This window comes from Eschrichtius robustus, chromosome 7 (assembly GCF_028021215.1).
Source record: "Eschrichtius robustus isolate mEscRob2 chromosome 7, mEscRob2.pri, whole genome shotgun sequence".
NCBI lineage: Eukaryota > Metazoa > Chordata > Mammalia > Artiodactyla > Eschrichtiidae > Eschrichtius > Eschrichtius robustus.
In genome coordinates, this window is record NC_090830.1 from 48,252,538 (window position 1) to 48,396,716 (window position 144,179).

Sequence of the window (144,179 nt, forward strand, 5' to 3'; positions counted from 1 at the left end):
GGATTGACCATATCTAGACCCACAGCTGATTGAGACAGAAGGGTGGACACTCTTGGGGCTGAGAGGTTTGGTGAGTTTGGGTGAGCACACGCAGACCCTTTAAAGTAATACTGCGTGGTACCCATCCCATGGGTCCCAAATCTCCAGGTTCAAGGGCATCTTCCTACATCGAAACCATGCATGAGAAACCCAGAAGAAGGTACACCATGTGAACGGGAAAGGTTTGTAAAACGCACCTCATTTCTCATCTCCTTGTGCTCGTGTTCGCCATTCCAGCCGCTTTACTAGCAATCTCCCTCCTTGGAGAATCAGCACCTTTAACCTCCTGTTCCATACAGGTTGCAATTTGTCCTGAGGATGTACGGGAAGAGTGGGAACCAATGAAAGACTAGCTCTAGGTGCTGGGACCGGCACAGGTCACTCTATTTTCCCATCAGGAAGAAGAATTAACCACAGGCTCAGTCTGCCGCCTGGAACCAGAATAGGGCCTGAAGCAATCCTGCGCTTTTGCGGCCAGCTCCCAAAAAAGCGAGTTGAAAAATGGAGCTCAGGGGCACTGCAATTCACAAACCTGCAGAGTTATAAATGTTAACTCTCGTCCACAAATAGATTGAGGGAAGGCAAAGAAGAGGATTTGAAAGCAAGGCAGAATTGCAGGAAACAGATTTCAGGAGGTAGATTCGAATCGCCTTTAAAGCACAGGAAAAGCGGCAAAACCTCGACAATGATGCCCTTGGCCAAAAAGGGCGTATGCGTTTTTTCCTGAATATATTCAGGAAAAAACGCATACGCCCTTTTTGGCCAACCAAGCAACCTGGAAAGGCAAATCAGCGCTACAAAGAAGTCTCGCTTCCCATCGGTCAAAAGGGCCATGCTGAATAAAGTGTCAAAACCAGAAATGCAGGGCAGGCCATGGAGAAACGGGAGCCTTGCTACGCTGATGGGCGGGATGTAAATTGCCAACAGCCACTCTGGAGAAGTATACGGTGTGTCCTGAAACATCTACAAAGCTCAGCTTAGAGAGCATAGGGCACTTCCACTAATGGGCGTATAAATTGGGAACACTAAAAATCAGCATGACACAGGCACCCCAAAGTTTAGGGCTGCTCTGTTGACAAGAACCTCCACTTCGTTACACCTTAAATATCCCAGGAAAGAGAAAAATGGATAAAGAGGTTGTGGTCCTTATGTACAAAGGAATATCACTCAGCCATGAAATCAACGTCATAAGGCTAGTAGCAGCATGATGAGTGGATTTAGGTACGACGATTCTAAGTGAAATAAGTCACTCAGAAAAAGACACTTATCATAAGATATCACTTATAGAGGGAATGTAAAAACCGCTACCCTTGAACTGAATTACAAAACAGAACAGAGTCACACGTTTAGAAAACACACTATGGCTGCCTAACGGGAAAGGTGAGGTGGAGTGATGCATAAAACAAGGGTTTCAAATTAGCTCAGATACCGTTCCATAAACCCAATATGTAATAGACAAGACCTACTCCTTGCTCAGTGAACTGGACTCAACACCCCCTATTCACCGCCCAACAATATATCTGACTAGCAAGAATCTTAAAACCTGTGTATTGATATCTCTCTGTAAGTCAGTCAAGTGGGTGTAAAGCGGCATAAACACAGCATTGAAAAGCAGCTAAACCCCATTATAAAAATCAATTACTTTTAAAAACCCGTGAAACAAAGACAGTGAAAGAGAGAGAAATTCTGACAAAATTCGTTCAGGGGCTGTGATGCCACCTGGATTGACCATATCTAGACCCACAGCTGATTGAGACAGAAGGGTGGACACTCTTGGGGCTGAGAGGTTGGGTGAGTTTGGGTGAGCAAACGCAGACCCTTTAAAGTAATACTGCGTGGTACCCATCCCATGGGTCCCAAATCTCCAGGTTCAAGGGCATCTTCCTACATCGAAACCATGCATGAGAAACCCAGAAGAAGGTACACCATGTGAACGGGAAAGGTTTGTAAAACTCACCTCATTTCTCATCTCCTTGTGCTCGGGTTCGCCATTCCAGCCGCTTTACTAGCAATCTCCCTCCTTGGAGAATCAGCACCTTTAACCTCCTGTTCCATACAGGTTGCAATTTGTCCTGAGGATGTACGGGAAGAGGGGGAACCAATGAGAGACTAGCTCTAGGTGCTGGGACCGGCACAGGTCACTCTATTTTCCCATCAGGAAGAAGAATTAACCACAGGCTCAGTCTGCCGCCTGGAACCAGAATAGGGCCTGAAGCAATCCTGCGCTTTTGCGGCCAGCTCCCAAAAAAGCGAGTTGAAAAATGGAGCTCAGGGGCACTGCAATTCACAAACCTGCAGAGTTATAAATGTTAACTCTCGTCCACAAATATATTGAGGGAAGGCAACGAAGAGGATTTGAAAGCAAGGCAGAATTGCAGGAAACAGATTTCAGGAGGTAGATTCGAATCGCCTTTAAAGCACAGGAAAAGCGGCAAAACCTCGACAATGATGCCCTTGGCCAAAAAGGGCGTATGCGTTTTTTCCTGAATATATTCAGGAAAAAACGCATACGCCCTTTTTGGCCAACCAAGCAACCTGGAAAGGCAAATCAGCGCTACAAAGAAGTCTCGCTTCCCATCGGTCAAAAGGGCCATGCTGAATAAAGTGTCAAAACCAGAAATGCAGGACAGGCCATGGAGAAACGGGAGCCTTGCTACGCTGATGGGCGGGATGTAAATTGGCAACAGCCACTCTGGAGAATTGTACGGTGTGTCCTGAAACATCTACAAAGCTCAGCTTAGAGAGCATAGGGCACTTCCACTCATGGGCGTATAAATTGGGAACACTAAAAATCAGCATGACACAGGCACCCCAAAGTTTAGGGCTGCTCTGTTGACAAGAACCTCCACTTCGTTACACCTTAAATATCCCAGGAAAGAGAAAAATGGATAAAGAGGTTGTGGTCCTTATGTACAATGGAATATCACTCAGCCATGAAATCAACGTCATAAGGCTAGTAGCAGCATGATGAGTGGATTTAGGTACGACGATTCTAAGTGAAATAAGTCACACAGAAAAAGACACTTATCATAAGATATCACTTATAGAGGGAATGTAAAAACCGCTACCCTTGAACTGAATTACAAAACAGAACAGAGTCACACGTTTAGAAAACACACTATGGCTGCCTAACGGGAAAGGTGAGGTGGAGTGATGCATAAAACAAGGGTTTCAAATTAGCTCAGATACCGTTCCATAAACCCAATATGTAATAGACAAGACCTACTCCTTGCTCAGTGAACTGGACTCAACACCCCCTATTCACCGCCCAAGAATATATCTGACTAGCAAGAATCTTAAAACCTGTGTATTGATATCTCTCTGTAAGTCAGTCAAGTGGGTGTAAAGCGGCATAAACACAGCAGTGAAAAGCAGCTAAACCCCATTATAAAAATCAATTACTTTTAAAAACCCGTGAAACAAAGACAGTGAAAGAGAGAGAAATTCTGACAAAATTCGTTCAGGGGCTGTGATGCCACCTGGATTGACCATATCTAGACCCACAGCTGATTGAGACAGAAGGGTGGACACTCTTGGGGCTGAGAGGTTGGGTGAGTTTGGGTGAGCAAACGCAGACCCTTTAAAGTAATACTGCGTGGTACCCATCCCATGGGTCCCAAATCTCCAGGTTCAAGGGCATCTTCCTACATCGAAACCATGCATGAGAAACCCAGAAGAAGGTACACCGTGTGAACGGGAAAGGTTTGTAAAACGCACCTCATTTCTCATCTCCTTGTGCTCGGGTTCGCCATTCCAGCCGCTTTACTAGCAATCTCCCTCCTTGGAGAATCAGCACCTTTAACCTCCTGTTCCATACAGGTTGCAATTTGTCCTGAGGATGTACGGGAAGAGGGGGAACCAATGAGAGACTAGCTCTAGGTGCTGGGACCGGCACAGGTCACTCTATTTTCCCATCAGGAAGAAGAATTAACCACAGGCTCAGTCTGCCGCCTGGAACCAGAATAGGGCCTGAAGCAATCCTGCGCTTTTGCGGCCAGCTCCCAAAAAAGCGAGTTGAAAAATGGAGCTCAGGGGCACTGCAATTCACAAACCTGCAGAGTTATAAATGTTAACTCTCGTCCACAAATAGATTGAGGGAAGGCAAAGAAGAGGACTTGAAAGCAAGGCAGAATTGCAGGAAACAGATTTCAGGAGGTAGATTCGAATCGCCTTTAAAGCACAGGAAAAGCGGCAAAACCTCGACAATGATGCCCTTGGCCAGAAAGGGCGTATGCGTTTTTTCCTGAATATATTCAGGAAAAAACGCATACGCCCTTTTTGGCCAACCAAGCAACCTGGAAAGGCAAATCAGCGCTACAAAGAAGTCTCGCTTCCCATCGGTCAAAAGGGCCATGCTGAATAAAGTGTCAAAACCAGAAATGCAGGGCAGGCCATGGAGAAACGGGAGCCTTGCCACGCTGATGGGCGGGATGTAAATTGGCAACAGCCACTCTGGAGAAGTGTACGGTGTGTCCTGAAACATCTACAAAGCTCAGCTTAGAGAGCATAGGGCACTTCCACTCATGGGCGTATAAATTGGGAACACTAAAAATCAGCAAGACACAGGCACCCCAAAGTTTAGGGCTGCTCTGTTGACAAGAACCTCCACTTCGTTACACCTTAAATATCCCAGGAAAGAGAAAAATGGATAAAGAATTTGTGGTCCTTATGTACAATGGAATATCACTCAGCCATGAAATCAACGTCATAAGGCTAGTAGCAGCATGATGAGTGGATTTAGGTACGACGATTCTAAGTGAAATAAGTCACTCAGAAAAAGACACTTATCATAAGATATCACTTATAGAGGGAATGTAAAAACCGCTGCCCTTGAACTGAATTACAAAACAGAACAGAGTCACACGTTTAGAAAACACACTATGGCTGCCTAACGGGAAAGGTGAGGTGGAGTGATGCATAAAACAAGGGTTTCAAATTAGCTCAGATACCGTTCCATAAACCCAATATGTAATAGACAAGACCTACTCCTTGCTCAGTGAACTGGACTCAACACCCCCTATTCACCGCCCAGGAATATATCTGACTAGCAAGAATCTTAAAACCTGTGTATTGATATCTCTCTGTAAGTCAGTCAAGTGGGTGTAAAGCGGCATAAACACAGCAGTGAAAAGCAGCTAAACCCCATTATAAAAATCAATTACTTTTAAAAACCCGTGAAACAAAGACAGTGAAAGAGAGAGAAATTCTGACAAAATTCGTTCAGGGGCTGTGATGCCACCTGGATTGACCATATCTAGACCCACAGCTGATTGAGACAGAAGGGTGGACACTCTTGGGGCTGAGAGGTTGGGTGAGTTTGGGTGAGCACACGCAGACCCTTTAAAGTAATACTGCGTGGTACCCATCCCATGGGTCCCAAATCTCCAGGTTCAAGGGCATCTTCCTACATCGAAACCATGCATGAGAAACCCAGAAGAAGGTACACCGTGTGAACGGGAAAGGTTTGTAAAACGCACCTCATTTCTCATCTCCTTGTGCTCGGGTTCGCCATTCCAGCCGCTTTACTAGCAATCTCCCTCCTTGGAGAATCAGCACCTTTAACCTCCTATTCCATACAGGTTGCAATTTGTCCTGAGGATGTACGGGAAGAGGGGGAACCAATGAGAGACTAGCTCTAGGTGCTGGGACCGGCACAGGTCACTCTATTTTCCCATCAGGAAGAAGAATTAACCACAGGCTCAGTCTGCCGCCTGGAACCAGAATAGGGCCTGAAGCAATCCGGCGCTTTTGCGGCCAGCTCCCAAAAAAGCGAGTTGAAAAATGGAGCTCAGGGGCACTGCAATTCACAAACCTGCAGAGTTATAAATGTTAACTCTCGTCCACAAATATATTGAGGGAAGGCAACGAAGAGGATTTGAAAGCAAGGCAGAATTGCAGGAAAGAGATTTCAGGAGGTAGATTCGAATCGCCTTTAAAGCACAGGAAAAGCGGCAAAACCTCGACAATGATGCCCTTGGCCAAAAAGGGCGTATGCGTTTTTTCCTGAATATATTCAGGACAAAACGCATACGCCCTTTTTGGCCAACCAAGCAACCTGGAAAGGCAAATCAGCGCTACAAAGAAGTCTCGCTTCCCATCGGTCAAAAGGGCCATGCTGAATAAAGTGTCAAAACCAGAAATGCAGGGCAGGCCATGGAGAAACGGGAGCCTTGCCACGCTGATGGGCGGGATGTAAATTGGCAACAGCCACTCTGGAGAAGTGTACGGTGTGTCCTGAAACATCTACAAAGCTCAGCTTAGAGAGCATAGGGCACTTCCACTCATGGGCGTATAAATTGGGAACACTAAAAATCAGCAAGACACAGGCACCCCAAAGTTTAGGGCTGCTCTGTTGACAAGAACCTCCACTTCGTTACACCTTAAATATCCCAGGAAAGAGAAAAATGGATAAAGAAGTTGTGGTCCTTATGTACAATGGAATATCACTCAGCCATGAAATCAACGTCAAAAGGCTAGTAGCAGCATGATGAGTGGATTTAGGTACGACGATTCTAAGTGAAATAAGTCACACAGAAAAAGACACTTATCATAAGATATCACTTATAGAGGGAATGTAAAAACCGCTACCCTTGAACTGAATTACAAAACAGAACAGAGTCACACGTTTAGAAAACACACTATGGCTGCCTAACGGGAAAGGTGAGGTGGAGTGATGCATAAAACAAGGGTTTCAAATTAGCTCAGATACCGTTCCATAAACCCAATATGTAATAGACAAGACCTACTCCTTGCTCAGTGAACTGGACCCAACACCCCCTATTCACCGCCCAAGAATATATCTGACTAGCAAGAATCTTAAAACCTGTGTATTGATATCTCTCTGTAAGTCAGTCAAGTGGGTGTAAAGCGGCATAAACACAGCAGTGAAAAGCAGCTAAACCCCATTATAAAAATCAATTACTTTTAAAAACCCGTGAAACAAAGACAGTGAAAGAGAGAGAAATTCTCACAAAATTCGTTCAGGGGCTGTGATGCCACCTGGATTGACCATATCTAGACCCACAGCTGATTGAGACAGAAGGGTGGACACTCTTGGGGCTGAGAGGTTGGGTGAGTTTGGGTGAGCAAACGCAGACCCTTTAAAGTAATACTGCGTGGTACCCATCCCATGGGTCCCAAATCTCCAGGTTCAAGGGCATCTTCCTACATCGAAACCATGCATGAGAAACCCAGAAGAAGGTACACCGTGTGAACGGGAAAGGTTTGTAAAACGAACCTCATTTCTCATCTCCTTGTGCTCGGGTTCGCCATTCCAGCCGCTTTACTAGCAATCTCCCTCCTTGGAGAATCAGCACCTTTAACCTCCTGTTCCATACAGGTTGCAATTTGTCCTGAGGATGTACGGGAAGAGGGGGAACCAATGAGAGACTAGCTCTAGGTGCTGGGACCGGCACAGGTCACTCTATTTTCCCATCAGGAAGAAGAATTAACCACAGGCTCAGTCTGCCGCCTGGAACCAGAATAGGGCCTGAAGCAATCCTGCGCTTTTGCGGCCAGCTCCCAAAAAAGCGAGTTGAAAAATGGAGCTCAGGGGCACTGCAATTCACAAACCTGCAGAGTTATAAATGTTAACTCTCGTCCACAAATAGATTGAGGGAAGGCAACGAAGAGGATTTGAAAGCAAGGCAGAATTGCAGGAAACAGATTTCAGGAGGTAGATTCGAATCGCCTTTAAAGCACAGGAAAAGCGGCAAAACCTCGACAATGATGCCCTTGGCCAAAAAGGGCGTATGCGTTTTTTCCTGAATATATTCAGGAAAAAACGCATACGCCCTTTTTGGCCAACCAAGCAACCTGGAAAGGCAAATCAGCGCTACAAAGAAGTCTCGCTTCCCATCGGTCAAAAGGGCCATGCTGAATAAAGTGTCAAAACCAGAAATGCAGGGCAGGCCATGGAGAAACGGGAGCCTTGCCACGCTGATGGGCGGGATGTAAATTGGCAACAGCCACTCTGGAGAAGTGTACGGTGTGTCCTGAAACATCTACAAAGCTCAGCTTAGAGAGCATAGGGCACTTCCACTCATGGGCGTATAAATTGGGAACACTAAAAATCAGCAAGACACAGGCACCCCAAAGTTTAGGGCTGCTCTGTTGACAAGAACCTCCACTTCGTTACACCTTAAATATCCCAGGAAAGAGAAAAATGGATAAAGAAGTTGTGGTCCTTATGTACAATGGAATATCACTCAGCCATGAAATCAACGTCATAAGGCTAGTAGCAGCATGATGAGTGGATTTAGGTACGACGATTCTAAGTGAAATAAGTCACTCAGAAAAAGACACTTATCATAAGATATCACTTATAGAGGGAATGTAAAAACCGCTACCCTTGAACTGAATTACAAAACAGAACAGAGTCACACGTTTAGAAAACACACTATGGCTGCCTAACGGGAAAGGTGAGGTGGAGTGATGCATAAAACAAGGGTTTCAAATTAGCTCAGATACCGTTCCATAAACCCAATATGTAATAGACAAGACCTACTCCTTGCTCAGTGAACTGGACTCAACACCCCCTATTCACCGCCCAAGAATATATCTGACTAGCAAGAATCTTAAAACCTGTGTATTGATATCTCTCTGTAAGTCAGTCAAGTGGGTGTAAAGCGGCATAAACACAGCAGTGAAAAGCAGCTAAACCCCATTATAAAAATCAATTACTTTTAAAAACCCGTGAAACAAAGACAGTGAAAGAGAGAGAAATTCTGACAAAATTCGTTCAGGGGCTGTGATGCCACCTGGATTGACCATATCTAGACGCACAGCTGATTGAGACAGAAGGGTGGACACTCTTGGGGCTGAGAGGTTGGGTGAGTTTGGGTGAGCAAACGCAGACCCTTTAAAGTAATACTGCGTGGTACCCATCCCATGGGTCCCAAATCTCCAGGTTCAAGGGCATCTTCCTACATCGAAACCATGCATGAGAAACCCAGAAGAAGGTACACCATGTGAACGGGAAAGGTTTGTAAAACGCACCTCATTTCTCATCTCCTTGTGCTCGGGTTCGCCATTCCAGCCGCTTTACTAGCAATCTCCCTCCTTGGAGAATCAGCACCTTTAACCTCCTGTTCCATACAGGTTGCAATTTGTCCTGAGGATGTACGGGAAGAGGGGGAACCAATGAGAGACTAGCTCTAGGTGCTGGGACCGGCACAGGTCACTCTATTTTCCCATCAGGAAGAAGAATTAACCACAGGCTCAGTCTGCCGCCTGGAACCAGAATAGGGCCTGAAGCAATCCTGCGCTTTTGCGGCCAGCTCCCAAAAAAGCGAGTTGAAAAATGGAGCTCAGGGGCACTGCAATTCACAAACCTGCAGAGTTATAAATGTTAACTCTCGTCCACAAATATATTGAGGGAAGGCAACGAAGAGGATTTGAAAGCAAGGCAGAATTGCAGGAAACAGATTTCAGGAGGTAGATTCGAATCGCCTTTAAAGCACAGGAAAAGCGGCAAAACCTCGACAATGATGCCCTTGGCCAAAAAGGGCGTATGCGTTTTTTCCTGAATGTGTTCAGGAAAAAACGCATACGCCCTTTTTGGCCAACCAAGCAACCTGGAAAGGCAAATCAGCGCTACAAAGAAGTCTCGCTTCCCATCGGTCAAAAGGGCCATGCTGAATAAAGTGTCAAAACCAGAAATGCAGGGCAGGCCATGGAGAAACGGGAGCCTTGCCACGCTGATGGGCGGGATGTAAATTCGCAACAGCCACTCAGGAGAAGTGTACGGTGTGTCCTGAAACATCTACAAAGCTCAGCTTAGAGAGCATAGGGCACTTCCACTCATGGGCGTATAAATTGGGAACACTAAAAATCAGCAAGACACAGGCACCCCAAAGTTTAGGGCTGCTCTGTTGACAAGAACCTCCACTTTGTTACACCTTAAATATCCCAGGAAAGAGAAAAATGGATAAAGAAGTTGTGGTCCTTATGTACAATGGAATATCACTCAGCCATGAAATCAACGTCAAAAGGCTAGTAGCAGCATGATGAGTGGATTTAGGTACGACGATTCTAAGTGAAATAAGTCACACAGAAAAAGACACTTATCATAAGATATCACTTATAGAGGGAATGTAAAAACCGCTACCCTTGAACTGAATTACAAAACAGAACAGAGTCACACGTTTAGAAAACACACTATGGCTGCCTAACGGGAAAGGTGAGGTGGAGTGATGCATAAAACAAGGGTTTCAAATTAGCTCAGATACCGTTCCATAAACCCAATATGTAATAGACAAGACCTACTCCTTGCTCAGTGAACTGGACTCAACACCCCCTATTCACCGCCCAAGAATATATCTGACTAGCAAGAATCTTAAAACCTGTGTATTGATATCTCTCTGTAAGTCAGTCAAGTGGGTGTAAAGCGGCATAAACACAGCAGTGAAAAGCAGCTAAACCCCATTATAAAAATCAATTACTTTTAAAAACCCGTGAAACAAAGACAGTGAAAGAGAGAGAAATTCTGACAAAATTCGTTCAGGGGCTGTGATGCCACCTGGATTGACCATATCTAGACGCACAGCTGATTGAGACAGAAGGGTGGACACTCTTGGGGCTGAGAGGTTGGGTGAGTTTGGGTGAGCACACGCAGACCCTTTAAAGTAATACTGCGTGGTACCCATCCCATGGGTCCCAAATCTCCAGGTTCAAGGGCATCTTCCTACATCGAAACCATGCATGAGAAACCCAGAAGAAGGTACACCGTGTGAACGGGAAAGGTTTGTAAAACGCACCTCATTTCTCATCTCCTTGTGCTCGGGTTCGCCATTCCAGACGCTTTACTAGCAATCTCCCTCCTTGGAGAATCAGCACCTTTAACCTCCTGTTCCATACAGGTTGCAATTTGTCCTGAGGATGTACGGGAAGAGGGGGAACCAATGAGAGACTAGCTCTAGGTGCTGGGACCGGCACAGGTCACTCTATTTTCCCATCAGGAAGAAGAATTAACCACAGGCTCAGTCTGCCGCCTGGAACCAGAATAGGGCCTGAAGCAATCCTGCGCTTTTGCGGCCAGCTCCCAAAAAAGCGAGTTGAAAAATGGAGCTCAGGGGCACTGCAATTCACAAACCTGCAGAGTTATAAATGTTAACTCTCGTCCACAAATAGATTGAGGGAAGGCAAAGAAGAGGACTTGAAAGCAAGGCAGAATTGCAGGAAACAGATTTCAGGAGGTAGATTCGAATCGCCTTTAAAGCACAGGAAAAGCGGCAAAACCTCGACAATGATGCCCTTGGCCAGAAAGGGCGTATGCGTTTTTTCCTGAATATATTCAGGAAAAAACGCATACGCCCTTTTTGGCCAACCAAGCAACCTGGAAAGGCAAATCAGCGCTACAAAGAAGTCTCGCTTCCCATCGGTCAAAAGGGCCATGCTGAATAAAGTGTCAAAACCAGAAATGCAGGGCAGGCCATGGAGAAACGGGAGCCTTGCCACGCTGATGGGCGGGATGTAAATTGGCAACAGCCACTCTGGAGAACTGTACGGTGTGTCCTGAAACATCTACAAAGCTCAGCTTAGAGAGCATAGGGCACTTCCACTCATGGGCGTATAAATTGGGAACACTAAAAATCAGCAAGACACAGGCACCCCAAAGTTTAGGGCTGCTCTGTTGACAAGAACCTCCACTTCGTTACACCTTAAATATCCCAGGAAAGAGAAAAATGGATAAAGAAGTTGTGGTCCTTATGTACAATGGAATATCACTCAGCCATGAAATCAACGTCAAAAGGCTAGTAGCAGCATGATGAGTGGATTTAGGTACGACCATTCTAAGTGAAATAAGTCACACAGAAAAAGACACTTATCATAAGATATCACTTATAGAGGGAATGTAAAAACCGCTACCCTTGAACTGAATTACAAAACAGAACAGAGTCACACGTTTAGAAAACACACTATGGCTGCCTAACGGGAAAGGTGAGGTGGAGTGATGCATAAAACAAGGGTTTCAAATTAGCTCAGATACCGTTCCATAAACCCAATATGTAATAGACAAGACCTACTCTTTGCTCAGTGAACTGGACTCAACACCCTCTATTCACCGCCCAAGAATATATCTGACTAGCAAGAATCTTAAAACCTGTGTATTGATATCTCTCTGTAAGTCAGTCAAGTGGGTGTAAAGCGGCATAAACACAGCAGTGAAAAGCAGCTAAACCCCATTATAAAAATCAATTACTTTTAAAAACCCGTGAAACAAAGACAGTGAAAGAGAGAGAAATTCTGACAAAATTCGTTCAGGGGCTGTGATGCCACCTGGATTGACCATATCTAGACCCACAGCTGATTGAGACAGAAGGGTGGACACTCTTGGGGCTGAGAGGTTGGGTGAGTTTGGGTGAGCACACGCAGACCCTTTAAAGTAATACTGCGTGGTACCCATCCCATGGGTCCCAAATCTCCAGGTTCAAGGGCATCTTCCTACATCGAAACCATGCATGAGAAACCCAGAAGAAGGTACACCATGTGAACGGGAAAGGTTTGTAAAACGCACCTCATTTCTCATCTCCTTGTGCTCGGGTTCGCCATTCCAGCCGCTTTACTAGCAATCTCCCTCCTTGGAGAATCAGCACCTTTAACCTCCTGTTCCATACAGGTTGCAATTTGTCCTGAGGATGTACGGGAAGAGGGGGAACCAATGAGAGACTAGCTCTAGGTGCTGGGACCGGCACAGGTCACTCTTTTTTCCCATCAGGAAGAAGAATTAACCACAGGCTCAGTCTGCCGCCTGGAACCAGAATAGGGCCTGAAGCAATCCGGCGCTTTTGCGGCCAGCTCCCAAAAAAGCGAGTTGAAAAATGGAGCTTAGGGGCACTGCAATTCACAAACCTGCAGAGTTATAAATGTTAACTCTCGTCCACAAATAGATTGAGGGAAGGCAAAGAAGAGGATTTGAAAGCAAGGCAGAATTGCAGGAAAGAGATTTCAGGAGGTAGATTCGAATCGCCTTTAAAGCACAGGAAAAGCGGCAAAACCTCGACAATGATGCCCTTGGCCAAAAAGGGCGTATGCGTTTTTTCCTGAATATATTCAGGAAAAAACGCATACGCCCTTTTTGGCCAACCAAGCAACCTGGAAAGGCAAATCAGCGCTACAAAGAAGTCTCGCTTCCCATCGGTCAAAAGGGCCATGCTGAATAAAGTGTCAAAACCAGAAATGCAGGACAGGCCATGGAGAAACGGGAGCCTTGCCACGCTGATGGGCGGGATGTAAATTGGCAACAGCCACTCTGGAGAAGTGTACGGTGTGTCCTGAAACATCTACAAAGCTCAGCTTAGAGAGCATAGGGCACTTCCACTCATGGGCGTATAAATTGGGAACACTAAAAATCAGCAAGACACAGGCACCCCAAAGTTTAGGGCTGCTCTGTTGACAAGAACCTCCACTTCGTTACACCTTAAATATCCCAGGAAAGAGAAAAATGGATAAAGAAGTTGTGGTCCTTATGTACAATGGAATATCACTCAGCCATGAAATCAACGTCAAAAGGCTAGTAGCAGCATGATGAGTGGATTTAGGTACGACGATTCTAAGTGAAATAAGTCACACAGAAAAAGACACTTATCATAAGATATCACTTATAGAGGGAATGTAAAAACCGCTACCCTTGAACTGAATTACAAAACAGAACAGAGTCACACGTTTAGAAAACACACTATGGCTGCCTAACGGGAAAGGTGAGGTGGAGTGATGCATAAAACAAGGGTTTCAAATTAGCTCAGATACCGTTCCATAAACCCAATATGTAATAGACAAGACCTACTCTTTGCTCAGTGAACTGGACTCAACACCCCCTATTCACCGCCCAAGAATATATCTGACTAGCAAGAATCTTAAAACCTGTGTAATGATATCTCTCTGTAAGTCAGTCAAGTGGGTGTAAAGCGGCATAAACACAGCAGTGAAAAGCAGCTAAACCCCATTATGAAAATCAATTGCTTTTAAAAACCCGTGAAACAAAGACAGTGAAAGAGAGAGAAATTCTGACAAAATTCGTTCAGAGGCTGTGATGCCACCTGGATTGACCATATCTAGACCCACAGCTGATTGAGACAGAAGGGTGGACACTCTTGGGGCTGAGAGTTTGGTTGAGTTTGGGTGAGCAAACGCAGACCCTTTAAAGTAATACTGCGTGGTACCCATCCCATGGGTCCCAAATCTCCAGGTTCAAGGGCATCTTCCTACATCGAAACCATGCATGAGAAACCCAGAAGAAGGTACACCGTGTGAACGGGAAAGGTTTGTAAAACGCACCTCATTTCTCATCTCCTTGTGCTCGGGTTCGCCATTCCAGCCGCTTTACTAGCAATCTCCCTCCTTGGAGAATCAGCACCTTTAACCTCCTGTTCCATACAGGTTGCAATTTGTCCTGAGGATGTACGGGAAGAGGGGGAACCAATGAGAGACTAGATCTAGGTGCTGGGACCGGCACAGGTCACTCTATTTTCCCATCAGGAAGAAGAATTAACCACAGGCTCAGTCTGCCGCCTGGAACCAGAATAGGGCCTGAAGCAATCCTGCACTTTTGCGGCCAGCTCCCAAAAAAGCGAGTTGAAAAATGGAGCTCAGGGGCACTGCAATTCACAAACCTGCAGAGTTATAAATGTTAACTCTCGTCCACAAATAGATTGAGGGAAGGCAAAGAAGAGGACTTGAAAGCAAGGCAGAATTGCAGGAAAGAGATTTCAGGAGGTAGATTCGAATCGCCTTTAAAGCACAGGAAAAGCGGCAAAACCTCGACAATGATGCCCTTGGCCAAAAAGGGCGTATGCGTTTTTTCCTGAATATATTCAGGAAAAAACGCATACGCCCTTTTTGGCCAACCAAGCAACCTGGAAAGGCAAATCAGCGCTACAAAGAAGTCTCGCTACCCATCGGTCAAAAGGGCCATGCTGAATAAAGTGTCAAAACCAGAAATGCAGGGCAGGCCATGGAGAAACGGGAGCCTTGCCACGCTGATGGGCGGGATGTAAATTGGCAACAGCCACTCTGGAGAAGTGTACGGTGTGTCCTGAAACATCTACAAAGCTCAGCTTAGAGAGCATAGGGCACTTCCACTCATGGGCGTATAAATTGGGAACACTAAAAATCAGCAAGACACAGGCACCCCAAAGTTTAGGGCTGCTCTGTTGACAAGAACCTCCACTTCGTTACACCTTAAATATCCCAGGAAAGAGAAAAATGGATAAAGAAGTTGTGGTCCTTATGTACAATGGAATATCACTCAGCCATGAAATCAACGTCAAAAGGCTAGTAGCAGCATGATGAGTGGATTTAGGTACGACCATTCTAAGTGAAATAAGTCACACAGAAAAAGACACTTATCATAAGATATCACTTATAGAGGGAATGTAAAAACCGCTACCCTTGAACTGAATTACAAAACAGAACAGAGTCACACGTTTAGAAAACACACTATGGCTGCCTAACGGGAAAGGTGAGGTGGAGTGATGCATAAAACAAGGGTTTCAAATTAGCTCAGATACCGTTCCATAAACCCAATATGTAATAGACAAGACCTACTCTTTGCTCAGTGAACTGGACTCAACACCCTCTATTCACCGCCCAAGAATATATCTGACTAGCAAGAATCTTAAAACCTGTGTATTGATATCTCTCTGTAAGTCAGTCAAGTGGGTGTAAAGCGGCATAAACACAGCAGTGAAAAGCAGCTAAACCCCATTATAAAAATCAATTACTTTTAAAAACCCGTGAAACAAAGACAGTGAAAGAGAGAGAAATTCTGACAAAATTCGTTCAGGGGCTGTGATGCCACCTGGATTGACCATATCTAGACCCACAGCTGATTGAGACAGAAGGGTGGACACTCTTGGGGCTGAGAGGTTGGGTGAGTTTGGGTGAGCACACGCAGACCCTTTAAAGTAATACTGCGTGGTACCCATCCCATGGGTCCCAAATCTCCAGGTTCAAGGGCATCTTCCTACATCGAAACCATGCATGAGAAACCCAGAAGAAGGTACACCGTGTGAACGGGAAAGGTTTGTAAAACGAACCTCATTTCTCATCTCCTTGTGCTCGGGTTCGCCATTCCAGCCGCTTTACTAGCAATCTCCCTCCTTGGAGAATCAGCACCTTTAACCTCCTGTTCCATACAGGTTGCAATTTGTCCTGAGGATGTACGGGAAGAGGGGGAACCAATGAGAGACTAGCTCTAGGTGCTGGGACCGGCACAGGTCACTCTATTTTCCCATCAGGAAGAAGAATTAACCACAGGCTCAGTCTGCCGCCTGGAACCAGAATAGGGCCTGAAGCAATCCGGCGCTTTTGCGGCCAGCTCCCAAAAAAGCGAGTTGAAAAATGGAGCTCAGGGGCACTGCAATTCACAAACCTGCAGAGTTATAAATGTTAACTCTCGTCCACAAATAGATTGAGGGAAGGCAACGAAGAGGATTTGAAAGCAAGGCAGAATTGCAGGAAAGAGATTTCAGGAGGTAGATTCGAATCGCCTTTAAAGCACAGGAAAAGCGGCAAAACCTCGACAATGATGCCCTTGGCCAAAAAGGGCGTATGCGTTTTTTCCTGAATATATTCAGGAAAAAACGCATACGCCCTTTTTGGCCAACCAAGCAACCTGGAAAGGCAAATCAGCGCTACAAAGAAGTCTCGCTTCCCATCGGTCAAAAGGGCCATGCTGAATAAAGTGTCAAAACCAGAAATGCAGGACAGGCCATGGAGAAACGGGAGCCTTGCCACGCTGATGGGCGGGATGTAAATTGGCAACAGCCACTCTGGAGAAGTGTACGGTGTGTCCTGAAACATCTACAAAGCTCAGCTTAGAGAGCATAGGGCACTTCCACTCATGGGCGTATAAATTGGGAACACTAAAAATCAGCAAGAAACAGGCACCCCAAAGTTTAGGGCTGCTCTGTTGACAAGAACCTCCACTTCGTTACACCTTAAATATCCCAGGAAAGAGAAAAATGGATAAAGAAGTTGTGGTCCTTATGTACAATGGAATATCACTCAGCCATGAAATCAACGTCAAAAGGCTAGTAGCAGCATGATGAGTGGATTTAGGTACGACGATTCTAAGTGAAATAAGTCACACAGAAAAAGACACTTATCATAAGATATCACTTATAGAGGGAATGTAAAAACCGCTACCCTTGAACTGAATTACAAAACAGAACAGAGTCACACGTTTAGAAAACACACTATGGCTGCCTAACGGGAAAGGTGAGGTGGAGTGATGCATAAAACAAGGGTTTCAAATTAGCTCAGATACCGTTCCATAAACCCAATATGTAATAGACAAGACCTACTCTTTGCTCAGTGAACTGGACTCAACACCCCCTATTCACCGCCCAAGAATATATCTGACTAGCAAGAATCTTAAAACCTGTGTAATGATATCTCTCTGTAAGTCAGTCAAGTGGGTGTAAAGCGGCATAAACACAGCAGTGAAAAGCAGCTAAACCCCATTATGAAAATCAATTGCTTTTAAAAACCCGTGAAACAAAGACAGTGAAAGAGAGAGAAATTCTGACAAAATTCGTTCAGGGGCTGTGATGCCACCTGGATTGACCATATCTAGACCCACAGCTGATTGAGACAGAAGGGTGGACACTCTTGGGGCTGAGAGGTTGGGTGAGTTTGGGTGAGCACACGCAGACCCTTTAAAGTAATACTGCGTGGTACCCATCCCATGGGTCCCAAATCTCCAGGTTCAAGGGCATCTTCCTACATCGAAACCATGCATGAGAAACCCAGAAGAAGGTACACCATGTGAACGGGAAAGGTTTGTAAAACGCACCTCATTTCTCATCTCCTTGTGCTCGGGTTCGCCATTCCAGCCGCTTTACTAGCAATCTCCCTCCTTGGAGAATCAGCACCTTTAACCTCCTGTTCCATACAGGTTGCAATTTGTCCTGAGGATGTACGGGAAGAGGGGGAACCAATGAGAGACTAGCTCTAGGTGCTGGGACCGGCACAGGTCACTCTTTTTTCCCATCAGGAAGAAGAATTAACCACAGGCTCAGTCTGCCGCCTGGAACCAGAATAGGGCCTGAAGCAATCCGGCGCTTTTGCGGCCAGCTCCCAAAAAAGCGAGTTGAAAAATGGAGCTTAGGGGCACTGCAATTCACAAACCTGCAGAGTTATAAATGTTAACTCTCGTCCACAAATAGATTGAGGGAAGGCAAAGAAGAGGATTTGAAAGCAAGGCAGAATTGCAGGAAAGAGATTTCAGGAGGTAGATTCGAATCGCCTTTAAAGCACAGGAAAAGCGGCAAAACCTCGACAATGATGCCCTTGGCCAAAAAGGGCGTATGCGTTTTTTCCTGAATATATTCAGGAAAAAACGCATACGCCCTTTTTGGCCAACCAAGCAACCTGGAAAGGCAAATCAGCGCTACAAAGAAGTCTCGCTTCCCATCGGTCAAAAGGGCCATGCTGAATAAAGTGTCAAAACCAGAAATGCAGGACAGGCCATGGAGAAACGGGAGCCTTGCCACGCTGATGGGCGGGATGTAAATTGGCAACAGCCACTCTGGAGAAGTGTACGGTGTGTCCTGAAACATCTACAAAGCTCAGCTTAGAGAGCATAGGGCACTTCCACTCATGGGCGTATAAATTGGGAACACTAAAAATCAGCAAGACACAGGCACCCCAAAGTTTAGGGCTGCTCTGTTGACAAGAACCTCCACTTCGTTACACCTTAAATATCCCAGGAAAGAGAAAAATGGATAAAGAAGTTGTGGTCCTTATGTACAATGGAATATCACTCAGCCATGAAATCAACGTCAAAAGGCTAGTAGCAGCATGATGAGTGGATTTAGGTACGACGATTCTAAGTGAAATAAGTCACACAGAAAAAGACACTTATCATAAGATATCACTTATAGAGGGAATGTAAAAACCGCTACCCTTGAACTGAATTACAAAACAGAACAGAGTCACACGTTTAGAAAACACACTATGGCTGCCTAACGGGAAAGGTGAGGTGGAGTGATGCATAAAACAAGGGTTTCAAATTAGCTCAGATACCGTTCCATAAACCCAATATGTAATAGACAAGACCTACTCTTTGCTCAGTGAACTGGACTCAACACCCCCTATTCACCGCCCAAGAATATATCTGACTAGCAAGAATCTTAAAACCTGTGTAATGATATCTCTCTGTAAGTCAGTCAAGTGGGTGTAAAGCGGCATAAACACAGCAGTGAAAAGCAGCTAAACCCCATTATGAAAATCAATTGCTTTTAAAAACCCGTGAAACAAAGACAGTGAAAGAGAGAGAAATTCTGACAAAATTCGTTCAGAGGCTGTGATGCCACCTGGATTGACCATATCTAGACCCACAGCTGATTGAGACAGAAGGGTGGACACTCTTGGGGCTGAGAGTTTGGTTGAGTTTGGGTGAGCAAACGCAGACCCTTTAAAGTAATACTGCGTGGTACCCATCCCATGGGTCCCAAATCTCCAGGTTCAAGGGCATCTTCCTACATCGAAACCATGCATGAGAAACCCAGAAGAAGGTACACCGTGTGAACGGGAAAGGTTTGTAAAACGCACCTCATTTCTCATCTCCTTGTGCTCGGGTTCGCCATTCCAGCCGCTTTACTAGCAATCTCCCTCCTTGGAGAATCAGCACCTTTAACCTCCTGTTCCATACAGGTTGCAATTTGTCCTGAGGATGTACGGGAAGAGGGGGAACCAATGAGAGACTAGATCTAGGTGCTGGGACCGGCACAGGTCACTCTATTTTCCCATCAGGAAGAAGAATTAACCACAGGCTCAGTCTGCCGCCTGGAACCAGAATAGGGCCTGAAGCAATCCTGCACTTTTGCGGCCAGCTCCCAAAAAAGCGAGTTGAAAAATGGAGCTCAGGGGCACTGCAATTCACAAACCTGCAGAGTTATAAATGTTAACTCTCGTCCACAAATAGATTGAGGGAAGGCAAAGAAGAGGACTTGAAAGCAAGGCAGAATTGCAGGAAAGAGATTTCAGGAGGTAGATTCGAATCGCCTTTAAAGCACAGGAAAAGCGGCAAAACCTCGACAATGATGCCCTTGGCCAAAAAGGGCGTATGCGTTTTTTCCTGAATATATTCAGGAAAAAACGCATACGCCCTTTTTGGCCAACCAAGCAACCTGGAAAGGCAAATCAGCGCTACAAAGAAGTCTCGCTACCCATCGGTCAAAAGGGCCATGCTGAATAAAGTGTCAAAACCAGAAATGCAGGGCAGGCCATGGAGAAACGGGAGCCTTGCCACGCTGATGGGCGGGATGTAAATTGGCAACAGCCACTCTGGAGAAGTGTACGGTGTGTCCTGAAACATCTACAAAGCTCAGCTTAGAGAGCATAGGGCACTTCCACTCATGGGCGTATAAATTGGGAACACTAAAAATCAGCAAGACACAGGCACCCCAAAGTTTAGGGCTGCTCTGTTGACAAGAACCTCCACTTCGTTACACCTTAAATATCCCAGGAAAGAGAAAAATGGATAAAGAAGTTGTGGTCCTTATGTACAATGGAATATCACTCAGCCATGAAATCAACGTCAAAAGGCTAGTAGCAGCATGATGAGTGGATTTAGGTACGACCATTCTAAGTGAAATAAGTCACACAGAAAAAGACACTTATCATAAGATATCACTTATAGAGGGAATGTAAAAACCGCTACCCTTGAACTGAATTACAAAACAGAACAGAGTCACACGTTTAGAAAACACACTATGGCTGCCTAACGGGAAAGGTGAGGTGGAGTGATGCATAAAACAAGGGTTTCAAATTAGCTCAGATACCGTTCCATAAACCCAATATGTAATAGACAAGACCTACTCTTTGCTCAGTGAACTGGACTCAACACCCTCTATTCACCGCCCAAGAATATATCTGACTAGCAAGAATCTTAAAACCTGTGTATTGATATCTCTCTGTAAGTCAGTCAAGTGGGTGTAAAGCGGCATAAACACAGCAGTGAAAAGCAGCTAAACCCCATTATAAAAATCAATTACTTTTAAAAACCCGTGAAACAAAGACAGTGAAAGAGAGAGAAATTCTGACAAAATTCGTTCAGGGGCTGTGATGCCACCTGGATTGACCATATCTAGACCCACAGCTGATTGAGACAGAAGGGTGGACACTCTTGGGGCTGAGAGGTTGGGTGAGTTTGGGTGAGCACACGCAGACCCTTTAAAGTAATACTGCGTGGTACCCATCCCATGGGTCCCAAATCTCCAGGTTCAAGGGCATCTTCCTACATCGAAACCATGCATGAGAAACCCAGAAGAAGGTACACCATGTGAACGGGAAAGGTTTGTAAAACGCACCTCATTTCTCATCTCCTTGTGCTCGGGTTCGCCATTCCAGCCGCTTTACTAGCAATCTCCCTCCTTGGAGAATCAGCACCTTTAACCTCCTGTTCCATACAGGTTGCAATTTGTCCTGAGGATGTACGGGAAGAGGGGGAACCAATGAGAGACTAGCTCTAGGTGCTGGGACCGGCACAGGTCACTCTATTTTCCCATCAGGAAGAAGAATTAACCACAGGCTCAGTCTGCCGCCTGGAACCAGAATAGGGCCTGAAGCAATCCGGCGCTTTTGCGGCCAGCTCCCAAAAAAGCGAGTTGAAAAATGGAGCTCAGGGGCACTGCAATTCACAAACCTGCAGAGTTATAAATGTTAACTCTCGTCCACAAATAGATTGAGGGAAGGCAAAGAAGAGGATTTGAAAGCAAGGCAGAATTGCAGGAAACAGATTTCAGGAGGTAGATTCGAATCGCCTTTAAAGCACAGGAAAAGCGGCAAAACCTCGACAATGATGCCCTTGGCCAAAAAGGGCGTATGCGTTTTTTCCTGAATATATTCAGGAAAAAACGCATACGCCCTTTTTGGCCAACCAAGCAACCTGGAAAGGCAAATCAGCGCTACAAAGAAGTCTCGCTTCCCATCGGTCAAAAGGGCCATGCTGAATAAAGTGTCAAAACCAGAAATGCAGGACAGGCCATGGAGAAACGGGAGCCTTGCTACGCTGATGGGCGGGATGTAAATTCGCAACAGCCACTCTGGAGAAGTGTACGGTGTGTCCTGAAATATCTACGAAGCTCAGCTTAGAGAGCATAGGGCACTTCCACTCATGGGCGTATAAATTGGGAACACTAAAAATCAGCAAGACACAGGCACCCCAAAGTTTAGGGCTGCTCTGTTGACAAGAACCTCCACTTCGTTACACCTTAAATATCCCAGGAAAGAGAAAAATGGATAAAGAAGTTGTGGTCCTTATGTACAATGGAATATCACTCAGCCATGAAATCAACGTCAAAAGGCTAGTAGCAGCATGATGAGTGGATTTAGGTACGACGATTCTAAGTGAAATAAGTCACACAGAAAAAGACACTTATCATAAGATATCACTTATAGAGGGAATGTAAAAACCGCTACCCTTGAACTGAATTACAAAACAGAACAGAGTCACACGTTTAGAAAACACACTATGGCTGCCTAACGGGAAAGGTGAGGTGGAGTGATGCATAAAACAAGGGTTTCAAATTAGCTCAGATACCGTTCCATAAACCCAATATGTAATAGACAAGACCTACTCCTTGCTCAGTGAACTGGACTCAATACCCCCTATTCACCGCCCAAGAATATATCTGACTAGCAAGAATCTTAAAACCTGTGTATTGATATCTCTCTGTAAGTCAGTCAAGTGGGTGTAAAGCGGCATAAACACAGCAGTGAAAAGCAGCTAAACCCCATTATAAAAATCAATTACTTTTAAAAACCCGTGAAACAAAGACAGTGAAAGAGAGAGAAATTCTGACAAAATTCGTTCAGGGGCTGTGATGCCACCTGGATTGACCATATCTAGACCCACAGCTGATTGAGACAGAAGGGTGGACACTCTTGGGGCTGAGAGGTTGGGTGAGTTTGGGTGAGCACACGCAGACCCTTTAAAGTAATACTGCGTGGTACCCATCCCATGGGTCCCAAATCTCCAGGTTCAAGGGCATCTTCCTACATCGAAACCATGCATGAGAAACCCAGAAGAAGGTACACCGTGTGAACGGGAAAGGTTTGTAAAACGCACCTCATTTCTCATCTCCTTGTGCTCGGGTTCGCCATTCCAGCCGCTTTACTAGCAATCTCCCTCCTTGGAGAATCAGCACCTTTAACCTCCTGTTCCATACAGGTTGCAATTTGTCCTGAGGATGTACGGGAAGAGGGGGAACCAATGAGAGACTAGCTCTAGGTGCTGGGACCGGCACAGGTCACTCTATTTTCCCATCAGGAAGAAGAATTAACCACAGGCTCAGTCTGCCGCCTGGAACCAGAATAGGGCCTGAAGCAATCCTGCGCTTTTGCGGCCAGCTCCCAAAAAAGCGAGTTGAAAAATGGAGCTCAGGGGCACTGCAATTCACAAACCTGCAGAGTTATAAATGTTAACTCTCGTCCACAAATAGATTGAGGGAAGGCAAAGAAGAGGACTTGAAAGCAAGGCAGAATTGCAGGAAACAGATTTCAGGAGGTAGATTCGAATCGCCTTTAAAGCACAGGAAAAGCGGCAAAACCTCGACAATGATGCCCTTGGCCAAAAAGGGCGTATGCGTTTTTTCCTGAATATATTCAGGAAAAAACGCATACGCCCTTTTTGGCCAACCAAGCAACCTGGAAAGGCAAATCAGCGCTACAAAGAAGTCTCGCTTCCCATCGGTCAAAAGGGCCATGCTGAATAAAGTGTCAAAACCAGAAATGCAGGGCAGGCCATGGAGAAACGGGAGCCTTGCCACGCTGATGGGCGGGATGTAAATTGGCAACAGCCACTCTGGAGAAGTGTACGGTGTGTCCTGAAACATCTACAAAGCTCAGCTTAGAGAGCATAGGGCACTTCCACTCATGGGCGTATAAATTGGGAACACTAAAAATCAGCAAGAAACAGGCACCCCAAAGTTTAGGGCTGCTCTGTTGACAAGAACCTCCACTTCGTTACACCTTAAATATCCCAGGAAAGAGAAAAATGGATAAAGAAGTTGTGGTCCTTATGTACAATGGAATATCACTCAGCCATGAAATCAACGTCATAAGGCTAGTAGCAGCATGATGAGTGGATTTAGGTACGACGATTCTAAGTGAAATAAGTCACTCAGAAAAAGACACTTATCATAAGATATCACTTATAGAGGGAATGTAAAAACCGCTGCCCTTGAACTGAATTACAAAACAGAACAGAGTCACACGTTTAGAAAACACACTATGGCTGCCTAACGGGAAAGGTGAGGTGGAGTGATGCATAAAACAAGGGTTTCAAATTAGCTCAGATACCGTTCCATAAACCCAATATGTAATAGACAAGACCTACTCCTTGCTCAGTGAACTGGACTCAACACCCCCTATTCACCGCCCAAGAATATATCTGACTAGTAAGAATCTTAAAACCTATGTATTGATATCTCTCTGTAAGTGAGTCAAGTGGGTGTAAAGCTGCATAAACACAGCAGTGAAAAGCAGAAAAAAACCCCATTATAAAACTCAATTAATTTTAAAAACCCGTGAAACAAAGACAGTGAAAGGGAGAGAAATTCTTACAAAATTAGTTCAGGCGCTGTGATGCCACCTGGATTGACCATATCTAGACCCGCAGCTGATTGAGACATAAGGGTGGACACTCTTAGGGCTGAGGGGTTTGGTGAGGTTCGGTGAGCAAACGCAGACGCTTTAAAGTAATACTGCGTGGTACCCATCCCATGGGTCCCAAATCTCCAGGTTCAAGGGCATCTTCCTACATCGAAACCATGCATGAGAAACCCAGAAGAAGGTACACCATGTGAACGGGAAAGGTTTGTAAAACGCACCTCATTTCTCATCTCCTTGTGCTCGGGTTCGCCATTCCAGCCGCTTTACTAGCAATCTCCCTCCTTGGAGAATCAGCACCTTTAACCTCCTGTTCCATACAGGTTTCAATTTGTCCTGAGGATGTACGCAAAGAGGGGGAACCAATGAGAGACTAGCTCTAGGTGCTGGGACCGGCACAGGTCACTCTATTTTCCCATCAGGAAGAAGAATTAACCACAGGCTCAGTCTGCCGCCTGGAACCAGAATAGGGCCTGAAGCAATCCGGCGCTTTTGCGGCCAGCTCCCAAAAAAGCGAGTTGAAAAATGGAGCTCAGGGGCACTGCAATTCACAAACCTGCAGAGTTATAAATGTTAACTCTCGTCCACAAATATATTGAGGGAAGGCAACGAAGAGGATTTGAAAGCAAGGCAGAATTGCAGGAAACAGATTTCAGGAGGTAGATTCGAATCGCCTTTAAAGCACAGGAAAAGCGGCAAAACCTCGACAATGATGCCCTTGGCCAAAAAGGGCGTATGCGTTTTTTCCTGAATGTGTTCAGGAAAAAACGCATACGCCCTTTTTGGCCAACCAAGCAACCTGGAAAGGCAAATCAGCGCTACAAAGAAGTCTCGCTTCCCATCGGTCAAAAGGGCCATGCTGAATAAAGTGTCAAAACCAGAAATGCAGGGCAGGCCATGGAGAAACGGGAGCCTTGCCACGCTGATGGGCGGGATGTAAATTGGCAACAGCCACTCTGGAGAAGTGTACGGTGTGTCCTGAAACATCTACAAAGCTCAGCTTAGAGAGCATAGGGCACTTCCACTCATGGGCGTATAAATTGGGAACACTAAAAATCAGCAAGACACAGGCACCCCAAAGTTTAGGGCTGCTCTGTTGACAAGAACCTCCACTTCGTTACACCTTAAATATCCCAGGAAAGAGAAAAATGGATAAAGAAGTTGTGGTCCTTATGTACAATGGAATATCACTCAGCCATGAAATCAACGTCAAAAGGCTAGTAGCAGCATGATGAGTGGATTTAGGTACGACCATTCTAAGTGAAATAAGTCACACAGAAAAAGACACTTATCATAAGATATCACTTATAGAGGGAATGTAAAAACCGCTACCCTTGAACTGAATTACAAAACAGAACAGAGTCACACGTTTAGAAAACACACTATGGCTGCCTAACGGGAAAGGTGAGGTGGAGTGATGCATAAAACAAGGGTTTCAAATTAGCTCAGATACCGTTCCATAAACCCAATATGTAATAGACAAGACCTACTCCTTGCTCAGTGAACTGGACTCAACACCCCCTATTCACCGCCCAAGAATATATCTGACTAGCAAGAATCTTAAAACCTGTGTATTGATATCTCTCTGTAAGTCAGTCAAGTGGGTGTAAAGCGGCATAAACACAGCAGTGAAAAGCAGCTAAACCCCATTATAAAAATCAATTACTTTTAAAAACCCGTGAAACAAAGACAGTGAAAGAGAGAGAAATTCTGACAAAATTCGTTCAGGGGCTGTGATGCCACCTGGATTGACCATATCTAGACCCACAGCTGATTGAGACAGAAGGGTGGACACTCTTGGGGCTGAGAGGTTGGGTGAGTTTGGGTGAGCAAACGCAGACCCTTTAAAGTAATACTGCGTGGTACCCATCCCATGGGTCCCAAATCTCCAGGTTCAAGGGCATCTTCCTACATCGAAACCATGCATGAAAAACCCAGAAGAAGGTACACCGTGTGAACGGGAAAGGTTTGTAAAACGCACCTCATTTCTCATCTCCTTGTGCTCGGGTTCGCCATTCCAGCCGCTTTACTAGCAATCTCCCTCCTTGGAGAATCAGCACCTTTAACCTCCTGTTCCATACAGGTTGCAATTTGTCCTGAGGATGTACGGGAAGAGGGGGAACCAATGAGAGACTAGCTCTAGGTGCTGGGACCGGCACAGGTCACTCTATTTTCCCATCAGGAAGAAGAATTAACGACAGGCTCAGTCTGCCGCCTGGAACCAGAATAGGGCCTGAAGCAATCCTGCGCTTTTGCGGCCAGCTCCCAAAAAAGCGAGTTGAAAAATGGAGCTCAGGGGCACTGCAATTCACAAACCTGCAGAGTTATAAATGTTAACTCTCGTCCACAAATAGATTGAGGGAAGGCAAAGAAGAGGACTTGAAAGCAAGGCAGAATTGCAGGAAACAGATTTCAGGAGGTAGATTCGAATCGCCTTTAAAGCACAGGAAAAGCGGCAAAACCTCGACAATGATGCCCTTGGCCAAAAAGGGCGTATGCGTTTTTTCCTGAATGTGTTCAGGAAAAAACGCATACGCCCTTTTTGGCCAACCAAGCAACCTGGAAAGGCAAATCAGCGCTACAAAGAAGTCTCGCTTCCCATCGGTCAAAAGGGCCATGCTGAATAAAGTGTCAAAACCAGAAATGCAGGGCAGGCCATGGAGAAACGGGAGCCTTGCCACGCTGATGGGCGGGATGTAAATTGGCAACAGCCACTCTGGAGAAGTGTACGGTGTGTCCTGAAACATCTACAAAGCTCAGCTTAGAGAGCATAGGGCACTTCCACTCATGGGCGTATAAATTGGGAACACTAAAAATCAGCAAGAAACAGGCACCCCAAAGTTTAGGGCTGCTCTGTTGACAAGAACCTCCACTTCGTTACACCTTAAATATCCCAGGAAAGAGAAAAATGGATAAAGAAGTTGTGGTCCTTATGTACAATGGAATATCACTCAGCCATGAAATCAACGTCAAAAGGCTAGTAGCAGCATGATGAGTGGATTTAGGTACGACCATTCTAAGTGAAATAAGTCACACAGAAAAAGACACTTATCATAAGATATCACTTATAGAGGGAATGTAAAAACCGCTACCCTTGAACTGAATTACAAAACAGAACAGAGTCACACGTTTAGAAAACACACTATGGCTGCCTAACGGGAAAGGTGAGGTGGAGTGATGCATAAAACAAGGGTTTCAAATTAGCTCAGATACCGTTCCATAAACCCAATATGTAATAGACAAGACCTACTCCTTGCTCAGTGAACTGGACTCAACACCCCCTATTCACCGCCCAAGAATATATCTGACTAGCAAGAATCTTAAAACCTGTGTATTGATATCTCTCTGTAAGTCAGTCAAGTGGGTGTAAAGCGGCATAAACACAGCAGTGAAAAGCAGCTAAACCCCATTACAAAAATCAATTACTTTTAAAAACCCGTGAAACAAAGACAGTGAAAGAGAGAGAAATTCTGACAAAATTCGTTCAGGGGCTGTGATGCCACCTGGATTGACCATATCTAGACCCACAGCTGATTGAGACAGAAGGGTGGACACTCTTGGGGCTGAGAGGTTGGGTGAGTTTGGGTGAGCAAACGCAGACCCTTTAAAGTAATACTGTGTGGTACCCATCCCATGGGTCCCAAATCTCCAGGTTCAAGGGCATCTTCCTACATCGAAACCATGCATGAGAAACCCAGAAGAAGGTACACCGTGTGAACGGGAAAGGTTTGTAAAACGCACCTCATTTCTCATCTCCTTGTGCTCGGGTTCGCCATTCCAGCCGCTTTACTAGCAATCTCCCTCCTTGGAGAATCAGCACCTTTAACCTCCTGTTCCATACAGGTTGCAATTTGTCCTGAGGATGTACGGGAAGAGGGGGAACCAATGAGAGACTAGCTCTAGGTGCTGGGACCGGCACAGGTCACTCTATTTTCCCATCAGGAAGAAGAATTAACCACAGGCTCAGTCTGCCGCCTGGAACCAGAATAGGGCCTGAAGCAATCCTGCGCTTTTGCGGCCAGCTCCCAAAAAAGCGAGTTGAAAAATGGAGCTCAGGGGCACTGCAATTCACAAACCTGCAGAGTTATAAATGTTAACTCTCGTCCACAAATAGATTGAGGGAAGGCAAAGAAGAGGACTTGAAAGCAAGGCAGAATTGCAGGAAACAGATTTCAGGAGGTAGATTCGAATCGCCTTTAAAGCACAGGAAAAGCGGCAAAACCTCGACAATGATGCCCTTGGCCAAAAAGGGCGTATGCGTTTTTTCCTGAATATATTCAGGAAAAAACGCATACGCCCTTTTTGGCCAACCAAGCAACCTGGAAAGGCAAATCAGCGCTACAAAGAAGTCTCGCTTCCCATCGGTCAAAAGGGCCATGCTGAATAAAGTGTCAAAACCAGAAAAGCAGGGCAGGCCATGGAGAAACGGGAGCCTTGCCACGCTGATGGGCGGGATGTAAATTGGCAACAGCCACTCTGGAGAAGTGTACGGTGTGTCCTGAAACATCTACAAAGCTCAGCTTAGAGAGCATAGGGCACTTCCACTCATGGGCGTATAAATTGGGAACACTAAAAATCAGCAAGACACAGGCACCCCAAAGTTTAGGGCTGCTCTGTTGACAAGAACCTCCACTTCGTTACACCTTAAATATCCCAGGAAAGAGAAAAATGGATAAAGAAGTTGTGGTCCTTATGTACAATGGAATATCACTCAGCCATGAAATCAACGTCAAAAGGCTAGTAGCAGCATGATGAGTGGATTTAGGTACGACCATTCTAAGTGAAATAAGTCACACAGAAAAAGACACTTATCATAAGATATCACTTATAGAGGGAATGTAAAAACCGCTACCCTTGAACTGAATTACAAAACAGAACAGAGTCACACGTTTAGAAAACACACTATGGCTGCCTAACGGGAAAGGTGAGGTGGAGTGATGCATAAAACAAGGGTTTCAAATTAGCTCAGATACCGTTCCATAAACCCAATATGTAATAGACAAGACCTACTCTTTGCTCAGTGAACTGGACTCAACACCCCCTATTCACCGCCCAAGAATATATCTGACTAGCAAGAATCTTAAAACCTGTGTAATGATATCTCTCTGTAAGTCAGTCAAGTGGGTGTAAAGCGGCATAAACACAGCAGAGAAAAGCAGCTAAACCCCATTATAAAAATCAATTGCTTTTAAAAACCCGTGAAACAAAGACAGTGAAAGAGAGAGAAATTCTGACAAAATTCGTTCAGAGGCTGTGATGCCACCTGGATTGACCATATCTAGACCCACAGCTGATTGAGACAGAAGGGTGGATACTCTTGGGGCTGAGAGGTTGGGTGAGTTTGGGTGAGCAAACGCAGACCCTTTAAAGTAATACTGCGTGGTACCCATCCCATGGGTCCCAAATCTCCAGGTTCAAGGGCATCTTCCTACATCGAAACCATGCATGAGAAACCCAGAAGAAGGTACACCATGTGAACGGGAAAGGTTTGTAAAACGCACCTCATTTCTCATCTCCTTGTGCTCGGGTTTGCCATTCCAGCCGCTTTACTAGCAATCTCCCTCCTTGGAGAATCAGCACCTTTAACCTCCTGTTCCATACAGGTTTCAATTTGTCCTGAGGATGTACGGAAAGAGGGGGAACCAATGAGAGACTAGCTCTAGGTGCTGGGACCGGCACAGGTCACTCTATTTTCCCATCAGGAAGAAGAATTAACCACAGGCTCAGTCTGCCGCCTGGAACCAGAATAGGGCCTGAAGCAATCCGGCGCTTTTGCGGCCAGCTCCCAAAAAAGCGAGTTGAAAAATGGAGCTCAGGGGCACTGCAATTCAGAAACCTGCAGAGTTATAAATGTTAACTCTCGTCCACAAATAGATTGAGGGAAGGCAACGAAGAGGATTTGAAAGCAAGGCAGAATTGCTGGAAAGAGATTTCAGGAGGTAGATTCGAATCGCCTTTAAAGCACAGGAAAAGCGGCAAAACCTCGACAATGATGCCCTTGGCCAAAAAGGGCGTATGCGTTTTTTCCTGAATATATTCAGGAAAAAACGCATACGCCCTTTTTGGCCAACCAAGCAACCTGGAAAGGCAAATCAGCGCTACAAAGAAGTCTCGCTTCCCATCGGTCAAAAGGGCCATGCTGAATAAAGTGTCAAAACCAGAAATGCAGGGCAGGCCATGGAGAAACGGGAGCCTTGCTACGCTGATGGGCGGGATGTAAATTGGCAACAGCCACTCTGGAGAAGTGTACGGTGTGTCCTGAAACATCTACAAAGCTCAGCTTAGAGAGCATAGGGCACTTCCACTCATGGGCGTATAAATTGGGAACACTAAAAATCAGCAAGACACAGGCACCCCAAAGTTTAGGGCTGCTCTGTTGACAAGAACCTCCACTTCGTTACACCTTAAATATCCCAGGAAAGAGAAAAATGGATAAAGAAGTTGTGGTCCTTATGTACAATGGAATATCACTCAGCCATGAAATCAACGTCAAAAGGCTAGTAGCAGCATGATGAGTGGATTTAGGTACGACCATTCTAAGTGAAATAAGTCACACAGAAAAAGACACTTATCATAAGATATCACTTATAGAGGGAATGTAAAAACCGCTACCCTTGAACTGAATTACAAAACAGAACAGAGTCACACGTTTAGAAAACACACTATGGCTGCCTAACGGGAAAGGTGAGGTGGAGTGATGCATAAAACAAGGGTTTCAAATTAGCTCAGATACCGTTCCATAAACCCAATATGTAATAGACAAGACCTACTCCTTGCTCAGTGAACTGGACTCAACACCCCCTATTCACCGCCCAAGAATATATCTGACTAGCAAGAATCTTAAAACCTGTGTATTGACATCTCTCTGTAAGTCAGTCAAGTGGGTGTAAAGCGGCATAAACACAGCAGTGAAAAGCAGCTAAACCCCATTATAAAAATCAATTACTTTTAAAAACCCGTGAAACAAAGACAGTGAAAGAGAGAGAAATTCTGACAAAATTCGTTCAGGGGCTGTGATGCCACCTGGATTGACCATATCTAGACCCACAGCTGATTGAGACAGAAGGGTGGACACTCTTGGGGCTGAGAGGTTGGGTGAGTTTGGGTGAGCACACGCAGACCCTTTAAAGTAATACTGCGTGGTACCCATCCCATGGGTCCCAAATCTCCAGGTTCAAGGGCATCTTCCTACATCGAAACCATGCATGAGAAACCCAGAAGAAGGTACACCATGTGAACGGGAAAGGTTTGTAAAACGCACCTCATTTCTCATCTCCTTGTGCTCGGGTTCGCCATTCCAGCCGCTTTACTAGCAATCTCCCTCCTTGGAGAATCAGCACCTTTAACCTCCTATTCCATACAGGTTGCAATTTGTCCTGAGGATGTACGGGAAGAGGGGGAACCAATGAGAGACTAGCTCTAGGTGCTGGGACCGGCACAGGTCACTCTATTTTCCCATCAGGAAGAAGAATTAACGACAGGCTCAGTCTGCCGCCTGGAACCAGAATAGGGCCTGAAGCAATCCGGCGCTTTTGCGGCCAGCTCCCAAAAAAGCGAGTTGAAAAATGGAGCTCAGGGGCACTGCAATTCACAAACCTGCAGAGTTATAAATGTTAACTCTCGTCCACAAATAGATTGAGGGAAGGCAAAGAAGAGGACTTGAAAGCAAGGCAGAATTGCAGGAAACAGATTTCAGGAGGTAGATTCGAATCGCCTTTAAAGCACAGGAAAAGCGGCAAAACCTCGACAATGATGCCCTTGGCCAAAAAGGGCGTATGCGTTTTTTCCTGAATGTGTTCAGGAAAAAACGCATACGCCCTTTTTGGCCAACCAAGCAACCTGGAAAGGCAAATCAGCGCTACAAAGAAGTCTCGCTTCCCATCGGTCAAAAGGGCCATGCTGAATAAAGTGTCAAAACCAGAAATGCAGGGCAGGCCATGGAGAAACGGGAGCCTTGCCACGCTGATGGGCGGGATGTAAATTGGCAACAGCCACTCTGGAGAAGTGTACGGTGTGTCCTGAAACATCTACAAAGCTCAGCTTAGAGAGCATAGGGCACTTCCACTCATGGGCGTATAAATTGGGAACACTAAAAATCAGCAAGAAACAGGCACCCCAAAGTTTAGGGCTGCTCTGTTGACAAGAACCTCCACTTCGTTACACCTTAAATATCCCAGGAAAGAGAAAAATGGATAAAGAAGTTGTGGTCCTTATGTACAATGGAATATCACTCAGCCATGAAATCAACGTCAAAAGGCTAGTAGCAGCATGATGAGTGGATTTAGGTACGACCATTCTAAGTGAAATAAGTCACACAGAAAAAGACACTTATCATAAGATATCACTTATAGAGGGAATGTAAAAACCGCTACCCTTGAACTGAATTACAAAACAGAACAGAGTCACACGTTTAGAAAACACACTATGGCTGCCTAACGGGAAAGGTGAGGTGGAGTGATGCATAAAACAAGGGTTTCAAATTAGCTCAGATACCGTTCCATAAACCCAATATGTAATAGACAAGACCTACTCCTTGCTCAGTGAACTGGACTCAACACCCCCTATTCACCGCCCAAGAATATATCTGACTAGCAAGAATCTTAAAACCTGTGTATTGATATCTCTCTGTAAGTCAGTCAAGTGGGTGTAAAGCGGCATAAACACAGCAGTGAAAAGCAGCTAAACCCCATTATAAAAATCAATTACTTTTAAAAACCCGTGAAACAAAGACAGTGAAAGAGAGAGAAATTCTGACAAAATTCGTTCAGGGGCTGTGATGCCACCTGGATTGACCATATCTAGACCCACAGCTGATTGAGACAGAAGGGTGGACACTCTTGGGGCTGAGAGGTTGGGTGAGTTTGGGTGAGCAAACGCAGACCCTTTAAAGTAATACTGCGTGGTACCCATCCCATGGGTCCCAAATCTCCAGGTTCAAGGGCATCTTCCTACATCGAAACCATGCATGAGAAACCCAGAAGAAGGTACACCGTGTGAACGGGAAAGGTTTGTAAAACGCACCTCATTTCTCATCTCCTTGTGCTCGGGTTCGCCATTCCAGCCGCTTTACTAGCAATCTCCCTCCTTGGAGAATCAGCACCTTTAACCTCCTGTTCCATACAGGTTGCAATTTGTCCTGAGGATGTACGGGAAGAGGGGGAACCAATGAGAGACTAGCTCTAGGTGCTGGGACCGGCACAGGTCACTCTATTTTCCCATCAGGAAGAAGAATTAACCACAGGCTCAGTCTGCCGCCTGGAACCAGAATAGGGCCTGAAGCAATCCGGCGCTTTTGCGGCCAGCTCCCAAAAAAGCGAGTTGAAAAATGGAGCTCAGGGGCACTGCAATTCACAAACCTGCAGAGTTATAAATGTTAACTCTCGTCCACAAATATATTGAGGGAAGGCAACGAAGAGGATTTGAAAGCAAGGCAGAATTGCAGGAAACAGATTTCAGGAGGTAGATTCGAATCGCCTTTAAAGCACAGGAAAAGCGGCAAAACCTCGACAATGATGCCCTTGGCCAAAAAGGGCGTATGCGTTTTTTCCTGAATGTGTTCAGGAAAAAACGCATACGCCCTTTTTGGCCAACCAAGCAACCTGGAAAGGCAAATCAGCGCTACAAAGAAGTCTCGCTTCCCATCGGTCAAAAGGGCCATGCTGAATAAAGTGTCAAAACCAGAAATGCAGGGCAGGCCATGGAGAAACGGGAGCCTTGCCACGCTGATGGGCGGGATGTAAATTGGCAACAGCCACTCTGGAGAAGTGTACGGTGTGTCCTGAAACATCTACAAAGCTCAGCTTAGAGAGCATAGGGCACTTCCACTCATGGGCGTATAAATTGGGAACACTAAAAATCAGCAAGAAACAGGCACCCCAAAGTTTAGGGCTGCTCTGTTGACAAGAACCTCCACTTCGTTACACCTTAAATATCCCAGGAAAGAGAAAAATGGATAAAGAAGTTGTGGTCCTTATGTACAATGGAATATCACTCAGCCATGAAATCAACGTCAAAAGGCTAGTAGCAGCATGATGAGTGGATTTAGGTACGACCATTCTAAGTGAAATAAGTCACACAGAAAAAGACACTTATCATAAGATATCACTTATAGAGGGAATGTAAAAACCGCTACCCTTGAACTGAATTACAAAACAGAACAGAGTCACACGTTTAGAAAACACACTATGGCTGCCTAACGGGAAAGGTGAGGTGGAGTGATGCATAAAACAAGGGTTTCAAATTAGCTCAGATACCGTTCCATAAACCCAATATGTAATAGACAAGACCTACTCTTTGCTCAGTGAACTGGACTCAACACCCCCTATTCACCGCCCAAGAATATATCTGACTAGCAAGAATCTTAAAACCTGTGTAATGATATCTCTCTGTAAGTCAGTCAAGTGGGTGTAAAGCGGCATAAACACAGCAGTGAAAAGCAGCTAAACCCCATTATAAAAATCAATTACTTTTAAAAACCCGTGAAACAAAGACAGTGAAAGAGAGAGAAATTCTGACAAAATTCGTTCAGAGGCTGTGATGCCACCTGGATTGACCATATCTAGACCCACAGCTGATTGAGACAGAAGGGTGGACACTCTTGGGGCTGAGAGGTTGGGTGAGTTTGGGTGAGCAAACGCAGACCCTTTAAAGTAATACTGCGTGGTACCCATCCCATGGGTCCCAAATCTCCAGGTTCAAGGGCATCTTCCTACATCGAAACCATGCATGAGAAACCCAGAAGAAGGTACACCATGTGAACGGGAAAGGTTTGTAAAACGCACCTCATTTCTCATCTCCTTGTGCTCGGGTTTGCCATTCCAGCCGCTTTACTAGCAATCTCCCTCCTTGGAGAATCAGCACCTTTAACCTCCTGTTCCATACAGGTTTCAATTTGTCCTGAGGATGTACGGAAAGAGGGGGAACCAATGAGAGACTAGCTCTAGGTGCTGGGACCGGCACAGGTCACTCTATTTTCCCATCAGGAAGAAGAATTAACCACAGGCTCAGTCTGCCGCCTGGAACCAGAATAGGGCCTGAAGCAATCCGGCGCTTTTGCGGCCAGCTCCCAAAAAAGCGAGTTGAAAAATGGAGCTCAGGGGCACTGCAATTCACAAACCTGCAGAGTTATAAATGTTAACTCTCGTCCACAAATAGATTGAGGGAAGGCAAAGAAGAGGATTTGAAAGCAAGGCAGAATTGCAGGAAAGAGATTTCAGGAGGTAGATTCGAATCGCCTTTAAAGCACAGGAAAAGCGGCAAAACCTCGACAATGATGCCCTTGGCCAAAAAGGGCGTATGCGTTTTTTCCTGAATATATTCAGGAAAAAACGCATACGCCCTTTTTGGCCAACCAAGCAACCTGGAAAGGCAAATCAGCGCTACAAAGAAGTCTCGCTTCCCATCGGTCAAAAGGGCCATGCTGAATAAAGTGTCAAAACCAGAAATGCAGGACAGGCCATGGAGAAACGGGAGCCTTGCTACGCTGATGGGCGGGATGTAATTTCGCAACAGCCACTCTGGAGAAGTGTACGGTGTGTCCTGAAATATCTACAAAGCTCAGCTTAGAGAGCATAGGGCACTTCCACTCATGGGCGTATAAATTGGGAACACTAAAAATCAGCAAGACACAGGCACCCCAAAGTTTAGGGCTGCTCTGTTGACAAGAACCTCCACTTCGTTACACCTTAAATATCCCAGGAAAGAGAAAAATGGATAAAGAAGTTGTGGTCCTTATGTACAATGGAATATCACTCAGCCATGAAATCAACGTCAAAAGGCTAGTAGCAGCATGATGAGTGGATTTAGGTACGACGATTCTAAGTGAAATAAGTCACACAGAAAAAGACACTTATCATAAGATATCACTTATAGAGGGAATGTAAAAACCGCTACCCTTGAACTGAATTACAAAACAGAACAGAGTCACACGTTTAGAAAACACACTATGGCTGCCTAACGGGAAAGGTGAGGTGGAGTGATGCATAAAACAAGGGTTTCAAATTAGCTCAGATACCGTTCCATAAACCCAATATGTAATAGACAAGACCTACTCCTTGCTCAGTGAACTGGACTCAATACCCCCTATTCACCGCCCAAGAATATATCTGACTAGCAAGAATCTTAAAACCTGTGTATTGATATCTCTCTGTAAGTCAGTCAAGTGGGTGTAAAGCGGCATAAACACAGCAGTGAAAAGCAGCTAAACCCCATTATAAAAATCAATTACTTTTAAAAACCCGTGAAACAAAGACAGTGAAAGAGAGAGAAATTCTGACAAAATTCGTTCAGGGGCTGTGATGCCACCTGGATTGACCATATCTAGACCCACAGCTGATTGAGACAGAAGGGTGGACACTCTTGGGGCTGAGAGGTTGGGTGAGTTTGGGTGAGCACACGCAGACCCTTTAAAGTAATACTGCGTGGTACCCATCCCATGGGTCCCAAATCTCCAGGTTCAAGGGCATCTTCCTACATCGAAACCATGCATGAGAAACCCAGAAGAAGGTACACCATGTGAACGGGAAAGGTTTGTAAAACGCACCTCATTTCTCATCTCCTTGTGCTCGGGTTCGCCATTCCAGCCGCTTTACTAGCAATCTCCCTCCTTGGAGAATCAGCACCTTTAACCTCCTGTTCCATACAGGTTTCAATTTGTCCTGAGGATGTACGCAAAGAGGGGGAACCAATGAGAGACTAGCTCTAGGTGCTGGGACCGGCACAGGTCACTCTATTTTCCCATCAGGAAGAAGAATTAACCACAGGCTCAGTCTGCCGCCTGGAACCAGAATAGGGCCTGAAGCAATCCGGCGCTTTTGCGGCCAGCTCCCAAAAAAGCGAGTTGAAAAATGGAGCTCAGGGGCACTGCAATTCACAAACCTGCAGAGTTATAAATGTTAACTCTCGTCCACAAATATATTGAGGGAAGGCAACGAAGAGGATTTGAAAGCAAGGCAGAATTGCAGGAAACAGATTTCAGGAGGTAGATTCGAATCGCCTTTAAAGCACAGGAAAAGCGGCAAAACCTCGACAATGATGCCCTTGGCCAAAAAGGGCGTATGCGTTTTTTCCTGAATGTGTTCAGGAAAAAACGCATACGCCCTTTTTGGCCAACCAAGCAACCTGGAAAGGCAAATCAGCGCTACAAAGAAGTCTCGCTTCCCATCGGTCAAAAGGGCCATGCTGAATAAAGTGTCAAAACCAGAAATGCAGGGCAGGCCATGGAGAAACGGGAGCCTTGCCACGCTGATGGGCGGGATGTAAATTGGCAACAGCCACTCTGGAGAAGTGTACGGTGTGTCCTGAAACATCTACAAAGCTCAGCTTAGAGAGCATAGGGCACTTCCACTCATGGGCGTATAAATTGGGAACACTAAAAATCAGCAAGAAACAGGCACCCCAAAGTTTAGGGCTGCTCTGTTGACAAGAACCTCCACTTCGTTACACCTTAAATATCCCAGGAAAGAGAAAAATGGATAAAGAAGTTGTGGTCCTTATGTACAATGGAATATCACTCAGCCATGAAATCAACGTCAAAAGGCTAGTAGCAGCATGATGAGTGGATTTAGGTACGACCATTCTAAGTGAAATAAGTCACACAGAAAAAGACACTTATCATAAGATATCACTTATAGAGGGAATGTAAAAACCGCTACCCTTGAACTGAATTACAAAACAGAACAGAGTCACACGTTTAGAAAACACACTATGGCTGCCTAACGGGAAAGGTGAGGTGGAGTGATGCATAAAACAAGGGTTTCAAATTAGCTCAGATACCGTTCCATAAACCCAATATGTAATAGACAAGACCTACTCCTTGCTCAGTGAACTGGACTCAACACCCCCTATTCACCGCCCAAGAATATATCTGACTAGCAAGAATCTTAAAACCTGTGTATTGATATCTCTCTGTAAGTCAGTCAAGTGGGTGTAAAGCGGCATAAACACAGCAGTGAAAAGCAGCTAAACCCCATTATAAAAATCAATTACTTTTAAAAACCCGTGAAACAAAGACAGTGAAAGAGAGAGAAATTCTGACAAAATTCGTTCAGGGGCTGTGATGCCACCTGGATTGACCATATCTAGACCCACAGCTGATTGAGACAGAAGGGTGGACACTCTTGGGGCTGAGAGGTTGGGTGAGTTTGGGTGAGCAAACGCAGACCCTTTAAAGTAATACTGCGTGGTACCCATCCCATGGGTCCCAAATCTCCAGGTTCAAGGGCATCTTCCTACATCGAAACCATGCATGAGAAACCCAGAAGAAGGTACACCGTGTGAACGGGAAAGGTTTGTAAAACGCACCTCATTTCTCATCTCCTTGTGCTCGGGTTCGCCATTCCAGCCGCTTTACTAGCAATCTCCCTCCTTGGAGAATCAGCACCTTTAACCTCCTGTTCCATACAGGTTGCAATTTGTCCTGAGGATGTACGGGAAGAGGGGGAACCAATGAGAGACTAGCTCTAGGTGCTGGGACCGGCACAGGTCACTCTATTTTCCCATCAGGAAGAAGAATTAACCACAGGCTCAGTCTGCCGCCTGGAACCAGAATAGGGCCTGAAGCAATCCGGCGCTTTTGCGGCCAGCTCCCAAAAAAGCGAGTTGAAAAATGGAGCTCAGGGGCACTGCAATTCACAAACCTGCAGAGTTATAAATGTTAACTCTCGTCCACAAATAGATTGAGGGAAGGCAAAGAAGAGGAATTGAAAGCAAGGCAGAATTGCAGGAAACAGATTTCAGGAGGTAGATTCGAATCGCCTTTAAAGCACAGGAAAAGCGGCAAAACCTCGACAATGATGCCCTTGGCCAAAAAGGGCGTATGCGTTTTTTCCTGAATATATTCAGGAAAAAACGCATACGCCCTTTTTGGCCAACCAAGCAACCTGGAAAGGCAAATCAGCGCTACAAAGAAGTCTCGCTTCCCATCGGTCAAAAGGGCCATGCTGAATAAAGTGTCAAAACCAGAAATGCAGGGCAGGCCATGGAGAAACGGGAGCCTTGCCACGCTGATGGGCGGGATGTAAATTGGCAACAGCCACTCTGGAGAAGTGTACGGTGTGTCCTGAAACATCTACAAAGCTCAGCTTAGAGAGCATAGGGCACTTCCACTCATGGGCGTATAAATTGGGAACACTAAAAATCAGCAAGACACAGGCACCCCAAAGTTTAGGGCTGCTCTGTTGACAAGAACCTCCACTTCGTTACACCTTAAATATCCCAGGAAAGAGAAAAATGGATAAAGAAGTTGTGGTCCTTATGTACAATGGAATATCACTCAGCCATGAAATCAACGTCAAAAGGCTAGTAGCAGCATGATGAGTGGATTTAGGTACGACCATTCTAAGTGAAATAAGTCACACAGAAAAAGACACTTATCATAAGATATCACTTATAGAGGGAATGTAAAAACCGCTACCCTTGAACTGAATTACAAAACAGAACAGAGTCACACGTTTAGAAAACACACTATGGCTGCCTAACGGGAAAGGTGAGGTGGAGTGATGCATAAAACAAGGGTTTCAAATTAGCTCAGATACCGTTCCATAAACCCAATATGTAATAGACAAGACCTACTCTTTGCTCAGTGAACTGGACTCAACACCCCCTATTCACCGCCCAAGAATATATCTGACTAGCAAGAATCTTAAAACCTGTGTAATGATATCTCTCTGTAAGTCAGTCAAGTGGGTGTAAAGCGGCATAAACACAGCAGTGAAAAGCAGCTAAACCCCATTATAAAAATCAATTGCTTTTAAAAACCCGTGAAACAAAGACAGTGAAAGAGAGAGAAATTCTGACAAAATTCGTTCAGAGGCTGTGATGCCACCTGGATTGACCATATCTAGACCCACAGCTGATTGAGACAGAAGGGTGGACACTCTTGGGGCTGAGAGGTTGGGTGAGTTTGGGTGAGCAAACGCAGACCCTTTAAAGTAATACTGCGTGGTACCCATCCCATGGGTCCCAAATCTCCAGGTTCAAGGGCATCTTCCTACATCGAAACCATGCATGAGAAACCCAGAAGAAGGTACACCATGTGAACGGGAAAGGTTTGTAAAACGCACCTCATTTCTCATCTCCTTGTGCTCGGGTTTGCCATTCCAGCCGCTTTACTAGCAATCTCCCTCCTTGGAGAATCAGCACCTTTAACCTCCTGTTCCATACAGGTTTCAATTTGTCCTGAGGATGTACGGAAAGAGGGGGAACCAATGAGAGACTAGCTCTAGGTGCTGGGACCGGCACAGGTCACTCTATTTTCCCATCAGGAAGAAGAATTAACCACAGGCTCAGTCTGCCGCCTGGAACCAGAATAGGGCCTGAAGCAATCCGGCGCTTTTGCGGCCAGCTCCCAAAAAAGCGAGTTGAAAAATGGAGCTCAGGGGCACTGCAATTCACAAACCTGCAGAGTTATAAATGTTAACTCTCGTCCACAAATAGATTGAGGGAAGGCAAAGAAGAGGATTTGAAAGCAAGGCAGAATTGCAGGAAAGAGATTTCAGGAGGTAGATTCGAATCGCCTTTAAAGCACAGGAAAAGCGGCAAAACCTCGACAATGATGCCCTTGGCCAAAAAGGGCGTATGCGTTTTTTCCTGAATATATTCAGGAAAAAACGCATACGCCCTTTTTGGCCAACCAAGCAACCTGGAAAGGCAAATCAGCGCTACAAAGAAGTCTCGCTTCCCATCGGTCAAAAGGGCCATGCTGAATAAAGTGTCAAAACCAGAAATGCAGGACAGGCCATGGAGAAACGGGAGCCTTGCTACGCTGATGGGCGGGATGTAATTTCGCAACAGCCACTCTGGAGAAGTGTACGGTGTGTCCTGAAATATCTACAAAGCTCAGCTTAGAGAGCATAGGGCACTTCCACTCATGGGCGTATAAATTGGGAACACTAAAAATCAGCAAGACACAGGCACCCCAAAGTTTAGGGCTGCTCTGTTGACAAGAACCTCCACTTCGTTACACCTTAAATATCCCAGGAAAGAGAAAAATGGATAAAGAAGTTGTGGTCCTTATGTACAATGGAATATCACTCAGCCATGAAATCAACGTCAAAAGGCTAGTAGCAGCATGATGAGTGGATTTAGGTACGACGATTCTAAGTGAAATAAGTCACACAGAAAAAGACACTTATCATAAGATATCACTTATAGAGGGAATGTAAAAACCGCTACCCTTGAACTGAATTACAAAACAGAACAGAGTCACACGTTTAGAAAACACACTATGGCTGCCTAACGGGAAAGGTGAGGTGGAGTGATGCATAAAACAAGGGTTTCAAATTAGCTCAGATACCGTTCCATAAACCCAATATGTAATAGAAAAGACCTACTCCTTGCTCAGTGAACTGGACTCAATACCCCCTATTCACCGCCCAAGAATATATCTGACTAGCAAGAATCTTAAAACCTGTGTATTGATATCTCTCTGTAAGTCAGTCAAGTGGGTGTAAAGCGGCATAAACACAGCAGTGAAAAGCAGCTAAACCCCATTATAAAAATCAATTACTTTTAAAAACCCGTGAAACAAAGACAGTGAAAGAGAGAGAAATTCTGACAAAATTCGTTCAGGGGCTGTGATGCCACCTGGATTGACCATATCTAGACCCACAGCTGATTGAGACAGAAGGGTGGACACTCTTGGGGCTGAGAGGTTGGGTGAGTTTGGGTGAGCACACGCAGACCCTTTAAAGTAATACTGCGTGGTACCCATCCCATGGGTCCCAAATCTCCAGGTTCAAGGGCATCTTCCTACATCGAAACCATGCATGAGAAACCCAGAAGAAGGTACACCATGTGAACGGGAAAGGTTTGTAAAACGCACCTCATTTCTCATCTCCTTGTGCTCGGGTTCGCCATTCCAGCCGCTTTACTAGCAATCTCCCTCCTTGGAGAATCAGCACCTTTAACCTCCTGTTCCATACAGGTTTCAATTTGTCCTGAGGATGTACGCAAAGAGGGGGAACCAATGAGAGACTAGCTCTAGGTGCTGGGACCGGCACAGGTCACTCTATTTTCCCATCAGGAAGAAGAATTAACCACAGGCTCAGTCTGCCGCCTGGAACCAGAATAGGGCCTGAAGCAATCCGGCGCTTTTGCGGCCAGCTCCCAAAAAAGCGAGTTGAAAAATGGAGCTCAGGGGCACTGCAATTCACAAACCTGCAGAGTTATAAATGTTAACTCTCGTCCACAAATATATTGAGGGAAGGCAACGAAGAGGATTTGAAAGCAAGGCAGAATTGCAGGAAACAGATTTCAGGAGGTAGATTCGAATCGCCTTTAAAGCACAGGAAAAGCGGCAAAACCTCGACAATGATGCCCTTGGCCAAAAAGGGCGTATGCGTTTTTTCCTGAATGTGTTCAGGAAAAAACGCATACGCCCTTTTTGGCCAACCAAGCAACCTGGAAAGGCAAATCAGCGCTACAAAGAAGTCTCGCTTCCCATCGGTCAAAAGGGCCATGCTGAATAAAGTGTCAAAACCAGAAATGCAGGGCAGGCCATGGAGAAACGGGAGCCTTGCCACGCTGATGGGCGGGATGTAAATTGGCAACAGCCACTCTGGAGAAGTGTACGGTGTGTCCTGAAACATCTACAAAGCTCAGCTTAGAGAGCATAGGGCACTTCCACTCATGGGCGTATAAATTGGGAACACTAAAAATCAGCAAGAAACAGGCACCCCAAAGTTTAGGGCTGCTCTGTTGACAAGAACCTCCACTTCGTTACACCTTAAATATCCCAGGAAAGAGAAAAATGGATAAAGAAGTTGTGGTCCTTATGTACAATGGAATATCACTCAGCCATGAAATCAACGTCAAAAGGCTAGTAGCAGCATGATGAGTGGATTTAGGTACGACCATTCTAAGTGAAATAAGTCACACAGAAAAAGACACTTATCATAAGATATCACTTATAGAGGGAATGTAAAAACCGCTACCCTTGAACTGAATTACAAAACAGAACAGAGTCACACGTTTAGAAAACACACTATGGCTGCCTAACGGGAAAGGTGAGGTGGAGTGATGCATAAAACAAGGGTTTCAAATTAGCTCAGATACCGTTCCATAAACCCAATATGTAATAGACAAGACCTACTCCTTGCTCAGTGAACTGGACTCAACACCCCCTATTCACCGCCCAAGAATATATCTGACTAGCAAGAATCTTAAAACCTGTGTATTGATATCTCTCTGTAAGTCAGTCAAGTGGGTGTAAAGCGGCATAAACACAGCAGTGAAAAGCAGCTAAACCCCATTATAAAAATCAATTACTTTTAAAAACCCGTGAAACAAAGACAGTGAAAGAGAGAGAAATTCTGACAAAATTCGTTCAGGGGCTGTGATGCCACCTGGATTGACCATATCTAGACCCACAGCTGATTGAGACAGAAGGGTGGACACTCTTGGGGCTGAGAGGTTGGGTGAGTTTGGGTGAGCAAACGCAGACCCTTTAAAGTAATACTGCGTGGTACCCATCCCATGGGTCCCAAATCTCCAGGTTCAAGGGCATCTTCCTACATCGAAACCATGCATGAGAAACCCAGAAGAAGGTACACCGTGTGAACGGGAAAGGTTTGTAAAACGCACCTCATTTCTCATCTCCTTGTGCTCGGGTTCGCCATTCCAGCCGCTTTACTAGCAATCTCCCTCCTTGGAGAATCAGCACCTTTAACCTCCTGTTCCATACAGGTTGCAATTTGTCCTGAGGATGTACGGGAAGAGGGGGAACCAATGAGAGACTAGCTCTAGGTGCTGGGACCGGCACAGGTCACTCTATTTTCCCATCAGGAAGAAGAATTAACCACAGGCTCAGTCTGCCGCCTGGAACCAGAATAGGGCCTGAAGCAATCCGGCGCTTTTGCGGCCAGCTCCCAAAAAAGCGAGTTGAAAAATGGAGCTCAGGGGCACTGCAATTCACAAACCTGCAGAGTTATAAATGTTAACTCTCGTCCACAAATAGATTGAGGGAAGGCAAAGAAGAGGAATTGAAAGCAAGGCAGAATTGCAGGAAACAGATTTCAGGAGGTAGATTCGAATCGCCTTTAAAGCACAGGAAAAGCGGCAAAACCTCGACAATGATGCCCTTGGCCAAAAAGGGCGTATGCGTTTTTTCCTGAATATATTCAGGAAAAAACGCATACGCCCTTTTTGGCCAACCAAGCAACCTGGAAAGGCAAATCAGCGCTACAAAGAAGTCTCGCTTCCCATCGGTCAAAAGGGCCATGCTGAATAAAGTGTCAAAACCAGAAATGCAGGGCAGGCCATGGAGAAACGGGAGCCTTGCCACGCTGATGGGCGGGATGTAAATTGGCAACAGCCACTCTGGAGAAGTGTACGGTGTGTCCTGAAACATCTACAAAGCTCAGCTTAGAGAGCATAGGGCACTTCCACTCATGGGCGTATAAATTGGGAACACTAAAAATCAGCAAGACACAGGCACCCCAAAGTTTAGGGCTGCTCTGTTGACAAGAACCTCCACTTCGTTACACCTTAAATATCCCAGGAAAGAGAAAAATGGATAAAGAAGTTGTGGTCCTTATGTACAATGGAATATCACTCAGCCATGAAATCAACGTCAAAAGGCTAGTAGCAGCATGATGAGTGGATTTAGGTACGACCATTCTAAGTGAAATAAGTCACACAGAAAAAGACACTTATCATAAGATATCACTTATAGAGGGAATGTAAAAACCGCTACCCTTGAACTGAATTACAAAACAGAACAGAGTCACACGTTTAGAAAACACACTATGGCTGCCTAACGGGAAAGGTGAGGTGGAGTGATGCATAAAACAAGGGTTTCAAATTAGCTCAGATACCGTTCCATAAACCCAATATGTAATAGACAAGACCTACTCTTTGCTCAGTGAACTGGACTCAACACCCCCTATTCACCGCCCAAGAATATATCTGACTAGCAAGAATCTTAAAACCTGTGTAATGATATCTCTCTGTAAGTCAGTCAAGTGGGTGTAAAGCGGCATAAACACAGCAGTGAAAAGCAGCTAAACCCCATTATAAAAATCAATTGCTTTTAAAAACCCGTGAAACAAAGACAGTGAAAGAGAGAGAAATTCTGACAAAATTCGTTCAGAGGCTGTGATGCCACCTGGATTGACCATATCTAGACCCACAGCTGATTGAGACAGAAGGGTGGACACTCTTGGGGCTGAGAGTTTGGGTGAGTTTGGGTGAGCAAACGCAGACCCTTTAAAGTAATACTGCGTGGTACCCATCCCATGGGTCCCAAATCTCCAGGTTCAAGGGCATCTTCCTACATCGAAACCATGCATGAGAAACCCAGAAGAAGGTACACCATGTGAACGGGAAAGGTTTGTAAAACGCACCTCATTTCTCATCTCCTTGTGCTCGGGTTTGCCATTCCAGCCGCTTTACTAGCAATCTCCCTCCTTGGAGAATCAGCACCTTTAACCTCCTGTTCCATACAGGTTTCAATTTGTCCTGAGGATGTACGGAAAGAGGGGGAACCAATGAGAGACTAGCTCTAGGTGCTGGGACCGGCACAGGTCACTCTATTTTCCCATCAGGAAGAAGAATTAACCACAGGCTCAGTCTGCCGCCTGGAACCAGAATAGGGCCTGAAGCAATCCGGCGCTTTTGCGGCCAGCTCCCAAAAAAGCGAGTTGAAAAATGGAGCTCAGGGGCACTGCAATTCACAAACCTGCAGAGTTATAAATGTTAACTCTCGTCCACAAATATATTGAGGGAAGGCAACGAAGAGGATTTGAAAGCAAGGCAGAATTGCAGGAAAGAGATTTCAGGAGGTAGATTCGAATCGCCTTTAAAGCACAGGAAAAGCGGCAAAACCTCGACAATGATGCCCTTGGCCAAAAAGGGCGTATGCGTTTTTTCCTGAATATATTCAGGAAAAAACGCATACGCCCTTTTTGGCCAACCAAGCAACCTGGAAAGGCAAATCAGCGCTACAAAGAAGTCTCGCTTCCCATCGGTCAAAAGGGCCATGCTGAATAAAGTGTCAAAACCAGAAATGCAGGGCAGGCCATGGAGAAACGGGAGCCTTGCTACGCTGATGGGCGGGATGTAAATTGGCAACAGCCACTCTGGAGAAGTGTACGGTGTGTCCTGAAACATCTACAAAGCTCAGCTTAGAGAGCATAGGGCACTTCCACTCATGGGCGTATAAATTGGGAACACTAAAAATCAGCAAGACACAGGCACCCCAAAGTTTAGGGCTGCTCTGTTGACAAGAACCTCCACTTCGTTACACCTTAAATATCCCAGGAAAGAGAAAAATGGATAAAGAAATTGTGGTCCTTATGTACAATGGAATATCACTCTGCCATGAAATCAACGTCAAAAGGCTAGTAGCAGCATGATGAGTGGATTTAGGTACGACCATTCTAAGTGAAATAAGTCACACAGAAAAAGACACTTATCATAAGATATCACTTATAGAGGGAATGTAAAAACCGCTACCCTTGAACTGAATTACAAAACAGAACAGAGTCACACGTTTAGAAAACACACTATGGCTGCCTAACGGGAAAGGTGAGGTGGAGTGATGCATAAAACAAGGGTTTCAAATTAGCTCAGATACCGTTCCATAAACCCAATATGTAATAGACAAGACCTACTCCTTGCTCAGTGAACTGGACTCAACACCCCCTATTCACCGCCCAAGAATATATCTGACTAGCAAGAATCTTAAAACCTGTGTATTGACATCTCTCTGTAAGTCAGTCAAGTGGGTGTAAAGCGGCATAAACACAGCAGTGAAAAGCAGCTAAACCCCATTATAAAAATCAATTACTTTTAAAAACCCGTGAAACAAAGACAGTGAAAGAGAGAGAAATTCTGACAAAATTCGTTCAGGGGCTGTGATGCCACCTGGATTGACCATATCTAGACCCACAGCTGATTGAGACAGAAGGGTGGACACTCTTGGGGCTGAGAGTTTGGTTGAGTTTGGGTGAGCAAACGCAGACCCTTTAAAGTAATACTGCGTGGTACCCATCCCATGGGTCCCAAATCTCCAGGTTCAAGGGCATCTTCCTACATCGAAACCATGCATGAGAAACCCAGAAGAAGGTACACCGTGTGAACGGGAAAGGTTTGTAAAACGCACCTCATTTCTCATCTCCTTGTGCTCGGGTTCGCCATTCCAGCCGCTTTACTAGCAATCTCCCTCCTTGGAGAATCAGCACCTTTAACCTCCTGTTCCATACAGGTTTCAATTTGTCCTGAGGATGTACGGGAAGAGGGGGAACCAATGAGAGACTAGCTCTAGGTGCTGGGACCGGCACAGGTCACTCTATTTTCCCATCAGGAAGAAGAATTAACCACAGGCTCAGTCTGCCGCCTGGAACCAGAATAGGGCCTGAAGCAATCCTGCGCTTTTGCGGCTAACTCCCAAAAAAGTGAGTTGAAAAATGGAGCTCAGGGGCACTGCAATTCACAAACCTGCAGAGTTATAAATGTTAACTCTCGTCCACAAATAGATTGAGGGAAGGCAAAGAAGAGGATTTGAAAGCAAGGCAGAATTGCAGGAAAGAGATTTCAGGAGGTAGATTCGAATCGCCTTTAAAGCACAGGAAAAGCGGCAAAACCTCGACAATGATGCCCTTGGCCAAAAAGGGCGTATGCGTTTTTTCCTGAATATATTCAGGAAAAAACGCATACGCCCTTTTTGGCCATCCAAGCAACCTGGAAAGGCAAATCAGCGCTACAAAGAAGTCTCGCTTCCCATCGGTCAAAAGGGCCATGCTGAATAAAGTGTCAAAACCAGAAATGCAGGACAGGCCATGGAGAAACGGGAGCCTTGCTACGCTGATGGGCGGGATGTAAATTGGCAACAGCCACTCTGGAGAAGTGTACGGTGTGTCCTGAAATATCTACAAAGCTCAGCTTAGAGAGCATAGGGCACTTCCACTCATGGGCGTATAAATTGGGAACACTAAAAATCAGCAAGACACAGGCACCCCAAAGTTTAGGGCTGCTCTGTTGACAAGAACCTCCACTTCGTTACACCTTAAATATCCCAGGAAAGAGAAAAATGGATAAAGAAGTTGTGGTCCTTATGTACAATGGAATATCACTCAGCCATGAAATCAACGTCAAAAGGCTAGTAGCAGCATGATGAGTGGATTTAGGTACGACCATTCTAAGTGAAATAAGTCACACAGAAAAAGACACTTATCATAAGATATCACTTATAGAGGGAATGTAAAAACCGCTACCCTTGAACTGAATTACAAAACAGAACAGAGTCACACGTTTAGAAAACACACTATGGCTGCCTAACGGGAAAGGTGAGGTGGAGTGATGCATAAAACAAGGGTTTCAAATTAGCTCAGATACCGTTCCATAAACCCAATATGTAATAGACAAGACCTACTCCTTGCTCAGTGAACTGGACTCAATACCCCCTATTCACCGCCCAAGAATATATCTGACTAGCAAGAATCTTAAAACCTGTGTATTGATATCTCTCTGTAAGTCAGTCAAGTGGGTGTAAAGCGGCATAAACACAGCAGTGAAAAGCAGCTAAACCCCATTATAAAAATCAATTACTTTTAAAAACCCGTGAAACAAAGACAGTGAAAGAGAGAGAAATTCTGACAAAATTCGTTCAGGGGCTGTGATGCCACCTGGATTGACCATATCTAGACCCACAGCTGATTGAGACAGAAGGGTGGACACTCTTGGGGCTGAGAGGTTGGGTGAGTTTGGGTGAGCAAACGCAGACCCTTTAAAGTAATACTGCGTGGTACCCATCCCATGGGTCCCAAATCTCCAGGTTCAAGGGCATCTTCCTACATCGAAACCATGCATGAGAAACCCAGAAGAAGGTACACCGTGTGAACGGGAAAGGTTTGTAAAACGCACCTCATTTCTCATCTCCTTGTGCTCGGGTTCGCCATTCCAGCCGCTTTACTAGCAATCTCCCTCCTTGGAGAATCAGCACCTTTAACCTCCTGTTCCATACAGGTTGCAATTTGTCCTGAGGATGTACGGGAAGAGGGGGAACCAATGAGAGACTAGCTCTAGGTGCTGGGACCGGCACAGGTCACTCTATTTTCCCATCAGGAAGAAGAATTAACCACAGGCTCAGTCTGCCGCCTGGAACCAGAATAGGGCCTGAAGCAATCCGGCGCTTTTGCGGCCAGCTCCCAAAAAAGCGAGTTGAAAAATGGAGCTCAGGGGCACTGCAATTCACAAACCTGCAGAGTTATAAATGTTAACTCTCGTCCACAAATAGATTGAGGGAAGGCAAAGAAGAGGAATTGAAAGCAAGGCAGAATTGCAGGAAACAGATTTCAGGAGGTAGATTCGAATCGCCTTTAAAGCACAGGAAAAGCGGCAAAACCTCGACAATGATGCCCTTGGCCAAAAAGGGCGTATGCGTTTTTTCCTGAATATATTCAGGAAAAAACGCATACGCCCTTTTTGGCCAACCAAGCAACCTGGAAAGGCAAATCAGCGCTACAAAGAAGTCTCGCTTCCCATCGGTCAAAAGGGCCATGCTGAATAAAGTGTCAAAACCAGAAATGCAGGGCAGGCCATGGAGAAACGGGAGCCTTGCCACGCTGATGGGCGGGATGTAAATTGGCAACAGCCACTCTGGAGAAGTGTACGGTGTGTCCTGAAACATCTACAAAGCTCAGCTTAGAGAGCATAGGGCACTTCCACTCATGGGCGTATAAATTGGGAACACTAAAAATCAGCAAGACACAGGCACCCCAAAGTTTAGGGCTGCTCTGTTGACAAGAACCTCCACTTCGTTACACCTTAAATATCCCAGGAAAGAGAAAAATGGATAAAGAAGTTGTGGTCCTTATGTACAATGGAATATCACTCAGCCATGAAATCAACGTCAAAAGGCTAGTAGCAGCATGATGAGTGGATTTAGGTACGACCATTCTAAGTGAAATAAGTCACACAGAAAAAGACACTTATCATAAGATATCACTTATAGAGGGAATGTAAAAACCGCTACCCTTGAACTGAATTACAAAACAGAACAGAGTCACACGTTTAGAAAACACACTATGGCTGCCTAACGGGAAAGGTGAGGTGGAGTGATGCATAAAACAAGGGTTTCAAATTAGCTCAGATACCGTTCCATAAACCCAATATGTAATAGACAAGACCTACTCTTTGCTCAGTGAACTGGACTCAACACCCCCTATTCACCGCCCAAGAATATATCTGACTAGCAAGAATCTTAAAACCTGTGTAATGATATCTCTCTGTAAGTCAGTCAAGTGGGTGTAAAGCGGCATAAACACAGCAGTGAAAAGCAGCTAAACCCCATTATAAAAATCAATTGCTTTTAAAAACCCGTGAAACAAAGACAGTGAAAGAGAGAGAAATTCTGACAAAATTCGTTCAGAGGCTGTGATGCCACCTGGATTGACCATATCTAGACCCACAGCTGATTGAGACAGAAGGGTGGACACTCTTGGGGCTGAGAGGTTGGGTGAGTTTGGGTGAGCAAACGCAGACCCTTTAAAGTAATACTGCGTGGTACCCATCCCATGGGTCCCAAATCTCCAGGTTCAAGGGCATCTTCCTACATCGAAACCATGCATGAGAAACCCAGAAGAAGGTACACCATGTGAACGGGAAAGGTTTGTAAAACGCACCTCATTTCTCATCTCCTTGTGCTCGGGTTTGCCATTCCAGCCGCTTTACTAGCAATCTCCCTCCTTGGAGAATCAGCACCTTTAACCTCCTGTTCCATACAGGTTTCAATTTGTCCTGAGGATGTACGGAAAGAGGGGGAACCAATGAGAGACTAGCTCTAGGTGCTGGGACCGGCACAGGTCACTCTATTTTCCCATCAGGAAGAAGAATTAACCACAGGCTCAGTCTGCCGCCTGGAACCAGAATAGGGCCTGAAGCAATCCGGCGCTTTTGCGGCCAGCTCCCAAAAAAGCGAGTTGAAAAATGGAGCTCAGGGGCACTGCAATTCACAAACCTGCAGAGTTATAAATGTTAACTCTCGTCCACAAATATATTGAGGGAAGGCAACGAAGAGGATTTGAAAGCAAGGCAGAATTGCAGGAAAGAGATTTCAGGAGGTAGATTCGAATCGCCTTTAAAGCACAGGAAAAGCGGCAAAACCTCGACAATGATGCCCTTGGCCAAAAAGGGCGTATGCGTTTTTTCCTGAATATATTCAGGAAAAAACGCATACGCCCTTTTTGGCCAACCAAGCAACCTGGAAAGGCAAATCAGCGCTACAAAGAAGTCTCGCTTCCCATCGGTCAAAAGGGCCATGCTGAATAAAGTGTCAAAACCAGAAATGCAGGGCAGGCCATGGAGAAACGGGAGCCTTGCTACGCTGATGGGCGGGATGTAAATTGGCAACAGCCACTCTGGAGAAGTGTACGGTGTGTCCTGAAACATCTACAAAGCTCAGCTTAGAGAGCATAGGGCACTTCCACTCATGGGCGTATAAATTGGGAACACTAAAAATCAGCAAGACACAGGCACCCCAAAGTTTAGGGCTGCTCTGTTGACAAGAACCTCCACTTCGTTACACCTTAAATATCCCAGGAAAGAGAAAAATGGATAAAGAAATTGTGGTCCTTATGTACAATGGAATATCACTCTGCCATGAAATCAACGTCAAAAGGCTAGTAGCAGCATGATGAGTGGATTTAGGTACGACCATTCTAAGTGAAATAAGTCACACAGAAAAAGACACTTATCATAAGATATCACTTATAGAGGGAATGTAAAAACCGCTACCCTTGAACTGAATTACAAAACAGAACAGAGTCACACGTTTAGAAAACACACTATGGCTGCCTAACGGGAAAGGTGAGGTGGAGTGATGCATAAAACAAGGGTTTCAAATTAGCTCAGATACCGTTCCATAAACCCAATATGTAATAGACAAGACCTACTCCTTGCTCAGTGAACTGGACTCAACACCCCCTATTCACCGCCCAAGAATATATCTGACTAGCAAGAATCTTAAAACCTGTGTATTGACATCTCTCTGTAAGTCAGTCAAGTGGGTGTAAAGCGGCATAAACACAGCAGTGAAAAGCAGCTAAACCCCATTATAAAAATCAATTACTTTTAAAAACCCGTGAAACAAAGACAGTGAAAGAGAGAGAAATTCTGACAAAATTCGTTCAGGGGCTGTGATGCCACCTGGATTGACCATATCTAGACCCACAGCTGATTGAGACAGAAGGGTGGACACTCTTGGGGCTGAGAGTTTGGTTGAGTTTGGGTGAGCAAACGCAGACCCTTTAAAGTAATACTGCGTGGTACCCATCCCATGGGTCCCAAATCTCCAGGTTCAAGGGCATCTTCCTACATCGAAACCATGCATGAGAAACCCAGAAGAAGGTACACCGTGTGAACGGGAAAGGTTTGTAAAACGCACCTCATTTCTCATCTCCTTGTGCTCGGGTTCGCCATTCCAGCCGCTTTACTAGCAATCTCCCTCCTTGGAGAATCAGCACCTTTAACCTCCTGTTCCATACAGGTTTCAATTTGTCCTGAGGATGTACGGGAAGAGGGGGAACCAATGAGAGACTAGCTCTAGGTGCTGGGACCGGCACAGGTCACTCTATTTTCCCATCAGGAAGAAGAATTAACCACAGGCTCAGTCTGCCGCCTGGAACCAGAATAGGGCCTGAAGCAATCCTGCGCTTTTGCGGCTAACTCCCAAAAAAGTGAGTTGAAAAATGGAGCTCAGGGGCACTGCAATTCACAAACCTGCAGAGTTATAAATGTTAACTCTCGTCCACAAATAGATTGAGGGAAGGCAAAGAAGAGGATTTGAAAGCAAGGCAGAATTGCAGGAAAGAGATTTCAGGAGGTAGATTCGAATCGCCTTTAAAGCACAGGAAAAGCGGCAAAACCTCGACAATGATGCCCTTGGCCAAAAAGGGCGTATGCGTTTTTTCCTGAATATATTCAGGAAAAAACGCATACGCCCTTTTTGGCCATCCAAGCAACCTGGAAAGGCAAATCAGCGCTACAAAGAAGTCTCGCTTCCCATCGGTCAAAAGGGCCATGCTGAATAAAGTGTCAAAACCAGAAATGCAGGACAGGCCATGGAGAAACGGGAGCCTTGCTACGCTGATGGGCGGGATGTAAATTGGCAACAGCCACTCTGGAGAAGTGTACGGTGTGTCCTGAAACATCTACAAAGCTCAGCTTAGAGAGCATAGGGCACTTCCACTCATGGGCGTATAAATTGGGAACACTAAAAATCAGCAAGACACAGGCACCCCAAAGTTTAGGGCTGCTCTGTTGACAAGAACCTCCACTTCGTTACACCTTAAATATCCCAGGAAAGAGAAAAATGGATAAAGAAGTTGTGGTCCTTATGTACAATGGAATATCACTCAGCCATGAAATCAACGTCAAAAGGCTAGTAGCAGCATGATGAGTGGATTTAGGTACGACCATTCTAAGTGAAATAAGTCACACAGAAAAAGACACTTATCATAAGATATCACTTATAGAGGGAATGTAAAAACCGCTACCCTTGAACTGAATTACAAAACAGAACAGAGTCACACGTTTAGAAAACACACTATGGCTGCCTAACGGGAAAGGTGAGGTGGAGTGATGCATAAAACAAGGGTTTCAAATTAGCTCAGATACCGTTCCATAAACCCAATATGTAATAGACAAGACCTACTCCTTGCTCAGTGAACTGGACTCAACACCCCCTATTCACCGCCCAAGAATATATCTGACTAGCAAGAATCTTAAAACCTGTGTATTGACATCTCTCTGTAAGTCAGTCAAGTGGGTGTAAAGCGGCATAAACACAGCAGTGAAAAGCAGCTAAACCCCATTATAAAAATCAATTACTTTTAAAAACCCGTGAAACAAAGACAGTGAAAGAGAGAGAAATTCTGACAAAATTCGTTCAGGGGCTGTGATGCCACCTGGATTGACCATATCTAGACCCACAGCTGATTGAGACAGAAGGGTGGACACTCTTGGGGCTGAGAGTTTGGTTGAGTTTGGGTGAGCAAACGCAGACCCTTTAAAGTAATACTGCGTGGTACCCATCCCATGGGTCCCAAATCTCCAGGTTCAAGGGCATCTTCCTACATCGAAACCATGCATGAGAAACCCAGAAGAAGGTACACCGTGTGAACGGGAAAGGTTTGTAAAACGCACCTCATTTCTCATCTCCTTGTGCTCGGGTTCGCCATTCCAGCCGCTTTACTAGCAATCTCCCTCCTTGGAGAATCAGCACCTTTAACCTCCTGTTCCATACAGGTTTCAATTTGTCCTGAGGATGTACGGGAAGAGGGGGAACCAATGAGAGACTAGCTCTAGGTGCTGGGACCGGCACAGGTCACTCTATTTTCCCATCAGGAAGAAGAATTAACCACAGGCTCAGTCTGCCGCCTGGAACCAGAATAGGGCCTGAAGCAATCCTGCGCTTTTGCGGCTAACTCCCAAAAAAGTGAGTTGAAAAATGGAGCTCAGGGGCACTGCAATTCACAAACCTGCAGAGTTATAAATGTTAACTCTCGTCCACAAATAGATTGAGGGAAGGCAAAGAAGAGGATTTGAAAGCAAGGCAGAATTGCAGGAAAGAGATTTCAGGAGGTAGATTCGAATCGCCTTTAAAGCACAGGAAAAGCGGCAAAACCTCGACAATGATGCCCTTGGCCAAAAAGGGCGTATGCGTTTTTTCCTGAATATATTCAGGAAAAAACGCATACGCCCTTTTTGGCCATCCAAGCAACCTGGAAAGGCAAATCAGCGCTACAAAGAAGTCTCGCTTCCCATCGGTCAAAAGGGCCATGCTGAATAAAGTGTCAAAACCAGAAATGCAGGACAGGCCATGGAGAAACGGGAGCCTTGCTACGCTGATGGGCGGGATGTAAATTGGCAACAGCCACTCTGGAGAAGTGTACGGTGTGTCCTGAAACATCTACAAAGCTCAGCTTAGAGAGCATAGGGCACTTCCACTCATGGGCGTATAAATTGGGAACACTAAAAATCAGCAAGACACAGGCACCCCAAAGTTTAGGGCTGCTCTGTTGACAAGAACCTCCACTTCGTTACACCTTAAATATCCCAGGAAAGAGAAAAATGGATAAAGAAGTTGTGGTCCTTATGTACAATGGAATATCACTCAGCCATGAAATCAACGTCAAAAGGCTAGTAGCAGCATGATGAGTGGATTTAGGTACGACCATTCTAAGTGAAATAAGTCACACAGAAAAAGACACTTATCATAAGATATCACTTATAGAGGGAATGTAAAAACCGCTACCCTTGAACTGAATTACAAAACAGAACAGAGTCACACGTTTAGAAAACACACTATGGCTGCCTAACGGGAAAGGTGAGGTGGAGTGATGCATAAAACAAGGGTTTCAAATTAGCTCAGATACCGTTCCATAAACCCAATATGTAATAGACAAGACCTACTCCTTGCTCAGTGAACTGGACTCAATACCCCCTATTCACCGCCCAAGAATATATCTGACTAGCAAGAATCTTAAAACCTGTGTATTGATATCTCTCTGTAAGTCAGTCAAGTGGGTGTAAAGCGGCATAAACACAGCAGTGAAAAGCAGCTAAACCCCATTATAAAAATCAATTACTTTTAAAAACCCGTGAAACAAAGACAGTGAAAGAGAGAGAAATTCTGACAAAATTCGTTCAGGGGCTGTGATGCCACCTGGATTGACCATATCTAGACCCACAGCTGATTGAGACAGAAGGGTGGACACTCTTGGGGCTGAGAGGTTGGGTGAGTTTGGGTGAGCACACGCAGACCCTTTAAAGTAATACTGCGTGGTACCCATCCCATGGGTCCCAAATCTCCAGGTTCAAGGGCATCTTCCTACATCGAAACCATGCATGAGAAACCCAGAAGAAGGTACACCATGTGAACGGGAAAGGTTTGTAAAACGCACCTCATTTCTCATCTCCTTGTGCTCGGGTTCGCCATTCCAGCCGCTTTACTAGCAATCTCCCTCCTTGGAGAATCAGCACCTTTAACCTCCTGTTCCATACAGGTTTCAATTTGTTCTGAGGATGTACGCAAAGAGGGGGAACCAATGAGAGACTAGCTCTAGGTGCTGGGACCGGCACAGGTCACTCTATTTTCCCATCAGGAAGAAGAATTAACCACAGGCTCAGTCTGCCGCCTGGAACCAGAATAGGGCCTGAAGCAATCCGGCGCTTTTGCGGCCAGCTCCCAAAAAAGCGAGTTGAAAAATGGAGCTCAGGGGCACTGCAATTCACAAACCTGCAGACTTATAAATGATAACTCTCGTCCACAAATAGATTGAGGGAAGGCAAAGAAGAGGAATTGAAAGCAAGGCAGAATTGCAGGAAAGAGATTTCAGGAGGTAGATTCGAATCGCCTTTAAAGCACAGGAAAAGCGGCAAAACCTCGACAATGATGCCCTTGGCCAAAAAGGGCGTATGCGTTTTTTCCTGAATATATTCAGGAAAAAACGCATACGCCCTTTTTGGCCAACCAAGCAACCTGGAAAGGCAAATCAGCGCTACAAAGAAGTCTCGCTTCCCATCGGTCAAAAGGGCCATGCTGAATAAAGTGTCAAAACCAGAAATGCAGGGCAGGCCATGGAGAAACGGGAGCCTTGCTACGCTGATGGGCGGGATGTAAATTGGCAACAGCCACTCTGGAGAAGTGTACGGTGTGTCCTGAAACATCTACAAAGCTCAGCTTAGAGAGCATAGGGCACTTCCACTCATGGGCGTATAAATTGGGAACACTAAAAATCAGCAAGACACAGGCACCCCAAAGTTTAGGGCTGCTCTGTTGACAAGAACCTCCACTTCGTTACACCTTAAATATCCCAGGAAAGAGAAAAATGGATAAAGAAATTGTGGTCCTTATGTACAATGGAATATCACTCTGCCATGAAATCAACGTCAAAAGGCTAGTAGCAGCATGATGAGTGGATTTAGGTACGACCATTCTAAGTGAAATAAGTCACACAGAAAAAGACACTTATCATAAGATATCACTTATAGAGGGAATGTAAAAACCGCTACCCTTGAACTGAATTACAAAACAGAACAGAGTCACACGTTTAGAAAACACACTATGGCTGCCTAACGGGAAAGGTGAGGTGGAGTGATGCATAAAACAAGGGTTTCAAATTAGCTCAGATACCGTTCCATAAACCCAATATGTAATAGACAAGACCTACTCCTTGCTCAGTGAACTGGACTCAACACCCCCTATTCACCGCCCAAGAATATATCTGACTAGCAAGAATCTTAAAACCTGTGTATTGACATCTCTCTGTAAGTCAGTCAAGTGGGTGTAAAGCGGCATAAACACAGCAGTGAAAAGCAGCTAAACCCCATTATAAAAATCAATTACTTTTAAAAACCCGTGAAACAAAGACAGTGAAAGAGAGAGAAATTCTGACAAAATTCGTTCAGGGGCTGTGATGCCACCTGGATTGACCATATCTAGACCCACAGCTGATTGAGACAGAAGGGTGGACACTCTTGGGGCTGAGAGTTTGGTTGAGTTTGGGTGAGCAAACGCAGACCCTTTAAAGTAATACTGCGTGGTACCCATCCCATGGGTCCCAAATCTCCAGGTTCAAGGGCATCTTCCTACATCGAAACCATGCATGAGAAACCCAGAAGAAGGTACACCGTGTGAACGGGAAAGGTTTGTAAAACGCACCTCATTTCTCATCTCCTTGTGCTCGGGTTCGCCATTCCAGCCGCTTTACTAGCAATCTCCCTCCTTGGAGAATCAGCACCTTTAACCTCCTGTTCCATACAGGTTTCAATTTGTCCTGAGGATGTACGGGAAGAGGGGGAACCAATGAGAGACTAGCTCTAGGTGCTGGGACCGGCACAGGTCACTCTATTTTCCCATCAGGAAGAAGAATTAACCACAGGCTCAGTCTGCCGCCTGGAACCAGAATAGGGCCTGAAGCAATCCTGCGCTTTTGCGGCTAACTCCCAAAAAAGTGAGTTGAAAAATGGAGCTCAGGGGCACTGCAATTCACAAACCTGCAGAGTTATAAATGTTAACTCTCGTCCACAAATAGATTGAGGGAAGGCAAAGAAGAGGATTTGAAAGCAAGGCAGAATTGCAGGAAAGAGATTTCAGGAGGTAGATTCGAATCGCCTTTAAAGCACAGGAAAAGCGGCAAAACCTCGACAATGATGCCCTTGGCCAAAAAGGGCGTATGCGTTTTTTCCTGAATATATTCAGGAAAAAACGCATACGCCCTTTTTGGCCATCCAAGCAACCTGGAAAGGCAAATCAGCGCTACAAAGAAGTCTCGCTTCCCATCGGTCAAAAGGGCCATGCTGAATAAAGTGTCAAAACCAGAAATGCAGGACAGGCCATGGAGAAACGGGAGCCTTGCTACGCTGATGGGCGGGATGTAAATTGGCAACAGCCACTCTGGAGAAGTGTACGGTGTGTCCTGAAATATCTACAAAGCTCAGCTTAGAGAGCATAGGGCACTTCCACTCATGGGCGTATAAATTGGGAACACTAAAAATCAGCAAGACAAAGGCACCCCAAAGTTTAGGGCTGCTCTGTTGACAAGAACCTCCACTTCGTTACACCTTAAATATCCCAGGAAAGAGAAAAATGGATAAAGAAGTTGTGGTCCTTATGTACAATGGAATATCACTCAGCCATGAAATCAACGTCAAAAGGCTAGTAGCAGCATGATGAGTGGATTTAGGTACGACCATTCTAAGTGAAATAAGTCACACAGAAAAAGACACTTATCATAAGATATCACTTATAGAGGGAATGTAAAAACCGCTACCCTTGAACTGAATTACAAAACAGAACAGAGTCACACGTTTAGAAAACACACTATGGCTGCCTAACGGGAAAGGTGAGGTGGAGTGATGCATAAAACAAGGGTTTCAAATTAGCTCAGATACCGTTCCATAAACCCAATATGTAATAGACAAGACCTACTCCTTGCTCAGTGAACTGGACTCAATACCCCCTATTCACCGCCCAAGAATATATCTGACTAGCAAGAATCTTAAAACCTGTGTATTGATATCTCTCTGTAAGTCAGTCAAGTGGGTGTAAAGCGGCATAAACACAGCAGTGAAAAGCAGCTAAACCCCATTATAAAAATCAATTACTTTTAAAAACCCGTGAAACAAAGACAGTGAAAGAGAGAGAAATTCTGACAAAATTCGTTCAGGGGCTGTGATGCCACCTGGATTGACCATATCTAGACCCACAGCTGATTGAGACAGAAGGGTGGACACTCTTGGGGCTGAGAGGTTGGGTGAGTTTGGGTGAGCAAACGCAGACCCTTTAAAGTAATACTGCGTGGTACCCATCCCATGGGTCCCAAATCTCCAGGTTCAAGGGCATCTTCCTACATCGAAACCATGCATGAGAAACCCAGAAGAAGGTACACCGTGTGAACGGGAAAGGTTTGTAAAACGCACCTCATTTCTCATCTCCTTGTGCTCGGGTTCGCCATTCCAGCCGCTTTACTAGCAATCTCCCTCCTTGGAGAATCAGCACCTTTAACCTCCTGTTCCATACAGGTTGCAATTTGTCCTGAGGATGTACGGGAAGAGGGGGAACCAATGAGAGACTAGCTCTAGGTGCTGGGACCGGCACAGGTCACTCTATTTTCCCATCAGGAAGAAGAATTAACCACAGGCTCAGTCTGCCGCCTGGAACCAGAATAGGGCCTGAAGCAATCCGGCGCTTTTGCGGCCAGCTCCCAAAAAAGCGAGTTGAAAAATGGAGCTCAGGGGCACTGCAATTCACAAACCTGCAGAGTTATAAATGTTAACTCTCGTCCACAAATAGATTGAGGGAAGGCAAAGAAGAGGAATTGAAAGCAAGGCAGAATTGCAGGAAAGAGATTTCAGGAGGTAGATTCGAATCGCCTTTAAAGCACAGGAAAAGCGGCAAAACCTCGACAATGATGCCCTTGGCCAAAAAGGGCGTATGCGTTTTTTCCTGAATATATTCAGGAAAAAACGCATACGCCCTTTTTGGCCAACCAAGCAACCTGGAAAGGCAAATCAGCGCTACAAAGAAGTCTCGCTTCCCATCGGTCAAAAGGGCCATGCTGAATAAAGTGTCAAAACCAGAAATGCAGGGCAGGCCATGGAGAAACGGGAGCCTTGCCACGCTGATGGGCGGGATGTAAATTGGCAACAGCCACTCTGGAGAAGTGTACGGTGTGTCCTGAAACATCTACAAAGCTCAGCTTAGAGAGCATAGGGCACTTCCACTCATGGGCGTATAAATTGGGAACACTAAAAATCAGCAAGACACAGGCACCCCAAAGTTTAGGGCTGCTCTGTTGACAAGAACCTCCACTTCGTTACACCTTAAATATCCCAGGAAAGAGAAAAATGGATAAAGAAGTTGTGGTCCTTATGTACAATGGAATATCACTCAGCCATGAAATCAACGTCAAAAGGCTAGTAGCAGCATGATGAGTGGATTTAGGTACGACCATTCTAAGTGAAATAAGTCACACAGAAAAAGACACTTATCATAAGATATCACTTATAGAGGGAATGTAAAAACCGCTACCCTTGAACTGAATTACAAAACAGAACAGAGTCACACGTTTAGAAAACACACTATGGCTGCCTAACGGGAAAGGTGAGGTGGAGTGATGCATAAAACAAGGGTTTCAAATTAGCTCAGATACCGTTCCATAAACCCAATATGTAATAGACAAGACCTACTCTTTGCTCAGTGAACTGGACTCAACACCCCCTATTCACCGCCCAAGAATATATCTGACTAGCAAGAATCTTAAAACCTGTGTAATGATATCTCTCTGTAAGTCAGTCAAGTGGGTGTAAAGCGGCATAAACACAGCAGTGAAAAGCAGCTAAACCCCATTATAAAAATCAATTGCTTTTAAAAACCCGTGAAACAAAGACAGTGAAAGAGAGAGAAATTCTGACAAAATTCGTTCAGAGGCTGTGATGCCACCTGGATTGACCATATCTAGACCCACAGCTGATTGAGACAGAAGGGTGGACACTCTTGGGGCTGAGAGGTTGGGTGAGTTTGGGTGAGCAAACGCAGACCCTTTAAAGTAATACTGCGTGGTACCCATCCCATGGGTCCCAAATCTCCAGGTTCAAGGGCATCTTCCTACATCGAAACCATGCATGAGAAACCCAGAAGAAGGTACACCATGTGAACGGGAAAGGTTTGTAAAACGCACCTCATTTCTCATCTCCTTGTGCTCGGGTTTGCCATTCCAGCCGCTTTACTAGCAATCTCCCTCCTTGGAGAATCAGCACCTTTAACCTCCTGTTCCATACAGGTTTCAATTTGTCCTGAGGATGTACGGAAAGAGGGGGAACCAATGAGAGACTAGCTCTAGGTGCTGGGACCGGCACAGGTCACTCTATTTTCCCATCAGGAAGAAGAATTAACCACAGGCTCAGTCTGCCGCCTGGAACCAGAATAGGGCCTGAAGCAATCCGGCGCTTTTGCGGCCAGCTCCCAAAAAAGCGAGTTGAAAAATGGAGCTCAGGGGCACTGCAATTCACAAACCTGCAGAGTTATAAATGTTAACTCTCGTCCACAAATATATTGAGGGAAGGCAACGAAGAGGATTTGAAAGCAAGGCAGAATTGCAGGAAAGAGATTTCAGGAGGTAGATTCGAATCGCCTTTAAAGCACAGGAAAAGCGGCAAAACCTCGACAATGATGCCCTTGGCCAAAAAGGGCGTATGCGTTTTTTCCTGAATATATTCAGGAAAAAACGCATACGCCCTTTTTGGCCAACCAAGCAACCTGGAAAGGCAAATCAGCGCTACAAAGAAGTCTCGCTTCCCATCGGTCAAAAGGGCCATGCTGAATAAAGTGTCAAAACCAGAAATGCAGGGCAGGCCATGGAGAAACGGGAGCCTTGCTACGCTGATGGGCGGGATGTAAATTGGCAACAGCCACTCTGGAGAAGTGTACGGTGTGTCCTGAAACATCTACAAAGCTCAGCTTAGAGAGCATAGGGCACTTCCACTCATGGGCGTATAAATTGGGAACACTAAAAATCAGCAAGACACAGGCACCCCAAAGTTTAGGGCTGCTCTGTTGACAAGAACCTCCACTTCGTTACACCTTAAATATCCCAGGAAAGAGAAAAATGGATAAAGAAATTGTGGTCCTTATGTACAATGGAATATCACTCTGCCATGAAATCAACGTCAAAAGGCTAGTAGCAGCATGATGAGTGGATTTAGGTACGACCATTCTAAGTGAAATAAGTCACACAGAAAAAGACACTTATCATAAGATATCACTTATAGAGGGAATGTAAAAACCGCTACCCTTGAACTGAATTACAAAACAGAACAGAGTCACACGTTTAGAAAACACACTATGGCTGCCTAACGGGAAAGGTGAGGTGGAGTGATGCATAAAACAAGGGTTTCAAATTAGCTCAGATACCGTTCCATAAACCCAATATGTAATAGACAAGACCTACTCCTTGCTCAGTGAACTGGACTCAACACCCCCTATTCACCGCCCAAGAATATATCTGACTAGAAAGAATCTTAAAACCTGTGTATTGACATCTCTCTGTAAGTCAGTCAAGTGGGTGTAAAGCGGCATAAACACAGCAGTGAAAAGCAGCTAAACCCCATTATAAAAATCAATTACTTTTAAAAACCCGTGAAACAAAGACAGTGAAAGAGAGAGAAATTCTGACAAAATTCGTTCAGGGGCTGTGATGCCACCTGGATTGACCATATCTAGACCCACAGCTGATTGAGACAGAAGGGTGGACACTCTTGGGGCTGAGAGTTTGGTTGAGTTTGGGTGAGCAAACGCAGACCCTTTAAAGTAATACTGCGTGGTACCCATCCCATGGGTCCCAAATCTCCAGGTTCAAGGGCATCTTCCTACATCGAAACCATGCATGAGAAACCCAGAAGAAGGTACACCGTGTGAACGGGAAAGGTTTGTAAAACGCACCTCATTTCTCATCTCCTTGTGCTCGGGTTCGCCATTCCAGCCGCTTTACTAGCAATCTCCCTCCTTGGAGAATCAGCACCTTTAACCTCCTGTTCCATACAGGTTTCAATTTGTCCTGAGGATGTACGGGAAGAGGGGGAACCAATGAGAGACTAGCTCTAGGTGCTGGGACCGGCACAGGTCACTCTATTTTCCCATCAGGAAGAAGAATTAACCACAGGCTCAGTCTGCCGCCTGGAACCAGAATAGGGCCTGAAGCAATCCTGCGCTTTTGCGGCTAACTCCCAAAAAAGTGAGTTGAAAAATGGAGCTCAGGGGCACTGCAATTCACAAACCTGCAGAGTTATAAATGTTAACTCTCGTCCACAAATAGATTGAGGGAAGGCAAAGAAGAGGATTTGAAAGCAAGGCAGAATTGCAGGAAAGAGATTTCAGGAGGTAGATTCGAATCGCCTTTAAAGCACAGGAAAAGCGGCAAAACCTCGACAATGATGCCCTTGGCCAAAAAGGGCGTATGCGTTTTTTCCTGAATATATTCAGGAAAAAACGCATACGCCCTTTTTGGCCATCCAAGCAACCTGGAAAGGCAAATCAGCGCTACAAAGAAGTCTCGCTTCCCATCGGTCAAAAGGGCCATGCTGAATAAAGTGTCAAAACCAGAAATGCAGGACAGGCCATGGAGAAACGGGAGCCTTGCTACGCTGATGGGCGGGATGTAAATTGGCAACAGCCACTCTGGAGAAGTGTACGGTGTGTCCTGAAATATCTACAAAGCTCAGCTTAGAGAGCATAGGGCACTTCCACTCATGGGCGTATAAATTGGGAACACTAAAAATCAGCAAGACACAGGCACCCCAAAGTTTAGGGCTGCTCTGTTGACAAGAACCTCCACTTCGTTACACCTTAAATATCCCAGGAAAGAGAAAAATGGATAAAGAAGTTGTGGTCCTTATGTACAATGGAATATCACTCAGCCATGAAATCAACGTCAAAAGGCTAGTAGCAGCATGATGAGTGGATTTAGGTACGACCATTCTAAGTGAAATAAGTCACACAGAAAAAGACACTTATCATAAGATATCACTTATAGAGGGAATGTAAAAACCGCTACCCTTGAACTGAATTACAAAACAGAACAGAGTCACACGTTTAGAAAACACACTATGGCTGCCTAACGGGAAAGGTGAGGTGGAGTGATGCATAAAACAAGGGTTTCAAATTAGCTCAGATACCGTTCCATAAACCCAATATGTAATAGACAAGACCTACTCCTTGCTCAGTGAACTGGACTCAATACCCCCTATTCACCGCCCAAGAATATATCTGACTAGCAAGAATCTTAAAACCTGTGTATTGATATCTCTCTGTAAGTCAGTCAAGTGGGTGTAAAGCGGCATAAACACAGCAGTGAAAAGCAGCTAAACCCCATTATAAAAATCAATTACTTTTAAAAACCCGTGAAACAAAGACAGTGAAAGAGAGAGAAATTCTGACAAAATTCGTTCAGGGGCTGTGATGCCACCTGGATTGACCATATCTAGACCCACAGCTGATTGAGACAGAAGGGTGGACACTCTTGGGGCTGAGAGGTTGGGTGAGTTTGGGTGAGCACACGCAGACCCTTTAAAGTAATACTGCGTGGTACCCATCCCATGGGTCCCAAATCTCCAGGTTCAAGGGCATCTTCCTACATCGAAACCATGCATGAGAAACCCAGAAGAAGGTACACCATGTGAACGGGAAAGGTTTGTAAAACGCACCTCATTTCTCATCTCCTTGTGCTCGGGTTCGCCATTCCAGCCGCTTTACTAGCAATCTCCCTCCTTGGAGAATCAGCACCTTTAACCTCCTGTTCCATACAGGTTTCAATTTGTTCTGAGGATGTACGCAAAGAGGGGGAACCAATGAGAGACTAGCTCTAGGTGCTGGGACCGGCACAGGTCACTCTATTTTCCCATCAGGAAGAAGAATTAACCACAGGCTCAGTCTGCCGCCTGGAACCAGAATAGGGCCTGAAGCAATCCGGCGCTTTTGCGGCCAGCTCCCAAAAAAGCGAGTTGAAAAATGGAGCTCAGGGGCACTGCAATTCACAAACCTGCAGAGTTATAAATGTTAACTCTCGTCCACAAATAGATTGAGGGAAGGCAAAGAAGAGGAATTGAAAGCAAGGCAGAATTGCAGGAAACAGATTTCAGGAGGTAGATTCGAATCGCCTTTAAAGCACAGGAAAAGCGGCAAAACCTCGACAATGATGCCCTTGGCCAAAAAGGGCGTATGCGTTTTTTCCTGAATATATTCAGGAAAAAACGCATACGCCCTTTTTGGCCAACCAAGCAACCTGGAAAGGCAAATCAGCGCTACAAAGAAGTCTCGCTTCCCATCGGTCAAAAGGGCCATGCTGAATAAAGTGTCAAAACCAGAAATGCAGGGCAGGCCATGGAGAAACGGGAGCCTTGCCACGCTGATGGGCGGGATGTAAATTGGCAACAGCCACTCTGGAGAAGTGTACGGTGTGTCCTGAAACATCTACAAAGCTCAGCTTAGAGAGCATAGGGCACTTCCACTCATGGGCGTATAAATTGGGAACACTAAAAATCAGCAAGACACAGGCACCCCAAAGTTTAGGGCTGCTCTGTTGACAAGAACCTCCACTTCGTTACACCTTAAATATCCCAGGAAAGAGAAAAATGGATAAAGAAGTTGTGGTCCTTATGTACAATGGAATATCACTCAGCCATGAAATCAACGTCAAAAGGCTAGTAGCAGCATGATGAGTGGATTTAGGTACGACCATTCTAAGTGAAATAAGTCACACAGAAAAAGACACTTATCATAAGATATCACTTATAGAGGGAATGTAAAAACCGCTACCCTTGAACTGAATTACAAAACAGAACAGAGTCACACGTTTAGAAAACACACTATGGCTGCCTAACGGGAAAGGTGAGGTGGAGTGATGCATAAAACAAGGGTTTCAAATTAGCTCAGATACCGTTCCATAAACCCAATATGTAATAGACAAGACCTACTCTTTGCTCAGTGAACTGGACTCAACACCCCCTATTCACCGCCCAAGAATATATCTGACTAGCAAGAATCTTAAAACCTGTGTAATGATATCTCTCTGTAAGTCAGTCAAGTGGGTGTAAAGCGGCATAAACACAGCAGTGAAAAGCAGCTAAACCCCATTATAAAAATCAATTGCTTTTAAAAACCCGTGAAACAAAGACAGTGAAAGAGAGAGAAATTCTGACAAAATTCGTTCAGAGGCTGTGATGCCACCTGGATTGACCATATCTAGACCCACAGCTGATTGAGACAGAAGGGTGGACACTCTTGGGGCTGAGAGGTTGGGTGAGTTTGGGTGAGCAAACGCAGACCCTTTAAAGTAATACTGCGTGGTACCCATCCCATGGGTCCCAAATCTCCAGGTTCAAGGGCATCTTCCTACATCGAAACCATGCATGAGAAACCCAGAAGAAGGTACACCATGTGAACGGGAAAGGTTTGTAAAACGCACCTCATTTCTCATCTCCTTGTGCTCGGGTTTGCCATTCCAGCCGCTTTACTAGCAATCTCCCTCCTTGGAGAATCAGCACCTTTAACCTCCTGTTCCATACAGGTTTCAATTTGTCCTGAGGATGTACGGAAAGAGGGGGAACCAATGAGAGACTAGCTCTAGGTGCTGGGACCGGCACAGGTCACTCTATTTTCCCATCAGGAAGAAGAATTAACCACAGGCTCAGTCTGCCGCCTGGAACCAGAATAGGGCCTGAAGCAATCCGGCGCTTTTGCGGCCAGCTCCCAAAAAAGCGAGTTGAAAAATGGAGCTCAGGGGCACTGCAATTCACAAACCTGCAGAGTTATAAATGTTAACTCTCGTCCACAAATAGATTGAGGGAAGGCAAAGAAGAGGATTTGAAAGCAAGGCAGAATTGCAGGAAAGAGATTTCAGGAGGTAGATTCGAATCGCCTTTAAAGCACAGGAAAAGCGGCAAAACCTCGACAATGATGCCCTTGGCCAAAAAGGGCGTATGCGTTTTTTCCTGAATATATTCAGGAAAAAACGCATACGCCCTTTTTGGCCAACCAAGCAACCTGGAAAGGCAAATCAGCGCTACAAAGAAGTCTCGCTTCCCATCGGTCAAAAGGGCCATGCTGAATAAAGTGTCAAAACCAGAAATGCAGGACAGGCCATGGAGAAACGGGAGCCTTGCTACGCTGATGGGCGGGATGTAATTTCGCAACAGCCACTCTGGAGAAGTGTACGGTGTGTCCTGAAATATCTACAAAGCTCAGCTTAGAGAGCATAGGGCACTTCCACTCATGGGCGTATAAATTGGGAACACTAAAAATCAGCAAGACACAGGCACCCCAAAGTTTAGGGCTGCTCTGTTGACAAGAACCTCCACTTCGTTACACCTTAAATATCCCAGGAAAGAGAAAAATGGATAAAGAAGTTGTGGTCCTTATGTACAATGGAATATCACTCAGCCATGAAATCAACGTCAAAAGGCTAGTAGCAGCATGATGAGTGGATTTAGGTACGACGATTCTAAGTGAAATAAGTCACACAGAAAAAGACACTTATCATAAGATATCACTTATAGAGGGAATGTAAAAACCGCTACCCTTGAACTGAATTACAAAACAGAACAGAGTCACACGTTTAGAAAACACACTATGGCTGCCTAACGGGAAAGGTGAGGTGGAGTGATGCATAAAACAAGGGTTTCAAATTAGCTCAGATACCGTTCCATAAACCCAATATGTAATAGACAAGACCTACTCCTTGCTCAGTGAACTGGACTCAATACCACCTATTCACCGCCCAAGAATATATCTGACTAGCAAGAATCTTAAAACCTGTGTATTGATATCTCTCTGTAAGTCAGTCAAGTGGGTGTAAAGCGGCATAAACACAGCAGTGAAAAGCAGCTAAACCCCATTATAAAAATCAATTACTTTTAAAAACCCGTGAAACAAAGACAGTGAAAGAGAGAGAAATTCTGACAAAATTCGTTCAGGGGCTGTGATGCCACCTGGATTGACCATATCTAGACCCACAGCTGATTGAGACAGAAGGGTGGACACTCTTGGGGCTGAGAGGTTGGGTGAGTTTGGGTGAGCACACGCAGACCCTTTAAAGTAATACTGCGTGGTACCCATCCCATGGGTCCCAAATCTCCAGGTTCAAGGGCATCTTCCTACATCGAAACCATGCATGAGAAACCCAGAAGAAGGTACACCATGTGAACGGGAAAGGTTTGTAAAACGCACCTCATTTCTCATCTCCTTGTGCTCGGGTTCGCCATTCCAGCCGCTTTACTAGCAATCTCCCTCCTTGGAGAATCAGCACCTTTAACCTCCTGTTCCATACAGGTTTCAATTTGTCCTGAGGATGTACGCAAAGAGGGGGAACCAATGAGAGACTAGCTCTAGGTGCTGGGACCGGCACAGGTCACTCTATTTTCCCATCAGGAAGAAGAATTAACCACAGGCTCAGTCTGCCGCCTGGAACCAGAATAGGGCCTGAAGCAATCCGGCGCTTTTGCGGCCAGCTCCCAAAAAAGCGAGTTGAAAAATGGAGCTCAGGGGCACTGCAATTCACAAACCTGCAGAGTTATAAATGTTAACTCTCGTCCACAAATATATTGAGGGAAGGCAACGAAGAGGATTTGAAAGCAAGGCAGAATTGCAGGAAACAGATTTCAGGAGGTAGATTCGAATCGCCTTTAAAGCACAGGAAAAGCGGCAAAACCTCGACAATGATGCCCTTGGCCAAAAAGGGCGTATGCGTTTTTTCCTGAATGTGTTCAGGAAAAAACGCATACGCCCTTTTTGGCCAACCAAGCAACCTGGAAAGGCAAATCAGCGCTACAAAGAAGTCTCGCTTCCCATCGGTCAAAAGGGCCATGCTGAATAAAGTGTCAAAACCAGAAATGCAGGGCAGGCCATGGAGAAACGGGAGCCTTGCCACGCTGATGGGCGGGATGTAAATTGGCAACAGCCACTCTGGAGAAGTGTACGGTGTGTCCTGAAACATCTACAAAGCTCAGCTTAGAGAGCATAGGGCACTTCCACTCATGGGCGTATAAATTGGGAACACTAAAAATCAGCAAGAAACAGGCACCCCAAAGTTTAGGGCTGCTCTGTTGACAAGAACCTCCACTTCGTTACACCTTAAATATCCCAGGAAAGAGAAAAATGGATAAAGAAGTTGTGGTCCTTATGTACAATGGAATATCACTCAGCCATGAAATCAACGTCAAAAGGCTAGTAGCAGCATGATGAGTGGATTTAGGTACGACCATTCTAAGTGAAATAAGTCACACAGAAAAAGACACTTATCATAAGATATCACTTATAGAGGGAATGTAAAAACCGCTACCCTTGAACTGAATTACAAAACAGAACAGAGTCACACGTTTAGAAAACACACTATGGCTGCCTAACGGGAAAGGTGAGGTGGAGTGATGCATAAAACAAGGGTTTCAAATTAGCTCAGATACCGTTCCATAAACCCAATATGTAATAGACAAGACCTACTCTTTGCTCAGTGAACTGGACTCAACACCCCCTATTCACCGCCCAAGAATATATCTGACTAGCAAGAATCTTAAAACCTGTGTAATGATATCTCTCTGTAAGTCAGTCAAGTGGGTGTAAAGCGGCATAAACACAGCAGTGAAAAGCAGCTAAACCCCATTATAAAAATCAATTGCTTTTAAAAACCCGTGAAACAAAGACAGTGAAAGAGAGAGAAATTCTGACAAAATTCGTTCAGAGGCTGTGATGCCACCTGGATTGACCATATCTAGACCCACAGCTGATTGAGACAGAAGGGTGGACACTCTTGGGGCTGAGAGGTTGGGTGAGTTTGGGTGAGCAAACGCAGACCCTTTAAAGTAATACTGCGTGGTACCCATCCCATGGGTCCCAAATCTCCAGGTTCAAGGGCATCTTCCTACATCGAAACCATGCAAGAGAAACCCAGAAGAAGGTACACCATGTGAACGGGAAAGGTTTGTAAAACGCACCTCATTTCTCATCTCCTTGTGCTCGGGTTCGCCATTCCAGCCGCTTTACTAGCAATCTCCCTCCTTGGAGAATCAGCACCTTTAACCTCCTGTTCCATACAGGTTTCAATTTGTCCTGAGGATGTACGGAAAGAGGGGGAACCAATGAGAGACTAGCTCTAGGTGCTGGGACCGGCACAGGTCACTCTATTTTCCCATCAGGAAGAAGAATTAACCACAGGCTCAGTCTGCCGCCTGGAACCAGAATAGGGCCTGAAGCAATCCGGCGCTTTTGCGGCCAGCTCCCAAAAAAGCGAGTTGAAAAATGGAGCTCAGGGGCACTGCAATTCACAAACCTGCAGAGTTATAAATGTTAACTCTCGTCCACAAATATATTGAGGGAAGGCAACGAAGAGGATTTGAAAGCAAGGCAGAATTGCAGGAAAGAGATTTCAGGAGGTAGATTCGAATCGCCTTTAAAGCACAGGAAAAGCGGCAAAACCTCGACAATGATGCCCTTGGCCAAAAAGGGCGTATGCGTTTTTTCCTGAATATATTCAGGAAAAAACGCATACGCCCTTTTTGGCCAACCAAGCAACCTGGAAAGGCAAATCAGCGCTACAAAGACGTCTCGCTTCCCATCGGTCAAAAGGGCCATGCTGAATAAAGTGTCAAAACCAGAAATGCAGGGCAGGCCATGGAGAAACGGGAGCCTTGCCACGCTGATGGGCGGGATGTAAATTGGCAACAGCCACTCTGGAGAAGTGTACGGTGTGTCCTGAAACATCTACAAAGCTCAGCTTAGAGAGCATAGGGCACTTCCACTCATGGGCGTATAAATTGGGAACACTAAAAATCAGCAAGAAACAGGCACCCCAAAGTTTAGGGCTGCTCTGTTGACAAGAACCTCCACTTCGTTACACCTTAAATATCCCAGGAAAGAGAAAAATGGATAAAGAAGTTGTGGTCCTTATGTACAATGGAATATCACTCAGCCATGAAATCAACGTCAAAAGGCTAGTAGCAGCATGATGAGTGGATTTAGGTACGACCATTCTAAGTGAAATAAGTCACACAGAAAAAGACACTTATCATAAGATATCACTTATAGAGGGAATGTAAAAACCGCTACCCTTGAACTGAATTACAAAACAGAACAGAGTCACACGTTTAGAAAACACACTATGGCTGCCTAACGGGAAAGGTGAGGTGGAGTGATGCATAAAACAAGGGTTTCAAATTAGCTCAGATACCGTTCCATAAACCCAATATGTAATAGACAAGACCTACTCCTTGCTCAGTGAACTGGACTCAACACCCCCTATTCACCGCCCAAGAATATATCTGACTAGCAAGAATCTTAAAACCTGTGTATTGATATCTCTCTGTAAGTCAGTCAAGTGGGTGTAAAGCGGCATAAACACAGCAGTGAAAAGCAGCTAAACCCCATTATAAAAATCAATTACTTTTAAAAACCCGTGAAACAAAGACAGTGAAAGAGAGAGAAATTCTGACAAAATTCGTTCAGGGGCTGTGATGCCACCTGGATTGACCATATCTAGACCCACAGCTGATTGAGACAGAAGGGTGGACACTCTTGGGGCTGAGAGGTTGGGTGAGTTTGGGTGAGCAAACGCAGACCCTTTAAAGTAATACTGCGTGGTACCCATCCCATGGGTCCCAAATCTCCAGGTTCAAGGGCATCTTCCTACATCGAAACCATGCATGAGAAACCCAGAAGAAGGTACACCGTGTGAACGGGAAAGGTTTGTAAAACGCACCTCATTTCTCATCTCCTTGTGCTCGGGTTCGCCATTCCAGCCGCTTTACTAGCAATCTCCCTCCTTGGAGAATCAGCACCTTTAACCTCCTGTTCCATACAGGTTTCAATTTGTCCTGAGGATGTACGGAAAGAGGGGGAACCAATGAGAGACTAGCTCTAGGTGCTGGGACCGGCACAGGTCACTCTATTTTCCCATCAGGAAGAAGAATTAACCACAGGCTCAGTCTGCCGCCTGGAACCAGAATAGGGCCTGAAGCAATCCGGCGCTTTTGCGGCCAGCTCCCAAAAAAGCGAGTTGAAAAATGGAGCTCAGGGGCACTGCAATTCACAAACCTGCAGAGTTATAAATGTTAACTCTCGTCCACAAATATATTGAGGGAAGGCAACGAAGAGGATTTGAAAGCAAGGCAGAATTGCAGGAAAGAGATTTCAGGAGGTAGATTCGAATCGCCTTTAAAGCACAGGAAAAGCGGCAAAACCTCGACAATGATGCCCTTGGCCAAAAAGGGCGTATGCGTTTTTTCCTGAATATATTCAGGAAAAAACGCATACGCCCTTTTTGGCCAACCAAGCAACCTGGAAAGGCAAATCAGCGCTACAAAGACGTCTCGCTTCCCATCGGTCAAAAGGGCCATGCTGAATAAAGTGTCAAAACCAGAAATGCAGGGCAGGCCATGGAGAAACGGGAGCCTTGCCACGCTGATGGGCGGGATGTAAATTGGCAACAGCCACTCTGGAGAAGTGTACGGTGTGTCCTGAAACATCTACAAAGCTCAGCTTAGAGAGCATAGGGCACTTCCACTCATGGGCGTATAAATTGGGAACACTAAAAATCAGCAAGAAACAGGCACCCCAAAGTTTAGGGCTGCTCTGTTGACAAGAACCTCCACTTCGTTACACCTTAAATATCCCAGGAAAGAGAAAAATGGATAAAGAAGTTGTGGTCCTTATGTACAATGGAATATCACTCAGCCATGAAATCAACGTCAAAAGGCTAGTAGCAGCATGATGAGTGGATTTAGGTACGACCATTCTAAGTGAAATAAGTCACACAGAAAAAGACACTTATCATAAGATATCACTTATAGAGGGAATGTAAAAACCGCTACCCTTGAACTGAATTACAAAACAGAACAGAGTCACACGTTTAGAAAACACACTATGGCTGCCTAACGGGAAAGGTGAGGTGGAGTGATGCATAAAACAAGGGTTTCAAATTAGCTCAGATACCGTTCCATAAACCCAATATGTAATAGACAAGACCTACTCCTTGCTCAGTGAACTGGACTCAACACCCCCTATTCACCGCCCAAGAATATATCTGACTAGCAAGAATCTTAAAACCTGTGTATTGATATCTCTCTGTAAGTCAGTCAAGTGGGTGTAAAGCGGCATAAACACAGCAGTGAAAAGCAGCTAAACCCCATTATAAAAATCAATTACTTTTAAAAACCCGTGAAACAAAGACAGTGAAAGAGAGAGAAATTCTGACAAAATTCGTTCAGGGGCTGTGATGCCACCTGGATTGACCATATCTAGACCCACAGCTGATTGAGACAGAAGGGTGGACACTCTTGGGGCTGAGAGGTTGGGTGAGTTTGGGTGAGCAAACGCAGACCCTTTAAAGTAATACTGCGTGGTACCCATCCCATGGGTCCCAAATCTCCAGGTTCAAGGGCATCTTCCTACATCGAAACCATGCATGAGAAACCCAGAAGAAGGTACACCGTGTGAACGGGAAAGGTTTGTAAAACGCACCTCATTTCTCATCTCCTTGTGCTCGGGTTCGCCATTCCAGCCGCTTTACTAGCAATCTCCCTCCTTGGAGAATCAGCACCTTTAACCTCCTGTTCCATACAGGTTGCAATTTGTCCTGAGGATGTACGGGAAGAGGGGGAACCAATGAGAGACTAGCTCTAGGTGCTGGGACCGGCACAGGTCACTCTATTTTCCCATCAGGAAGAAGAATTAACCACAGGCTCAGTCTGCCGCCTGGAACCAGAATAGGGCCTGAAGCAATCCGGCGCTTTTGCGGCCAGCTCCCAAAAAAGCGAGTTGAAAAATGGAGCTCAGGGGCACTGCAATTCACAAACCTGCAGAGTTATAAATGTTAACTCTCGTCCACAAATAGATTGAGGGAAGGCAAAGAAGAGGAATTGAAAGCAAGGCAGAATTGCAGGAAACAGATTTCAGGAGGTAGATTCGAATCGCCTTTAAAGCACAGGAAAAGCGGCAAAACCTCGACAATGATGCCCTTGGCCAAAAAGGGCGTATGCGTTTTTTCCTGAATATATTCAGGAAAAAACGCATACGCCCTTTTTGGCCAACCAAGCAACCTGGAAAGGCAAATCAGCGCTACAAAGAAGTCTCGCTTCCCATCGGTCAAAAGGGCCATGCTGAATAAAGTGTCAAAACCAGAAATGCAGGGCAGGCCATGGAGAAACGGGAGCCTTGCCACGCTGATGGGCGGGATGTAAATTGGCAACAGCCACTCTGGAGAAGTGTACGGTGTGTCCTGAAACATCTACAAAGCTCAGCTTAGAGAGCATAGGGCACTTCCACTCATGGGCGTATAAATTGGGAACACTAAAAATCAGCAAGACACAGGCACCCCAAAGTTTAGGGCTGCTCTGTTGACAAGAACCTCCACTTCGTTACACCTTAAATATCCCAGGAAAGAGAAAAATGGATAAAGAAGTTGTGGTCCTTATGTACAATGGAATATCACTCAGCCATGAAATCAACGTCAAAAGGCTAGTAGCAGCATGATGAGTGGATTTAGGTACGACCATTCTAAGTGAAATAAGTCACACAGAAAAAGACACTTATCATAAGATATCACTTATAGAGGGAATGTAAAAACCGCTACCCTTGAACTGAATTACAAAACAGAACAGAGTCACACGTTTAGAAAACACACTATGGCTGCCTAACGGGAAAGGTGAGGTGGAGTGATGCATAAAACAAGGGTTTCAAATTAGCTCAGATACCGTTCCATAAACCCAATATGTAATAGACAAGACCTACTCTTTGCTCAGTGAACTGGACTCAACACCCCCTATTCACCGCCCAAGAATATATCTGACTAGCAAGAATCTTAAAACCTGTGTAATGATATCTCTCTGTAAGTCAGTCAAGTGGGTGTAAAGCGGCATAAACACAGCAGTGAAAAGCAGCTAAACCCCATTATAAAAATCAATTGCTTTTAAAAACCCGTGAAACAAAGACAGTGAAAGAGAGAGAAATTCTGACAAAATTCGTTCAGAGGCTGTGATGCCACCTGGATTGACCATATCTAGACCCACAGCTGATTGAGACAGAAGGGTGGACACTCTTGGGGCTGAGAGGTTGGGTGAGTTTGGGTGAGCAAACGCAGACCCTTTAAAGTAATACTGCGTGGTACCCATCCCATGGGTCCCAAATCTCCAGGTTCAAGGGCATCTTCCTACATCGAAACCATGCATGAGAAACCCAGAAGAAGGTACACCATGTGAACGGGAAAGGTTTGTAAAACGCACCTCATTTCTCATCTCCTTGTGCTCGGGTTTGCCATTCCAGCCGCTTTACTAGCAATCTCCCTCCTTGGAGAATCAGCACCTTTAACCTCCTGTTCCATACAGGTTTCAATTTGTCCTGAGGATGTACGGAAAGAGGGGGAACCAATGAGAGACTAGCTCTAGGTGCTGGGACCGGCACAGGTCACTCTATTTTCCCATCAGGAAGAAGAATTAACCACAGGCTCAGTCTGCCGCCTGGAACCAGAATAGGGCCTGAAGCAATCCGGCGCTTTTGCGGCCAGCTCCCAAAAAAGCGAGTTGAAAAATGGAGCTCAGGGGCACTGCAATTCACAAACCTGCAGAGTTATAAATGTTAACTCTCGTCCACAAATAGATTGAGGGAAGGCAAAGAAGAGGATTTGAAAGCAAGGCAGAATTGCAGGAAAGAGATTTCAGGAGGTAGATTCGAATCGCCTTTAAAGCACAGGAAAAGCGGCAAAACCTCGACAATGATGCCCTTGGCCAAAAAGGGCGTATGCGTTTTTTCCTGAATATATTCAGGAAAAAACGCATACGCCCTTTTTGGCCAACCAAGCAACCTGGAAAGGCAAATCAGCGCTACAAAGAAGTCTCGCTTCCCATCGGTCAAAAGGGCCATGCTGAATAAAGTGTCAAAACCAGAAATGCAGGACAGGCCATGGAGAAACGGGAGCCTTGCTACGCTGATGGGCGGGATGTAATTTCGCAACAGCCACTCTGGAGAAGTGTACGGTGTGTCCTGAAACATCTACAAAGCTCAGCTTAGAGAGCATAGGGCACTTCCACTTATGGGCGTATAAATTGGGAACACTAAAAATCAGCAAGACACAGGCACCCCAAAGTTTAGGGCTGCTCTGTTGACAAGAACCTCCACTTCATTACACCTTAAATATCCCAGGAAAGAGAAAAATGGATAAAGAAGTTGTGGTCCTTATGTACAATGGAATATCACTCAGCCATGAAATCAACGTCAAAAGGCTAGTAGCAGCATGATGAGTGGATTTAGGTACGACCATTCTAAGTGAAATAAGTCACACAGAAAAAGACACTTATCATAAGATATCACTTATAGAGGGAATGTAAAAACCGCTACCCTTGAACTGAATTACAAAACAGAACAGAGTCACACGTTTAGAAAACACACTATGGCTGCCTAACGGGAAAGGTGAGGTGGAGTGATGCATAAAACAAGGGTTTCAAATTAGCTCAGATACCGTTCCATAAACCCAATATGTAATAGACAAGACCTACTCCTTGCTCAGTGAACTGGACTCAACACCCCCTATTCACCGCCCAAGAATATATCTGACTAGCAAGAATCTTAAAACCTGTGTATTGATATCTCTCTGTAAGTCAGTCAAGTGGGTGTAAAGCGGCATAAACACAGCAGTGAAAAGCAGCTAAACCCCATTATAAAAATCAATTACTTTTAAAAACCCGTGAAACAAAGACAGTGAAAGAGAGAGAAATTCTGACAAAATTCGTTCAGGGGCTGTGATGCCACCTGGATTGACCATATCTAGACCCACAGCTGATTGAGACAGAAGGGTGGACACTCTTGGGGCTGAGAGGTTGGGTGAGTTTGGGTGAGCACACGCAGACCCTTTAAAGTAATACTGCGTGGTACCCATCCCATGGGTCCCAAATCTCCAGGTTCAAGGGCATCTTCCTACATCGAAACCATGCATGAGAAACCCAGAAGAAGGTACACCATGTGAACGGGAAAGGTTTGTAAAACGCACCTCATTTCTCATCTCCTTGTGCTCGGGTTCGCCATTCCAGCCGCTTTACTAGCAATCTCCCTCCTTGGAGAATCAGCACCTTTAACCTCCTGTTCCATACAGGTTTCAATTTGTCCTGAGGATGTACGCAAAGAGGGGGAACCAATGAGAGACTAGCTCTAGGTGCTGGGACCGGCACAGGTCACTCTATTTTCCCATCAGGAAGAAGAATTAACCACAGGCTCAGTCTGCCGCCTGGAACCAGAATAGGGCCTGAAGCAATCCGGCGCTTTTGCGGCCAGCTCCCAAAAAAGCGAGTTGAAAAATGGAGCTCAGGGGCACTGCAATTCACAAACCTGCAGAGTTATAAATGTTAACTCTCGTCCACAAATATATTGAGGGAAGGCAACGAAGAGGATTTGAAAGCAAGGCAGAATTGCAGGAAACAGATTTCAGGAGGTAGATTCGAATCGCCTTTAAAGCACAGGAAAAGCGGCAAAACCTCGACAATGATGCCCTTGGCCAAAAAGGGCGTATGCGTTTTTTCCTGAATGTGTTCAGGAAAAAACGCATACGCCCTTTTTGGCCAACCAAGCAACCTGGAAAGGCAAATCAGCGCTACAAAGAAGTCTCGCTTCCCATCGGTCAAAAGGGCCATGCTGAATAAAGTGTCAAAACCAGAAATGCAGGGCAGGCCATGGAGAAACGGGAGCCTTGCCACGCTGATGGGCGGGATGTAAATTGGCAACAGCCACTCTGGAGAAGTGTACGGTGTGTCCTGAAACATCTACAAAGCTCAGCTTAGAGAGCATAGGGCACTTCCACTCATGGGCGTATAAATTGGGAACACTAAAAATCAGCAAGAAACAGGCACCCCAAAGTTTAGGGCTGCTCTGTTGACAAGAACCTCCACTTCGTTACACCTTAAATATCCCAGGAAAGAGAAAAATGGATAAAGAAGTTGTGGTCCTTATGTACAATGGAATATCACTCAGCCATGAAATCAACGTCAAAAGGCTAGTAGCAGCATGATGAGTGGATTTAGGTACGACCATTCTAAGTGAAATAAGTCACACAGAAAAAGACACTTATCATAAGATATCACTTATAGAGGGAATGTAAAAACCGCTACCCTTGAACTGAATTACAAAACAGAACAGAGTCACACGTTTAGAAAACACACTATGGCTGCCTAACGGGAAAGGTGAGGTGGAGTGATGCATAAAACAAGGGTTTCAAATTAGCTCAGATACCGTTCCATAAACCCAATATGTAATAGACAAGACCTACTCCTTGCTCAGTGAACTGGACTCAACACCCCCTATTCACCGCCCAAGAATATATCTGACTAGCAAGAATCTTAAAACCTGTGTATTGATATCTCTCTGTAAGTCAGTCAAGTGGGTGTAAAGCGGCATAAACACAGCAGTGAAAAGCAGCTAAACCCCATTATAAAAATCAATTACTTTTAAAAACCCGTGAAACAAAGACAGTGAAAGAGAGAGAAATTCTGACAAAATTCGTTCAGGGGCTGTGATGCCACCTGGATTGACCATATCTAGACCCACAGATGATTGAGACAGAAGGGTGGACACTCTTGGGGCTGAGAGGTTGGGTGAGTTTGGGTGAGCAAACGCAGACCCTTTAAAGTAATACTGCGTGGTACCCATCCCATGGGTCCCAAATCTCCAGGTTCAAGGGCATCTTCCTACATCGAAACCATGCATGAGAAACCCAGAAGAAGGTACACCGTGTGAACGGGAAAGGTTTGTAAAACGCACCTCATTTCTCATCTCCTTGTGCTCGGGTTCGCCATTCCAGCCGCTTTACTAGCAATCTCCCTCCTTGGAGAATCAGCACCTTTAACCTCCTGTTCCATACAGGTTGCAATTTGTCCTGAGGATGTACGGGAAGAGGGGGAACCAATGAGAGACTAGCTCTAGGTGCTGGGACCGGCACAGGTCACTCTATTTTCCCATCAGGAAGAAGAATTAACCACAGGCTCAGTCTGCCGCCTGGAACCAGAATAGGGCCTGAAGCAATCCTGCGCTTTTGCGGCCAGCTCCCAAAAAAGCGAGTTGAAAAATGGAGCTCAGGGGCACTGCAATTCACAAACCTGCAGAGTTATAAATGTTAACTCTCGTCCACAAATAGATTGAGGGAAGGCAAAGAAGAGGAATTGAAAGCAAGGCAGAATTGCAGGAAACAGATTTCAGGAGGTAGATTCGAATCGCCTTTAAAGCACAGGAAAAGCGGCAAAACCTCGACAATGATGCCCTTGGCCAAAAAGGGCGTATGCGTTTTTTCCTGAATATATTCAGGAAAAAACGCATACGCCCTTTTTGGCCAACCAAGCAACCTGGAAAGGCAAATCAGCGCTACAAAGAAGTCTCGCTTCCCATCGGTCAAAAGGGCCATGCTGAATAAAGTGTCAAAACCAGAAATGCAGGGCAGGCCATGGAGAAACGGGAGCCTTGCCACGCTGATGGGCGGGATGTAAATTGGCAACAGCCACTCTGGAGAAGTGTACGGTGTGTCCTGAAACATCTACAAAGCTCAGCTTAGAGAGCATAGGGCACTTCCACTCATGGGCGTATAAATTGGGAACACTAAAAATCAGCAAGACACAGGCACCCCAAAGTTTAGGGCTGCTCTGTTGACAAGAACCTCCACTTCGTTACACCTTAAATATCCCAGGAAAGAGAAAAATGGATAAAGAAGTTGTGGTCCTTATGTACAATGGAATATCACTCAGCCATGAAATCAACGTCAAAAGGCTAGTAGCAGCATGATGAGTGGATTTAGGTACGACGATTCTAAGTGAAATAAGTCACACAGAAAAAGACACTTATCATAAGATATCACTTATAGAGGGAATGTAAAAACCGCTACCCTTGAACTGAATTACAAAACAGAACAGAGTCACACGTTTAGAAAACACACTATGGCTGCCTAACGGGAAAGGTGAGGTGGAGTGATGCATAAAACAAGGGTTTCAAATTAGCTCAGATACCGTTCCATAAACCCAATATGTAATAGACAAGACCTACTCTTTGCTCAGTGAACTGGACTCAACACCCCCTATTCACCGCCCAAGAATATATCTGACTAGCAAGAATCTTAAAACCTGTGTAATGATATCTCTCTGTAAGTCAGTCAAGTGGGTGTAAAGCGGCATAAACACAGCAGTGAAAAGCAGCTAAACCCCATTATAAAAATCAATTGCTTTTAAAAACCCGTGAAACAAAGACAGTGAAAGAGAGAGAAATTCTGACAAAATTCGTTCAGAGGCTGTGATGCCACCTGGATTGACCATATCTAGACCCACAGCTGATTGAGACAGAAGGGTGGACACTCTTGGGGCTGAGAGTTTGGGTGAGTTTGGGTGAGCAAACGCAGACCCTTTAAAGTAATACTGCGTGGTACCCATCCCATGGGTCCCAAATCTCCAGGTTCAAGGGCATCTTCCTACATCGAAACCATGCATGAGAAACCCAGAAGAAGGTACACCATGTGAACGGGAAAGGTTTGTAAAACGCACCTCATTTCTCATCTCCTTGTGCTCGGGTTTGCCATTCCAGCCGCTTTACTAGCAATCTCCCTCCTTGGAGAATCAGCACCTTTAACCTCCTGTTCCATACAGGTTTCAATTTGTCCTGAGGATGTACGGAAAGAGGGGGAACCAATGAGAGACTAGCTCTAGGTGCTGGGACCGGCACAGGTCACTCTATTTTCCCATCAGGAAGAAGAATTAACCACAGGCTCAGTCTGCCGCCTGGAACCAGAATAGGGCCTGAAGCAATCCGGCGCTTTTGCGGCCAGCTCCCAAAAAAGCGAGTTGAAAAATGGAGCTCAGGGGCACTGCAATTCACAAACCTGCAGAGTTATAAATGTTAACTCTCGTCCACAAATATATTGAGGGAAGGCAACGAAGAGGATTTGAAAGCAAGGCAGAATTGCAGGAAAGAGATTTCAGGAGGTAGATTCGAATCGCCTTTAAAGCACAGGAAAAGCGGCAAAACCTCGACAATGATGCCCTTGGCCAAAAAGGGCGTATGCGTTTTTTCCTGAATATATTCAGGAAAAAACGCATACGCCCTTTTTGGCCAACCAAGCAACCTGGAAAGGCAAATCAGCGCTACAAAGAAGTCTCGCTTCCCATCGGTCAAAAGGGCCATGCTGAATAAAGTGTCAAAACCAGAAATGCAGGGCAGGCCATGGAGAAACGGGAGCCTTGCTACGCTGATGGGCGGGATGTAAATTGGCAACAGCCACTCTGGAGAAGTGTACGGTGTGTCCTGAAACATCTACAAAGCTCAGCTTAGAGAGCATAGGGCACTTCCACTCATGGGCGTATAAATTGGGAACACTAAAAATCAGCAAGACACAGGCACCCCAAAGTTTAGGGCTGCTCTGTTGACAAGAACCTCCACTTCGTTACACCTTAAATATCCCAGGAAAGAGAAAAATGGATAAAGAAATTGTGGTCCTTATGTACAATGGAATATCACTCTGCCATGAAATCAACGTCAAAAGGCTAGTAGCAGCATGATGAGTGGATTTAGGTACGACCATTCTAAGTGAAATAAGTCACACAGAAAAAGACACTTATCATAAGATATCACTTATAGAGGGAATGTAAAAACCGCTACCCTTGAACTGAATTACAAAACAGAACAGAGTCACACGTTTAGAAAACACACTATGGCTGCCTAACGGGAAAGGTGAGGTGGAGTGATGCATAAAACAAGGGTTTCAAATTAGCTCAGATACCGTTCCATAAACCCAATATGTAATAGACAAGACCTACTCCTTGCTCAGTGAACTGGACTCAACACCCCCTATTCACCGCCCAAGAATATATCTGACTAGCAAGAATCTTAAAACCTGTGTATTGACATCTCTCTGTAAGTCAGTCAAGTGGGTGTAAAGCGGCATAAACACAGCAGTGAAAAGCAGCTAAACCCCATTATAAAAATCAATTACTTTTAAAAACCCGTGAAACAAAGACAGTGAAAGAGAGAGAAATTCTGACAAAATTCGTTCAGGGGCTGTGATGCCACCTGGATTGACCATATCTAGACCCACAGCTGATTGAGACAGAAGGGTGGACACTCTTGGGGCTGAGAGTTTGGTTGAGTTTGGGTGAGCAAACGCAGACCCTTTAAAGTAATACTGCGTGGTACCCATCCCATGGGTCCCAAATCTCCAGGTTCAAGGGCATCTTCCTACATCGAAACCATGCATGAGAAACCCAGAAGAAGGTACACCGTGTGAACGGGAAAGGTTTGTAAAACGCACCTCATTTCTCATCTCCTTGTGCTCGGGTTCGCCATTCCAGCCGCTTTACTAGCAATCTCCCTCCTTGGAGAATCAGCACCTTTAACCTCCTGTTCCATACAGGTTTCAATTTGTCCTGAGGATGTACGGGAAGAGGGGGAACCAATGAGAGACTAGCTCTAGGTGCTGGGACCGGCACAGGTCACTCTATTTTCCCATCAGGAAGAAGAATTAACCACAGGCTCAGTCTGCCGCCTGGAACCAGAATAGGGCCTGAAGCAATCCTGCGCTTTTGCGGCTAACTCCCAAAAAAGTGAGTTGAAAAATGGAGCTCAGGGGCACTGCAATTCACAAACCTGCAGAGTTATAAATGTTAACTCTCGTCCACAAATAGATTGAGGGAAGGCAAAGAAGAGGATTTGAAAGCAAGGCAGAATTGCAGGAAAGAGATTTCAGGAGGTAGATTCGAATCGCCTTTAAAGCACAGGAAAAGCGGCAAAACCTCGACAATGATGCCCTTGGCCAAAAAGGGCGTATGCGTTTTTTCCTGAATATATTCAGGAAAAAACGCATACGCCCTTTTTGGCCATCCAAGCAACCTGGAAAGGCAAATCAGCGCTACAAAGAAGTCTCGCTTCCCATCGGTCAAAAGGGCCATGCTGAATAAAGTGTCAAAACCAGAAATGCAGGACAGGCCATGGAGAAACGGGAGCCTTGCTACGCTGATGGGCGGGATGTAAATTGGCAACAGCCACTCTGGAGAAGTGTACGGTGTGTCCTGAAATATCTACAAAGCTCAGCTTAGAGAGCATAGGGCACTTCCACTCATGGGCGTATAAATTGGGAACACTAAAAATCAGCAAGACACAGGCACCCCAAAGTTTAGGGCTGCTCTGTTGACAAGAACCTCCACTTCGTTACACCTTAAATATCCCAGGAAAGAGAAAAATGGATAAAGAAGTTGTGGTCCTTATGTACAATGGAATATCACTCAGCCATGAAATCAACGTCAAAAGGCTAGTAGCAGCATGATGAGTGGATTTAGGTACGACCATTCTAAGTGAAATAAGTCACACAGAAAAAGACACTTATCATAAGATATCACTTATAGAGGGAATGTAAAAACCGCTACCCTTGAACTGAATTACAAAACAGAACAGAGTCACACGTTTAGAAAACACACTATGGCTGCCTAACGGGAAAGGTGAGGTGGAGTGATGCATAAAACAAGGGTTTCAAATTAGCTCAGATACCGTTCCATAAACCCAATATGTAATAGACAAGACCTACTCCTTGCTCAGTGAACTGGACTCAATACCCCCTATTCACCGCCCAAGAATATATCTGACTAGCAAGAATCTTAAAACCTGTGTATTGATATCTCTCTGTAAGTCAGTCAAGTGGGTGTAAAGCGGCATAAACACAGCAGTGAAAAGCAGCTAAACCCCATTATAAAAATCAATTACTTTTAAAAACCCGTGAAACAAAGACAGTGAAAGAGAGAGAAATTCTGACAAAATTCGTTCAGGGGCTGTGATGCCACCTGGATTGACCATATCTAGACCCACAGCTGATTGAGACAGAAGGGTGGACACTCTTGGGGCTGAGAGGTTGGGTGAGTTTGGGTGAGCACACGCAGACCCTTTAAAGTAATACTGCGTGGTACCCATCCCATGGGTCCCAAATCTCCAGGTTCAAGGGCATCTTCCTACATCGAAACCATGCATGAGAAACCCAGAAGAAGGTACACCATGTGAACGGGAAAGGTTTGTAAAACGCACCTCATTTCTCATCTCCTTGTGCTCGGGTTCGCCATTCCAGCCGCTTTACTAGCAATCTCCCTCCTTGGAGAATCAGCACCTTTAACCTCCTGTTCCATACAGGTTTCAATTTGTTCTGAGGATGTACGCAAAGAGGGGGAACCAATGAGAGACTAGCTCTAGGTGCTGGGACCGGCACAGGTCACTCTATTTTCCCATCAGGAAGAAGAATTAACCACAGGCTCAGTCTGCCGCCTGGAACCAGAATAGGGCCTGAAGCAATCCGGCGCTTTTGCGGCCAGCTCCCAAAAAAGCGAGTTGAAAAATGGAGCTCAGGGGCACTGCAATTCACAAACCTGCAGAGTTATAAATGTTAACTCTCGTCCACAAATATATTGAGGGAAGGCAACGAAGAGGATTTGAAAGCAAGGCAGAATTGCAGGAAACAGATTTCAGGAGGTAGATTCGAATCGCCTTTAAAGCACAGGAAAAGCGGCAAAACCTCGACAATGATGCCCTTGGCCAAAAAGGGCGTATGCGTTTTTTCCTGAATGTGTTCAGGAAAAAACGCATACGCCCTTTTTGGCCAACCAAGCAACCTGGAAAGGCAAATCAGCGCTACAAAGAAGTCTCGCTTCCCATCGGTCAAAAGGGCCATGCTGAATAAAGTGTCAAAACCAGAAATGCAGGGCAGGCCATGGAGAAACGGGAGCCTTGCCACGCTGATGGGCGGGATGTAAATTGGCAACAGCCACTCTGGAGAAGTGTACGGTGTGTCCTGAAACATCTACAAAGCTCAGCTTAGAGAGCATAGGGCACTTCCACTCATGGGCGTATAAATTGGGAACACTAAAAATCAGCAAGAAACAGGCACCCCAAAGTTTAGGGCTGCTCTGTTGACAAGAACCTCCACTTCGTTACACCTTAAATATCCCAGGAAAGAGAAAAATGGATAAAGAAGTTGTGGTCCTTATGTACAATGGAATATCACTCAGCCATGAAATCAACGTCAAAAGGCTAGTAGCAGCATGATGAGTGGATTTAGGTACGACCATTCTAAGTGAAATAAGTCACACAGAAAAAGACACTTATCATAAGATATCACTTATAGAGGGAATGTAAAAACCGCTACCCTTGAACTGAATTACAAAACAGAACAGAGTCACACGTTTAGAAAACACACTATGGCTGCCTAACGGGAAAGGTGAGGTGGAGTGATGCATAAAACAAGGGTTTCAAATTAGCTCAGATACCGTTCCATAAACCCAATATGTAATAGACAAGACCTACTCCTTGCTCAGTGAACTGGACTCAACACCCCCTATTCACCGCCCAAGAATATATCTGACTAGCAAGAATCTTAAAACCTGTGTATTGATATCTCTCTGTAAGTCAGTCAAGTGGGTGTAAAGCGGCATAAACACAGCAGTGAAAAGCAGCTAAACCCCATTATAAAAATCAATTACTTTTAAAAACCCGTGAAACAAAGACAGTGAAAGAGAGAGAAATTCTGACAAAATTCGTTCAGGGGCTGTGATGCCACCTGGATTGACCATATCTAGACCCACAGCTGATTGAGACAGAAGGGTGGACACTCTTGGGGCTGAGAGGTTGGGTGAGTTTGGGTGAGCAAACGCAGACCCTTTAAAGTAATACTGCGTGGTACCCATCCCATGGGTCCCAAATCTCCAGGTTCAAGGGCATCTTCCTACATCGAAACCATGCATGAGAAACCCAGAAGAAGGTACACCGTGTGAACGGGAAAGGTTTGTAAAACGCACCTCATTTCTCATCTCCTTGTGCTCGGGTTCGCCATTCCAGCCGCTTTACTAGCAATCTCCCTCCTTGGAGAATCAGCACCTTTAACCTCCTGTTCCATACAGGTTGCAATTTGTCCTGAGGATGTACGGGAAGAGGGGGAACCAATGAGAGACTAGCTCTAGGTGCTGGGACCGGCACAGGTCACTCTATTTTCCCATCAGGAAGAAGAATTAACCACAGGCTCAGTCTGCCGCCTGGAACCAGAATAGGGCCTGAAGCAATCCGGCGCTTTTGCGGCCAGCTCCCAAAAAAGCGAGTTGAAAAATGGAGCTCAGGGGCACTGCAATTCACAAACCTGCAGAGTTATAAATGTTAACTCTCGTCCACAAATAGATTGAGGGAAGGCAAAGAAGAGGATTTGAAAGCAAGGCAGAATTGCAGGAAACAGATTTCAGGAGGTAGATTCGAATCGCCTTTAAAGCACAGGAAAAGCGGCAAAACCTCGACAATGATGCCCTTGGCCAAAAAGGGCGTATGCGTTTTTTCCTGAATATATTCAGGAAAAAACGCATACGCCCTTTTTGGCCAACCAAGCAACCTGGAAAGGCAAATCAGCGCTACAAAGAAGTCTCGCTTCCCATCGGTCAAAAGGGCCATGCTGAATAAAGTGTCAAAACCAGAAATGCAGGACAGGCCATGGAGAAACGGGAGCCTTGCTACGCTGATGGGCGGGATGTAAATTCGCAACAGCCACTCTGGAGAAGTGTACGGTGTGTCCTGAAATATCTACGAAGCTCAGCTTAGAGAGCATAGGGCACTTCCACTCATGGGCGTATAAATTGGGAACACTAAAAATCAGCAAGACACAGGCACCCCAAAGTTTAGGGCTGCTCTGTTGACAAGAACCTCCACTTCGTTACACCTTAAATATCCCAGGAAAGAGAAAAATGGATAAAGAAGTTGTGGTCCTTATGTACAATGGAATATCACTCAGCCATGAAATCAACGTCAAAAGGCTAGTAGCAGCATGATGAGTGGATTTAGGTACGACGATTCTAAGTGAAATAAGTCACACAGAAAAAGACACTTATCATAAGATATCACTTATAGAGGGAATGTAAAAACCGCTACCCTTGAACTGAATTACAAAACAGAACAGAGTCACACGTTTAGAAAACACACTATGGCTGCCTAACGGGAAAGGTGAGGTGGAGTGATGCATAAAACAAGGGTTTCAAATTAGCTCAGATACCGTTCCATAAACCCAATATGTAATAGACAAGACCTACTCCTTGCTCAGTGAACTGGACTCAATACCCCCTATTCACCGCCCAAGAATATATCTGACTAGCAAGAATCTTAAAACCTGTGTATTGATATCTCTCTGTAAGTCAGTCAAGTGGGTGTAAAGCGGCATAAACACAGCAGTGAAAAGCAGCTAAACCCCATTATAAAAATCAATTACTTTTAAAAACCCGTGAAACAAAGACAGTGAAAGAGAGAGAAATTCTGACAAAATTCGTTCAGGGGCTGTGATGCCACCTGGATTGACCATATCTAGACCCACAGCTGATTGAGACAGAAGGGTGGACACTCTTGGGGCTGAGAGGTTGGGTGAGTTTGGGTGAGCACACGCAGACCCTTTAAAGTAATACTGCGTGGTACCCATCCCATGGGTCCCAAATCTCCAGGTTCAAGGGCATCTTCCTACATCGAAACCATGCATGAGAAACCCAGAAGAAGGTACACCGTGTGAACGGGAAAGGTTTGTAAAACGCACCTCATTTCTCATCTCCTTGTGCTCGGGTTCGCCATTCCAGCCGCTTTACTAGCAATCTCCCTCCTTGGAGAATCAGCACCTTTAACCTCCTGTTCCATACAGGTTGCAATTTGTCCTGAGGATGTACGGGAAGAGGGGGAACCAATGAGAGACTAGCTCTAGGTGCTGGGACCGGCACAGGTCACTCTATTTTCCCATCAGGAAGAAGAATTAACCACAGGCTCAGTCTGCCGCCTGGAACCAGAATAGGGCCTGAAGCAATCCTGCGCTTTTGCGGCCAGCTCCCAAAAAAGCGAGTTGAAAAATGGAGCTCAGGGGCACTGCAATTCACAAACCTGCAGAGTTATAAATGTTAACTCTCGTCCACAAATAGATTGAGGGAAGGCAAAGAAGAGGACTTGAAAGCAAGGCAGAATTGCAGGAAACAGATTTCAGGAGGTAGATTCGAATCGCCTTTAAAGCACAGGAAAAGCGGCAAAACCTCGACAATGATGCCCTTGGCCAAAAAGGGCGTATGCGTTTTTTCCTGAATATATTCAGGAAAAAACGCATACGCCCTTTTTGGCCAACCAAGCAACCTGGAAAGGCAAATCAGCGCTACAAAGAAGTCTCGCTTCCCATCGGTCAAAAGGGCCATGCTGAATAAAGTGTCAAAACCAGAAATGCAGGGCAGGCCATGGAGAAACGGGAGCCTTGCCACGCTGATGGGCGGGATGTAAATTGGCAACAGCCACTCTGGAGAAGTGTACGGTGTGTCCTGAAACATCTACAAAGCTCAGCTTAGAGAGCATAGGGCACTTCCACTCATGGGCGTATAAATTGGGAACACTAAAAATCAGCAAGAAACAGGCACCCCAAAGTTTAGGGCTGCTCTGTTGACAAGAACCTCCACTTCGTTACACCTTAAATATCCCAGGAAAGAGAAAAATGGATAAAGAAGTTGTGGTCCTTATGTACAATGGAATATCACTCAGCCATGAAATCAACGTCATAAGGCTAGTAGCAGCATGATGAGTGGATTTAGGTACGACGATTCTAAGTGAAATAAGTCACTCAGAAAAAGACACTTATCATAAGATATCACTTATAGAGGGAATGTAAAAACCGCTGCCCTTGAACTGAATTACAAAACAGAACAGAGTCACACGTTTAGAAAACACACTATGGCTGCCTAACGGGAAAGGTGAGGTGGAGTGATGCATAAAACAAGGGTTTCAAATTAGCTCAGATACCGTTCCATAAACCCAATATGTAATAGACAAGACCTACTCCTTGCTCAGTGAACTGGACTCAACACCCCCTATTCACCGCCCAAGAATATATCTGACTAGTAAGAATCTTAAAACCTATGTATTGATATCTCTCTGTAAGTGAGTCAAGTGGGTGTAAAGCTGCATAAACACAGCAGTGAAAAGCAGAAAAAAACCCCATTATAAAACTCAATTAATTTTAAAAACCCGTGAAACAAAGACAGTGAAAGGGAGAGAAATTCTTACAAAATTAGTTCAGGCGCTGTGATGCCACCTGGATTGACCATATCTAGACCCGCAGCTGATTGAGACATAAGGGTGGACACTCTTAGGGCTGAGGGGTTTGGTGAGGTTCGGTGAGCAAACGCAGACGCTTTAAAGTAATACTGCGTGGTACCCATCCCATGGGTCCCAAATCTCCAGGTTCAAGGGCATCTTCCTACATCGAAACCATGCATGAGAAACCCAGAAGAAGGTACACCATGTGAACGGGAAAGGTTTGTAAAACGCACCTCATTTCTCATCTCCTTGTGCTCGGGTTCGCCATTCCAGCCGCTTTACTAGCAATCTCCCTCCTTGGAGAATCAGCACCTTTAACCTCCTGTTCCATACAGGTTTCAATTTGTCCTGAGGATGTACGCAAAGAGGGGGAACCAATGAGAGACTAGCTCTAGGTGCTGGGACCGGCACAGGTCACTCTATTTTCCCATCAGGAAGAAGAATTAACCACAGGCTCAGTCTGCCGCCTGGAACCAGAATAGGGCCTGAAGCAATCCGGCGCTTTTGCGGCCAGCTCCCAAAAAAGCGAGTTGAAAAATGGAGCTCAGGGGCACTGCAATTCACAAACCTGCAGAGTTATAAATGTTAACTCTCGTCCACAAATATATTGAGGGAAGGCAACGAAGAGGATTTGAAAGCAAGGCAGAATTGCAGGAAACAGATTTCAGGAGGTAGATTCGAATCGCCTTTAAAGCACAGGAAAAGCGGCAAAACCTCGACAATGATGCCCTTGGCCAAAAAGGGCGTATGCGTTTTTTCCTGAATGTGTTCAGGAAAAAACGCATACGCCCTTTTTGGCCAACCAAGCAACCTGGAAAGGCAAATCAGCGCTACAAAGAAGTCTCGCTTCCCATCGGTCAAAAGGGCCATGCTGAATAAAGTGTCAAAACCAGAAATGCAGGGCAGGCCATGGAGAAACGGGAGCCTTGCCACGCTGATGGGCGGGATGTAAATTGGCAACAGCCACTCTGGAGAAGTGTACGGTGTGTCCTGAAACATCTACAAAGCTCAGCTTAGAGAGCATAGGGCACTTCCACTCATGGGCGTATAAATTGGGAACACTAAAAATCAGCAAGACACAGGCACCCCAAAGTTTAGGGCTGCTCTGTTGACAAGAACCTCCACTTCGTTACACCTTAAATATCCCAGGAAAGAGAAAAATGGATAAAGAAGTTGTGGTCCTTATGTACAATGGAATATCACTCAGCCATGAAATCAACGTCAAAAGGCTAGTAGCAGCATGATGAGTGGATTTAGGTACGACCATTCTAAGTGAAATAAGTCACACAGAAAAAGACACTTATCATAAGATATCACTTATAGAGGGAATGTAAAAACCGCTACCCTTGAACTGAATTACAAAACAGAACAGAGTCACACGTTTAGAAAACACACTATGGCTGCCTAACGGGAAAGGTGAGGTGGAGTGATGCATAAAACAAGGGTTTCAAATTAGCTCAGATACCGTTCCATAAACCCAATATGTAATAGACAAGACCTACTCCTTGCTCAGTGAACTGGACTCAACACCCCCTATTCACCGCCCAAGAATATATCTGACTAGCAAGAATCTTAAAACCTGTGTATTGATATCTCTCTGTAAGTCAGTCAAGTGGGTGTAAAGCGGCATAAACACAGCAGTGAAAAGCAGCTAAACCCCATTATAAAAATCAATTACTTTTAAAAACCCGTGAAACAAAGACAGTGAAAGAGAGAGAAATTCTGACAAAATTCGTTCAGGGGCTGTGATGCCACCTGGATTGACCATATCTAGACCCACAGCTGATTGAGACAGAAGGGTGGACACTCTTGGGGCTGAGAGGTTGGGTGAGTTTGGGTGAGCAAACGCAGACCCTTTAAAGTAATACTGCGTGGTACCCATCCCATGGGTCCCAAATCTCCAGGTTCAAGGGCATCTTCCTACATCGAAACCATGCATGAAAAACCCAGAAGAAGGTACACCGTGTGAACGGGAAAGGTTTGTAAAACGCACCTCATTTCTCATCTCCTTGTGCTCGGGTTCGCCATTCCAGCCGCTTTACTAGCAATCTCCCTCCTTGGAGAATCAGCACCTTTAACCTCCTGTTCCATACAGGTTGCAATTTGTCCTGAGGATGTACGGGAAGAGGGGGAACCAATGAGAGACTAGCTCTAGGTGCTGGGACCGGCACAGGTCACTCTATTTTCCCATCAGGAAGAAGAATTAACGACAGGCTCAGTCTGCCGCCTGGAACCAGAATAGGGCCTGAAGCAATCCTGCGCTTTTGCGGCCAGCTCCCAAAAAAGCGAGTTGAAAAATGGAGCTCAGGGGCACTGCAATTCACAAACCTGCAGAGTTATAAATGTTAACTCTCGTCCACAAATAGATTGAGGGAAGGCAAAGAAGAGGACTTGAAAGCAAGGCAGAATTGCAGGAAACAGATTTCAGGAGGTAGATTCGAATCGCCTTTAAAGCACAGGAAAAGCGGCAAAACCTCGACAATGATGCCCTTGGCCAAAAAGGGCGTATGCGTTTTTTCCTGAATGTGTTCAGGAAAAAACGCATACGCCCTTTTTGGCCAACCAAGCAACCTGGAAAGGCAAATCAGCGCTACAAAGAAGTCTCGCTTCCCATCGGTCAAAAGGGCCATGCTGAATAAAGTGTCAAAACCAGAAATGCAGGGCAGGCCATGGAGAAACGGGAGCCTTGCCACGCTGATGGGCGGGATGTAAATTGGCAACAGCCACTCTGGAGAAGTGTACGGTGTGTCCTGAAACATCTACAAAGCTCAGCTTAGAGAGCATAGGGCACTTCCACTCATGGGCGTATAAATTGGGAACACTAAAAATCAGCAAGAAACAGGCACCCCAAAGTTTAGGGCTGCTCTGTTGACAAGAACCTCCACTTCGTTACACCTTAAATATCCCAGGAAAGAGAAAAATGGATAAAGAAGTTGTGGTCCTTATGTACAATGGAATATCACTCAGCCATGAAATCAACGTCAAAAGGCTAGTAGCAGCATGATGAGTGGATTTAGGTACGACCATTCTAAGTGAAATAAGTCACACAGAAAAAGACACTTATCATAAGATATCACTTATAGAGGGAATGTAAAAACCGCTACCCTTGAACTGAATTACAAAACAGAACAGAGTCACACGTTTAGAAAACACACTATGGCTGCCTAACGGGAAAGGTGAGGTGGAGTGATGCATAAAACAAGGGTTTCAAATTAGCTCAGATACCGTTCCATAAACCCAATATGTAATAGACAAGACCTACTCCTTGCTCAGTGAACTGGACTCAACACCCCCTATTCACCGCCCAAGAATATATCTGACTAGCAAGAATCTTAAAACCTGTGTATTGATATCTCTCTGTAAGTCAGTCAAGTGGGTGTAAAGCGGCATAAACACAGCAGTGAAAAGCAGCTAAACCCCATTACAAAAATCAATTACTTTTAAAAACCCGTGAAACAAAGACAGTGAAAGAGAGAGAAATTCTGACAAAATTCGTTCAGGGGCTGTGATGCCACCTGGATTGACCATATCTAGACCCACAGCTGATTGAGACAGAAGGGTGGACACTCTTGGGGCTGAGAGGTTGGGTGAGTTTGGGTGAGCAAACGCAGACCCTTTAAAGTAATACTGTGTGGTACCCATCCCATGGGTCCCAAATCTCCAGGTTCAAGGGCATCTTCCTACATCGAAACCATGCATGAGAAACCCAGAAGAAGGTACACCGTGTGAACGGGAAAGGTTTGTAAAACGCACCTCATTTCTCATCTCCTTGTGCTCGGGTTCGCCATTCCAGCCGCTTTACTAGCAATCTCCCTCCTTGGAGAATCAGCACCTTTAACCTCCTGTTCCATACAGGTTGCAATTTGTCCTGAGGATGTACGGGAAGAGGGGGAACCAATGAGAGACTAGCTCTAGGTGCTGGGACCGGCACAGGTCACTCTATTTTCCCATCAGGAAGAAGAATTAACCACAGGCTCAGTCTGCCGCCTGGAACCAGAATAGGGCCTGAAGCAATCCTGCGCTTTTGCGGCCAGCTCCCAAAAAAGCGAGTTGAAAAATGGAGCTCAGGGGCACTGCAATTCACAAACCTGCAGAGTTATAAATGTTAACTCTCGTCCACAAATAGATTGAGGGAAGGCAAAGAAGAGGACTTGAAAGCAAGGCAGAATTGCAGGAAACAGATTTCAGGAGGTAGATTCGAATCGCCTTTAAAGCACAGGAAAAGCGGCAAAACCTCGACAATGATGCCCTTGGCCAAAAAGGGCGTATGCGTTTTTTCCTGAATATATTCAGGAAAAAACGCATACGCCCTTTTTGGCCAACCAAGCAACCTGGAAAGGCAAATCAGCGCTACAAAGAAGTCTCGCTTCCCATCGGTCAAAAGGGCCATGCTGAATAAAGTGTCAAAACCAGAAAAGCAGGGCAGGCCATGGAGAAACGGGAGCCTTGCCACGCTGATGGGCGGGATGTAAATTGGCAACAGCCACTCTGGAGAAGTGTACGGTGTGTCCTGAAACATCTACAAAGCTCAGCTTAGAGAGCATAGGGCACTTCCACTCATGGGCGTATAAATTGGGAACACTAAAAATCAGCAAGACACAGGCACCCCAAAGTTTAGGGCTGCTCTGTTGACAAGAACCTCCACTTCGTTACACCTTAAATATCCCAGGAAAGAGAAAAATGGATAAAGAAGTTGTGGTCCTTATGTACAATGGAATATCACTCAGCCATGAAATCAACGTCAAAAGGCTAGTAGCAGCATGATGAGTGGATTTAGGTACGACCATTCTAAGTGAAATAAGTCACACAGAAAAAGACACTTATCATAAGATATCACTTATAGAGGGAATGTAAAAACCGCTACCCTTGAACTGAATTACAAAACAGAACAGAGTCACACGTTTAGAAAACACACTATGGCTGCCTAACGGGAAAGGTGAGGTGGAGTGATGCATAAAACAAGGGTTTCAAATTAGCTCAGATACCGTTCCATAAACCCAATATGTAATAGACAAGACCTACTCTTTGCTCAGTGAACTGGACTCAACACCCCCTATTCACCGCCCAAGAATATATCTGACTAGCAAGAATCTTAAAACCTGTGTAATGATATCTCTCTGTAAGTCAGTCAAGTGGGTGTAAAGCGGCATAAACACAGCAGAGAAAAGCAGCTAAACCCCATTATAAAAATCAATTGCTTTTAAAAACCCGTGAAACAAAGACAGTGAAAGAGAGAGAAATTCTGACAAAATTCGTTCAGAGGCTGTGATGCCACCTGGATTGACCATATCTAGACCCACAGCTGATTGAGACAGAAGGGTGGATACTCTTGGGGCTGAGAGGTTGGGTGAGTTTGGGTGAGCAAACGCAGACCCTTTAAAGTAATACTGCGTGGTACCCATCCCATGGGTCCCAAATCTCCAGGTTCAAGGGCATCTTCCTACATCGAAACCATGCATGAGAAACCCAGAAGAAGGTACACCATGTGAACGGGAAAGGTTTGTAAAACGCACCTCATTTCTCATCTCCTTGTGCTCGGGTTTGCCATTCCAGCCGCTTTACTAGCAATCTCCCTCCTTGGAGAATCAGCACCTTTAACCTCCTGTTCCATACAGGTTTCAATTTGTCCTGAGGATGTACGGAAAGAGGGGGAACCAATGAGAGACTAGCTCTAGGTGCTGGGACCGGCACAGGTCACTCTATTTTCCCATCAGGAAGAAGAATTAACCACAGGCTCAGTCTGCCGCCTGGAACCAGAATAGGGCCTGAAGCAATCCGGCGCTTTTGCGGCCAGCTCCCAAAAAAGCGAGTTGAAAAATGGAGCTCAGGGGCACTGCAATTCAGAAACCTGCAGAGTTATAAATGTTAACTCTCGTCCACAAATAGATTGAGGGAAGGCAACGAAGAGGATTTGAAAGCAAGGCAGAATTGCTGGAAAGAGATTTCAGGAGGTAGATTCGAATCGCCTTTAAAGCACAGGAAAAGCGGCAAAACCTCGACAATGATGCCCTTGGCCAAAAAGGGCGTATGCGTTTTTTCCTGAATATATTCAGGAAAAAACGCATACGCCCTTTTTGGCCAACCAAGCAACCTGGAAAGGCAAATCAGCGCTACAAAGAAGTCTCGCTTCCCATCGGTCAAAAGGGCCATGCTGAATAAAGTGTCAAAACCAGAAATGCAGGGCAGGCCATGGAGAAACGGGAGCCTTGCTACGCTGATGGGCGGGATGTAAATTGGCAACAGCCACTCTGGAGAAGTGTACGGTGTGTCCTGAAACATCTACAAAGCTCAGCTTAGAGAGCATAGGGCACTTCCACTCATGGGCGTATAAATTGGGAACACTAAAAATCAGCAAGACACAGGCACCCCAAAGTTTAGGGCTGCTCTGTTGACAAGAACCTCCACTTCGTTACACCTTAAATATCCCAGGAAAGAGAAAAATGGATAAAGAAGTTGTGGTCCTTATGTACAATGGAATATCACTCAGCCATGAAATCAACGTCAAAAGGCTAGTAGCAGCATGATGAGTGGATTTAGGTACGACCATTCTAAGTGAAATAAGTCACACAGAAAAAGACACTTATCATAAGATATCACTTATAGAGGGAATGTAAAAACCGCTACCCTTGAACTGAATTACAAAACAGAACAGAGTCACACGTTTAGAAAACACACTATGGCTGCCTAACGGGAAAGGTGAGGTGGAGTGATGCATAAAACAAGGGTTTCAAATTAGCTCAGATACCGTTCCATAAACCCAATATGTAATAGACAAGACCTACTCCTTGCTCAGTGAACTGGACTCAACACCCCCTATTCACCGCCCAAGAATATATCTGACTAGCAAGAATCTTAAAACCTGTGTATTGACATCTCTCTGTAAGTCAGTCAAGTGGGTGTAAAGCGGCATAAACACAGCAGTGAAAAGCAGCTAAACCCCATTATAAAAATCAATTACTTTTAAAAACCCGTGAAACAAAGACAGTGAAAGAGAGAGAAATTCTGACAAAATTCGTTCAGGGGCTGTGATGCCACCTGGATTGACCATATCTAGACCCACAGCTGATTGAGACAGAAGGGTGGACACTCTTGGGGCTGAGAGGTTGGGTGAGTTTGGGTGAGCACACGCAGACCCTTTAAAGTAATACTGCGTGGTACCCATCCCATGGGTCCCAAATCTCCAGGTTCAAGGGCATCTTCCTACATCGAAACCATGCATGAGAAACCCAGAAGAAGGTACACCATGTGAACGGGAAAGGTTTGTAAAACGCACCTCATTTCTCATCTCCTTGTGCTCGGGTTCGCCATTCCAGCCGCTTTACTAGCAATCTCCCTCCTTGGAGAATCAGCACCTTTAACCTCCTATTCCATACAGGTTGCAATTTGTCCTGAGGATGTACGGGAAGAGGGGGAACCAATGAGAGACTAGCTCTAGGTGCTGGGACCGGCACAGGTCACTCTATTTTCCCATCAGGAAGAAGAATTAACGACAGGCTCAGTCTGCCGCCTGGAACCAGAATAGGGCCTGAAGCAATCCGGCGCTTTTGCGGCCAGCTCCCAAAAAAGCGAGTTGAAAAATGGAGCTCAGGGGCACTGCAATTCACAAACCTGCAGAGTTATAAATGTTAACTCTCGTCCACAAATAGATTGAGGGAAGGCAAAGAAGAGGACTTGAAAGCAAGGCAGAATTGCAGGAAACAGATTTCAGGAGGTAGATTCGAATCGCCTTTAAAGCACAGGAAAAGCGGCAAAACCTCGACAATGATGCCCTTGGCCAAAAAGGGCGTATGCGTTTTTTCCTGAATGTGTTCAGGAAAAAACGCATACGCCCTTTTTGGCCAACCAAGCAACCTGGAAAGGCAAATCAGCGCTACAAAGAAGTCTCGCTTCCCATCGGTCAAAAGGGCCATGCTGAATAAAGTGTCAAAACCAGAAATGCAGGGCAGGCCATGGAGAAACGGGAGCCTTGCCACGCTGATGGGCGGGATGTAAATTGGCAACAGCCACTCTGGAGAAGTGTACGGTGTGTCCTGAAACATCTACAAAGCTCAGCTTAGAGAGCATAGGGCACTTCCACTCATGGGCGTATAAATTGGGAACACTAAAAATCAGCAAGAAACAGGCACCCCAAAGTTTAGGGCTGCTCTGTTGACAAGAACCTCCACTTCGTTACACCTTAAATATCCCAGGAAAGAGAAAAATGGATAAAGAAGTTGTGGTCCTTATGTACAATGGAATATCACTCAGCCATGAAATCAACGTCAAAAGGCTAGTAGCAGCATGATGAGTGGATTTAGGTACGACCATTCTAAGTGAAATAAGTCACACAGAAAAAGACACTTATCATAAGATATCACTTATAGAGGGAATGTAAAAACCGCTACCCTTGAACTGAATTACAAAACAGAACAGAGTCACACGTTTAGAAAACACACTATGGCTGCCTAACGGGAAAGGTGAGGTGGAGTGATGCATAAAACAAGGGTTTCAAATTAGCTCAGATACCGTTCCATAAACCCAATATGTAATAGACAAGACCTACTCCTTGCTCAGTGAACTGGACTCAACACCCCCTATTCACCGCCCAAGAATATATCTGACTAGCAAGAATCTTAAAACCTGTGTATTGATATCTCTCTGTAAGTCAGTCAAGTGGGTGTAAAGCGGCATAAACACAGCAGTGAAAAGCAGCTAAACCCCATTATAAAAATCAATTACTTTTAAAAACCCGTGAAACAAAGACAGTGAAAGAGAGAGAAATTCTGACAAAATTCGTTCAGGGGCTGTGATGCCACCTGGATTGACCATATCTAGACCCACAGCTGATTGAGACAGAAGGGTGGACACTCTTGGGGCTGAGAGGTTGGGTGAGTTTGGGTGAGCAAACGCAGACCCTTTAAAGTAATACTGCGTGGTACCCATCCCATGGGTCCCAAATCTCCAGGTTCAAGGGCATCTTCCTACATCGAAACCATGCATGAGAAACCCAGAAGAAGGTACACCGTGTGAACGGGAAAGGTTTGTAAAACGCACCTCATTTCTCATCTCCTTGTGCTCGGGTTCGCCATTCCAGCCGCTTTACTAGCAATCTCCCTCCTTGGAGAATCAGCACCTTTAACCTCCTGTTCCATACAGGTTGCAATTTGTCCTGAGGATGTACGGGAAGAGGGGGAACCAATGAGAGACTAGCTCTAGGTGCTGGGACCGGCACAGGTCACTCTATTTTCCCATCAGGAAGAAGAATTAACCACAGGCTCAGTCTGCCGCCTGGAACCAGAATAGGGCCTGAAGCAATCCGGCGCTTTTGCGGCCAGCTCCCAAAAAAGCGAGTTGAAAAATGGAGCTCAGGGGCACTGCAATTCACAAACCTGCAGAGTTATAAATGTTAACTCTCGTCCACAAATATATTGAGGGAAGGCAACGAAGAGGATTTGAAAGCAAGGCAGAATTGCAGGAAACAGATTTCAGGAGGTAGATTCGAATCGCCTTTAAAGCACAGGAAAAGCGGCAAAACCTCGACAATGATGCCCTTGGCCAAAAAGGGCGTATGCGTTTTTTCCTGAATGTGTTCAGGAAAAAACGCATACGCCCTTTTTGGCCAACCAAGCAACCTGGAAAGGCAAATCAGCGCTACAAAGAAGTCTCGCTTCCCATCGGTCAAAAGGGCCATGCTGAATAAAGTGTCAAAACCAGAAATGCAGGGCAGGCCATGGAGAAACGGGAGCCTTGCCACGCTGATGGGCGGGATGTAAATTGGCAACAGCCACTCTGGAGAAGTGTACGGTGTGTCCTGAAACATCTACAAAGCTCAGCTTAGAGAGCATAGGGCACTTCCACTCATGGGCGTATAAATTGGGAACACTAAAAATCAGCAAGAAACAGGCACCCCAAAGTTTAGGGCTGCTCTGTTGACAAGAACCTCCACTTCGTTACACCTTAAATATCCCAGGAAAGAGAAAAATGGATAAAGAAGTTGTGGTCCTTATGTACAATGGAATATCACTCAGCCATGAAATCAACGTCAAAAGGCTAGTAGCAGCATGATGAGTGGATTTAGGTACGACCATTCTAAGTGAAATAAGTCACACAGAAAAAGACACTTATCATAAGATATCACTTATAGAGGGAATGTAAAAACCGCTACCCTTGAACTGAATTACAAAACAGAACAGAGTCACACGTTTAGAAAACACACTATGGCTGCCTAACGGGAAAGGTGAGGTGGAGTGATGCATAAAACAAGGGTTTCAAATTAGCTCAGATACCGTTCCATAAACCCAATATGTAATAGACAAGACCTACTCTTTGCTCAGTGAACTGGACTCAACACCCCCTATTCACCGCCCAAGAATATATCTGACTAGCAAGAATCTTAAAACCTGTGTAATGATATCTCTCTGTAAGTCAGTCAAGTGGGTGTAAAGCGGCATAAACACAGCAGTGAAAAGCAGCTAAACCCCATTATAAAAATCAATTACTTTTAAAAACCCGTGAAACAAAGACAGTGAAAGAGAGAGAAATTCTGACAAAATTCGTTCAGAGGCTGTGATGCCACCTGGATTGACCATATCTAGACCCACAGCTGATTGAGACAGAAGGGTGGACACTCTTGGGGCTGAGAGGTTGGGTGAGTTTGGGTGAGCAAACGCAGACCCTTTAAAGTAATACTGCGTGGTACCCATCCCATGGGTCCCAAATCTCCAGGTTCAAGGGCATCTTCCTACATCGAAACCATGCATGAGAAACCCAGAAGAAGGTACACCATGTGAACGGGAAAGGTTTGTAAAACGCACCTCATTTCTCATCTCCTTGTGCTCGGGTTTGCCATTCCAGCCGCTTTACTAGCAATCTCCCTCCTTGGAGAATCAGCACCTTTAACCTCCTGTTCCATACAGGTTTCAATTTGTCCTGAGGATGTACGGAAAGAGGGGGAACCAATGAGAGACTAGCTCTAGGTGCTGGGACCGGCACAGGTCACTCTATTTTCCCATCAGGAAGAAGAATTAACCACAGGCTCAGTCTGCCGCCTGGAACCAGAATAGGGCCTGAAGCAATCCGGCGCTTTTGCGGCCAGCTCCCAAAAAAGCGAGTTGAAAAATGGAGCTCAGGGGCACTGCAATTCACAAACCTGCAGAGTTATAAATGTTAACTCTCGTCCACAAATAGATTGAGGGAAGGCAAAGAAGAGGATTTGAAAGCAAGGCAGAATTGCAGGAAAGAGATTTCAGGAGGTAGATTCGAATCGCCTTTAAAGCACAGGAAAAGCGGCAAAACCTCGACAATGATGCCCTTGGCCAAAAAGGGCGTATGCGTTTTTTCCTGAATATATTCAGGAAAAAACGCATACGCCCTTTTTGGCCAACCAAGCAACCTGGAAAGGCAAATCAGCGCTACAAAGAAGTCTCGCTTCCCATCGGTCAAAAGGGCCATGCTGAATAAAGTGTCAAAACCAGAAATGCAGGACAGGCCATGGAGAAACGGGAGCCTTGCTACGCTGATGGGCGGGATGTAATTTCGCAACAGCCACTCTGGAGAAGTGTACGGTGTGTCCTGAAATATCTACAAAGCTCAGCTTAGAGAGCATAGGGCACTTCCACTCATGGGCGTATAAATTGGGAACACTAAAAATCAGCAAGACACAGGCACCCCAAAGTTTAGGGCTGCTCTGTTGACAAGAACCTCCACTTCGTTACACCTTAAATATCCCAGGAAAGAGAAAAATGGATAAAGAAGTTGTGGTCCTTATGTACAATGGAATATCACTCAGCCATGAAATCAACGTCAAAAGGCTAGTAGCAGCATGATGAGTGGATTTAGGTACGACGATTCTAAGTGAAATAAGTCACACAGAAAAAGACACTTATCATAAGATATCACTTATAGAGGGAATGTAAAAACCGCTACCCTTGAACTGAATTACAAAACAGAACAGAGTCACACGTTTAGAAAACACACTATGGCTGCCTAACGGGAAAGGTGAGGTGGAGTGATGCATAAAACAAGGGTTTCAAATTAGCTCAGATACCGTTCCATAAACCCAATATGTAATAGACAAGACCTACTCCTTGCTCAGTGAACTGGACTCAATACCCCCTATTCACCGCCCAAGAATATATCTGACTAGCAAGAATCTTAAAACCTGTGTATTGATATCTCTCTGTAAGTCAGTCAAGTGGGTGTAAAGCGGCATAAACACAGCAGTGAAAAGCAGCTAAACCCCATTATAAAAATCAATTACTTTTAAAAACCCGTGAAACAAAGACAGTGAAAGAGAGAGAAATTCTGACAAAATTCGTTCAGGGGCTGTGATGCCACCTGGATTGACCATATCTAGACCCACAGCTGATTGAGACAGAAGGGTGGACACTCTTGGGGCTGAGAGGTTGGGTGAGTTTGGGTGAGCACACGCAGACCCTTTAAAGTAATACTGCGTGGTACCCATCCCATGGGTCCCAAATCTCCAGGTTCAAGGGCATCTTCCTACATCGAAACCATGCATGAGAAACCCAGAAGAAGGTACACCATGTGAACGGGAAAGGTTTGTAAAACGCACCTCATTTCTCATCTCCTTGTGCTCGGGTTCGCCATTCCAGCCGCTTTACTAGCAATCTCCCTCCTTGGAGAATCAGCACCTTTAACCTCCTGTTCCATACAGGTTTCAATTTGTCCTGAGGATGTACGCAAAGAGGGGGAACCAATGAGAGACTAGCTCTAGGTGCTGGGACCGGCACAGGTCACTCTATTTTCCCATCAGGAAGAAGAATTAACCACAGGCTCAGTCTGCCGCCTGGAACCAGAATAGGGCCTGAAGCAATCCGGCGCTTTTGCGGCCAGCTCCCAAAAAAGCGAGTTGAAAAATGGAGCTCAGGGGCACTGCAATTCACAAACCTGCAGAGTTATAAATGTTAACTCTCGTCCACAAATATATTGAGGGAAGGCAACGAAGAGGATTTGAAAGCAAGGCAGAATTGCAGGAAACAGATTTCAGGAGGTAGATTCGAATCGCCTTTAAAGCACAGGAAAAGCGGCAAAACCTCGACAATGATGCCCTTGGCCAAAAAGGGCGTATGCGTTTTTTCCTGAATGTGTTCAGGAAAAAACGCATACGCCCTTTTTGGCCAACCAAGCAACCTGGAAAGGCAAATCAGCGCTACAAAGAAGTCTCGCTTCCCATCGGTCAAAAGGGCCATGCTGAATAAAGTGTCAAAACCAGAAATGCAGGGCAGGCCATGGAGAAACGGGAGCCTTGCCACGCTGATGGGCGGGATGTAAATTGGCAACAGCCACTCTGGAGAAGTGTACGGTGTGTCCTGAAACATCTACAAAGCTCAGCTTAGAGAGCATAGGGCACTTCCACTCATGGGCGTATAAATTGGGAACACTAAAAATCAGCAAGAAACAGGCACCCCAAAGTTTAGGGCTGCTCTGTTGACAAGAACCTCCACTTCGTTACACCTTAAATATCCCAGGAAAGAGAAAAATGGATAAAGAAGTTGTGGTCCTTATGTACAATGGAATATCACTCAGCCATGAAATCAACGTCAAAAGGCTAGTAGCAGCATGATGAGTGGATTTAGGTACGACCATTCTAAGTGAAATAAGTCACACAGAAAAAGACACTTATCATAAGATATCACTTATAGAGGGAATGTAAAAACCGCTACCCTTGAACTGAATTACAAAACAGAACAGAGTCACACGTTTAGAAAACACACTATGGCTGCCTAACGGGAAAGGTGAGGTGGAGTGATGCATAAAACAAGGGTTTCAAATTAGCTCAGATACCGTTCCATAAACCCAATATGTAATAGACAAGACCTACTCCTTGCTCAGTGAACTGGACTCAACACCCCCTATTCACCGCCCAAGAATATATCTGACTAGCAAGAATCTTAAAACCTGTGTATTGATATCTCTCTGTAAGTCAGTCAAGTGGGTGTAAAGCGGCATAAACACAGCAGTGAAAAGCAGCTAAACCCCATTATAAAAATCAATTACTTTTAAAAACCCGTGAAACAAAGACAGTGAAAGAGAGAGAAATTCTGACAAAATTCGTTCAGGGGCTGTGATGCCACCTGGATTGACCATATCTAGACCCACAGCTGATTGAGACAGAAGGGTGGACACTCTTGGGGCTGAGAGGTTGGGTGAGTTTGGGTGAGCAAACGCAGACCCTTTAAAGTAATACTGCGTGGTACCCATCCCATGGGTCCCAAATCTCCAGGTTCAAGGGCATCTTCCTACATCGAAACCATGCATGAGAAACCCAGAAGAAGGTACACCGTGTGAACGGGAAAGGTTTGTAAAACGCACCTCATTTCTCATCTCCTTGTGCTCGGGTTCGCCATTCCAGCCGCTTTACTAGCAATCTCCCTCCTTGGAGAATCAGCACCTTTAACCTCCTGTTCCATACAGGTTGCAATTTGTCCTGAGGATGTACGGGAAGAGGGGGAACCAATGAGAGACTAGCTCTAGGTGCTGGGACCGGCACAGGTCACTCTATTTTCCCATCAGGAAGAAGAATTAACCACAGGCTCAGTCTGCCGCCTGGAACCAGAATAGGGCCTGAAGCAATCCGGCGCTTTTGCGGCCAGCTCCCAAAAAAGCGAGTTGAAAAATGGAGCTCAGGGGCACTGCAATTCACAAACCTGCAGAGTTATAAATGTTAACTCTCGTCCACAAATAGATTGAGGGAAGGCAAAGAAGAGGAATTGAAAGCAAGGCAGAATTGCAGGAAACAGATTTCAGGAGGTAGATTCGAATCGCCTTTAAAGCACAGGAAAAGCGGCAAAACCTCGACAATGATGCCCTTGGCCAAAAAGGGCGTATGCGTTTTTTCCTGAATATATTCAGGAAAAAACGCATACGCCCTTTTTGGCCAACCAAGCAACCTGGAAAGGCAAATCAGCGCTACAAAGAAGTCTCGCTTCCCATCGGTCAAAAGGGCCATGCTGAATAAAGTGTCAAAACCAGAAATGCAGGGCAGGCCATGGAGAAACGGGAGCCTTGCCACGCTGATGGGCGGGATGTAAATTGGCAACAGCCACTCTGGAGAAGTGTACGGTGTGTCCTGAAACATCTACAAAGCTCAGCTTAGAGAGCATAGGGCACTTCCACTCATGGGCGTATAAATTGGGAACACTAAAAATCAGCAAGACACAGGCACCCCAAAGTTTAGGGCTGCTCTGTTGACAAGAACCTCCACTTCGTTACACCTTAAATATCCCAGGAAAGAGAAAAATGGATAAAGAAGTTGTGGTCCTTATGTACAATGGAATATCACTCAGCCATGAAATCAACGTCAAAAGGCTAGTAGCAGCATGATGAGTGGATTTAGGTACGACCATTCTAAGTGAAATAAGTCACACAGAAAAAGACACTTATCATAAGATATCACTTATAGAGGGAATGTAAAAACCGCTACCCTTGAACTGAATTACAAAACAGAACAGAGTCACACGTTTAGAAAACACACTATGGCTGCCTAACGGGAAAGGTGAGGTGGAGTGATGCATAAAACAAGGGTTTCAAATTAGCTCAGATACCGTTCCATAAACCCAATATGTAATAGACAAGACCTACTCTTTGCTCAGTGAACTGGACTCAACACCCCCTATTCACCGCCCAAGAATATATCTGACTAGCAAGAATCTTAAAACCTGTGTAATGATATCTCTCTGTAAGTCAGTCAAGTGGGTGTAAAGCGGCATAAACACAGCAGTGAAAAGCAGCTAAACCCCATTATAAAAATCAATTGCTTTTAAAAACCCGTGAAACAAAGACAGTGAAAGAGAGAGAAATTCTGACAAAATTCGTTCAGAGGCTGTGATGCCACCTGGATTGACCATATCTAGACCCACAGCTGATTGAGACAGAAGGGTGGACACTCTTGGGGCTGAGAGGTTGGGTGAGTTTGGGTGAGCAAACGCAGACCCTTTAAAGTAATACTGCGTGGTACCCATCCCATGGGTCCCAAATCTCCAGGTTCAAGGGCATCTTCCTACATCGAAACCATGCATGAGAAACCCAGAAGAAGGTACACCATGTGAACGGGAAAGGTTTGTAAAACGCACCTCATTTCTCATCTCCTTGTGCTCGGGTTTGCCATTCCAGCCGCTTTACTAGCAATCTCCCTCCTTGGAGAATCAGCACCTTTAACCTCCTGTTCCATACAGGTTTCAATTTGTCCTGAGGATGTACGGAAAGAGGGGGAACCAATGAGAGACTAGCTCTAGGTGCTGGGACCGGCACAGGTCACTCTATTTTCCCATCAGGAAGAAGAATTAACCACAGGCTCAGTCTGCCGCCTGGAACCAGAATAGGGCCTGAAGCAATCCGGCGCTTTTGCGGCCAGCTCCCAAAAAAGCGAGTTGAAAAATGGAGCTCAGGGGCACTGCAATTCACAAACCTGCAGAGTTATAAATGTTAACTCTCGTCCACAAATAGATTGAGGGAAGGCAAAGAAGAGGATTTGAAAGCAAGGCAGAATTGCAGGAAAGAGATTTCAGGAGGTAGATTCGAATCGCCTTTAAAGCACAGGAAAAGCGGCAAAACCTCGACAATGATGCCCTTGGCCAAAAAGGGCGTATGCGTTTTTTCCTGAATATATTCAGGAAAAAACGCATACGCCCTTTTTGGCCAACCAAGCAACCTGGAAAGGCAAATCAGCGCTACAAAGAAGTCTCGCTTCCCATCGGTCAAAAGGGCCATGCTGAATAAAGTGTCAAAACCAGAAATGCAGGACAGGCCATGGAGAAACGGGAGCCTTGCTACGCTGATGGGCGGGATGTAATTTCGCAACAGCCACTCTGGAGAAGTGTACGGTGTGTCCTGAAATATCTACAAAGCTCAGCTTAGAGAGCATAGGGCACTTCCACTCATGGGCGTATAAATTGGGAACACTAAAAATCAGCAAGACACAGGCACCCCAAAGTTTAGGGCTGCTCTGTTGACAAGAACCTCCACTTCGTTACACCTTAAATATCCCAGGAAAGAGAAAAATGGATAAAGAAGTTGTGGTCCTTATGTACAATGGAATATCACTCAGCCATGAAATCAACGTCAAAAGGCTAGTAGCAGCATGATGAGTGGATTTAGGTACGACGATTCTAAGTGAAATAAGTCACACAGAAAAAGACACTTATCATAAGATATCACTTATAGAGGGAATGTAAAAACCGCTACCCTTGAACTGAATTACAAAACAGAACAGAGTCACACGTTTAGAAAACACACTATGGCTGCCTAACGGGAAAGGTGAGGTGGAGTGATGCATAAAACAAGGGTTTCAAATTAGCTCAGATACCGTTCCATAAACCCAATATGTAATAGAAAAGACCTACTCCTTGCTCAGTGAACTGGACTCAATACCCCCTATTCACCGCCCAAGAATATATCTGACTAGCAAGAATCTTAAAACCTGTGTATTGATATCTCTCTGTAAGTCAGTCAAGTGGGTGTAAAGCGGCATAAACACAGCAGTGAAAAGCAGCTAAACCCCATTATAAAAATCAATTACTTTTAAAAACCCGTGAAACAAAGACAGTGAAAGAGAGAGAAATTCTGACAAAATTCGTTCAGGGGCTGTGATGCCACCTGGATTGACCATATCTAGACCCACAGCTGATTGAGACAGAAGGGTGGACACTCTTGGGGCTGAGAGGTTGGGTGAGTTTGGGTGAGCACACGCAGACCCTTTAAAGTAATACTGCGTGGTACCCATCCCATGGGTCCCAAATCTCCAGGTTCAAGGGCATCTTCCTACATCGAAACCATGCATGAGAAACCCAGAAGAAGGTACACCATGTGAACGGGAAAGGTTTGTAAAACGCACCTCATTTCTCATCTCCTTGTGCTCGGGTTCGCCATTCCAGCCGCTTTACTAGCAATCTCCCTCCTTGGAGAATCAGCACCTTTAACCTCCTGTTCCATACAGGTTTCAATTTGTCCTGAGGATGTACGCAAAGAGGGGGAACCAATGAGAGACTAGCTCTAGGTGCTGGGACCGGCACAGGTCACTCTATTTTCCCATCAGGAAGAAGAATTAACCACAGGCTCAGTCTGCCGCCTGGAACCAGAATAGGGCCTGAAGCAATCCGGCGCTTTTGCGGCCAGCTCCCAAAAAAGCGAGTTGAAAAATGGAGCTCAGGGGCACTGCAATTCACAAACCTGCAGAGTTATAAATGTTAACTCTCGTCCACAAATATATTGAGGGAAGGCAACGAAGAGGATTTGAAAGCAAGGCAGAATTGCAGGAAACAGATTTCAGGAGGTAGATTCGAATCGCCTTTAAAGCACAGGAAAAGCGGCAAAACCTCGACAATGATGCCCTTGGCCAAAAAGGGCGTATGCGTTTTTTCCTGAATGTGTTCAGGAAAAAACGCATACGCCCTTTTTGGCCAACCAAGCAACCTGGAAAGGCAAATCAGCGCTACAAAGAAGTCTCGCTTCCCATCGGTCAAAAGGGCCATGCTGAATAAAGTGTCAAAACCAGAAATGCAGGGCAGGCCATGGAGAAACGGGAGCCTTGCCACGCTGATGGGCGGGATGTAAATTGGCAACAGCCACTCTGGAGAAGTGTACGGTGTGTCCTGAAACATCTACAAAGCTCAGCTTAGAGAGCATAGGGCACTTCCACTCATGGGCGTATAAATTGGGAACACTAAAAATCAGCAAGAAACAGGCACCCCAAAGTTTAGGGCTGCTCTGTTGACAAGAACCTCCACTTCGTTACACCTTAAATATCCCAGGAAAGAGAAAAATGGATAAAGAAGTTGTGGTCCTTATGTACAATGGAATATCACTCAGCCATGAAATCAACGTCAAAAGGCTAGTAGCAGCATGATGAGTGGATTTAGGTACGACCATTCTAAGTGAAATAAGTCACACAGAAAAAGACACTTATCATAAGATATCACTTATAGAGGGAATGTAAAAACCGCTACCCTTGAACTGAATTACAAAACAGAACAGAGTCACACGTTTAGAAAACACACTATGGCTGCCTAACGGGAAAGGTGAGGTGGAGTGATGCATAAAACAAGGGTTTCAAATTAGCTCAGATACCGTTCCATAAACCCAATATGTAATAGACAAGACCTACTCCTTGCTCAGTGAACTGGACTCAACACCCCCTATTCACCGCCCAAGAATATATCTGACTAGCAAGAATCTTAAAACCTGTGTATTGATATCTCTCTGTAAGTCAGTCAAGTGGGTGTAAAGCGGCATAAACACAGCAGTGAAAAGCAGCTAAACCCCATTATAAAAATCAATTACTTTTAAAAACCCGTGAAACAAAGACAGTGAAAGAGAGAGAAATTCTGACAAAATTCGTTCAGGGGCTGTGATGCCACCTGGATTGACCATATCTAGACCCACAGCTGATTGAGACAGAAGGGTGGACACTCTTGGGGCTGAGAGGTTGGGTGAGTTTGGGTGAGCAAACGCAGACCCTTTAAAGTAATACTGCGTGGTACCCATCCCATGGGTCCCAAATCTCCAGGTTCAAGGGCATCTTCCTACATCGAAACCATGCATGAGAAACCCAGAAGAAGGTACACCGTGTGAACGGGAAAGGTTTGTAAAACGCACCTCATTTCTCATCTCCTTGTGCTCGGGTTCGCCATTCCAGCCGCTTTACTAGCAATCTCCCTCCTTGGAGAATCAGCACCTTTAACCTCCTGTTCCATACAGGTTGCAATTTGTCCTGAGGATGTACGGGAAGAGGGGGAACCAATGAGAGACTAGCTCTAGGTGCTGGGACCGGCACAGGTCACTCTATTTTCCCATCAGGAAGAAGAATTAACCACAGGCTCAGTCTGCCGCCTGGAACCAGAATAGGGCCTGAAGCAATCCGGCGCTTTTGCGGCCAGCTCCCAAAAAAGCGAGTTGAAAAATGGAGCTCAGGGGCACTGCAATTCACAAACCTGCAGAGTTATAAATGTTAACTCTCGTCCACAAATAGATTGAGGGAAGGCAAAGAAGAGGAATTGAAAGCAAGGCAGAATTGCAGGAAACAGATTTCAGGAGGTAGATTCGAATCGCCTTTAAAGCACAGGAAAAGCGGCAAAACCTCGACAATGATGCCCTTGGCCAAAAAGGGCGTATGCGTTTTTTCCTGAATATATTCAGGAAAAAACGCATACGCCCTTTTTGGCCAACCAAGCAACCTGGAAAGGCAAATCAGCGCTACAAAGAAGTCTCGCTTCCCATCGGTCAAAAGGGCCATGCTGAATAAAGTGTCAAAACCAGAAATGCAGGGCAGGCCATGGAGAAACGGGAGCCTTGCCACGCTGATGGGCGGGATGTAAATTGGCAACAGCCACTCTGGAGAAGTGTACGGTGTGTCCTGAAACATCTACAAAGCTCAGCTTAGAGAGCATAGGGCACTTCCACTCATGGGCGTATAAATTGGGAACACTAAAAATCAGCAAGACACAGGCACCCCAAAGTTTAGGGCTGCTCTGTTGACAAGAACCTCCACTTCGTTACACCTTAAATATCCCAGGAAAGAGAAAAATGGATAAAGAAGTTGTGGTCCTTATGTACAATGGAATATCACTCAGCCATGAAATCAACGTCAAAAGGCTAGTAGCAGCATGATGAGTGGATTTAGGTACGACCATTCTAAGTGAAATAAGTCACACAGAAAAAGACACTTATCATAAGATATCACTTATAGAGGGAATGTAAAAACCGCTACCCTTGAACTGAATTACAAAACAGAACAGAGTCACACGTTTAGAAAACACACTATGGCTGCCTAACGGGAAAGGTGAGGTGGAGTGATGCATAAAACAAGGGTTTCAAATTAGCTCAGATACCGTTCCATAAACCCAATATGTAATAGACAAGACCTACTCTTTGCTCAGTGAACTGGACTCAACACCCCCTATTCACCGCCCAAGAATATATCTGACTAGCAAGAATCTTAAAACCTGTGTAATGATATCTCTCTGTAAGTCAGTCAAGTGGGTGTAAAGCGGCATAAACACAGCAGTGAAAAGCAGCTAAACCCCATTATAAAAATCAATTGCTTTTAAAAACCCGTGAAACAAAGACAGTGAAAGAGAGAGAAATTCTGACAAAATTCGTTCAGAGGCTGTGATGCCACCTGGATTGACCATATCTAGACCCACAGCTGATTGAGACAGAAGGGTGGACACTCTTGGGGCTGAGAGTTTGGGTGAGTTTGGGTGAGCAAACGCAGACCCTTTAAAGTAATACTGCGTGGTACCCATCCCATGGGTCCCAAATCTCCAGGTTCAAGGGCATCTTCCTACATCGAAACCATGCATGAGAAACCCAGAAGAAGGTACACCATGTGAACGGGAAAGGTTTGTAAAACGCACCTCATTTCTCATCTCCTTGTGCTCGGGTTTGCCATTCCAGCCGCTTTACTAGCAATCTCCCTCCTTGGAGAATCAGCACCTTTAACCTCCTGTTCCATACAGGTTTCAATTTGTCCTGAGGATGTACGGAAAGAGGGGGAACCAATGAGAGACTAGCTCTAGGTGCTGGGACCGGCACAGGTCACTCTATTTTCCCATCAGGAAGAAGAATTAACCACAGGCTCAGTCTGCCGCCTGGAACCAGAATAGGGCCTGAAGCAATCCGGCGCTTTTGCGGCCAGCTCCCAAAAAAGCGAGTTGAAAAATGGAGCTCAGGGGCACTGCAATTCACAAACCTGCAGAGTTATAAATGTTAACTCTCGTCCACAAATATATTGAGGGAAGGCAACGAAGAGGATTTGAAAGCAAGGCAGAATTGCAGGAAAGAGATTTCAGGAGGTAGATTCGAATCGCCTTTAAAGCACAGGAAAAGCGGCAAAACCTCGACAATGATGCCCTTGGCCAAAAAGGGCGTATGCGTTTTTTCCTGAATATATTCAGGAAAAAACGCATACGCCCTTTTTGGCCAACCAAGCAACCTGGAAAGGCAAATCAGCGCTACAAAGAAGTCTCGCTTCCCATCGGTCAAAAGGGCCATGCTGAATAAAGTGTCAAAACCAGAAATGCAGGGCAGGCCATGGAGAAACGGGAGCCTTGCTACGCTGATGGGCGGGATGTAAATTGGCAACAGCCACTCTGGAGAAGTGTACGGTGTGTCCTGAAACATCTACAAAGCTCAGCTTAGAGAGCATAGGGCACTTCCACTCATGGGCGTATAAATTGGGAACACTAAAAATCAGCAAGACACAGGCACCCCAAAGTTTAGGGCTGCTCTGTTGACAAGAACCTCCACTTCGTTACACCTTAAATATCCCAGGAAAGAGAAAAATGGATAAAGAAATTGTGGTCCTTATGTACAATGGAATATCACTCTGCCATGAAATCAACGTCAAAAGGCTAGTAGCAGCATGATGAGTGGATTTAGGTACGACCATTCTAAGTGAAATAAGTCACACAGAAAAAGACACTTATCATAAGATATCACTTATAGAGGGAATGTAAAAACCGCTACCCTTGAACTGAATTACAAAACAGAACAGAGTCACACGTTTAGAAAACACACTATGGCTGCCTAACGGGAAAGGTGAGGTGGAGTGATGCATAAAACAAGGGTTTCAAATTAGCTCAGATACCGTTCCATAAACCCAATATGTAATAGACAAGACCTACTCCTTGCTCAGTGAACTGGACTCAACACCCCCTATTCACCGCCCAAGAATATATCTGACTAGCAAGAATCTTAAAACCTGTGTATTGACATCTCTCTGTAAGTCAGTCAAGTGGGTGTAAAGCGGCATAAACACAGCAGTGAAAAGCAGCTAAACCCCATTATAAAAATCAATTACTTTTAAAAACCCGTGAAACAAAGACAGTGAAAGAGAGAGAAATTCTGACAAAATTCGTTCAGGGGCTGTGATGCCACCTGGATTGACCATATCTAGACCCACAGCTGATTGAGACAGAAGGGTGGACACTCTTGGGGCTGAGAGTTTGGTTGAGTTTGGGTGAGCAAACGCAGACCCTTTAAAGTAATACTGCGTGGTACCCATCCCATGGGTCCCAAATCTCCAGGTTCAAGGGCATCTTCCTACATCGAAACCATGCATGAGAAACCCAGAAGAAGGTACACCGTGTGAACGGGAAAGGTTTGTAAAACGCACCTCATTTCTCATCTCCTTGTGCTCGGGTTCGCCATTCCAGCCGCTTTACTAGCAATCTCCCTCCTTGGAGAATCAGCACCTTTAACCTCCTGTTCCATACAGGTTTCAATTTGTCCTGAGGATGTACGGGAAGAGGGGGAACCAATGAGAGACTAGCTCTAGGTGCTGGGACCGGCACAGGTCACTCTATTTTCCCATCAGGAAGAAGAATTAACCACAGGCTCAGTCTGCCGCCTGGAACCAGAATAGGGCCTGAAGCAATCCTGCGCTTTTGCGGCTAACTCCCAAAAAAGTGAGTTGAAAAATGGAGCTCAGGGGCACTGCAATTCACAAACCTGCAGAGTTATAAATGTTAACTCTCGTCCACAAATAGATTGAGGGAAGGCAAAGAAGAGGATTTGAAAGCAAGGCAGAATTGCAGGAAAGAGATTTCAGGAGGTAGATTCGAATCGCCTTTAAAGCACAGGAAAAGCGGCAAAACCTCGACAATGATGCCCTTGGCCAAAAAGGGCGTATGCGTTTTTTCCTGAATATATTCAGGAAAAAACGCATACGCCCTTTTTGGCCATCCAAGCAACCTGGAAAGGCAAATCAGCGCTACAAAGAAGTCTCGCTTCCCATCGGTCAAAAGGGCCATGCTGAATAAAGTGTCAAAACCAGAAATGCAGGACAGGCCATGGAGAAACGGGAGCCTTGCTACGCTGATGGGCGGGATGTAAATTGGCAACAGCCACTCTGGAGAAGTGTACGGTGTGTCCTGAAATATCTACAAAGCTCAGCTTAGAGAGCATAGGGCACTTCCACTCATGGGCGTATAAATTGGGAACACTAAAAATCAGCAAGACACAGGCACCCCAAAGTTTAGGGCTGCTCTGTTGACAAGAACCTCCACTTCGTTACACCTTAAATATCCCAGGAAAGAGAAAAATGGATAAAGAAGTTGTGGTCCTTATGTACAATGGAATATCACTCAGCCATGAAATCAACGTCAAAAGGCTAGTAGCAGCATGATGAGTGGATTTAGGTACGACCATTCTAAGTGAAATAAGTCACACAGAAAAAGACACTTATCATAAGATATCACTTATAGAGGGAATGTAAAAACCGCTACCCTTGAACTGAATTACAAAACAGAACAGAGTCACACGTTTAGAAAACACACTATGGCTGCCTAACGGGAAAGGTGAGGTGGAGTGATGCATAAAACAAGGGTTTCAAATTAGCTCAGATACCGTTCCATAAACCCAATATGTAATAGACAAGACCTACTCCTTGCTCAGTGAACTGGACTCAATACCCCCTATTCACCGCCCAAGAATATATCTGACTAGCAAGAATCTTAAAACCTGTGTATTGATATCTCTCTGTAAGTCAGTCAAGTGGGTGTAAAGCGGCATAAACACAGCAGTGAAAAGCAGCTAAACCCCATTATAAAAATCAATTACTTTTAAAAACCCGTGAAACAAAGACAGTGAAAGAGAGAGAAATTCTGACAAAATTCGTTCAGGGGCTGTGATGCCACCTGGATTGACCATATCTAGACCCACAGCTGATTGAGACAGAAGGGTGGACACTCTTGGGGCTGAGAGGTTGGGTGAGTTTGGGTGAGCAAACGCAGACCCTTTAAAGTAATACTGCGTGGTACCCATCCCATGGGTCCCAAATCTCCAGGTTCAAGGGCATCTTCCTACATCGAAACCATGCATGAGAAACCCAGAAGAAGGTACACCGTGTGAACGGGAAAGGTTTGTAAAACGCACCTCATTTCTCATCTCCTTGTGCTCGGGTTCGCCATTCCAGCCGCTTTACTAGCAATCTCCCTCCTTGGAGAATCAGCACCTTTAACCTCCTGTTCCATACAGGTTGCAATTTGTCCTGAGGATGTACGGGAAGAGGGGGAACCAATGAGAGACTAGCTCTAGGTGCTGGGACCGGCACAGGTCACTCTATTTTCCCATCAGGAAGAAGAATTAACCACAGGCTCAGTCTGCCGCCTGGAACCAGAATAGGGCCTGAAGCAATCCGGCGCTTTTGCGGCCAGCTCCCAAAAAAGCGAGTTGAAAAATGGAGCTCAGGGGCACTGCAATTCACAAACCTGCAGAGTTATAAATGTTAACTCTCGTCCACAAATAGATTGAGGGAAGGCAAAGAAGAGGAATTGAAAGCAAGGCAGAATTGCAGGAAACAGATTTCAGGAGGTAGATTCGAATCGCCTTTAAAGCACAGGAAAAGCGGCAAAACCTCGACAATGATGCCCTTGGCCAAAAAGGGCGTATGCGTTTTTTCCTGAATATATTCAGGAAAAAACGCATACGCCCTTTTTGGCCAACCAAGCAACCTGGAAAGGCAAATCAGCGCTACAAAGAAGTCTCGCTTCCCATCGGTCAAAAGGGCCATGCTGAATAAAGTGTCAAAACCAGAAATGCAGGGCAGGCCATGGAGAAACGGGAGCCTTGCCACGCTGATGGGCGGGATGTAAATTGGCAACAGCCACTCTGGAGAAGTGTACGGTGTGTCCTGAAACATCTACAAAGCTCAGCTTAGAGAGCATAGGGCACTTCCACTCATGGGCGTATAAATTGGGAACACTAAAAATCAGCAAGACACAGGCACCCCAAAGTTTAGGGCTGCTCTGTTGACAAGAACCTCCACTTCGTTACACCTTAAATATCCCAGGAAAGAGAAAAATGGATAAAGAAGTTGTGGTCCTTATGTACAATGGAATATCACTCAGCCATGAAATCAACGTCAAAAGGCTAGTAGCAGCATGATGAGTGGATTTAGGTACGACCATTCTAAGTGAAATAAGTCACACAGAAAAAGACACTTATCATAAGATATCACTTATAGAGGGAATGTAAAAACCGCTACCCTTGAACTGAATTACAAAACAGAACAGAGTCACACGTTTAGAAAACACACTATGGCTGCCTAACGGGAAAGGTGAGGTGGAGTGATGCATAAAACAAGGGTTTCAAATTAGCTCAGATACCGTTCCATAAACCCAATATGTAATAGACAAGACCTACTCTTTGCTCAGTGAACTGGACTCAACACCCCCTATTCACCGCCCAAGAATATATCTGACTAGCAAGAATCTTAAAACCTGTGTAATGATATCTCTCTGTAAGTCAGTCAAGTGGGTGTAAAGCGGCATAAACACAGCAGTGAAAAGCAGCTAAACCCCATTATAAAAATCAATTGCTTTTAAAAACCCGTGAAACAAAGACAGTGAAAGAGAGAGAAATTCTGACAAAATTCGTTCAGAGGCTGTGATGCCACCTGGATTGACCATATCTAGACCCACAGCTGATTGAGACAGAAGGGTGGACACTCTTGGGGCTGAGAGGTTGGGTGAGTTTGGGTGAGCAAACGCAGACCCTTTAAAGTAATACTGCGTGGTACCCATCCCATGGGTCCCAAATCTCCAGGTTCAAGGGCATCTTCCTACATCGAAACCATGCATGAGAAACCCAGAAGAAGGTACACCATGTGAACGGGAAAGGTTTGTAAAACGCACCTCATTTCTCATCTCCTTGTGCTCGGGTTTGCCATTCCAGCCGCTTTACTAGCAATCTCCCTCCTTGGAGAATCAGCACCTTTAACCTCCTGTTCCATACAGGTTTCAATTTGTCCTGAGGATGTACGGAAAGAGGGGGAACCAATGAGAGACTAGCTCTAGGTGCTGGGACCGGCACAGGTCACTCTATTTTCCCATCAGGAAGAAGAATTAACCACAGGCTCAGTCTGCCGCCTGGAACCAGAATAGGGCCTGAAGCAATCCGGCGCTTTTGCGGCCAGCTCCCAAAAAAGCGAGTTGAAAAATGGAGCTCAGGGGCACTGCAATTCACAAACCTGCAGAGTTATAAATGTTAACTCTCGTCCACAAATATATTGAGGGAAGGCAACGAAGAGGATTTGAAAGCAAGGCAGAATTGCAGGAAAGAGATTTCAGGAGGTAGATTCGAATCGCCTTTAAAGCACAGGAAAAGCGGCAAAACCTCGACAATGATGCCCTTGGCCAAAAAGGGCGTATGCGTTTTTTCCTGAATATATTCAGGAAAAAACGCATACGCCCTTTTTGGCCAACCAAGCAACCTGGAAAGGCAAATCAGCGCTACAAAGAAGTCTCGCTTCCCATCGGTCAAAAGGGCCATGCTGAATAAAGTGTCAAAACCAGAAATGCAGGGCAGGCCATGGAGAAACGGGAGCCTTGCTACGCTGATGGGCGGGATGTAAATTGGCAACAGCCACTCTGGAGAAGTGTACGGTGTGTCCTGAAACATCTACAAAGCTCAGCTTAGAGAGCATAGGGCACTTCCACTCATGGGCGTATAAATTGGGAACACTAAAAATCAGCAAGACACAGGCACCCCAAAGTTTAGGGCTGCTCTGTTGACAAGAACCTCCACTTCGTTACACCTTAAATATCCCAGGAAAGAGAAAAATGGATAAAGAAATTGTGGTCCTTATGTACAATGGAATATCACTCTGCCATGAAATCAACGTCAAAAGGCTAGTAGCAGCATGATGAGTGGATTTAGGTACGACCATTCTAAGTGAAATAAGTCACACAGAAAAAGACACTTATCATAAGATATCACTTATAGAGGGAATGTAAAAACCGCTACCCTTGAACTGAATTACAAAACAGAACAGAGTCACACGTTTAGAAAACACACTATGGCTGCCTAACGGGAAAGGTGAGGTGGAGTGATGCATAAAACAAGGGTTTCAAATTAGCTCAGATACCGTTCCATAAACCCAATATGTAATAGACAAGACCTACTCCTTGCTCAGTGAACTGGACTCAACACCCCCTATTCACCGCCCAAGAATATATCTGACTAGCAAGAATCTTAAAACCTGTGTATTGACATCTCTCTGTAAGTCAGTCAAGTGGGTGTAAAGCGGCATAAACACAGCAGTGAAAAGCAGCTAAACCCCATTATAAAAATCAATTACTTTTAAAAACCCGTGAAACAAAGACAGTGAAAGAGAGAGAAATTCTGACAAAATTCGTTCAGGGGCTGTGATGCCACCTGGATTGACCATATCTAGACCCACAGCTGATTGAGACAGAAGGGTGGACACTCTTGGGGCTGAGAGTTTGGTTGAGTTTGGGTGAGCAAACGCAGACCCTTTAAAGTAATACTGCGTGGTACCCATCCCATGGGTCCCAAATCTCCAGGTTCAAGGGCATCTTCCTACATCGAAACCATGCATGAGAAACCCAGAAGAAGGTACACCGTGTGAACGGGAAAGGTTTGTAAAACGCACCTCATTTCTCATCTCCTTGTGCTCGGGTTCGCCATTCCAGCCGCTTTACTAGCAATCTCCCTCCTTGGAGAATCAGCACCTTTAACCTCCTGTTCCATACAGGTTTCAATTTGTCCTGAGGATGTACGGGAAGAGGGGGAACCAATGAGAGACTAGCTCTAGGTGCTGGGACCGGCACAGGTCACTCTATTTTCCCATCAGGAAGAAGAATTAACCACAGGCTCAGTCTGCCGCCTGGAACCAGAATAGGGCCTGAAGCAATCCTGCGCTTTTGCGGCTAACTCCCAAAAAAGTGAGTTGAAAAATGGAGCTCAGGGGCACTGCAATTCACAAACCTGCAGAGTTATAAATGTTAACTCTCGTCCACAAATAGATTGAGGGAAGGCAAAGAAGAGGATTTGAAAGCAAGGCAGAATTGCAGGAAAGAGATTTCAGGAGGTAGATTCGAATCGCCTTTAAAGCACAGGAAAAGCGGCAAAACCTCGACAATGATGCCCTTGGCCAAAAAGGGCGTATGCGTTTTTTCCTGAATATATTCAGGAAAAAACGCATACGCCCTTTTTGGCCATCCAAGCAACCTGGAAAGGCAAATCAGCGCTACAAAGAAGTCTCGCTTCCCATCGGTCAAAAGGGCCATGCTGAATAAAGTGTCAAAACCAGAAATGCAGGACAGGCCATGGAGAAACGGGAGCCTTGCTACGCTGATGGGCGGGATGTAAATTGGCAACAGCCACTCTGGAGAAGTGTACGGTGTGTCCTGAAACATCTACAAAGCTCAGCTTAGAGAGCATAGGGCACTTCCACTCATGGGCGTATAAATTGGGAACACTAAAAATCAGCAAGACACAGGCACCCCAAAGTTTAGGGCTGCTCTGTTGACAAGAACCTCCACTTCGTTACACCTTAAATATCCCAGGAAAGAGAAAAATGGATAAAGAAGTTGTGGTCCTTATGTACAATGGAATATCACTCAGCCATGAAATCAACGTCAAAAGGCTAGTAGCAGCATGATGAGTGGATTTAGGTACGACCATTCTAAGTGAAATAAGTCACACAGAAAAAGACACTTATCATAAGATATCACTTATAGAGGGAATGTAAAAACCGCTACCCTTGAACTGAATTACAAAACAGAACAGAGTCACACGTTTAGAAAACACACTATGGCTGCCTAACGGGAAAGGTGAGGTGGAGTGATGCATAAAACAAGGGTTTCAAATTAGCTCAGATACCGTTCCATAAACCCAATATGTAATAGACAAGACCTACTCCTTGCTCAGTGAACTGGACTCAACACCCCCTATTCACCGCCCAAGAATATATCTGACTAGCAAGAATCTTAAAACCTGTGTATTGACATCTCTCTGTAAGTCAGTCAAGTGGGTGTAAAGCGGCATAAACACAGCAGTGAAAAGCAGCTAAACCCCATTATAAAAATCAATTACTTTTAAAAACCCGTGAAACAAAGACAGTGAAAGAGAGAGAAATTCTGACAAAATTCGTTCAGGGGCTGTGATGCCACCTGGATTGACCATATCTAGACCCACAGCTGATTGAGACAGAAGGGTGGACACTCTTGGGGCTGAGAGTTTGGTTGAGTTTGGGTGAGCAAACGCAGACCCTTTAAAGTAATACTGCGTGGTACCCATCCCATGGGTCCCAAATCTCCAGGTTCAAGGGCATCTTCCTACATCGAAACCATGCATGAGAAACCCAGAAGAAGGTACACCGTGTGAACGGGAAAGGTTTGTAAAACGCACCTCATTTCTCATCTCCTTGTGCTCGGGTTCGCCATTCCAGCCGCTTTACTAGCAATCTCCCTCCTTGGAGAATCAGCACCTTTAACCTCCTGTTCCATACAGGTTTCAATTTGTCCTGAGGATGTACGGGAAGAGGGGGAACCAATGAGAGACTAGCTCTAGGTGCTGGGACCGGCACAGGTCACTCTATTTTCCCATCAGGAAGAAGAATTAACCACAGGCTCAGTCTGCCGCCTGGAACCAGAATAGGGCCTGAAGCAATCCTGCGCTTTTGCGGCTAACTCCCAAAAAAGTGAGTTGAAAAATGGAGCTCAGGGGCACTGCAATTCACAAACCTGCAGAGTTATAAATGTTAACTCTCGTCCACAAATAGATTGAGGGAAGGCAAAGAAGAGGATTTGAAAGCAAGGCAGAATTGCAGGAAAGAGATTTCAGGAGGTAGATTCGAATCGCCTTTAAAGCACAGGAAAAGCGGCAAAACCTCGACAATGATGCCCTTGGCCAAAAAGGGCGTATGCGTTTTTTCCTGAATATATTCAGGAAAAAACGCATACGCCCTTTTTGGCCATCCAAGCAACCTGGAAAGGCAAATCAGCGCTACAAAGAAGTCTCGCTTCCCATCGGTCAAAAGGGCCATGCTGAATAAAGTGTCAAAACCAGAAATGCAGGACAGGCCATGGAGAAACGGGAGCCTTGCTACGCTGATGGGCGGGATGTAAATTGGCAACAGCCACTCTGGAGAAGTGTACGGTGTGTCCTGAAACATCTACAAAGCTCAGCTTAGAGAGCATAGGGCACTTCCACTCATGGGCGTATAAATTGGGAACACTAAAAATCAGCAAGACACAGGCACCCCAAAGTTTAGGGCTGCTCTGTTGACAAGAACCTCCACTTCGTTACACCTTAAATATCCCAGGAAAGAGAAAAATGGATAAAGAAGTTGTGGTCCTTATGTACAATGGAATATCACTCAGCCATGAAATCAACGTCAAAAGGCTAGTAGCAGCATGATGAGTGGATTTAGGTACGACCATTCTAAGTGAAATAAGTCACACAGAAAAAGACACTTATCATAAGATATCACTTATAGAGGGAATGTAAAAACCGCTACCCTTGAACTGAATTACAAAACAGAACAGAGTCACACGTTTAGAAAACACACTATGGCTGCCTAACGGGAAAGGTGAGGTGGAGTGATGCATAAAACAAGGGTTTCAAATTAGCTCAGATACCGTTCCATAAACCCAATATGTAATAGACAAGACCTACTCCTTGCTCAGTGAACTGGACTCAATACCCCCTATTCACCGCCCAAGAATATATCTGACTAGCAAGAATCTTAAAACCTGTGTATTGATATCTCTCTGTAAGTCAGTCAAGTGGGTGTAAAGCGGCATAAACACAGCAGTGAAAAGCAGCTAAACCCCATTATAAAAATCAATTACTTTTAAAAACCCGTGAAACAAAGACAGTGAAAGAGAGAGAAATTCTGACAAAATTCGTTCAGGGGCTGTGATGCCACCTGGATTGACCATATCTAGACCCACAGCTGATTGAGACAGAAGGGTGGACACTCTTGGGGCTGAGAGGTTGGGTGAGTTTGGGTGAGCACACGCAGACCCTTTAAAGTAATACTGCGTGGTACCCATCCCATGGGTCCCAAATCTCCAGGTTCAAGGGCATCTTCCTACATCGAAACCATGCATGAGAAACCCAGAAGAAGGTACACCATGTGAACGGGAAAGGTTTGTAAAACGCACCTCATTTCTCATCTCCTTGTGCTCGGGTTCGCCATTCCAGCCGCTTTACTAGCAATCTCCCTCCTTGGAGAATCAGCACCTTTAACCTCCTGTTCCATACAGGTTTCAATTTGTTCTGAGGATGTACGCAAAGAGGGGGAACCAATGAGAGACTAGCTCTAGGTGCTGGGACCGGCACAGGTCACTCTATTTTCCCATCAGGAAGAAGAATTAACCACAGGCTCAGTCTGCCGCCTGGAACCAGAATAGGGCCTGAAGCAATCCGGCGCTTTTGCGGCCAGCTCCCAAAAAAGCGAGTTGAAAAATGGAGCTCAGGGGCACTGCAATTCACAAACCTGCAGACTTATAAATGATAACTCTCGTCCACAAATAGATTGAGGGAAGGCAAAGAAGAGGAATTGAAAGCAAGGCAGAATTGCAGGAAAGAGATTTCAGGAGGTAGATTCGAATCGCCTTTAAAGCACAGGAAAAGCGGCAAAACCTCGACAATGATGCCCTTGGCCAAAAAGGGCGTATGCGTTTTTTCCTGAATATATTCAGGAAAAAACGCATACGCCCTTTTTGGCCAACCAAGCAACCTGGAAAGGCAAATCAGCGCTACAAAGAAGTCTCGCTTCCCATCGGTCAAAAGGGCCATGCTGAATAAAGTGTCAAAACCAGAAATGCAGGGCAGGCCATGGAGAAACGGGAGCCTTGCTACGCTGATGGGCGGGATGTAAATTGGCAACAGCCACTCTGGAGAAGTGTACGGTGTGTCCTGAAACATCTACAAAGCTCAGCTTAGAGAGCATAGGGCACTTCCACTCATGGGCGTATAAATTGGGAACACTAAAAATCAGCAAGACACAGGCACCCCAAAGTTTAGGGCTGCTCTGTTGACAAGAACCTCCACTTCGTTACACCTTAAATATCCCAGGAAAGAGAAAAATGGATAAAGAAATTGTGGTCCTTATGTACAATGGAATATCACTCTGCCATGAAATCAACGTCAAAAGGCTAGTAGCAGCATGATGAGTGGATTTAGGTACGACCATTCTAAGTGAAATAAGTCACACAGAAAAAGACACTTATCATAAGATATCACTTATAGAGGGAATGTAAAAACCGCTACCCTTGAACTGAATTACAAAACAGAACAGAGTCACACGTTTAGAAAACACACTATGGCTGCCTAACGGGAAAGGTGAGGTGGAGTGATGCATAAAACAAGGGTTTCAAATTAGCTCAGATACCGTTCCATAAACCCAATATGTAATAGACAAGACCTACTCCTTGCTCAGTGAACTGGACTCAACACCCCCTATTCACCGCCCAAGAATATATCTGACTAGCAAGAATCTTAAAACCTGTGTATTGACATCTCTCTGTAAGTCAGTCAAGTGGGTGTAAAGCGGCATAAACACAGCAGTGAAAAGCAGCTAAACCCCATTATAAAAATCAATTACTTTTAAAAACCCGTGAAACAAAGACAGTGAAAGAGAGAGAAATTCTGACAAAATTCGTTCAGGGGCTGTGATGCCACCTGGATTGACCATATCTAGACCCACAGCTGATTGAGACAGAAGGGTGGACACTCTTGGGGCTGAGAGTTTGGTTGAGTTTGGGTGAGCAAACGCAGACCCTTTAAAGTAATACTGCGTGGTACCCATCCCATGGGTCCCAAATCTCCAGGTTCAAGGGCATCTTCCTACATCGAAACCATGCATGAGAAACCCAGAAGAAGGTACACCGTGTGAACGGGAAAGGTTTGTAAAACGCACCTCATTTCTCATCTCCTTGTGCTCGGGTTCGCCATTCCAGCCGCTTTACTAGCAATCTCCCTCCTTGGAGAATCAGCACCTTTAACCTCCTGTTCCATACAGGTTTCAATTTGTCCTGAGGATGTACGGGAAGAGGGGGAACCAATGAGAGACTAGCTCTAGGTGCTGGGACCGGCACAGGTCACTCTATTTTCCCATCAGGAAGAAGAATTAACCACAGGCTCAGTCTGCCGCCTGGAACCAGAATAGGGCCTGAAGCAATCCTGCGCTTTTGCGGCTAACTCCCAAAAAAGTGAGTTGAAAAATGGAGCTCAGGGGCACTGCAATTCACAAACCTGCAGAGTTATAAATGTTAACTCTCGTCCACAAATAGATTGAGGGAAGGCAAAGAAGAGGATTTGAAAGCAAGGCAGAATTGCAGGAAAGAGATTTCAGGAGGTAGATTCGAATCGCCTTTAAAGCACAGGAAAAGCGGCAAAACCTCGACAATGATGCCCTTGGCCAAAAAGGGCGTATGCGTTTTTTCCTGAATATATTCAGGAAAAAACGCATACGCCCTTTTTGGCCATCCAAGCAACCTGGAAAGGCAAATCAGCGCTACAAAGAAGTCTCGCTTCCCATCGGTCAAAAGGGCCATGCTGAATAAAGTGTCAAAACCAGAAATGCAGGACAGGCCATGGAGAAACGGGAGCCTTGCTACGCTGATGGGCGGGATGTAAATTGGCAACAGCCACTCTGGAGAAGTGTACGGTGTGTCCTGAAATATCTACAAAGCTCAGCTTAGAGAGCATAGGGCACTTCCACTCATGGGCGTATAAATTGGGAACACTAAAAATCAGCAAGACAAAGGCACCCCAAAGTTTAGGGCTGCTCTGTTGACAAGAACCTCCACTTCGTTACACCTTAAATATCCCAGGAAAGAGAAAAATGGATAAAGAAGTTGTGGTCCTTATGTACAATGGAATATCACTCAGCCATGAAATCAACGTCAAAAGGCTAGTAGCAGCATGATGAGTGGATTTAGGTACGACCATTCTAAGTGAAATAAGTCACACAGAAAAAGACACTTATCATAAGATATCACTTATAGAGGGAATGTAAAAACCGCTACCCTTGAACTGAATTACAAAACAGAACAGAGTCACACGTTTAGAAAACACACTATGGCTGCCTAACGGGAAAGGTGAGGTGGAGTGATGCATAAAACAAGGGTTTCAAATTAGCTCAGATACCGTTCCATAAACCCAATATGTAATAGACAAGACCTACTCCTTGCTCAGTGAACTGGACTCAATACCCCCTATTCACCGCCCAAGAATATATCTGACTAGCAAGAATCTTAAAACCTGTGTATTGATATCTCTCTGTAAGTCAGTCAAGTGGGTGTAAAGCGGCATAAACACAGCAGTGAAAAGCAGCTAAACCCCATTATAAAAATCAATTACTTTTAAAAACCCGTGAAACAAAGACAGTGAAAGAGAGAGAAATTCTGACAAAATTCGTTCAGGGGCTGTGATGCCACCTGGATTGACCATATCTAGACCCACAGCTGATTGAGACAGAAGGGTGGACACTCTTGGGGCTGAGAGGTTGGGTGAGTTTGGGTGAGCAAACGCAGACCCTTTAAAGTAATACTGCGTGGTACCCATCCCATGGGTCCCAAATCTCCAGGTTCAAGGGCATCTTCCTACATCGAAACCATGCATGAGAAACCCAGAAGAAGGTACACCGTGTGAACGGGAAAGGTTTGTAAAACGCACCTCATTTCTCATCTCCTTGTGCTCGGGTTCGCCATTCCAGCCGCTTTACTAGCAATCTCCCTCCTTGGAGAATCAGCACCTTTAACCTCCTGTTCCATACAGGTTGCAATTTGTCCTGAGGATGTACGGGAAGAGGGGGAACCAATGAGAGACTAGCTCTAGGTGCTGGGACCGGCACAGGTCACTCTATTTTCCCATCAGGAAGAAGAATTAACCACAGGCTCAGTCTGCCGCCTGGAACCAGAATAGGGCCTGAAGCAATCCGGCGCTTTTGCGGCCAGCTCCCAAAAAAGCGAGTTGAAAAATGGAGCTCAGGGGCACTGCAATTCACAAACCTGCAGAGTTATAAATGTTAACTCTCGTCCACAAATAGATTGAGGGAAGGCAAAGAAGAGGAATTGAAAGCAAGGCAGAATTGCAGGAAAGAGATTTCAGGAGGTAGATTCGAATCGCCTTTAAAGCACAGGAAAAGCGGCAAAACCTCGACAATGATGCCCTTGGCCAAAAAGGGCGTATGCGTTTTTTCCTGAATATATTCAGGAAAAAACGCATACGCCCTTTTTGGCCAACCAAGCAACCTGGAAAGGCAAATCAGCGCTACAAAGAAGTCTCGCTTCCCATCGGTCAAAAGGGCCATGCTGAATAAAGTGTCAAAACCAGAAATGCAGGGCAGGCCATGGAGAAACGGGAGCCTTGCCACGCTGATGGGCGGGATGTAAATTGGCAACAGCCACTCTGGAGAAGTGTACGGTGTGTCCTGAAACATCTACAAAGCTCAGCTTAGAGAGCATAGGGCACTTCCACTCATGGGCGTATAAATTGGGAACACTAAAAATCAGCAAGACACAGGCACCCCAAAGTTTAGGGCTGCTCTGTTGACAAGAACCTCCACTTCGTTACACCTTAAATATCCCAGGAAAGAGAAAAATGGATAAAGAAGTTGTGGTCCTTATGTACAATGGAATATCACTCAGCCATGAAATCAACGTCAAAAGGCTAGTAGCAGCATGATGAGTGGATTTAGGTACGACCATTCTAAGTGAAATAAGTCACACAGAAAAAGACACTTATCATAAGATATCACTTATAGAGGGAATGTAAAAACCGCTACCCTTGAACTGAATTACAAAACAGAACAGAGTCACACGTTTAGAAAACACACTATGGCTGCCTAACGGGAAAGGTGAGGTGGAGTGATGCATAAAACAAGGGTTTCAAATTAGCTCAGATACCGTTCCATAAACCCAATATGTAATAGACAAGACCTACTCTTTGCTCAGTGAACTGGACTCAACACCCCCTATTCACCGCCCAAGAATATATCTGACTAGCAAGAATCTTAAAACCTGTGTAATGATATCTCTCTGTAAGTCAGTCAAGTGGGTGTAAAGCGGCATAAACACAGCAGTGAAAAGCAGCTAAACCCCATTATAAAAATCAATTGCTTTTAAAAACCCGTGAAACAAAGACAGTGAAAGAGAGAGAAATTCTGACAAAATTCGTTCAGAGGCTGTGATGCCACCTGGATTGACCATATCTAGACCCACAGCTGATTGAGACAGAAGGGTGGACACTCTTGGGGCTGAGAGGTTGGGTGAGTTTGGGTGAGCAAACGCAGACCCTTTAAAGTAATACTGCGTGGTACCCATCCCATGGGTCCCAAATCTCCAGGTTCAAGGGCATCTTCCTACATCGAAACCATGCATGAGAAACCCAGAAGAAGGTACACCATGTGAACGGGAAAGGTTTGTAAAACGCACCTCATTTCTCATCTCCTTGTGCTCGGGTTTGCCATTCCAGCCGCTTTACTAGCAATCTCCCTCCTTGGAGAATCAGCACCTTTAACCTCCTGTTCCATACAGGTTTCAATTTGTCCTGAGGATGTACGGAAAGAGGGGGAACCAATGAGAGACTAGCTCTAGGTGCTGGGACCGGCACAGGTCACTCTATTTTCCCATCAGGAAGAAGAATTAACCACAGGCTCAGTCTGCCGCCTGGAACCAGAATAGGGCCTGAAGCAATCCGGCGCTTTTGCGGCCAGCTCCCAAAAAAGCGAGTTGAAAAATGGAGCTCAGGGGCACTGCAATTCACAAACCTGCAGAGTTATAAATGTTAACTCTCGTCCACAAATATATTGAGGGAAGGCAACGAAGAGGATTTGAAAGCAAGGCAGAATTGCAGGAAAGAGATTTCAGGAGGTAGATTCGAATCGCCTTTAAAGCACAGGAAAAGCGGCAAAACCTCGACAATGATGCCCTTGGCCAAAAAGGGCGTATGCGTTTTTTCCTGAATATATTCAGGAAAAAACGCATACGCCCTTTTTGGCCAACCAAGCAACCTGGAAAGGCAAATCAGCGCTACAAAGAAGTCTCGCTTCCCATCGGTCAAAAGGGCCATGCTGAATAAAGTGTCAAAACCAGAAATGCAGGGCAGGCCATGGAGAAACGGGAGCCTTGCTACGCTGATGGGCGGGATGTAAATTGGCAACAGCCACTCTGGAGAAGTGTACGGTGTGTCCTGAAACATCTACAAAGCTCAGCTTAGAGAGCATAGGGCACTTCCACTCATGGGCGTATAAATTGGGAACACTAAAAATCAGCAAGACACAGGCACCCCAAAGTTTAGGGCTGCTCTGTTGACAAGAACCTCCACTTCGTTACACCTTAAATATCCCAGGAAAGAGAAAAATGGATAAAGAAATTGTGGTCCTTATGTACAATGGAATATCACTCTGCCATGAAATCAACGTCAAAAGGCTAGTAGCAGCATGATGAGTGGATTTAGGTACGACCATTCTAAGTGAAATAAGTCACACAGAAAAAGACACTTATCATAAGATATCACTTATAGAGGGAATGTAAAAACCGCTACCCTTGAACTGAATTACAAAACAGAACAGAGTCACACGTTTAGAAAACACACTATGGCTGCCTAACGGGAAAGGTGAGGTGGAGTGATGCATAAAACAAGGGTTTCAAATTAGCTCAGATACCGTTCCATAAACCCAATATGTAATAGACAAGACCTACTCCTTGCTCAGTGAACTGGACTCAACACCCCCTATTCACCGCCCAAGAATATATCTGACTAGAAAGAATCTTAAAACCTGTGTATTGACATCTCTCTGTAAGTCAGTCAAGTGGGTGTAAAGCGGCATAAACACAGCAGTGAAAAGCAGCTAAACCCCATTATAAAAATCAATTACTTTTAAAAACCCGTGAAACAAAGACAGTGAAAGAGAGAGAAATTCTGACAAAATTCGTTCAGGGGCTGTGATGCCACCTGGATTGACCATATCTAGACCCACAGCTGATTGAGACAGAAGGGTGGACACTCTTGGGGCTGAGAGTTTGGTTGAGTTTGGGTGAGCAAACGCAGACCCTTTAAAGTAATACTGCGTGGTACCCATCCCATGGGTCCCAAATCTCCAGGTTCAAGGGCATCTTCCTACATCGAAACCATGCATGAGAAACCCAGAAGAAGGTACACCGTGTGAACGGGAAAGGTTTGTAAAACGCACCTCATTTCTCATCTCCTTGTGCTCGGGTTCGCCATTCCAGCCGCTTTACTAGCAATCTCCCTCCTTGGAGAATCAGCACCTTTAACCTCCTGTTCCATACAGGTTTCAATTTGTCCTGAGGATGTACGGGAAGAGGGGGAACCAATGAGAGACTAGCTCTAGGTGCTGGGACCGGCACAGGTCACTCTATTTTCCCATCAGGAAGAAGAATTAACCACAGGCTCAGTCTGCCGCCTGGAACCAGAATAGGGCCTGAAGCAATCCTGCGCTTTTGCGGCTAACTCCCAAAAAAGTGAGTTGAAAAATGGAGCTCAGGGGCACTGCAATTCACAAACCTGCAGAGTTATAAATGTTAACTCTCGTCCACAAATAGATTGAGGGAAGGCAAAGAAGAGGATTTGAAAGCAAGGCAGAATTGCAGGAAAGAGATTTCAGGAGGTAGATTCGAATCGCCTTTAAAGCACAGGAAAAGCGGCAAAACCTCGACAATGATGCCCTTGGCCAAAAAGGGCGTATGCGTTTTTTCCTGAATATATTCAGGAAAAAACGCATACGCCCTTTTTGGCCATCCAAGCAACCTGGAAAGGCAAATCAGCGCTACAAAGAAGTCTCGCTTCCCATCGGTCAAAAGGGCCATGCTGAATAAAGTGTCAAAACCAGAAATGCAGGACAGGCCATGGAGAAACGGGAGCCTTGCTACGCTGATGGGCGGGATGTAAATTGGCAACAGCCACTCTGGAGAAGTGTACGGTGTGTCCTGAAATATCTACAAAGCTCAGCTTAGAGAGCATAGGGCACTTCCACTCATGGGCGTATAAATTGGGAACACTAAAAATCAGCAAGACACAGGCACCCCAAAGTTTAGGGCTGCTCTGTTGACAAGAACCTCCACTTCGTTACACCTTAAATATCCCAGGAAAGAGAAAAATGGATAAAGAAGTTGTGGTCCTTATGTACAATGGAATATCACTCAGCCATGAAATCAACGTCAAAAGGCTAGTAGCAGCATGATGAGTGGATTTAGGTACGACCATTCTAAGTGAAATAAGTCACACAGAAAAAGACACTTATCATAAGATATCACTTATAGAGGGAATGTAAAAACCGCTACCCTTGAACTGAATTACAAAACAGAACAGAGTCACACGTTTAGAAAACACACTATGGCTGCCTAACGGGAAAGGTGAGGTGGAGTGATGCATAAAACAAGGGTTTCAAATTAGCTCAGATACCGTTCCATAAACCCAATATGTAATAGACAAGACCTACTCCTTGCTCAGTGAACTGGACTCAATACCCCCTATTCACCGCCCAAGAATATATCTGACTAGCAAGAATCTTAAAACCTGTGTATTGATATCTCTCTGTAAGTCAGTCAAGTGGGTGTAAAGCGGCATAAACACAGCAGTGAAAAGCAGCTAAACCCCATTATAAAAATCAATTACTTTTAAAAACCCGTGAAACAAAGACAGTGAAAGAGAGAGAAATTCTGACAAAATTCGTTCAGGGGCTGTGATGCCACCTGGATTGACCATATCTAGACCCACAGCTGATTGAGACAGAAGGGTGGACACTCTTGGGGCTGAGAGGTTGGGTGAGTTTGGGTGAGCACACGCAGACCCTTTAAAGTAATACTGCGTGGTACCCATCCCATGGGTCCCAAATCTCCAGGTTCAAGGGCATCTTCCTACATCGAAACCATGCATGAGAAACCCAGAAGAAGGTACACCATGTGAACGGGAAAGGTTTGTAAAACGCACCTCATTTCTCATCTCCTTGTGCTCGGGTTCGCCATTCCAGCCGCTTTACTAGCAATCTCCCTCCTTGGAGAATCAGCACCTTTAACCTCCTGTTCCATACAGGTTTCAATTTGTTCTGAGGATGTACGCAAAGAGGGGGAACCAATGAGAGACTAGCTCTAGGTGCTGGGACCGGCACAGGTCACTCTATTTTCCCATCAGGAAGAAGAATTAACCACAGGCTCAGTCTGCCGCCTGGAACCAGAATAGGGCCTGAAGCAATCCGGCGCTTTTGCGGCCAGCTCCCAAAAAAGCGAGTTGAAAAATGGAGCTCAGGGGCACTGCAATTCACAAACCTGCAGAGTTATAAATGTTAACTCTCGTCCACAAATAGATTGAGGGAAGGCAAAGAAGAGGAATTGAAAGCAAGGCAGAATTGCAGGAAACAGATTTCAGGAGGTAGATTCGAATCGCCTTTAAAGCACAGGAAAAGCGGCAAAACCTCGACAATGATGCCCTTGGCCAAAAAGGGCGTATGCGTTTTTTCCTGAATATATTCAGGAAAAAACGCATACGCCCTTTTTGGCCAACCAAGCAACCTGGAAAGGCAAATCAGCGCTACAAAGAAGTCTCGCTTCCCATCGGTCAAAAGGGCCATGCTGAATAAAGTGTCAAAACCAGAAATGCAGGGCAGGCCATGGAGAAACGGGAGCCTTGCCACGCTGATGGGCGGGATGTAAATTGGCAACAGCCACTCTGGAGAAGTGTACGGTGTGTCCTGAAACATCTACAAAGCTCAGCTTAGAGAGCATAGGGCACTTCCACTCATGGGCGTATAAATTGGGAACACTAAAAATCAGCAAGACACAGGCACCCCAAAGTTTAGGGCTGCTCTGTTGACAAGAACCTCCACTTCGTTACACCTTAAATATCCCAGGAAAGAGAAAAATGGATAAAGAAGTTGTGGTCCTTATGTACAATGGAATATCACTCAGCCATGAAATCAACGTCAAAAGGCTAGTAGCAGCATGATGAGTGGATTTAGGTACGACCATTCTAAGTGAAATAAGTCACACAGAAAAAGACACTTATCATAAGATATCACTTATAGAGGGAATGTAAAAACCGCTACCCTTGAACTGAATTACAAAACAGAACAGAGTCACACGTTTAGAAAACACACTATGGCTGCCTAACGGGAAAGGTGAGGTGGAGTGATGCATAAAACAAGGGTTTCAAATTAGCTCAGATACCGTTCCATAAACCCAATATGTAATAGACAAGACCTACTCTTTGCTCAGTGAACTGGACTCAACACCCCCTATTCACCGCCCAAGAATATATCTGACTAGCAAGAATCTTAAAACCTGTGTAATGATATCTCTCTGTAAGTCAGTCAAGTGGGTGTAAAGCGGCATAAACACAGCAGTGAAAAGCAGCTAAACCCCATTATAAAAATCAATTGCTTTTAAAAACCCGTGAAACAAAGACAGTGAAAGAGAGAGAAATTCTGACAAAATTCGTTCAGAGGCTGTGATGCCACCTGGATTGACCATATCTAGACCCACAGCTGATTGAGACAGAAGGGTGGACACTCTTGGGGCTGAGAGGTTGGGTGAGTTTGGGTGAGCAAACGCAGACCCTTTAAAGTAATACTGCGTGGTACCCATCCCATGGGTCCCAAATCTCCAGGTTCAAGGGCATCTTCCTACATCGAAACCATGCATGAGAAACCCAGAAGAAGGTACACCATGTGAACGGGAAAGGTTTGTAAAACGCACCTCATTTCTCATCTCCTTGTGCTCGGGTTTGCCATTCCAGCCGCTTTACTAGCAATCTCCCTCCTTGGAGAATCAGCACCTTTAACCTCCTGTTCCATACAGGTTTCAATTTGTCCTGAGGATGTACGGAAAGAGGGGGAACCAATGAGAGACTAGCTCTAGGTGCTGGGACCGGCACAGGTCACTCTATTTTCCCATCAGGAAGAAGAATTAACCACAGGCTCAGTCTGCCGCCTGGAACCAGAATAGGGCCTGAAGCAATCCGGCGCTTTTGCGGCCAGCTCCCAAAAAAGCGAGTTGAAAAATGGAGCTCAGGGGCACTGCAATTCACAAACCTGCAGAGTTATAAATGTTAACTCTCGTCCACAAATAGATTGAGGGAAGGCAAAGAAGAGGATTTGAAAGCAAGGCAGAATTGCAGGAAAGAGATTTCAGGAGGTAGATTCGAATCGCCTTTAAAGCACAGGAAAAGCGGCAAAACCTCGACAATGATGCCCTTGGCCAAAAAGGGCGTATGCGTTTTTTCCTGAATATATTCAGGAAAAAACGCATACGCCCTTTTTGGCCAACCAAGCAACCTGGAAAGGCAAATCAGCGCTACAAAGAAGTCTCGCTTCCCATCGGTCAAAAGGGCCATGCTGAATAAAGTGTCAAAACCAGAAATGCAGGACAGGCCATGGAGAAACGGGAGCCTTGCTACGCTGATGGGCGGGATGTAATTTCGCAACAGCCACTCTGGAGAAGTGTACGGTGTGTCCTGAAATATCTACAAAGCTCAGCTTAGAGAGCATAGGGCACTTCCACTCATGGGCGTATAAATTGGGAACACTAAAAATCAGCAAGACACAGGCACCCCAAAGTTTAGGGCTGCTCTGTTGACAAGAACCTCCACTTCGTTACACCTTAAATATCCCAGGAAAGAGAAAAATGGATAAAGAAGTTGTGGTCCTTATGTACAATGGAATATCACTCAGCCATGAAATCAACGTCAAAAGGCTAGTAGCAGCATGATGAGTGGATTTAGGTACGACGATTCTAAGTGAAATAAGTCACACAGAAAAAGACACTTATCATAAGATATCACTTATAGAGGGAATGTAAAAACCGCTACCCTTGAACTGAATTACAAAACAGAACAGAGTCACACGTTTAGAAAACACACTATGGCTGCCTAACGGGAAAGGTGAGGTGGAGTGATGCATAAAACAAGGGTTTCAAATTAGCTCAGATACCGTTCCATAAACCCAATATGTAATAGACAAGACCTACTCCTTGCTCAGTGAACTGGACTCAATACCACCTATTCACCGCCCAAGAATATATCTGACTAGCAAGAATCTTAAAACCTGTGTATTGATATCTCTCTGTAAGTCAGTCAAGTGGGTGTAAAGCGGCATAAACACAGCAGTGAAAAGCAGCTAAACCCCATTATAAAAATCAATTACTTTTAAAAACCCGTGAAACAAAGACAGTGAAAGAGAGAGAAATTCTGACAAAATTCGTTCAGGGGCTGTGATGCCACCTGGATTGACCATATCTAGACCCACAGCTGATTGAGACAGAAGGGTGGACACTCTTGGGGCTGAGAGGTTGGGTGAGTTTGGGTGAGCACACGCAGACCCTTTAAAGTAATACTGCGTGGTACCCATCCCATGGGTCCCAAATCTCCAGGTTCAAGGGCATCTTCCTACATCGAAACCATGCATGAGAAACCCAGAAGAAGGTACACCATGTGAACGGGAAAGGTTTGTAAAACGCACCTCATTTCTCATCTCCTTGTGCTCGGGTTCGCCATTCCAGCCGCTTTACTAGCAATCTCCCTCCTTGGAGAATCAGCACCTTTAACCTCCTGTTCCATACAGGTTTCAATTTGTCCTGAGGATGTACGCAAAGAGGGGGAACCAATGAGAGACTAGCTCTAGGTGCTGGGACCGGCACAGGTCACTCTATTTTCCCATCAGGAAGAAGAATTAACCACAGGCTCAGTCTGCCGCCTGGAACCAGAATAGGGCCTGAAGCAATCCGGCGCTTTTGCGGCCAGCTCCCAAAAAAGCGAGTTGAAAAATGGAGCTCAGGGGCACTGCAATTCACAAACCTGCAGAGTTATAAATGTTAACTCTCGTCCACAAATATATTGAGGGAAGGCAACGAAGAGGATTTGAAAGCAAGGCAGAATTGCAGGAAACAGATTTCAGGAGGTAGATTCGAATCGCCTTTAAAGCACAGGAAAAGCGGCAAAACCTCGACAATGATGCCCTTGGCCAAAAAGGGCGTATGCGTTTTTTCCTGAATGTGTTCAGGAAAAAACGCATACGCCCTTTTTGGCCAACCAAGCAACCTGGAAAGGCAAATCAGCGCTACAAAGAAGTCTCGCTTCCCATCGGTCAAAAGGGCCATGCTGAATAAAGTGTCAAAACCAGAAATGCAGGGCAGGCCATGGAGAAACGGGAGCCTTGCCACGCTGATGGGCGGGATGTAAATTGGCAACAGCCACTCTGGAGAAGTGTACGGTGTGTCCTGAAACATCTACAAAGCTCAGCTTAGAGAGCATAGGGCACTTCCACTCATGGGCGTATAAATTGGGAACACTAAAAATCAGCAAGAAACAGGCACCCCAAAGTTTAGGGCTGCTCTGTTGACAAGAACCTCCACTTCGTTACACCTTAAATATCCCAGGAAAGAGAAAAATGGATAAAGAAGTTGTGGTCCTTATGTACAATGGAATATCACTCAGCCATGAAATCAACGTCAAAAGGCTAGTAGCAGCATGATGAGTGGATTTAGGTACGACCATTCTAAGTGAAATAAGTCACACAGAAAAAGACACTTATCATAAGATATCACTTATAGAGGGAATGTAAAAACCGCTACCCTTGAACTGAATTACAAAACAGAACAGAGTCACACGTTTAGAAAACACACTATGGCTGCCTAACGGGAAAGGTGAGGTGGAGTGATGCATAAAACAAGGGTTTCAAATTAGCTCAGATACCGTTCCATAAACCCAATATGTAATAGACAAGACCTACTCTTTGCTCAGTGAACTGGACTCAACACCCCCTATTCACCGCCCAAGAATATATCTGACTAGCAAGAATCTTAAAACCTGTGTAATGATATCTCTCTGTAAGTCAGTCAAGTGGGTGTAAAGCGGCATAAACACAGCAGTGAAAAGCAGCTAAACCCCATTATAAAAATCAATTGCTTTTAAAAACCCGTGAAACAAAGACAGTGAAAGAGAGAGAAATTCTGACAAAATTCGTTCAGAGGCTGTGATGCCACCTGGATTGACCATATCTAGACCCACAGCTGATTGAGACAGAAGGGTGGACACTCTTGGGGCTGAGAGGTTGGGTGAGTTTGGGTGAGCAAACGCAGACCCTTTAAAGTAATACTGCGTGGTACCCATCCCATGGGTCCCAAATCTCCAGGTTCAAGGGCATCTTCCTACATCGAAACCATGCAAGAGAAACCCAGAAGAAGGTACACCATGTGAACGGGAAAGGTTTGTAAAACGCACCTCATTTCTCATCTCCTTGTGCTCGGGTTCGCCATTCCAGCCGCTTTACTAGCAATCTCCCTCCTTGGAGAATCAGCACCTTTAACCTCCTGTTCCATACAGGTTTCAATTTGTCCTGAGGATGTACGGAAAGAGGGGGAACCAATGAGAGACTAGCTCTAGGTGCTGGGACCGGCACAGGTCACTCTATTTTCCCATCAGGAAGAAGAATTAACCACAGGCTCAGTCTGCCGCCTGGAACCAGAATAGGGCCTGAAGCAATCCGGCGCTTTTGCGGCCAGCTCCCAAAAAAGCGAGTTGAAAAATGGAGCTCAGGGGCACTGCAATTCACAAACCTGCAGAGTTATAAATGTTAACTCTCGTCCACAAATATATTGAGGGAAGGCAACGAAGAGGATTTGAAAGCAAGGCAGAATTGCAGGAAAGAGATTTCAGGAGGTAGATTCGAATCGCCTTTAAAGCACAGGAAAAGCGGCAAAACCTCGACAATGATGCCCTTGGCCAAAAAGGGCGTATGCGTTTTTTCCTGAATATATTCAGGAAAAAACGCATACGCCCTTTTTGGCCAACCAAGCAACCTGGAAAGGCAAATCAGCGCTACAAAGACGTCTCGCTTCCCATCGGTCAAAAGGGCCATGCTGAATAAAGTGTCAAAACCAGAAATGCAGGGCAGGCCATGGAGAAACGGGAGCCTTGCCACGCTGATGGGCGGGATGTAAATTGGCAACAGCCACTCTGGAGAAGTGTACGGTGTGTCCTGAAACATCTACAAAGCTCAGCTTAGAGAGCATAGGGCACTTCCACTCATGGGCGTATAAATTGGGAACACTAAAAATCAGCAAGAAACAGGCACCCCAAAGTTTAGGGCTGCTCTGTTGACAAGAACCTCCACTTCGTTACACCTTAAATATCCCAGGAAAGAGAAAAATGGATAAAGAAGTTGTGGTCCTTATGTACAATGGAATATCACTCAGCCATGAAATCAACGTCAAAAGGCTAGTAGCAGCATGATGAGTGGATTTAGGTACGACCATTCTAAGTGAAATAAGTCACACAGAAAAAGACACTTATCATAAGATATCACTTATAGAGGGAATGTAAAAACCGCTACCCTTGAACTGAATTACAAAACAGAACAGAGTCACACGTTTAGAAAACACACTATGGCTGCCTAACGGGAAAGGTGAGGTGGAGTGATGCATAAAACAAGGGTTTCAAATTAGCTCAGATACCGTTCCATAAACCCAATATGTAATAGACAAGACCTACTCCTTGCTCAGTGAACTGGACTCAACACCCCCTATTCACCGCCCAAGAATATATCTGACTAGCAAGAATCTTAAAACCTGTGTATTGATATCTCTCTGTAAGTCAGTCAAGTGGGTGTAAAGCGGCATAAACACAGCAGTGAAAAGCAGCTAAACCCCATTATAAAAATCAATTACTTTTAAAAACCCGTGAAACAAAGACAGTGAAAGAGAGAGAAATTCTGACAAAATTCGTTCAGGGGCTGTGATGCCACCTGGATTGACCATATCTAGACCCACAGCTGATTGAGACAGAAGGGTGGACACTCTTGGGGCTGAGAGGTTGGGTGAGTTTGGGTGAGCAAACGCAGACCCTTTAAAGTAATACTGCGTGGTACCCATCCCATGGGTCCCAAATCTCCAGGTTCAAGGGCATCTTCCTACATCGAAACCATGCATGAGAAACCCAGAAGAAGGTACACCGTGTGAACGGGAAAGGTTTGTAAAACGCACCTCATTTCTCATCTCCTTGTGCTCGGGTTCGCCATTCCAGCCGCTTTACTAGCAATCTCCCTCCTTGGAGAATCAGCACCTTTAACCTCCTGTTCCATACAGGTTTCAATTTGTCCTGAGGATGTACGGAAAGAGGGGGAACCAATGAGAGACTAGCTCTAGGTGCTGGGACCGGCACAGGTCACTCTATTTTCCCATCAGGAAGAAGAATTAACCACAGGCTCAGTCTGCCGCCTGGAACCAGAATAGGGCCTGAAGCAATCCGGCGCTTTTGCGGCCAGCTCCCAAAAAAGCGAGTTGAAAAATGGAGCTCAGGGGCACTGCAATTCACAAACCTGCAGAGTTATAAATGTTAACTCTCGTCCACAAATATATTGAGGGAAGGCAACGAAGAGGATTTGAAAGCAAGGCAGAATTGCAGGAAAGAGATTTCAGGAGGTAGATTCGAATCGCCTTTAAAGCACAGGAAAAGCGGCAAAACCTCGACAATGATGCCCTTGGCCAAAAAGGGCGTATGCGTTTTTTCCTGAATATATTCAGGAAAAAACGCATACGCCCTTTTTGGCCAACCAAGCAACCTGGAAAGGCAAATCAGCGCTACAAAGACGTCTCGCTTCCCATCGGTCAAAAGGGCCATGCTGAATAAAGTGTCAAAACCAGAAATGCAGGGCAGGCCATGGAGAAACGGGAGCCTTGCCACGCTGATGGGCGGGATGTAAATTGGCAACAGCCACTCTGGAGAAGTGTACGGTGTGTCCTGAAACATCTACAAAGCTCAGCTTAGAGAGCATAGGGCACTTCCACTCATGGGCGTATAAATTGGGAACACTAAAAATCAGCAAGAAACAGGCACCCCAAAGTTTAGGGCTGCTCTGTTGACAAGAACCTCCACTTCGTTACACCTTAAATATCCCAGGAAAGAGAAAAATGGATAAAGAAGTTGTGGTCCTTATGTACAATGGAATATCACTCAGCCATGAAATCAACGTCAAAAGGCTAGTAGCAGCATGATGAGTGGATTTAGGTACGACCATTCTAAGTGAAATAAGTCACACAGAAAAAGACACTTATCATAAGATATCACTTATAGAGGGAATGTAAAAACCGCTACCCTTGAACTGAATTACAAAACAGAACAGAGTCACACGTTTAGAAAACACACTATGGCTGCCTAACGGGAAAGGTGAGGTGGAGTGATGCATAAAACAAGGGTTTCAAATTAGCTCAGATACCGTTCCATAAACCCAATATGTAATAGACAAGACCTACTCCTTGCTCAGTGAACTGGACTCAACACCCCCTATTCACCGCCCAAGAATATATCTGACTAGCAAGAATCTTAAAACCTGTGTATTGATATCTCTCTGTAAGTCAGTCAAGTGGGTGTAAAGCGGCATAAACACAGCAGTGAAAAGCAGCTAAACCCCATTATAAAAATCAATTACTTTTAAAAACCCGTGAAACAAAGACAGTGAAAGAGAGAGAAATTCTGACAAAATTCGTTCAGGGGCTGTGATGCCACCTGGATTGACCATATCTAGACCCACAGCTGATTGAGACAGAAGGGTGGACACTCTTGGGGCTGAGAGGTTGGGTGAGTTTGGGTGAGCAAACGCAGACCCTTTAAAGTAATACTGCGTGGTACCCATCCCATGGGTCCCAAATCTCCAGGTTCAAGGGCATCTTCCTACATCGAAACCATGCATGAGAAACCCAGAAGAAGGTACACCGTGTGAACGGGAAAGGTTTGTAAAACGCACCTCATTTCTCATCTCCTTGTGCTCGGGTTCGCCATTCCAGCCGCTTTACTAGCAATCTCCCTCCTTGGAGAATCAGCACCTTTAACCTCCTGTTCCATACAGGTTGCAATTTGTCCTGAGGATGTACGGGAAGAGGGGGAACCAATGAGAGACTAGCTCTAGGTGCTGGGACCGGCACAGGTCACTCTATTTTCCCATCAGGAAGAAGAATTAACCACAGGCTCAGTCTGCCGCCTGGAACCAGAATAGGGCCTGAAGCAATCCGGCGCTTTTGCGGCCAGCTCCCAAAAAAGCGAGTTGAAAAATGGAGCTCAGGGGCACTGCAATTCACAAACCTGCAGAGTTATAAATGTTAACTCTCGTCCACAAATAGATTGAGGGAAGGCAAAGAAGAGGAATTGAAAGCAAGGCAGAATTGCAGGAAACAGATTTCAGGAGGTAGATTCGAATCGCCTTTAAAGCACAGGAAAAGCGGCAAAACCTCGACAATGATGCCCTTGGCCAAAAAGGGCGTATGCGTTTTTTCCTGAATATATTCAGGAAAAAACGCATACGCCCTTTTTGGCCAACCAAGCAACCTGGAAAGGCAAATCAGCGCTACAAAGAAGTCTCGCTTCCCATCGGTCAAAAGGGCCATGCTGAATAAAGTGTCAAAACCAGAAATGCAGGGCAGGCCATGGAGAAACGGGAGCCTTGCCACGCTGATGGGCGGGATGTAAATTGGCAACAGCCACTCTGGAGAAGTGTACGGTGTGTCCTGAAACATCTACAAAGCTCAGCTTAGAGAGCATAGGGCACTTCCACTCATGGGCGTATAAATTGGGAACACTAAAAATCAGCAAGACACAGGCACCCCAAAGTTTAGGGCTGCTCTGTTGACAAGAACCTCCACTTCGTTACACCTTAAATATCCCAGGAAAGAGAAAAATGGATAAAGAAGTTGTGGTCCTTATGTACAATGGAATATCACTCAGCCATGAAATCAACGTCAAAAGGCTAGTAGCAGCATGATGAGTGGATTTAGGTACGACCATTCTAAGTGAAATAAGTCACACAGAAAAAGACACTTATCATAAGATATCACTTATAGAGGGAATGTAAAAACCGCTACCCTTGAACTGAATTACAAAACAGAACAGAGTCACACGTTTAGAAAACACACTATGGCTGCCTAACGGGAAAGGTGAGGTGGAGTGATGCATAAAACAAGGGTTTCAAATTAGCTCAGATACCGTTCCATAAACCCAATATGTAATAGACAAGACCTACTCTTTGCTCAGTGAACTGGACTCAACACCCCCTATTCACCGCCCAAGAATATATCTGACTAGCAAGAATCTTAAAACCTGTGTAATGATATCTCTCTGTAAGTCAGTCAAGTGGGTGTAAAGCGGCATAAACACAGCAGTGAAAAGCAGCTAAACCCCATTATAAAAATCAATTGCTTTTAAAAACCCGTGAAACAAAGACAGTGAAAGAGAGAGAAATTCTGACAAAATTCGTTCAGAGGCTGTGATGCCACCTGGATTGACCATATCTAGACCCACAGCTGATTGAGACAGAAGGGTGGACACTCTTGGGGCTGAGAGGTTGGGTGAGTTTGGGTGAGCAAACGCAGACCCTTTAAAGTAATACTGCGTGGTACCCATCCCATGGGTCCCAAATCTCCAGGTTCAAGGGCATCTTCCTACATCGAAACCATGCATGAGAAACCCAGAAGAAGGTACACCATGTGAACGGGAAAGGTTTGTAAAACGCACCTCATTTCTCATCTCCTTGTGCTCGGGTTTGCCATTCCAGCCGCTTTACTAGCAATCTCCCTCCTTGGAGAATCAGCACCTTTAACCTCCTGTTCCATACAGGTTTCAATTTGTCCTGAGGATGTACGGAAAGAGGGGGAACCAATGAGAGACTAGCTCTAGGTGCTGGGACCGGCACAGGTCACTCTATTTTCCCATCAGGAAGAAGAATTAACCACAGGCTCAGTCTGCCGCCTGGAACCAGAATAGGGCCTGAAGCAATCCGGCGCTTTTGCGGCCAGCTCCCAAAAAAGCGAGTTGAAAAATGGAGCTCAGGGGCACTGCAATTCACAAACCTGCAGAGTTATAAATGTTAACTCTCGTCCACAAATAGATTGAGGGAAGGCAAAGAAGAGGATTTGAAAGCAAGGCAGAATTGCAGGAAAGAGATTTCAGGAGGTAGATTCGAATCGCCTTTAAAGCACAGGAAAAGCGGCAAAACCTCGACAATGATGCCCTTGGCCAAAAAGGGCGTATGCGTTTTTTCCTGAATATATTCAGGAAAAAACGCATACGCCCTTTTTGGCCAACCAAGCAACCTGGAAAGGCAAATCAGCGCTACAAAGAAGTCTCGCTTCCCATCGGTCAAAAGGGCCATGCTGAATAAAGTGTCAAAACCAGAAATGCAGGACAGGCCATGGAGAAACGGGAGCCTTGCTACGCTGATGGGCGGGATGTAATTTCGCAACAGCCACTCTGGAGAAGTGTACGGTGTGTCCTGAAACATCTACAAAGCTCAGCTTAGAGAGCATAGGGCACTTCCACTTATGGGCGTATAAATTGGGAACACTAAAAATCAGCAAGACACAGGCACCCCAAAGTTTAGGGCTGCTCTGTTGACAAGAACCTCCACTTCATTACACCTTAAATATCCCAGGAAAGAGAAAAATGGATAAAGAAGTTGTGGTCCTTATGTACAATGGAATATCACTCAGCCATGAAATCAACGTCAAAAGGCTAGTAGCAGCATGATGAGTGGATTTAGGTACGACCATTCTAAGTGAAATAAGTCACACAGAAAAAGACACTTATCATAAGATATCACTTATAGAGGGAATGTAAAAACCGCTACCCTTGAACTGAATTACAAAACAGAACAGAGTCACACGTTTAGAAAACACACTATGGCTGCCTAACGGGAAAGGTGAGGTGGAGTGATGCATAAAACAAGGGTTTCAAATTAGCTCAGATACCGTTCCATAAACCCAATATGTAATAGACAAGACCTACTCCTTGCTCAGTGAACTGGACTCAACACCCCCTATTCACCGCCCAAGAATATATCTGACTAGCAAGAATCTTAAAACCTGTGTATTGATATCTCTCTGTAAGTCAGTCAAGTGGGTGTAAAGCGGCATAAACACAGCAGTGAAAAGCAGCTAAACCCCATTATAAAAATCAATTACTTTTAAAAACCCGTGAAACAAAGACAGTGAAAGAGAGAGAAATTCTGACAAAATTCGTTCAGGGGCTGTGATGCCACCTGGATTGACCATATCTAGACCCACAGCTGATTGAGACAGAAGGGTGGACACTCTTGGGGCTGAGAGGTTGGGTGAGTTTGGGTGAGCACACGCAGACCCTTTAAAGTAATACTGCGTGGTACCCATCCCATGGGTCCCAAATCTCCAGGTTCAAGGGCATCTTCCTACATCGAAACCATGCATGAGAAACCCAGAAGAAGGTACACCATGTGAACGGGAAAGGTTTGTAAAACGCACCTCATTTCTCATCTCCTTGTGCTCGGGTTCGCCATTCCAGCCGCTTTACTAGCAATCTCCCTCCTTGGAGAATCAGCACCTTTAACCTCCTGTTCCATACAGGTTTCAATTTGTCCTGAGGATGTACGCAAAGAGGGGGAACCAATGAGAGACTAGCTCTAGGTGCTGGGACCGGCACAGGTCACTCTATTTTCCCATCAGGAAGAAGAATTAACCACAGGCTCAGTCTGCCGCCTGGAACCAGAATAGGGCCTGAAGCAATCCGGCGCTTTTGCGGCCAGCTCCCAAAAAAGCGAGTTGAAAAATGGAGCTCAGGGGCACTGCAATTCACAAACCTGCAGAGTTATAAATGTTAACTCTCGTCCACAAATATATTGAGGGAAGGCAACGAAGAGGATTTGAAAGCAAGGCAGAATTGCAGGAAACAGATTTCAGGAGGTAGATTCGAATCGCCTTTAAAGCACAGGAAAAGCGGCAAAACCTCGACAATGATGCCCTTGGCCAAAAAGGGCGTATGCGTTTTTTCCTGAATGTGTTCAGGAAAAAACGCATACGCCCTTTTTGGCCAACCAAGCAACCTGGAAAGGCAAATCAGCGCTACAAAGAAGTCTCGCTTCCCATCGGTCAAAAGGGCCATGCTGAATAAAGTGTCAAAACCAGAAATGCAGGGCAGGCCATGGAGAAACGGGAGCCTTGCCACGCTGATGGGCGGGATGTAAATTGGCAACAGCCACTCTGGAGAAGTGTACGGTGTGTCCTGAAACATCTACAAAGCTCAGCTTAGAGAGCATAGGGCACTTCCACTCATGGGCGTATAAATTGGGAACACTAAAAATCAGCAAGAAACAGGCACCCCAAAGTTTAGGGCTGCTCTGTTGACAAGAACCTCCACTTCGTTACACCTTAAATATCCCAGGAAAGAGAAAAATGGATAAAGAAGTTGTGGTCCTTATGTACAATGGAATATCACTCAGCCATGAAATCAACGTCAAAAGGCTAGTAGCAGCATGATGAGTGGATTTAGGTACGACCATTCTAAGTGAAATAAGTCACACAGAAAAAGACACTTATCATAAGATATCACTTATAGAGGGAATGTAAAAACCGCTACCCTTGAACTGAATTACAAAACAGAACAGAGTCACACGTTTAGAAAACACACTATGGCTGCCTAACGGGAAAGGTGAGGTGGAGTGATGCATAAAACAAGGGTTTCAAATTAGCTCAGATACCGTTCCATAAACCCAATATGTAATAGACAAGACCTACTCCTTGCTCAGTGAACTGGACTCAACACCCCCTATTCACCGCCCAAGAATATATCTGACTAGCAAGAATCTTAAAACCTGTGTATTGATATCTCTCTGTAAGTCAGTCAA